Source organism: Arctopsyche grandis, chromosome 3 (genome assembly GCF_051622035.1).
Source record: "Arctopsyche grandis isolate Sample6627 chromosome 3, ASM5162203v2, whole genome shotgun sequence".
NCBI classification, from domain to species: domain Eukaryota; kingdom Metazoa; phylum Arthropoda; class Insecta; order Trichoptera; family Hydropsychidae; genus Arctopsyche; species Arctopsyche grandis.
Window position 1 is genome coordinate 10867883 of NC_135357.1, and position 122118 is coordinate 10990000.

Sequence of the window (122118 nt, forward strand, 5' to 3'; positions counted from 1 at the left end):
CAGTTAGGGATTTCCATCGAGAAATTCTGCTATGGTATAAATTCAGAAATTCAGGTGTAAACCAGTCATTATAAACATTGACACGGATTACACGACCCATGTTCAATGCATTTATTTTTCAATGCTACCTGGAAAGGCTTAGCGGGTAGTATTCTTGTTTATTTTTTACATACTCAAAAAACAACGCTGATCGGCGTATTTCAGGCTCATGGACGCCGATCGGCGATAGTCAGCATTCAAAGGGTTAAATAGTTATGAAAAAAATTAAAAAGTTCGATATTTGTAGTCAGTTTCACATTTCGAACGCTATCACACACAAGAGAGCGAAATCTTTTATGCCTAGAATATGCTGGATTGCGATCTTGCAGTTGTGAGCCTCTGGCTATTGTACACGCTTAGCGATAAGCTCACATGGGTGTTTAACGAGTTGCTGGTGTTATAAACCGATGGGCGGGGTGCGACTGCGACCGACAATTTAAAGCAATCGATCCCCTTCGTCGATAATGGCCGGCAATCGAGCCGACGTGACCACCAGCGTATCTCCAGAGACGAGAAGATCAGACCACAAAATTCCAAATCCAATCTCTTTAACGAAAAAAAAACAAATAAAAAAAAACAACGCATGTTTATCCATCGTTAAAGTGTATATAATTAATTAATGTTTGCACCCCCCTGGGGACACCGTGATGAAGCTAATGCCATCGAATCGACATATTTCACTCAGCAATCAGTCGTAAACAATACTCGTCCGTTAACCAGGAACAAATTGACCAAATAAAGAAAAAAAAATCAAAACGAGTTGAGATTTATCGCAATAGCAACACCGAAACGTCACTCAGGTCACGCTATTGAACTCGGCTACTATTTCAAACACGAGATTATAATTATATTTATTAAAAAGCATGATATATGTGTTTTGACGAGTATTATAATCTGTCTAATTATCATATTGTAAACTCAGGTATGCTAAAAAGTGGTTTTTAATTGGGTTGACGAATCTCTCCCGCGTGTTGTTCGAGTGTTGTAACTATTCGGCGTTTTCTGTCGTCATTTAATAAATAGTGTATAATTAGCGGTTGATTTATGCGTATCGCTCGGTGTTGCTCGCAGCTCCAATTTAATATCAGTTGAAAGGCGCGAGGATCGGTAAATCAGGGGAAAAGTGTTATCTGCCCCCTGGCAACACCGGACCATAAATCAAATAAATCAATATTAAAACGGCCGTGCCCGGACGCGAAGCCAGGTGCTATTAAACCTATGCTCGTATGCATACATTTAATTTTGAATAATCTAAAAAAACTTCGATCCTTCAATTCAATCACCATCAATCTGAAGCGCTCATCTATTTGTAATACTTATTGTGTTTGTAATAGTAACCAGGTGCACGCATTTGTGCACTTGATAAAAAGTAAGTCTTCGTAGCGTCTGTACGAACAATCTATGTACGAACAATTTCCAGACAATCTTCGGTGTGATGAAATTTATTTATTATGTATAATGTATATTTATCTGTGAGTGTAATGCCCGCGAGCCAGTTGTCGCGTGAGTGATTTGTCGGTATATTTCGTCGTTGAGTGTTAAGTCTGTGAATGATTTGTCGCGGAACCGTTTTATTGTACACGAAAGAAGAAATTGACAATCTAACTAATTTGTTCATGAACAAACTATTAGGCATACGTTTAAGTATTCTCAATAGTTTGTCCCGTCCTCTATGTATGTACATATACATATATCAGAGGCGTCTCGTGAGAATTCATAGTAGACTGCAGAGAGTAATTGGGTTGTAGTAGCTCGTTGACCATACAGGTGATCAAACCTCACAAAATTGCAAATTTTCAAAGTGATCTGAAGAATGTAGGAATTTTGTCAGATCGATTGGCGAAGTCAAACTAAAAACCTTGTAATAAAAAATAGCATGCATATGTACTAACTATACTGGGAGGTCTACATGCTTACCCTGTGTTGCAATATTTTTAATATCAGAAGAAATAGGGATTATAGCAAGGTTGTAATGTGGTTTTCATAGGATTTCCCTTATAAATACGTTTTGAAATCTTAAAGGTTTTGATAGATCGAAAGTTTTGACAGCTAAAAGTTTCATGTTACGCTTGGTGAGTCTGTTAGCACTTAAACTAAAACCAATAGTTAGTGTATGAACAAACTAGTATGTTTATGAACGAACCGGAGTGAACACTTGGACTATAATATATGTATATACATACAATATATGATACACTGAAAAGTTTATCTTTAAAAGTGAGTCTATTCATTTGTACAATTCAAAATCAGAAAAGAGAGTCCCTAAGCTAAACTTCTTTTTCTAAATTGTTCTTCTGTTCTTCTTTTAAATTAGCGCTATTTGAGTTTTTAGCTTCAATATACATTTCACAAAATATATATTTAATTTTTCAAACAACCAAAATTTCTAAAAACTATTTTAATTAAACAAAGTTGCACTAACATTATAATTTTTAATATAAAATTGGTAATGAGCATTTTCCAAATGAGAAGAACTGAGCTTATTTCGCACATGGTTTAGACCGGTTTTGATTGCTAATCCCAATATTATTTTCCAATGTTATAATCTAGAAGAGGTCGAAACACGGGCACTTAGGTTAGAAGCAAGATAAAAGTGTCTAAAAATAGAGTAAAAGTTGAAAAATTCGCTTAGATAACAACGAAAAGGAGCTGTAAATATCTTCATCCAGCAGCTGTTGATGAAATTCTGATTTAAGCGGAATGTAAAGCTCCAATTGTTGACTATTGAGTGTTTGGATTTCCAAATGTCATTTTATTAAGTTGAAATCCTCTGGCTCAGGTGCGAAGCTTCGGGCCGCGAGTCTCCGTTTCGAGGCCCCTCATTATGCGCACTTAACACCGCCCCGGCTAAATAACAATTTGTTTACGGATAACTCTGGCCAGGGGTGCTCAAGCGAGGGCAATTAACGCCGACCATCGGACATAACGAGACCCGCCAGCGATAAAACACCGACGGGTGGCGAACGCGAACTGACGCCCACAAATTTCACTGAAATTCAATTACTACATTGCGCTATCGGAAGTTTGATGAATCGGGAAAAACGTTTGAGAGCCGCCCAACGGGATATTAATAAATATTTAATATATTCTGCGATGTTCCAAAAAAATTCTCACACGATCTCAATAGGTGCTTACGATGCAACGGACAACAATAAAACTGCACAAAAGTAAAGAATCGTTTAATGGTAGAAGTTCCGGCTTCAATTTTTACTATTATATATTGAGTTTATTATCAGCAAGTGAAAGCTATCCATCCGTCTCGTAATACAATCTTGTGCACTATTGTATGGAAGTTTATACTTTTGTGTCGTGTAAGTTCATAGTTAAGGATTTGACAACCTCTATCTAATAGTGAAAAGTTTTCCATTATTTCTTAGTCACAGATAGGGTAAGAATTGAGTTTGCGCACGTCCCATTGTATAGTGTGCTCCAATTATCGTGGCATTGTTGAGACTGCAACAACTGTCCTTCCGAATATAATAAATTACCGACCGTCTAATTCTCATTGTCGTCCCATAAAAAATGGCCGACTATAAAAAGATTACACAATCGAACAATTATCCAGCCATTGTAGTTTTATTGTCGTTTCCTGGAAAAGGAGCACACGAGTTGCAAGCCATTGCATTCGCTATTCATTTCGTCTGCCATTATTATTAGGGCGTAAGGGGCTTGAATTATAGAGGACTATATAAAACTGCTCTATTTGAAATTTATACCTTTTCAATCACAACTTCTTAATTATTGAATGAAAGCTGTCAATCAAATGTTTTGGATTTGACGAAGAAGAAAATTCAAACATTTTTTTACTGTAAACGATTTTATTGTAGTGTTATGATTATTTTGGCATACGACAGAATTGCTACCGAATCTCTTGATTTGACTGATCTAATAATATAATCTATTAAATCCAAACATTCCAGAGAGAAACATCTATGTGAAAATGGTTAAGACGCAGACCAGTGGCGTAGCTAGGAATTTTGGACACTCATGCAAAAATTATCTAAGGCCCCCTCACCCCCACTAAACCTGATTTTTAAAAATTTGAGATAAAATCATTAGTATTAGTATAATAATTCTACAAAAAAAATTATTTAACTCACTGATTTTAAAAATTCATCTTTCTCGAATTAAGGTTTGCAAAATTTTGTGATGTGATGGCCAAAAATTATGAATAAACTTCCCATTAAATCTTTTTTTAATAATAGCGTTACGTGGTTAATTACTTGAACCCAAATGGCTTTTTATGGTCTGCAACGATACAAGCCCAAATAGTTGAGTCGTAAAGTAAAAGTGAAGAAAAATATTTACGTACAATTATATGACTCGATTCATTTTTCCTATTTTCGACATTTCGATATTTTCAACAATGTTAAATTATATTGAGTGTACCAATGTATGTACATGTATATTTAAATTTGGACCCCCTATCAAGCTGGGCTCTCATGCTTTGCATGACTTTGCTATGAGGTAGCTACACCACTGGCGCAGATACAATTTGATGGTGATTTTTTAGATAGTTTGGTACGTGTTAAAAAAACGCTAGCACGCCCAATATATGCTATCGCAATCCAGCCCAAAACTCACCCCCTGAAATGTTTTCGGTAATATTTTGTCCTTGTATTGACATATTGACAGAATTGTAGGATAAACTTATCGAAATAATAAGATCGTACAAATTCACAATGACATGAAGATACGCCCATTCACAGCTGGAGTATACCTAGGTATGCCGTGCTGTTATATCAAAAAATATATCATATGTACATACTTGTAAAGTATGAGAGGGCCTAGAACATTTTCATAATTTCAATTTATGAAAATAAATATGTCAAGTCTGTACTACGTATTTGTCACAACTATTTGAATATAATTTCAAATTTATAATTATAATCTACTAGTGTTTTTACCCGGCTTCGCTCGGTATTTGTAAAACAAACCGCTTAAACATGGCCAATCTAATAGTAAATATTTTATTACGTTTATTTGAATAGTTTTATTTTATTTAAATTTATTTGAATATTCATTTGCTCGATGTCGTCACGGATTTACGAACCAACATTACATATTTATTTACATACCTACTTACAAAGTCTCTTTAGAAATTATATATTAGATATATCTATATTTATATACCACATGTGTCGTTTTGGCACCATGGTAAGAATATAAATTTTTAATATTATTAAATGGCGCAAAACATTTTGCAAAGCCTATATGTACATATTCTTTATTTCATATGACAAAAATAAACCGTAGCACAATTCAAAAGCGATAATAATATAATAGAATATATTGGCATTTTCCGGGCAATAGAATATATTTCATCGTTAACAGCGGATGTTCCGGTTAGACTATTGTGCTAGCCACCCTGTAGAGGTGAGAATCGCTTCCGAAACGCCCTCGAAGGGTCGATTGATAAATGAGCGAAACACCCCCCTAATTTCAGCCCTTCGTTTAACCCATTAGACTCGGTCAAAGCCCCGATAACATCGACCGCAACGAGTTCGAGAACGAATCCGTTACGGCGCGTGTTTGATTTAACGACATCAGAGTCAATCGACACTTGAGAGGCGCGTTTGATTTGCATTTTGTGGTCGGTTTGGGATGAGAGTGAGGTCCAGGAGGTCCACACTCCATCACGGCACTCCCAACCGCTGAGGTCTCGCCGTCAGTAATTTACGACCCGAGTCACACCGGTCCTCTCGCAGTTACATGGATGCTATGGATTTTTAGATGAAGTTAGCATCGGAAGAAACTCGAAAATGGCCTCGGGTATCTAGTGGTGTCTGTCAGACAAATGTCAAAATAAAATTTGTTGATCGATTGAATGTCGTCATTCAAAAAGTGTGTTGCAAAATTATGCGAAATATTTTGTGGGTATCATTAGTTAATTTTCGTTCGTAATTATCGCGTGAAGGTGATTTTTTTTTTATTTTAAATTTAAACGGCATTATTTTATGTTATGACAGGTTGAAAATATAACGAAAACGAAACTCTATATTTATAGGCATTGAAAAAACATAAATTAATAAATATTCGTTTGCATTGGTGGTCGGCGCCGGTGTTGTCAATCGCTTATTAAATTTATTATTAATTGAAATTATGATACAGTTATGAATTTTTGATTAACTGTAAAGACTTTGAAAGTTAGAAATGTATATGATATATTACAGTGCAAGTGTACATTTCGTTCGTTCATGAACATACTAATTTGTTCATACATTAACGATTAACCAATCTGGCCAGTTTTAGTGTACACAAAAGAACAAATTAACAAAGGAACTATTAGGTATAAGTTTAATTATGTATTCTAAAAACATTACAAATATCGATAAAAAATTATGTTTTATACAGTATCATAGAGGCATCTATGGACAAATTCAAAATACAAAAAACATTTTATACAGAATGGTTTGCATATTTATGTAATAACACTGAGCAACAAAAAAAAATACCAGAGCGGAGACTAGCCAATCTTTACTAAGTTTGACCCACTGAATTCGAATATGATATTGATTTTTGTTGGTGGGTGATCGTTTACGAGATATGAGCGTTTAAAAAAATCCGCGATTTTTACAGTTTTTTGGCTTTTGCGGTCTTTAACTCAAAATTTAGGATTGTTACGCTCAAAGTGAGCATTGGAATCAATAGTCAGATATTTTTCCTATTAATTTTTATATTTCATTGCTTTAAAATACTTCTAATTAATTGTCTAGCGAATTTTAAAAGTCAAAAATATATTTTTTTTACGGATTTTTTTTCCGTGCTATTTTTCATTTATTTGGCAATTTTTTATGTATGTATGCTTATATTAAGTCGCATTTCTTTTTAATTAGCGGAAACGGATTTATAGTAACGTTATGATGTGCTTTCCATAGGATTTCCCTTTTAAATAATTGGTGTTTTGACATCTCAAAGGTTTTGACAGTTAAAAAGTTTTGACAGCTAAAAGTTTCATGCGACACCTGGTGAGTCTATTGACTGTTTGACTGTGTATGAACCAACTAGTACATATGTTCATGAACGAATTTTATGAAATTTTTAGAGAAAATGTATGAATTTTCATACTTTCCACATTTCGAATGTTCATACAAGATTCCACAATGACTCAACAATAAAATGATCGAAAATAAATGTGAACTATTTACGTATGTATGTATGTACATATATATATATTAACATGTTCACATCTTACCTCATCTCATCTATGTATATGCTTCTATAATAATCAATACTGTAAGTATGTATGTATGTAACGGATTATTTATTATATGTTTAAAAAAATAATTAACAATGGACCTCTTTTATTATGTGCAATTTTTAAATGAATATAATTTGATCCGCGCGTTGGAATCACCTGGATTAAATTATTAACTTAACCCCACGTGAGAAATGAAGGTAGCTTTGACTGTGAAAAAACCAAAAACACTTTGTATCTTTACAACCTTTATGATTCATAAAATTAATAGACAGTAGGTATAACGAGCCACAACGAAAAGCGAAGACCCCCGCGGTGTGGCCAGGGTTAGCCACGAGATGAGATAAAAATTAAATTAAAAAAATCTTCCATCCGAATAAAGCAAGTGAGAATTTCAGGTGATGTTTCAGTTAACGGACGCATATTTAAATTTTCGGTTAATTTAAAAACATGGTTTGTTAATGTGTTCCAGCAACTTTTTATCGACTACATTTGAAATAAGCTGTATCGAAATATTTCCGAAATAAAAATTGTTGGTAGCCCTGCTTGACGTGCTGCGCCGTAGGTGATCAGTAAGGAGATAAGCGAGCTGACTAGTGTTTCATACCAAAAGGTGATAATTTACAATAAGACAAAACGGCCAAGCCCCGGGCGCTCACCCACCCAGGATGGGGCAGCGGTCACCAACCTGTCTCCTCATCATCGACTCGATCGACTTCCTGCTTTTCCCAGTTAAGTACATACATACATTATCAGTCAGAAGTTTTGAAAAATGCAATTAAATTTTCAGCATTCTAATAAGAAAATGTTTTATTCTAACTAGCACAATTTTCCATCTCACAAGCTGACCGAAAGAATATTTTCCAAGAAAAAGTGGTGTTATTTTGAATTTTTGTTATTGACGGTTTCCATAGATATACAAATTCTATTAATATTCAGTAATTTAAAAATGCTGTTTGTGTTATCGATGCAACACAAATTATGTTCATCACAAATATACGCCTCCAATGACCAGATGACATATGATTACCAAAAAGCAAACCAATGCAATGTAGCGATCCTGACATGTATTCAAATTGGTTTGTTATTCGATGCGATTATTATAATAATGGATTACTACTAAAGGGCGGATAGAGAGCGTGCTTTTTTCAGGAAACACGGCGTTTTGGGTCTATTCACAAAGCTAGAGTGCAATAAAAAAAGGTTCGGCGAACCTTTAACAAAAGTTCATCATAAAAATGAACAATGCACAACGAACAATAAACAAAGAACGGCACGCTTCCGGTCCTACCTCTAATTACTACAAGCTGCAACCAAAAGAATAAAAAAAAAAATGGCGATAGACCCTTTTGTTGACTTTTTGATTATTTAGTAGCTAATTAATTTTATAATTTTTAACTTTACCTATATAAGTTTCAATCTAATATTTTAATATATAATATATTTTGCTGTCGATATTATTTTCTTTTTTTTATATTATATAATGTTGTATAGCAGTATATTTGTGTTTATATTACTTTGGCTAGAACTGTGGCATTTAGTTATTCTCCCATTCCTCGCGGCCTCCGTTTCTTAAATTCACTGGATGGTGCCATTGACATTTGTCACGTCTCTCTTCATTCTCTGCACCACTTCCTAAGTTATGGAGGTGGCGACCATTTAGAAAGGTTGAGTTAGTGTTTTTAATTATGATTTTATTATGATTTCATTTTTTATTTGGTTATCCTTTCCTTATTTAATTTGTATATATAATTTGTTTATTTAACTTGTAATTTTTCCTTTTGTACTTCTTAATCTTTTTAGCACACTCGTCGCTTTGGAGCAATCTGTTAGACGAGTGTGCTTGATTAATTGATTTTGTAAAATAAAATAAAAATATTAAAAAATAAATAAATAAAGTTTTATACAAATTTTCAATAAGTTATATAAATGTTTATTTTTACGTCAAAGATTTATGTATGTAAAATTGATTTCATATAAATATAAGTAAATACACTATCTATGTAATTGTTTTGAGACCTCTTATGATGAATATGCTATTTTCACATTCCGGCTCGTCGCGGAGACCGAACAAATATGTAGATAGTGATTTGTTTGAATAAAATTCCGTATACGTATACATATAGTTATTATCTAAGTAAAACATACTATCGCATTTGAATGCTGTAAAAAAATATATAAAATTGGATTCTGATTGATCAAAAACTATGAGAAAAAATAAAATTTCTTACTAATCGACGATTCGATACAATTCAAATGCATATGAAGGCAGCGAAATGCAAGGCGATGGGGGGTATATCCTCAATATATCCAATATTTAATCGCCATAGTTCTTTATCAACTCAAAATAAAATAAAATTATATCGCGCGCTCATAATACCATTATTAACCTATGCTTCACCTGTATGGAATAACGACTCGAATACTAATCTTTCCAAGCTCCAAGTAATACAAAATAAATCCCTAAAAATAATTTAAATAATTTATAATACACCCATATATACTAAATTGAAAAAACTGCATGCCATATATAATATTCCGTTTGTTACAGACATTACTAACAAACTAACCAGTAGATTCTATGACAGAATCACTAATAACCATACTTGTGAAGAGTCTCGGTGATTACAACAAAATGTCTATACCCTTCAGGTATAAACACAGATTACCAAAACACAATCTGCTTTAGGTCATCGACTTTAGAGAGTCTTTAATTAATATTATGTATTAGATGTATTATGAGCATTTATAAGGATTGTAAATAGGTTTTTGAGCTCTTTTCCTATTATGCTGTAGATTAACATTAGAATAATATGATACTGTAACGTACGCCGCGGATTAAGCGAATAGAATCCCAGAGACTGTGTAACCGTTCAAAGATTATCTGTAACGGATATCTGTTAACGGATTAACTAAATGCATACCGTGCGAGTGGTATAAGTGGGTTTTAAGGATTAGCGACCAGCTAAGTGCATGAAACAATGATTGCACTTCTTATACCGTGGGAATACATATCCGAATACGTGACTATACAGTAGGTAAACAGATTAGACGTCCTGAGATATCTACCCCTTATAAGGCGGTACGTAGGCGATATCATGTCATTCTGGACTTAGCCGTGACACTGCGTGTATCTCCTTAATCAACAATAAATGCTGTGAAACGACTGTTGGCCTTTTACTTGGATCCTCCACCCACCCCTACGCAACAATACTATGATTACTAACCAAATTAAATTAAATTGTAAAATAGAAAATGATCAGTAGATCAGTAGCTATTAAAATAGATATCAGATGTATTGTGAACATAATTTCGTAATAATAAAAAGCATTTTAAAAAAGTAAAAATGCACATATATATAAGTGAAAGTTTTATCCAGTCATTTCAATTCTTATAAATTCTATCCATCAAGAGCAGGGAGCAGCAGCCCTTCTCCAGATCTGGTCATGCCTTTTGGAGCTTTGATGAAATATTATGAAACTCAATCTAATCGATTATTCTTTACTACAAGTTTGGCAAACAGAAATTGCAACTAGTTTAAGCATATCGATCAGAAGTTCTTTCGAAATAAAAAAATGGTTTTATAAAATACAAACCAAACTAGCTAACTTTTGCCTCCCTCCTACTGAAATACCCCCCCTAAAAAGCTGAAATGACGTCCCTCATCAAGACGTTTGTTTTTGGCTTCATAATGTTTTAAATTTAAAATTTTATTATATAATTTTCGCTCACTACGGTGGCATGCAGAGGGGAGGGGTGGGCGGTGGGGACGGTAACTTTGAGACGGTCCCGTGCAAATAATAGAATGAAATAAAAGTGTGGACTTTCTGATTTATATCTGCAAATATAAACTAAAAAAACATTTCAATAAATGAAAAATAGTTATTCTGTAGCACTGAATGCAATTTTATTCCCATAATTGCTGTATCTGAAGAAAAATATAATTAAATTTGCACTTTAATTTAAAAATATTATATAAATTTTTGAATATTGATTTTCTTATAATTTTACATAGTTCATATTTTTTCAAGCTACTGGTTGGTTAGGTGAACAATTCTTAGATTTAATTGAATTGAGTTTAAATGTTTCCAGCCAACTCAGGTACATTAGATGCCGTAATTTGTTCCCTTTTCCCGTGACACGTACGAATTTGATGGTTTCATCGTCTGTTGCAAAGGGCAACGAGAATTTGTTCAATCTAAAATATGCTGATCTAGTTGATGGATTCTGTAATTTGAGATCGTACCGTGTTCTATTATTGTATTTCCTTTTGATTATATTCATGTTTGTTTTATTTTCTTATTGTTATTGTTTTTGCATAGCCAAAGTGACAACTTAGAACAATTTGAACTACTTTGTAATTTCATTGTGGCAAAATTGTAAAACAAAAAACTATATTCTTCATTTGGTGTCACCTTCCCCAGGACGGTAGCACTCTGGTATGGTCCGAGTCCCCCGCAACCCCGACGCGACGCCACTGCGCTCCCTGCAAAAATATTCAACGGCAATAATCATTTATTGGAGACACTGAGCATTAAGTAAAAAGTTCATCTCGCCTAGTGATTTTTTTCATTGGTTGTTCATGAGTTGTCAATAGGAAGATAAGTAAAATAAAATCACACTTTCAAAGGCAGAAATACAAGAAAAATACTGTCGATCTTTTTCTCTTTAAAAATAAAACATCAATACACTTGTTGATTTTCGCTTCCAAATATGATTATTGTTTGATCGACTGCTAATAAAGTATAAACAAAAAAATGTAATGATGAAATAGTCCCGTGGGTGTGTGTGGTGTGGTGGGTTGGTGTAGCAAGTTGGTAAGACGCACCAGTTGGCAGTAGTGTTGGCCTCAGTTGCCGGCCGGTGGTGACGGCACGGCGTCTTCGCACTCTTCCACTCGGCTCCGGAGCGCGCCGCCCCCTGCCGCCCCCTGCCGCCCCCTGCCGCCCCCTGCCGCCCCCTGCCGCCCCCTGCCGCCCCCCACGTTTCCCCGTCCGCAGAGCATTCATGAGAGGTGAGCGTCCGCCCCCCCCCCCTCCCCTAGATCGCCCCCACGCCTGCTTCGCTCCCATTTCTCCGGCAATGCTTTCTGCCCGCCACTCGCCTTTCCATTGCCCGACAACCGAATATCACCCTTATTGCCTCTGTCACACGGTCGATTTCCGCTTGAAAATTCATTCGTCTGTTTTCCCCACTTCACCTCGCTCATGTACGACGCTTCGACTTATCCTCAACTGTCATATTTATTTTAATTTTTAATATTCATTTGCATTTTCACGTACCGTTTTTTACTCCCAACATATTCTCTTTTTTTTTAAAGCTTATTATTGAAATTCTTAAATTCTATTTTTATGTGTTATATGTTTCAGACTATATGTGCGAAGGTTCATGTTCATCGTAAAATATGTCTTTTCCAGCGCGTGCACCGCCAGGGATGCCCAGTCACATGTCTCGGACTCCTTATATGCCTCCGAGCATTGCACCGGTTAGTTTAACATTTCCGACAAATCTTACATTGTACGAGGTATGTTTCTAAGAAATCCTAATTAACTATTTGTGTTTATATTATAGCTGATGCCACTGTCGTCAGTTTATCGGGCACCGGGAGCGCCGCTGCTGCCTGCACCAGTCGGAGTGCCGCAGAAGCTTATGTTATCGTCCGTGTCGGCACCTGGAAATACTTCCAATAAGAAGCAAGATCTTGGCGAAGGAACGGCGGTTACTGTTTTCGTCGGTAAGTCAATGCAGCGCATAAATTGTATTTATTCGTAATTATCACGTTTTCTTTACGTAAATATCACGTTTTCTTTATGTAATCATCACGTTTTATTTATTTTAGGGAATATATCGAGCCGCGCTCCCGATGCAATGGTTCGTTATATATTGACAGCTTGTGGTCCCGTTCTGAGTTGGAAACGCGTCTCCGCCTTTGGATTTTGTGAATTCAGTTCACCGGAGGCGGGATTGCGTTGCGTCAGATTGCTTCACGATCGTAAGCTGGGTGACAAGAAGCTGGTTGCAAAAGTGGATGCGAAAACAAAGGACCTATTAGATAGATATAAAAGTACGTGTCGAGTTTCAATTTCGTCGAAATACGACGCGATTTTATATTATGTAATATATTTACGTATGTTTTTTTGTTATGAAGGTGAACAGAGGCAAAAGAAAATAGACACTGAAGGCTTGTCTCCGAAAATGATGGAAGATCACGAAGATGGCGAAGCTGTTGATGAGCCGGAAGAGGACTACTTGGACGAACAGCAGCGAGCGTTGGACGCCAGTACTTTGGTGAGGATTGAACAGCTTATAGCTGAATATCAAGACGAAATGAACAATTACGAAGCCATACAATTAGGTATGATTCTCTTAGTCATTTATCACAACGATTAACATTTATGAAAACTATTGTGTGTTAGGGATAGTGTTTCTGGAAAAGGAAATACTTGAGATGATTCAAGGAACCTTCCACGGAATTTCCTACAAAAGAAAACTTGAGATGCAGAAAAGCTGTGAGTTGCGATTTCGCATTGAATTAAACACCTTAAAACTAAAGGATTTCATTAAAGTCGTAATCGACCTTACAAATTGTTTTCATCTGCAATGAGCTCTCGACAAAGTTATGTTTAACAATTTTCGTTTGTCCGTTTTTGTCTGTTACTTATTGCTTTTTTTGTGTTTGACAGAGGAACAAATTGAGAAACGGAACAAAATCCTTCAGGATGCCGATATTGAAGAAGAAAAACGGGATGTGATTCATCGTGAGATTGGAAAATTCAGAGAAATCATGAAGGTTGGTTGAATCATTTTTTTTTTTAATTTATTTTCTTTCCGATTTCTGTTCGTTACAGTTAATTGGAACAAAACATTTTTTAATTACGTTAACGGTTTGTATGCTTTTGAAACATGTGTTAATTAAGGGAGCAATTGTGCGTGCTGTTGACAAATATAATGATTATGTTTATGTATCGTATGTTATCAATGCCTAAGTAACTTAATTCAATGTATCATTATGATTATATTGACCCAATATTCTACATACTGCTATTATTATCTCACCGTTGAAAGTAATCATTACTAATCATAGTTACTAGATTCCACAACGGGTTTTTTATATTGAAGATTATCATGTCATTATTCTTAATTCATTCCTTAATTATATATGTTCATAGGAAATAAAAATAATAAGCGAAACCTTAACAAGCTTTGTTGTTAAAATATTAGATATTAACAAAATTTTCATTTGTTTTTTACGCTAAAACGAATTTCAAATGTTTTGCATGAAAGTTTTTATATTACATTTGTATTTTTATGTAGATAGAAATTTAGCGTGAGTTATGCATATATTGTTATGACTGTTTTTAAAAAACAGATCTGATATATAATATTATCCAGCTGAAAATTTGCTTTCACATGATTTTTAATCAAATTTAATTTTCACATAACACTATTGTAATAACTTGGTTATGTTCACATACTATATGTTGAAATGAAGTAAAATGACACATTGTTGATTTTATTATGGATTGTATTTTTGATATTCTTAATGTTAGGTTCAGTCTGTCGCAGCTATATGAATTGAACACAATCGCCCGAAGGCCGCGAGCATACATTTGCAAGGCGTCGGTGAGTGCTGATGCAAAATATATGGAGAATATTCTCATTGACATTTTTAGTTTTGCAAATCTTTGTCCAAATTGATCCAAATCCACATATGGGCACCGGAATGCATTTCTTATGTATGAAACTATTTTCTTATTAACCTTTCAATCTTGCAACAAGAGTGAAATTAATTTCTTTGCTAGAGTGTTCAAATTTTTATCAAATCTATTTAATATGGGAGCATCGAGTATTCACGCTTACGTCAACGCAAACAAATACACGACAGTTAAATGAATGGTCTCTATGTGTCGCGAACAGTTTTAGTAAAATGACAATATGCTCCTGTATGTCAGTAAAATATCAAAGCAAGTTGAAGAGTGGAAGTGGTTCAAAATCATATCACAATTTTTTGATGGACAGGAATATCACTGAACTAAAAGAGTGAAGCTAATAAAAAGCTTGTAAAAATCGATATTTTTATTTTTAAAAACATATTACATGCGTATAAATTTCACATATATTCTGATGGAGGCCATGCTCTATTTACATATCTACATTATGTATGTATGTAAGTGAAACTTAATATATGTACATAAGTTAAGTTGGTTTAACTTGACACAATATTTCGTCAAGATTTTTCGAATCATCAAAAATATGTATAGTTTATACAAGCCTCTTATTAGTTCGCTTTCGCAAAAGGTTATTACACTGCAATGAATCCTTGAAATTGCAATCGCTGTGAAAATCAACTTTGGTTTTCCCAAATAACTTGATGCAATTATTTTCGTCGAAAGAAGTTTTTCCCAAATTCAGTATATTGTCCGATCAAGCAATAAAATTTGTCGTTTGACTATTTTGTATACCTGTGTCTTTATGTGGATGTTAAAAAATGAAAATAAACTCAACTGAAATGTTACAATGTCAATGAGTGTGAATAAATGATGAACGTGTTCCTTTTATACACAGTCTGAAGGAAAATTTTTCATAGCATTAATTTTTAATGAAGCGATTAGTCTATGCAAATGCTAGTTTTCTGTATTTATTTGCGATTAAGCTATGAAGCATTTTTTATAAGACTTATCACCATTTCACTTATTTCCTTACATTATTATTGAGTGGTTGAGAATGTAGAACTATTGTAAATCCTTTTATTTTATTATTTTGTATCGTGTTCTCATATGTATATGTAAAATTGAGAAATTCATTTGCGGTTTATTTTAATGCATGTCTCCGAATTATTTAATTTCTATGCTTTTTATTTTTCACAGTTAAATTATTTGAGTCAGTCCTTCCCGTCAGTTATTTTGTCAATCGGATTAAAGATTTAAAAATGATTTTTTTTAATTATTACATACATACATACATTCATGCTACTTTCTAATAAGACTAGTCGTGTTTCAACTTCGTAAGCTTAGAACCTTTTATTATTACCTTATCCTACAATCGATTGAAAAATACTAATCAAAAGGTGACGACATTATTTTGAATCACAATAAATTTTCATCCATTTTAAAACCTGAAAGAGTCACCTTTGGTTTTTATTGTTTTCTTTTAATATTTTTAAATCGCAAGCCTGTATTTGTAAGTTACGAGTTCGCGATTATTATTACGCATTAATAAACAAAAAGTAAGGTGGAATGTTGACTAATGAATTAAATTATCTATTTAATAATGTAGCGGTAACTGATATGCGAAAAAAGAGGCAAGCATTCCACCGTACTTGTTAAATATTATCAAATGCTGCCACCTGAATAATTCGTGGACCAGGACGTGTAATAAGGATTGTGGATTAGAAGGCTCGAAATATCATAAAGTGCAGTCACTATTCGCCGCTATTGTAGATTGTCACTTCTATAATAATGCCCCCCCGACTACTCTGTACATAATATGTGAGTATGGATGTATAATATTTATGTCATATTTTCATTTGGCTGTGTACTTGAAAGCAAAATATATGGGTTTGTCGTGTGTGACTCACAGGTGACCATATTACACCCATCGGGCCTACAATTTTCATAGCCGCTGACTCAATTAACTGTTATATCTGGAAGATTGTGTTAGCTGTATGAGTTGGTGAGGTTTTAATAATTATAAACGTTGAAGTCTTTTTGTTTGCTCTCAAATTTCGCCCACTAACTTATATTTGCAGGTCGATGTTTTTTATTATTGTAATATTACATATGCTATTATTTCGTGCAATGAATTCCTGTTTTCTCTAGGAATTGTTTTTCTCTGTTAATTGTTTGCAGATGAATGTAGCCGTTACGTATCGTATCCTCATCATTCACACCAGTTGTGTGTGTGTGTGTGTATGTTGGGAAGACTGCGTGCCTCCGTTATGTACACCATCAAACATTGACATTTAAGCGTATGATTGAATATTTCAAAATATAATTCTCTTGATATTTTTAAATTTGTAGATTTTCCATGCCAAATTTCACATACTCCCAAAGTATTGATTTTTGTATGTATATTATTTACATTACACGAAAATACATTACGTGGCGTGAATTTTGGGTTCAAATTATTTTTTGTTGATTACAACATTGAAGTATGATTTTTGTATACATTCAATGGGAGGCTTTTCATGTGACTTAAATATTTTTGAGATGTCGAATGAATTCTAGATTTAACTTTTTAAACGTCTGTTTTGCTTTTCAAATAAGTTCATGTTGGTATTATATTCAAATTTTTCTTTTTTGCTGTTTAGAAACAGGAAGAGGCCAAGGAGGTGTCAAGGCGCAAACGGGAGACTGAAGATAGAGACAAAGACCGAGAAAGGGATCGTGATGTCAAAGACAGAGATAGAAATAGGGATCGTGAGAGGGATCGGGAAAGGGATAGAGATAGAGACAGAGATAGGGATAGGGATAGAGATCGAGAAAGAGAAAGAGAGAGAGAACGGGAACGAGATAGAAGATCTGTTTCTAAGGATCGTGGCAAGAGCAGGGATAGGGATAGAGATAGAAAAGTCTCGAGAAGAAGGAGTAAATCAAGGTTTGCAAATTATTTAATTTTAATACACTTCATATACATATGTACAGTTATTGTGATTTTAAATTATTTTTTAACTATTAGGTCACGGGATAGGGAACGGGAAAGAGATAGAGAAAGAGAAAGGGAAAAGGAAAGAGAACGTGAACGGGAGCGGGAGAGGGAGAGGTATTTTGATAATATTTTTCAAACATATTCTATTCAGTTACTTTGTAATGTATCAATTGATATAATTTTATGATTTAAATAGGGAAAGAGAAAGGGAAAAGGAGCGTGAAAGAGAAAAGGAAAAGGAACGAGAACGTGAACGTGAAAGGGAGAGGTGAGTTGTTGCATATTAATGGTTTGATTATATTCTCTTTATACATATTACACTAGTATCATTTTCATAAAATGTATATTTATTTAATAGAGAAAGAGAAGCTGCTATTAAAGCAAGTTCTACCAATATCAAAATCGATTCTAGACGTGAAAAAGAAATGGAAGAAGAAGCTAGAGATAGAAAAAGAGCTGATAAAAGGGCTAGAGAAAAAGAGGCTGCTTATCAAGAAAGGTAATATCTCCAAAAAAAAAAATCATATTGTGTGTTTTATGTAATTTTATAGTAAAATTAAATTTTTATATCATTTACAGACTTCGAAATTGGGAGACTAGGGAAAGGCGAAAAGCAAAGGAACATGAAAGAGACAAAGAAAGGGAAATATGCAGAGAAGAAGCTAGAGAAAAAGAAGCTAAAAAGTTGAAAGAATTTTTAGAAGATTATGATGATGAGAGAGATGATCCAAAATATTACAAGTTAGTCTTCAAATTAATTTATAATATTTGCGTTTAAATATGCTTATTAATTTTTATCGTTAATCTGTCTAAATAGGGGGAAAGAATTACAAAGGCGACTTGCGGAAAGAGTAAGGGAAGCCGATTCTGACTTAAAGGATAGAGAACGAGAAAAAACAGAACTGGAAGAATTAAAAAATAAAGTTTTTAGTTCAGAACTAGAGAATCCCAATGAAGAGTTTGAGAAAGTGAGAAGCTTTTTATAAATCACAAATACTTGATTTACCTTACAGCGATTTTTTGAATATTGATTGTATAATTAATTTAAAATGTTCTGACATTTATAGATCAAAAGGGAACGCGATGAAATGTATAAACCACGTATTTTGATTGACGTTAACTTAGAACAGAGTCTGCAGAGGGAAAAAGAAGAGCAAAGAATGAGGGATCGTGAGGAAGCGCGGCAAGAGGTAAATGCAAGTTTGTTTATTATTTGCTGTCTAATTTATTTTATTATAAATTTGGAAAAAATTCACAAATTGTTATTTATTATAGGCACGTGAAAGACAACGTAAAAATCACGAAAGATTTATGCAAGAACGAGCTTCACGAGAGATGCCTGCTCATGCAGAACCCATTGATTCTGATTCAAGGTTTGTAAAAAAATATTTTTTTTTTTACTATAACAGGTTGCCCCAAATCAACACTTATGGCCAAACTTTTACATATGCACTATTATATATAGAAATTTATATATTATTTGCATATAAATTTGAATTCATAATCAGAGAGTGGTTACAAATAGAGGGTAGGTAGCCAATTTTAGAGGAATCATTTCAATAATATTTGCAAATTTTGTTTGAAAACGATCGAGTCACAAATATCGAAATCTTACCAGTAACATCGCAGAAATCATACAATGTATGCTTCTTTTTATTCGAGGTCTGACCAACCTCAGTCCAGGGACTTTTTAGTCGCCAGCAGCACATAATAACTGCTGAGCTATACTGACAATAAATGTTTGTATGTATTACGTTGATAAACACATTCTGTAATTGTTTTTGTTCGAATATTACAGTGGAGCTGGTAGAACACCAAATATGTCAGACGGTGGTAGTACCCCTCTACAACCTCCAGCATCGCCGTCTCGAACTCCTATAGACTCTTCTCCAATGCGACCGGTATGTATTTGGCATGCTTATTTCTATTTCAAATATGGTAGTACTATTGCAGAAATTTCAATTTGTTCTTTCAAAATTAGGACACGGAAAGTCGATCACCAACCAATGGTTCAGTTAGGATGAAAGGTAATAAAGGTGACGACTTAGACTCCAGATCATTAACTCCACCTCCACTTCATGTTCCTGCACCTTCTACACCTCAGGTATGTGAAGTCGATAATATGTTTATAGATATAATTTACAAGTTAAAACTATAAAAATTGGAAAATACATTTTTTTATTACACTTGTAATTTAATTTATTTTTTCAGGATGTATCAGCCAGCAACTCGCCAATATCAATATCAATGAATATAAAACATCAGAATTATAATTTACATAATTTGCAAAATAATGTTAATAATTCCTCACCATATAATTCCCAAGGTTTTTATTTATTTATTTATTCTATATTTTAATCGAAAGTGTCTATAATTTTGATCTAATTCAAATAATGTGATGTAGATAATAAAGGTAAGCGTCGCAAACTAGACGTAAGAGATGTCTTTAATAATGAAGAGGATGATATGAACATGGGTGATGGAGGTGTGGGTAGTGGTGGTTTGCACAGAAGAAGACCTTTGGTGCCTTTGGATTATGGAGACATACCGCCATCAAATAAAGGTGATTTTTAACTTCATATTATTAAAATAGCATTTATTGTGAAATTTAATGATTGTTGGTATAATTTTTTGTTCAGGTAAAACACCCGATGGTCAATTTAGCAAAGGATCTCATAGTCATTCAAAGAGTTCTAAAGATAAAGAAAAGGAGAAAGATAAAGAAAAAGAAAAGGATATGGCTAAATCCCAAGAAGAAAAAAGAAAACAAGTCAAATCTCTCATAGACAAAATTCCAACACAAAAAGACGCTCTATTTGCTTTTAAGCTTGATTGTAATCAGGTTTGCATTTCATGTTCAACTATAATGTAATATTTTTTATTTTCGTTACAAATAAATATATATATATTTTTTTTAAATTATTTTTAGATTGATGTTCCTTTAATGGAAAAGAAAATAAGACCATGGATTAATAAAAAGATTATCGAATATATCGGTGAACCAGAACCGACATTGGTTGACTTCATTTGTAGTAAAGTACTAGCTGGTAGTGCTCCTCAAGGAATACTCGATGATGTACAAATGGTGTGATATTTTTTTATAAGATCTTGTCGTTTTGATTGTATCATTATTATTGTATGATTATAATGTTTTATTTTTTCAGGTGCTAGACGATGAGGCGGAGGTGTTTGTAGTTAAAATGTGGCGACTCTTAATTTACGAAGTCGAGGCGAAAAAACTAGGACTCGTTAAATGAGTGTCATCATAGTCAAAATACTAATTTAGTGTAAAATGTGAATAAGTTTAATTTGATAAATATTCCCCTGTGAATTTGCAAACAAACGTTTGATTGAATATGTTGAATTGATGTGTGATTTTGGGACTCGCAAGTATCTGTCATCCGTTACGTTTTGTCAATTATTTTCACAAATCTTAAGAATGTATTGTAATATCAGTGTATCAAGTTCGCTACTATAAGTTATGAAATAATATGAAATGTGCTGTCTCTACATGAGTTGTTAACGGGACTGTTTAAATATGACTTCCGAGGATGTAATACAATGCGTTAAAATTATATAATTGTGATCAATGATATATTGTACTAATTTTTAATCGCAAAAATAATATTGTTTTCATAATCAAATTTGTTTTTTACTATTCCAACCTTTCTGCACAATAATAATATCACATTCATTTCTGATTTTTAACATTCATTCAATTGTCGAGATTCGCTACACGTCTTGTATGGTTCGGTGAGTATTCCGCTAAAAGTGATCTCGCACACGTTACTAAAATCTCGATCACGGAACATCTGGCACTCAAAACTGCATCAATCGAAAGCTAACCTCGTGAAATATTTTATTAACGAGAACTCAAGTGCCAGATATTCTGTGATCGAGATTTTAGTGACTGCATATTTACAAACTATTCCATATTGCACATAAGCAGGGTCACCGAGAGGAATCCCGGGCCCTATGAAAAACCAAAAAAGATATCTTATAGATGGGTCTACTTGACGAGCCAGAATGTTAAATTACAGAAAACGCAAATATCGGAAGGCAAAGATCGAAAATCGAAAGATCTTAATTCGAAAGATCAAAAAAAAGGGTGCATGGTAAACGGTACATACTCACTTAATTTGCTCGAGCAGGATACAAGAGGAAAAGCCTGTTCCTCTTGTTCCCGTTGTATCCTGCTCGCGCAAATTAAGTGAGTATGTACCGTTTACCATGCACCCTTTTTTTTGATCTTTCGATTTTCGATCTTTGCCTTCCGATATTTGCGTTTTCTGTAATTTAACATTCTGGCTCGTCATGGAGACCGCTTATAGATATATTTTTAATATGCGAAAAATCTATCAGAACTATATTAAAGAAAAATACCTATATGTTAAATGCTATATTTTAAAATAATTAAATAAGAAAGTATGATATAACAAGTAAGATTTCATATGGACACAGAGAATGCACAGAGAAATCGATAAATAATAAACATAACAATTAAATAAATATTTTATATTCTACATAAACATGTATTTTATGCAGAACTAGCTGAACCCGGCATGCGTTGTAATGCCACAAAACGCATGCAATTCTCGTTCCCGTTTTTAGGCGATTTTTTTTTCAAAGTAATCTTCCCGGACATGCATACAACAAATCCTGAAAGTTCCATCGTAATCGGCTCAGTGGTTTAGGAGCCTATATAAGACACAGACAGACATTCAATTTTATATATGTAGAATTATATAAAATATCAATATCGGTCAGTCAAACGACCTGATAGGGGGCCTCTTGAATTGTCCGGGCCCTGGAACTTTACCCCAGATTTTTCCCCCTCTCGTTGGCCCTGCACATACATGTAAGTGAGATTCTCTTACATCGCACCTACACAGTAAAGGAGTGAGATGAAGTTTTCACCGATCACTACCAGGCGTCCCCCCTCTTCGTTTACGCACACTACTATATCCCATACGAGTATACGCATTCTTTTAGTTTTTAAAAACTGAAATTTGCAAACATAAAGATTTTTTAGAGATCAGTATCGACTGCTATGTTGAATAGATCGATAATATTTTACTTGATAAAATAAATGTGTTATTAAGCACGGTGACAACGTGGCTTGAAAGAAAATAAACTTTTATTATATTATATTATATAAAAATAAAAATAGCGCATGGTGGTATTGTGCAATGCTTGGACCATAACTATAATGTGCTGACGGCTGATGAAGAGGGGGGGGTCGTCAGTTGACAGTCGTGTGGATTGCCGGGAGGTCGTCTCTCGGTTCTGTGGATTGCCAGTGTCGGTTGTGATGCTTCAGGATGTTCGGTCAGCCGCGGTGTCGCGAATGGACGCCGCTCGCCACGCAGCAACTGCGCACCAGAAACCTGCTTCAGGTTCGACACTCGCCAGCACACCCACACACCTGCACACCTACACATGCATACTCTGCGCGTCACACCAAACGTCACCTGGACTCTTCGTCATCCACAGCCTACTCTGAATCCACTTTGAATTCCCCATCATGCGGACGGTGCTGCCATCTGCTCACAAATCGCACATGGATCTGCTAATGCAATTTTGCAATCTGCAACATCAACCACTCCATATACTTTCCCGGAATCGTATATCCATCTGATATGGCACTCCATATGTGTGATTTGTGTGCTTATAAGAAATAACATTTATGCGTATTCAATTAATCAAATGCATTTTTTTTTCAAATACAAATTTTTATACGAGTCGTAACGACTGTTCATTCAATCTAGATGTTTCAAGTCGAAGTTCTCAATTTGTAGAATTTATAAACATTCTTGTTTGTTTGTCGAAGTAGTGTTTATTTTAATAAATCGGCGGCTAAAATATACTGGCGGCTTTAAAATGCAATCATTTTTTAAATTATTTACCATCGATTTTATCATTTAGGTCAATATTTGAACGTTCCATGCTATTCCAAACACTTCAGCATATTTTAATTATCGAGTATTTTTAGAATGTGACGAAATAGTACATGGTTTTGTATTTAAATAATTTTATTGCGCAATTAAGAAAATGCATTTTATTTTGCCGTTAAGATTAAGAAAAAGAATCCGCATCGAGATGGCTAGAACAGCGTTCATCAAACTTAAGTCGGCGCTTACAAACAAGTATCTCAATCTTCGTACTCGTTTGAGATTCGCGAAGAGCTACGTCTGGTCAGTGCTGTTATATTGATGCGAAACGTGGACTCTGAAGACTAGGATGATCAGCCACATCGAAGATTTTGAGATGTGGGTCTACAGGTGTATGCTGAAGATCCTATGGACCAAAAAAGTCATAAACGAAGCTGCCCGAAGGCAAGAAACTTGTTTCTGTCATCAAGGAGAGAAATATGTATGTACATTGGACACATGATGCAGGTTCCAAAATACGAATTGCTCCGTTTTATAACCATGGGAAAAGTAATAGGTAGAAAATGGATTGAACATGCGCATGTAGACCGATATGAGAGCCGAAGAGCTGCTCCGAGCCGCTGAAGACTGATACGGATATCCGCAAATAATCGACGAGGTGGTCACCAACGTCCAGATGTGTACAAAGAATTAGGAAGAAGAAGAACCTCTAAATTATTTGCTTTTGAGATTTTCAATGGTTCAGACCAGGATGTGTAATAAATTTTAATATTACACTATATATAGATTTTTCTCTATTAGGTTTACTTCACTCACATACCCACATATAGTTTGATAATTTTCAGTGGTATTATTTCAGCAGATATTGTTACCCAATGATGGATGACACCATTGTTTGCATTATATTTATATAATACATTGTTTGTATTACATTTATATAATACAAATGTACACTCTGCGTTTAATTATGCGCGAAATGCATTTATCGTGTTCCCATAACAGATCGATACCGACAGAATTGCATGTATTCAAAAACATGCATAGCTTACGAATCGGATTATGTTTGTATTGAACGGGAATTCTTATCGAGAATGATTTTGCTTAAGATTTTGTGCAACAATTACACGTGTCGTACCGTTGAAATGTAAACAATATTCGATGAAAAGTATATATGTGTATAGTACATGCAGTTTTATCGTGAAACCGTCTCGATTGATTTAATCACCGTCGTTGTTTGTTTGGTCTTTTAGGACTTCGGCAATCTTAGGTATGTACGTATGTACAGATCGTCTCGTATTCTAAAAATAAACAGGTCGTCTTTCATAAGACTGCCATACAAATGATGTTCATTTTCATGGGAACGTGTCGAGTTTATCTGAGACTATAAATATGCTATCGTTTTGATTCAAAAAGAAAACACGGTTGATATTTGTTCACAATCGTTATTATCGTTTGGAAAATGTTGTGGTTTTCAAGTTGAATTCATCGTTGCTTTTAAGTAGGCTGTATAAAAATAACAAATATACGTTTGGTTTTATCTCATCTTTCTTGGTTCGTTGTGTGATTGTTATGCCGAGTTTAAATTGCTTAAATATTATGATAAAAATGACGCAAGCAAGGACATACGATAAGTAAATAACTTACGTCATAGCAGAAGCTGATAGTGAGGTAAAAGCGCTTTCCGAATTTTATCCGATAAAAATTTCTTCGAATGATGTGTTATTAGGAATTTCAGCAAACTGACATTTGTCACTACTGATAGTACCAAAAAAAAAAACCTCGCTATTTTTTTGAATTAAATTTATATTTTCCCATGATGCCATTACGGGTTGCCACTGAGCGACACCTATGGTATTAAACTTGTACTTATATACATAAATTTAAAATGATATTCAAATAGTGGGTAGGATCGTTTCACAAATTTGATGAGGAACCGTTTCAACAATGAAATCAGATAAATTGTCAAAGTCTGATCGACTTGAAGTCACAAATATCCAAGTCTGACCGGCAGTACTGCAGATACAAATTCTTTTCAATTGAGGTCAACCCAGGACTTGAATCTGGGAACATCTCGGTGGTTAGCATTAACGCAACCACTGAGCTATGCTACATACTAATTTATTTATTTATGCAGTTAGTACATTAAAATTAAATTAATTACCAATAAATTAGTAATTATTTAACTGTTGGATAATTAATAATTATTTTAAATAATTTTTAATTTATTACAATATAATGTAATACACCGCGTAATAGTTTTACCATTTTTTGATTTTAAATTTATGATTTATTTACACTTAGCGGCTCCTTTGAATAGCAGGTCAAAAAGGATGTTGAATGTTGACTCATTCTTGAACTTATCCATACAAACTATAGCGGATTCAACGTTTTCTTTTGAATTCAAAACAATTCAACTAACATAACTTTTAAATTATTGTATTTCGGTACTACTGATAGTACCGAAGGTCGAATTTGAACAAAAAAATAGGTAGTACCGTTATTGAAATTCTTATGATATTTTTGGTCTTGTGACAAATTTAATGCAAGAAAGTCAAAATTGTACAAATTTTGAATTACAATAGAAAATGCTTGATACGTTTAATATTAATATATACTTTGTCATTATCGTTCTGAACGTTAACGTAGCTATAAAAGCAAAGTACATCAGACTTTGTAATGATTCATCATTGAAATTATTTAACAAAAAATGTAAACAGTCGCATTATTTGCAAATTACACATAATGTTAGCTCTCACTTCGTATTATGGTTTTATGTTATATTATTTTCAATCAATGATTTGTGATATGCAATTGTGCCTTTATCGTATTTACCAGAATAGCATTAGTTTAAAATAAATATTTTCACATACATACATAATAAAGCAATCCTACTTATTATTGCATTAATATATGACTATTTTTATTTATTATTTATTATAATATGTATAATTATATAAAACAGAGATAATGCTTTTATGATTCATATGTGTATACGTATTTTCCGATACCGATGACCCAATGAACTAAATTGGTTCTATGGTGCTATCAATCACATGTTCGTCTGTTTTACTCTCGTTTTTGATTTGGAATTTTCCCTCTCGTCAGGTTGTCGGATACAATATGCAATCTTCCGACAGCAGCGGTCAGCAAGGAAGTCTTTATTATACATTGCACTCGACGACTATGTCGGCGCCGTTCTACACTAGCGAGAAGCTGCTCTCCAATCACCCCAAATGGAGAGAAATAGATTCAGGTAAATCGATTTTTAACAACCTCTCGCATAAATGATTACATATTTAAGCAAATGTACCCTTCAGATTATTTACTCGTTATCGTTGGAGTGATGTTGATTCTTGATTTTAATATTTGTTTATAATCGTGAATGTTGTATTGTGTCTGTTGTTGTTAATGTTTTGTTCCGTTTTGTGCGACTATTGTTTAGAGATTTCTGTTTGCATATACATATCTTATCTTTCTTATACGTTTGTTTGTTTTTCAGAGCTCATTCATAAAATGTCGTCGCTGAATATCGTTGTACGTGTTTGGCGGCACATTCGGCATAGTAGTAACGGTGCGTCTTCCAAATGCTCTCAACAAACTGATCAAATAATACAAACATGGGGGGTAAACTTCAGTGGTCTTCTTCACATTGGTGCCAATTTGAGTTTAAATTTCACTCCAAAGAGTTTTAAAGAGAATACGCTAATATTCCAAATGATCGGCGGATATTTCTGCTCTTATGAAAAATTGAGACTTCAGTCGGTTTCGAGAGAAACTTCCGACACTTCTATGGTTGGAAAGGCAGCTTCTCCGTCAAGGAAAATACCTATAAACAGCAGACATCAGAGAAACGTCAAAGAATCAAAGTCTGTATCCCCCGGAAGGGGAATTTGGAGATCTGAGGGTTTGGACGGTAAATATGTATCGAAAAGTCACAGTCCTCCCAATGCCACGGCTTTTAGGCAAAATAATTCTGCTGAAAGTCGCGTGTCTAGTTACGTGCCGTCGAGTAGGATCTCGAACGACTCTTATAAGGATCGTTTTTATTGTGATTCTCAAAGTGATTCCGTGTACGAACATTCTCCAAAGAGTGAAGGAGACATGGAGATCCGGGAGTATTCGGGAAGTGATAGTAGCAATGACAATATCAAATCGTGCAGCTCTCTAAGTACTTCCAATCGCGATTTATCGAATATTGAAGAGAGTGAGACTGCCGAAAACTTTGATGCTAACTTGCTACCTGTACCAAAGTGTCGATATTCCTCAATGAAATTTCTCAAGTCGGAAATTCGACCTAGTTACAATGCGGAAAAGTTGCGTAAATTACATTTATTACAATACTCCATTAATAAGAGAAGTCAGGCTGTGCAGGAAATCAAGGAGAAGATATACCAAAAGTCTGCGATGGAAAACTGTGAAAATCTTTCGCCGACTCATTCTTTAGTCGACTACGAGGATTTTTCGCGATCTGAAAATTTGAGTATATCTAGCAGAGAGTTTTCGTTTTTAACTGGCAAATGTAAGCATACGAAGGGAAAAGATCTAGGTAAAATTCTTTCAGAATGTTCCAAAACTAATCCAATGACGGAAAACAACAAATGTAGCGAATTAAAAAAAGATGAGGAATGTTCTGAGGATGCCAAACACACTCTGACCGAAGAGAGGGATGAGGGAATCTCAATTAGTAGTAATCGAAGGAATTTCAGTAGAAAATTGCTCGGCAATACAAATTCTTGTGATAGGCGTTTTACATTACCTTTGAATAAACTATTGGAATTTAAGGTAAATTTTTTTTTTAGCCAATTTTCCTGTATGTATTTTTATCTGAAATGACAATAATGATTTTTGAATGACAGTCACAACCTTCACCGTCACAACGATTGCGTTATGCTTGTCTTACGAAACAAGCCGAATTGAGCCGGTTTAAGAGACGACTATTAAAAGATGAAAGAGACGCAATATTAGGAAAAATTCGACATCTTAAAGAGATACGGACTAAATTATTCGAAGAAAATCAAGACAATGGTATGTAATTGAGCTAAAATACGTTCAACAACAATCCCAATTGTTGATAAAATTGTTAATTAACACTTGTAGGGAGTGATCTGATGCAAAAGTACCACTCTTTAAGCAGAAAATCGGAGCAGTTAAAGGAGCTACGCAAATCTGAAGCCGCTCTCGGTGAGCTGTGTGCTCGTTCAGCATCTCTTCTCTGGATACGGAGGTGGCAACTCGTACAAGATATACAAATAATTTATTCTATTGAAGAGGTATGCGTTCGTCATGCGTCACAGTAATTGTTCTAATGTGAGGCGTGAATCATTCATCGTATATGTTCTACGTGTTTTTAAGGATGAACATGGTGGATTGAGCATACTGGATATACATTTGCCGGCTTGTCAAGGGGACAGTGATGGTCTTCGACAGGTACCTGAAGCTCACTTAGCAGTGGCTTTAGGACGCTCGGCACACGTTGCCGCACTCGCCGCTGGTCTCTTGGCAGTTCCTCTGAGGCACCCTTTACGTCTTATGGGCTCTAGGACTAAAGTTATCGATCATCTCTCGTCACAGAATCACGAGTTAGTTATTTTGTATTTAACTAATGAAACAATTTGAGGGTTAATCTGAGGCTGTTGCTATTTCATAGCATTTTGGCAGGCTTTGTCGTGCAATTTTAGGCAAAGACTTATGTTAAACACGTAAAATTTAAATCACTAGATGTTAATAAGTGCATATTAATACATAAAAAGATCTATTTATGCTAGCACAACTCGTACCGGCAACTGCACGTAACCAGCATTTTGCATCATACATTTTGTATAGACACATTCATGTCTAACGTGGCGTAGATGTAACAGCAGTAGCCGACTAAATCTATTCATACTATACAGCTGTACATGTCACTGTAACGTATTAAGCAAAACCGGGTTTCTTTGGCCACTGTGGAAATTGACGTGACGTCATAGTGGCGAGTGCACGCGTACTAACAAAAGCGCGCATATGAATATTTTCGGAAACGTCATATTGTGACAATATTGACTCGATGATACGACGCAATCAATATTGCGCCGTATCATCGCGCTCTGTAATGTATGTATAAGTTAATTTGCCTTGCACTCGGCTAAAACTTTTTTGAACGTGCTGAAACCGTGAGGTGCTGGATAGTATGAATAGAAACTGTCATTTACGTGATGTAGCCGTGAACTGCTTGATATTATGAATAAACCTTTAATCTGCCCATATGTAAGTATATGCCAAAGTATTCAATTAACAGTAATGGAATGAGTATAACTTGTCATTTACAATAATATATGTATATGAAATATCGCGACAGCTTTAGTTGATTGTATTAATCATTATCTACTTATATGGTGTGTTTTAATTCGATTTTACGGCTATAGTTTTATTCTTATTTCAGAATTCCACTCTTTGCTCGTAACAAAGATTCGGTGATGTTTCGCTATGGATTATATTTATTGAATAAAAACATTGTACAATTACTCTGGGCAACTCATAGGATCATTCCACCTGATCCTAAGGATACGCTATCGAATCTTCGCAAGCTTCTGACGCCTCCTCCTCAATCTGCTAGGTGAGTTTACAACTCCTGATGATTTTTAATACTCTATATAGCAGATTTATTCAACAATCATTTTGCAGTTTGGAGCTGTCAAGATATTATGGCTCAGCTTCGTCGGTAGAAACCGCAGGGGTTGCAGGCTATGCTTTGTTTCATCCGTTCTCCGCTCCGTCTTTGATCCCGGTCAGCGTAACGTTGCCCCAATTAGTATCGTCTACGTCGAATCCTTCTGTTTCTACTGGTGCCATACGTAAAGTTCCTCATCACAGTCTTAGAAGTTTAGTAGCCATCGGAGGCGATCGTTCGAACCGCAGTCTCATGGTATCTGGCGGATTTGGCAATATGGGCGGTCGGCAGTTCAACCGATTCAAGGTATGGATGTTTAATGATGATGTTCGCTGTCTCAAAATGACTTCTTTTCAGTGTAATTTTTATTATGCGTAGGACTCTGTGGATGGACACAGTCCAAAAACTGCAATGGTCATTAGAAAACACCGGTACTCGAGAAGTGTCGGAAGTTACATTGAAGAGCAAGTCAGTATTAGTCGCTTGTTAAGTGTGCAATTTATTGCTTTTCTTTTCATCGTTATTTATTTGTCCTGTTTCAGGTTTTGCAAAGTCTTGAGATGAGTCCAACGTCGGTCATTGGCAGTGAGCCATCTCTGATGATGCACGACTCCCACACGGGCGCCCAACTAGGAGAATCTGATCCGTCGGATTCGCCTAGCGATGATATTCAAAATGTGATGTCATTTTCTGAATCCGATCTGACTAAAGTTAGTGGAATTCTGTCGTCAGAGGCCGTCTCACCTGGAGACGATTTTGGGACGAAAGTTGAAAACAAAGTGGTATTCTCGGTTGGAGATGATTTCGAACAGTCTCAAAAGGTCGACAGAAAAAAGCATTCGTCAAAAATGATTAAACAGTTGAGTTTAGAAGACAATTTGTTGCAATCTTGCATGAAGGAGAAAGCAAAACGAAAGAGTCAAAAAGAAGTAGCAAACTTGTCTAAAGAAAATGTAGAAATTAAAAATTTACAATCGCATGTAACTCAACTCACTAAAGAATTGACGGATTTGTGTATTACTTATTCTTCCGGTGATAGCATAAGTACAGAGTTGAAGACTTGTGAAGTATCCGACCAAAATGCCAATACGAAATTGGAGGAACGTTCAAAATGCGAAAAAGAAAATGTAAAACCCAACGACTGTGAGATGAAAAGAGGCAGCGAATGTCCAGTCATCGATATCGAAAAATTAGACCAAATTTCATATTGCAGCGAACTATGCGAGATGAACTGCCCTCATGTCTTCGAAAAGATCACCAACAGAAACGATACAGAAGAGATAAAAGACGACACCGGTAACATGGACGACGTCATCGTTCTACCGAGCGCTGAAGCCGTGATGACAGCCAGCTCGCACTTTAACGATTCTTTGAGTCATTCAGACGTGCCCGGGAGTGAATCTTCAGAAGACAATAATCACCAATTGGAAGTGTACGATGAGAACGCAACCGTGCCTGTAGAGAGTGTGATGAATATTGAGCCCGACGAGTACGATGTGGATAGAATAAGTAACTGTGAGATGTATGTTGACGACAGCGAGTCGATATATGCTGGTAGTAACGCTTCTCACGACGCCAACAGACTGCTCGAGGATCTGAAGCTGATGGAAGATAACGTGTTGACTATCGACGGCAGTGTTAAAAGTACGCAGATTGAATATTTGAACGAATCGGAGACGAGGGGTGTCGTCGGAGATGTGCCAAGCGTCAGTAGGGCCGATGAGGTGGTATATTCGAATATACCAAGTGATATTAGGTGATCGTAAGTGTAGATAATGTATGTTTTGTTAGACCAAATTTAGTTGAACGTTAAGCTTTATTTTTGTTACGCTCATAATTTTTGTTGTCAAATTGTATCCCCCCCCCCCTTGTGATATAAATAATATTTATGAATTGTATATAAACTTATTGTAGTTGCGTTTGTAATATTCGATGAATGTTACTACTGATACTGTTGGTGTTACAGATTGTAACATGTAATGAATGTTTATTGATTTCGAGTTTAATTTTTTTTGCAGTATTTGTTACTATGTAGAGTGGACGATGTACAGTGGTTTAAGCGAGGCCTGCTCTAAGAACATAAGAACTAAGTCATTTTATAAAACATATGATAAATAAAGTTGATTGTGATTGAATCCAAATGACAAATTATATTATAACGATCGAGGTTTAAGTCCGATTTACTATATATGTTACAGTTGAAGTGTATCCTCCAGTTGTAATATATTTTGACTAGTTGAAATATATTCCAACTAACCTGGTACCAACTACCGTTATAATTGAAGTGTATTTTCAGTTGTAATATATTTTGACTAGTTGGAATATATTCCTTCTAACGTAAGCTGATTCATATTGTGAATTACATTCCAACTGGTCAAAATATATTACAACTGATAATACACTTCAACTATAACGGTAGTTGGTTAATACAGTTTAATTATAAATTGGTACCAAATTAGATGGAGGTTTTCGTAAAAACATCACTCATCTAGTAAATTGAGTTGGCAAGTCACATTTTTGTTTTGAACATCTAGTTTAATATCTAGCAAATATTAACGCATTATTGAATTCTAAAACATTCGAAAAAACATCAGAGCTGTTAAAATTCAACTGTTAGATTACAACTGGCGCACATTGTTGAAAGTGTATTTACGCTTGTAGATATATTATATAATTTACTAGCTGAATTGTATTCGAACCTGAATGACCTAAAACGCCAGTTGGAATATATTACAATTGAAAATACACTTCAACTGTAACATATACATAGTTTCATATAGGATTCGGCTTCACATATGACTGCAACTCTCATCACTTTGTGTGCATCTTCAGATCTAACTTTACGATTATTTATTTTAATTATTATCTTGCCAGAGTTGATTTATCGTTATGCAGTTTTGAACAATGTACTGTTAATGTGACTAAGAGGCCATCGCGACAAATAAAATTTAATTTATATCAGCACAGCTTCAGCCGGCAACAGCAGTACAAACAATTTTCTTTAATACATTCCATATCGACACGTTCATATATTCCGTAATATGTATGTGGCGTGGATGTTACAGCAGTAACTGACACGATCTATTCATATTATACAACATTCACGCACTCGTACTAACGAATGAACTTTCACTCGTATATGAATATTTTCGGAAACGTCATATTGCGACAGTATTGACTTGATGATACGACGCAAGCAATATTGCGCCATATTGTTGCCATTTGTAATGCATGTATATGTAAACCGATTTTGCCTTGCACTCGTCTAAAACAAGCATGAACGTGCTGAAAACGAGCGGTGCTGTATAGTATGAATAAAAGCAGTCTTTTCTGTGCAGTACTGTGCCGAGCTAACCTAACCATATGGTAGAGTTGCCTTTGATTATTGTACTATTGGCAGCTACATATTTGAAAGCTTTATGATCAGGCCTGTGTAATTATCGCGATGGTTTCGGACTATATCTAAAATTATGTTTCGATGGAATATATATTATCATAATCAAACTTATATATGTATGAAATAGCTTATTGAAAACATTTCACATAAATATCATCGTTTATGACGCCTTAATGTATGTAATATTCTCTTTTCTGCATTGTTTTATTTCTCTCGTTGTAAATGTATAATATATATATTGTCGAATTGATATGGCACATCTGTGATCCTATATACATACATATATTCAACTATAATATATTTATTAATTATATGATAGTATATGTACATCTCATTTATATTTGTATTAAATAAATACATGTAATGAATGTTGAATTTTTTTTTTTTTTTTGGTATGATTTAACTGTACATTGAGAAAAATACTTTGTATCTTAAAAAAAATGTTTGTGCATTAAAATTTTGCATTATTTTCGGTGCATTAAACAATCTCGTATTGTGCATCGAATAAAATATTTCGCCATTATAAAGTGACAATTAAAATATGAAACGAGCATTCAAAAAAATAGATTTTAGGCAATGTTGCAGTCTTCCTCTATTGACAACTGAATGATGTCAGGTCGTAGAGTCAAAGCCAAGGTCGCAAGCCGAAGAGTAAAAAAGAAGGAATCCAGTAGAGAGAAGCGTTGGTCATTGTCGGTTCGTATTTTGATTATTGTAATACACATTTAAGTAGCAAACATCCGCTTTTCAAGTAGTAAATATTTTTTTGAATGATCAAAGCAAATTTTCGAATGCAATATGTATCCGTCATTTTGAAATGCACACAATTTTTTTGTAATGTACAGAAGCTTTTTTTAATGTACAAATTTTTTTTTGTATTTGTAGGTGTATGGATAAATAAAACGAAAATTTCTTCTCAAAAGTTTATGACAGAAAGTTGAAGAATTTCCACTAGTTGACACAGAGCAGCGGAAAAAAGTTTTACCGTATAAAAAAATTAAGCGAAGCCTAAAACTACAAGCTTAATATAATATATCAAGTGCGAGAGGAATATTTGCGTCACATACTGACAGTTTTATTACATACATGTTACACTTAAAAGGAACTGCTTTTGCAAGCGATACTTATAATAGAAAAATTGGATAATATTCATTTAGTTATGGGCTCAGGTGACTTTTTCCATTAATATTTTAACTATATTCACTATTATGAAACAACCAGCTTTTTAAAATTATTTACAAAATTGCAACTAATATTGCCATGAATTAGAAATACGTTTACAGGAAAAATCATTAGTATATAGAGAGCAAATTTTCAAGACCTCAAAGCTTACTGTCGTCTGTTGAACTTCGGCAGAATTGACACCTTCAGTACTATGGAATAAATGCGACATCAATTCCGCAAAAATACAACAGAAGTCAGTATTTTGACAAATTTTCCTACAAAACATTGATAAGTGAAGGTTATGCTAAAAGGCGTACAATTATTATAGACGGGCCAGGCCGTTGATAATTCCTTAAGATAATCGACCACCATCACAAATATCCGATTGACATAAATTATTGTTATTTTTTTTAACACAGACATTCACAACATGCAATGGTTAAAATTCAACTATTATATTCGTATCCGAACATACGGAAGAATCATTTAAAAATGACGAAATAATTTCCTTAACATTATATACAGACATAGGAAATAATTTAATTAAAATTTTCAACAGTTAAAAGCAAGTGTACGTACACGACAAGCTATATCATATATTATTTTAATAATACATTCAGAGAAATATATATATTTTAAAACAAAATATAATAAAAAGAAATCGACGAATAGACACGTCGGCTTTCAGTAAAACAACAAGGCTTAAGTAATTTGCTCATTTTTTTTCAGTCATCGCTATAATATCTCGTTTAATCACTAATCATTGCTTGTACTCTCGTTCAAATTACACTAACCTAAACAATTCACTGGAAAATATAATACAACAACGCCGTTGCAATTACCACTCGCGTACATTTGCGAGTGACTTAATGTATCAACAAATCAAGAAATTCATACTTTTTGTCCAAAGTGCTTTCATTACAGATCTCACAGTTCAGATTACATACATACATATGATCATTTAATTCATTTTTTTTTTAATTTTTATATCACTGGTGAACGTTGGGATGCTGCAACGTTCGAAATTATAACATAATATTAAGCGTAGAGAATAAAAACAGAAAATAGACATTCAATTCAACAAAATATGCGTCGTCGAAAGTTGACTAAACACTTATTTAATGGTGAAACATAGAAGAGGTAACGTTCGTTCAGGTTTTGCATTTCACTTGACGGGACCTCGGCTTCGAGTGGCGATGATTCTTTTGACGGGTGCTCGTTTTTGGGGCTCTTGGACCTTTCTCAGCTTGGTGGCGTTACCTTTTGCGGGTGCGAAATCCACAGGAGTGGGTTTTGCTGAAAAATAAAACAAAAATATGTTATTTTATAATAATCTTATATGCTTTTGATCAATCGTTTCATTGTACATTATACAATTCTCACCGTCAATGACAATCTCGACTTTCCTTTTGGGTGTTTTTGTTTTTTTTGATGGCGAATTACCAGCAACACTAGTTATTGAACGGCATCTTAATTTTCTTACTGAAACGTTTGATTCTTCTTCGGTTGTATTTTCATTGCTAGCCGTTGCTTTGTTTGTCGTTTTTGATTTCAAAACTTTTTTATACTGTACTTTTCTTGGAGCCTGTTTATCATTACTGCTACTCGGTAGAGGTGTAGTGCTTATATTTTTAGATTTGCTATTTTTAATTGAAGTTCTCTTTTTGGGTGTTGGTTTCTTTTCAATGTTGGTTTTAGTTTTTTTAGATTCTTTTTCTGCTATCACATTTTCGTTTTGTCTTTTTTCTATGATCTTCATAACTTTAATCATGGCCGGTGTGAAACATTGTTCATTTGAAACATTTTCAGATTCGTCGTTTTTAGCAAGGGTTTTTCCTAATGTTTTGCGTCTGTAATTTTCAACGACTTCTTTCATAGCATATGTTGGATTTAAATTAGACAGATAATCTTTTTGCAAAAGAATTGGAGAAGCATTCAGTTCAACAGTGTTTACGCTCACATCAGAGGCATTTGATACTTTACGGCTTCTAGGATTTTTGCTGTGGTTCTTCTCAATTGTGCATTGACCGTTTTTACCTTTTTCAATTTTTCTTGCTATGCTTTCTGGATTTCCCGCTAGAATTTCGGCCCAGGTGTATTGCTTGTCGGAGCCGAGGAAATTACCAAATTTTCCAATATTATTTTTATTATTTCTTCCACCTTTCTTTACTTTTATTATATGTTTCGTCGATCTCAGATTTTTGGGAGAGAATTTTTTACTCGGAGTGTCGTGAGCCAATAGTAAAGTTTGTCTAAGCTTAGCAATTAAATCGGCATCTGATACAAAGAAGTTTCTAGATATGCAAGGTTTTCTTATTCCATCGTTGGACAAACTTTCTCGAATTATATTCATTTTGAGATCATTCTCCCAAGAGTTTCCGTGAAGGTTTTCTCGTCCGAAAACTTTGACGATAGCATTCCTTTTCAAAAAGTCGGGAGGCGTATTCTTAGATGGATTTTTATTAATCTTTTTTGAATAATTAATTCTCTTTCTAGGTGTGAAATTACTATTGAAATTCAAAATCATATCTTCAGCAGTACCGAAACCATTATCACGAAATTCATTTATGAATATATTTTTACAATACCGATAATCAGGGTTTTCGTGAAATTCAAGTTTTGTTATGTAATTGAAATATTTTTCGATAAATTTTGGATAGGTTTGAGATTTAAAGCACACTTCCATCAACCGCTTGACGTCTTCCATGTAACTCTTTTTAAGGGCATGTACTAATGTAGGATCTTGAAGCATCTCCGGCTTCTTCCACGGAAGACTTCCTGTCAACCAGTCTAAAATATTATAACCTAAGTTTTCAAGATCAGAACGCCTAGAATGAGCGCCGATATGAGAATCTCTTGAACTATATTCCAACGTTCCATCGTGAGCCTTTCTCTGATCCATCATAAACTCTTTATGGGTACCATCGGAATCGATGAACTTTGATGCCAAACCAAAATCTAATAGATACACCTGTCCCGGAGATTGACTGCACACAGCTTCTTCAAAATGATTGATTTCATTATCGTCTCCGTTATCGGAGCACTTATTTTCATGCAATTGATTGTACGGTTGAGTAAAATGTATTTTGTTTTTTGCGTTATTGTTTTCTAACAAATCTTGATATGAATCGTATGAACATATAGAACTATTCAAATCTTCATAGTTGACGTCAGATTTTAATTTGCGTAAATTAAAAAGGCCTTTCATACGCATATTTTTGCAATTCCCAGGCGGTTGTGTGATTTTAGAGTTTTTTGATAGGCTGATAAATTTCGAAGTTCGCGATTTTTCAACATCGCTGCTATCGTCGTCTGTTTCATAGTCTGTGTTCGAATTGCTAGACAAATAATTATGTAAAACAAAATCCTCGTCGTAATAATAACTAGCATATTTTACTTTTGGTTTTGTCTTTATGTCACTTTTTCTGGTCACCGCGTTTGTTTCGTTGACCTGGCTGCAGTTCTGGCTGGTGAAATTTGACCCGTTGAATCCGACCATTAGATTTGAGCTCTTTATGTCCGAGTGCGCATAGCCTTGACAGTGCAAATACTCCAAAATGTCAATTATTTGAGCGCCCAATACGAGTACGTTCCGCAATTGCATTGTGTGTGTACTCGACAACCTCAGAACTTTTTCAACATCGCGTTCATAACGAGGCAAGACCAAAAACCGATAGCGTGTATCGTCTAGTAAATGTGATCCATTAGCGATGTAATGCGGCATGCCTAACAATTTCAATTTCTTTTCATTCTGCCACTTTTTTACTGCAAAGAAAAAATTATATATATAACATTATGTATAAATGATAAATATGATTCATAGTATGTAGATTTGTAATACTTTTGGAATGACGAGCTGTTCTTATAAGACAGTGGATTTCTACGAATAAAGGCCCGTTGGAGTGCGGTTCAATTTTTATAACATAGCGAGAATTCTGAGCGTTGGCTTCTTTAGTTATATCATCAGATGCTAAATAAATTTCGCCAAAACTTCCACAACCTGTAAATAAACAAATTTTATTAGGGTACGATTTAACTGGACATTGAGAAAAATACTTTGTATCTTGAAAAAAATGTTTGTGCATTAAAAATTTGCATTAAACAATCTCGTATTGTGCATTGATTAAAATATTTTGGCATTATAAAGTGACCATTAAACAATATGAAACGATCATTTGAAAAAATAGATTCTAGCATTAGAATAGATATAAAAAGTGGCAACGTTGCAGTCTATCGCTATTGACAATTGTCAACTGCCAAGTGTTTACTTTTGTTTCTCACTAGTGAAATTTTATTTATTTTTATTTTATTTTACATAGATATATACTAGGAAGGCTTGACAGGAAGACCCCAATGCGCCTTGACAGGAAGACCACAATTAATTACAAACAATGCAGCATTTTTATTACATAGATCACTGTATTTCGAGAAGCCGAAGAACACAAAATTAACAATTAATTAATTAATCTATTGAGATATCTATGGATTTTTAGATTAATTTTTTTTCAAATTTTACATAAATTTTTACATATTGTACATTAATATTACAAAAGTTTTGTGAAAGCAGGTAGAATTAATTTTTGCCAATTTTTAAGGAACCGTTTCAACAATGATCAGATAAAATTGGCAAACTTTGATAAGAAACGATCGATTTGGACTCACAAACGTCCAAATCTAACCAGCAGTATGTTAAATATTAGCCCGGGATCGAACCCAATAATCTCTTGGGGCTAAACATAAACGCAACCACTTAGCTATACTGCTGGTAGATTTGGATGTTTGTAATCTTAAATAAATAAAACCAACCCTAACCAAACCATAAATAAATAAAACCTAACCAAACGTTGGTTTGGATTTTGGTATTCGCGACGTTACCGATAAAGTTCATCTGTCATTTTAATGCACATTTCATCCACTTTTTAAGTAGCAAATATTTTTTTCAATGATCAAAGCAAACTTTATAATGCAATCTGTATCCGTCATTTAGAAATGCACACAAATTTTTTGTGATGTACGGAAACTTTTTTTAATGTACAAATTTTTTTTAAATGCACATTTATTTTATAAAATGGACGTTTAGATTTTTCCCATTTTATTTTATCTTTTTAATTTATACCATGAAGACCCAACAAGTAACCCCAATGCGCCTTCCTGGCCAGAAACATTGTACATTCGATACAAATATTATACAAAGTATATAAATACATATCAATTAATATTCACAGAGACATATATGGTCAAATTTGTAAATTTGCAGCATTTTATACAATTCAGTGATATTCGAGATTGCTGAAAACTCGAGATTTTGCGGGAAAATGGGTAAGGTTGCCAATTTGTTGGAACCGTTTCAATGAAAATCAGATAAATTGGCAAACTCTGATAGGAAACGATCGACCTGGAGTCACAAATCCAAGGTCTGGCCAGCAGAAGTCAGTGGGATTTGAACCCGTGACCACTCTGTTCAAAGCATTATATGCTAACCACTAGTGTAGCATATAATGCTTCTCTTTTTTTAAAACTATCCGTATCATATGAAATATTCACCTATCGGCTTTCCAATCCTCCATTGTTTTTGAGTCACATCAGTCAGAATCTCCCCCGGTGGCAGAGGCCGGTCAATAATAACACTGCTGTTCAATTCGCAGCTCTCCGACATGGTTCTGGTCCTTTTTCGAGCCGGTTCTACGGCAGTCGTCGCATCAGTATCGCAGATGCGACGCCCCATTTTAGTGAATCAATGCATTCATCCGTCTGAATACAATTCTGTAGAAAAAAAAACCGCATACAAAGATTAAAAAATGAATTTCTTTGAGATAAGATACCACAGTCTCATAAGAGCCGTTTAATCTTGCTATGACGACGCAAATGCTAAAGAACACAAATGAACATTCAGAAGAGTATTTATATGTGACACAAAACGTGCAAACAAGAAGCCTTGATTAGCAACTAATCAAATACACGTTGCATTGACATATGGGTCACTTCTAAGGTTTCAGTTTGATGAAATTATTTACATGAATATGTATTGTACTTAAGTTTGAAAAAATATATGAAACAATACACCTATTCCTTGATTTACAGAAATGCTTTATATTTGAAAAAGTTGTCTTTGAATCAGTATATTTGAAACTTTACATAACGAACGAGACTATTTGGAAAACTCTAACCAGAAGTCTTCTTCAGATCAAATATACCTACTTTTTTGAAATAATATATTGCTTATTTGAATATTTTCTATTCACATCAATAAGAGCTTTTCCATTTTATTATATTTATACACCTTTAATATTGTCTTTGAATATATTTTTTTTTCCCACAAAGCGAATTTTAGATTATCATATATATAATATCGCTATTCTGTGTGTCTGTGTAAGATAACGCTCGCTGTTCTATAATAGTCGTTTCGACTATACATACATACATATATAAGTCACAGTTAAAACACTGCCAACAAAACGTATGAATATAATACGAGCATTAATAAAAAGATCAACAAAAAACTTCTATATATATATACTGTTTACTACCAATGTCTCCTCTAGGCAAATAAGTCTCTGAGCATTTAGCGCCATCTATTGAAAATTTATTTAATTAATTTTTCTATTGGTGTTTTATATTGTTTACTAGTGGTTTTACCCGGCTTCGCTCGGTATTTGTAATATTAACAGCTTAAACATAATAGTAAAGATTCAGTTATTTTTTTATTTAATTTATTTAAATCGAAAATAAATAATATTCAACGATATTGATATCGCCGTCATAGAAACATTGATTTTTTTTTTCGATGTTTCCAACAAACCTTACATACTTGCGACTTGCCAACTCAATTTCATTAGTCGAGTGATGTTTTCACGAAAACCTAATCTCTCCATCTAACTTATAGTTGAAGTGTATTTCCTGTTGTAATATATTTTGACCAGTTGGAATGTAATTTGCCATATGAATTAAACGGAATATATTCCAACTGAAAATACACTTCAACTATAACGGCAGTTGGTAACAGGTTAGATGGAATATATTTCAACTAGTCAAAATATATTACAACTGGAAGATACACATCGACTGTAACATATGTAGAGTGCTGTGATAACCCATGCAATGATATTTCATCGGGCACAACAGTAGGATTTAAATAAAATTCCAATAGAACGAAGCTCCGTAAAGTGAGGAATGAGTGTACAAGCAGATGTTTGGCTCAAATGTCATTTTCACTTTCACTAAAGAGCCAAAAATTTGAAATAATGCCTACATGAGTAGCATTTAAGCCAAGAAAAGTTTCAACCCGGTGGAGTGCATTAAAATATGATAATACTTTTCTGCAAGTCGCATAAGGATAGTGTATTACAGATATTTTCCATACATTTTGAAAGTCTCAGTATGTATATAATAAAATAAAAATATTAATTAAATTTGATATACTTGAATGAATGTGTTCAAACAAAAGAATATGTGAGACTATTGTTTTTTAATTTAATTGCTGAAAATCTCGTTCAGTTGGTGCGTGAAAAGCTTACGATACAGCAACGCTGTTCATATTGAAATCAGTTCCTGGGCAGAGCCGGGCATTTTTAGCTTAGAGTAATAATACAAAAACAGTCGAAAAGCAGGATGTTATTTCGATAGTAGGAAGTGGCCGAGCATCTGACTGCTGGGTCAACATGTTTTGACGTTTGCGTGCAAACACAACAAACCGGATATGAGGGGCCAGTCGCGTCACACGCTTTGAGAGGCGCCTCTGCCGGAAGTGGAGGCTCGGGGGCTCCGAGAGACGCGGATCTCGTCCGAGAAACACGAACCAGAGTGCGAGCGGGACAGAGCTATGGTGGTTTGGGGAGAGTGCGAGCGAGAGGGAAGAACAGCCGCTCGTCAGCTGTACCGGCGAAGAGGCGGGAGGGGCGAGGGAGCCCCGCCTGGGGGCTGCCGCTCGGGGGGCGAAGTCTCCGCGGGACTCCACGGGCTCAGCCCTGACGGGGGCCCGGCCTGGGGCTTCTCACCTGCGGGGGCTGTCGCGATCGTCGCAGCCGCAAACACACGCACACTCTCACGCACGACGCTTGATTTTTACCCGACAATTGAGAAAGTGACCACAGCACCGACAAGTTGTGCGCTACTGTACCTCTGACTGTGACTGGCTGTGGCCTTATCGCTCGAATTCTTATCGCATGCTATTTGTCATATAAACCGTTTCTATTTCAAATATATATGTAACGGCAATGCGTAATTCGTCGCGACGTTTGAATAGTAGTGATAAAAAATAAAATGACGATTCTCAGACAACTGATCAAATTCTCAGCTGTTTGGATCCAACCTGTACCTCGATTCATAGAAATATTACTAAAATGATTATATTGGAGTAGGAATTGACAAATTGTATACATAACAAACAAATACAAATCAAAGAAATAAAAATAAGCGGCACATTTAAAATGCTTCTACAGCTGACGTAATATTTTATTGGTAAATATACAACTATGTTAATTTTCCAAAGTGCATACATATCAGTGGTGTGCGGTGGAAATTTCTACGTTTCTATCGAACAGCTTTACTTAAGGGCGCTACAGACGCTCTGGAATGTCAGAGCGGTATGTCTAGCGGTAAACCTTGCGGTGAACGAACAGAATTTGGTTCGACGTGCGGAGTACTGAATACGCTTCGACCTGACGGTGAATGTTCCTACACACGTTACGGTCTGCGTCAATATCGGTCGCTGCAAGGTCGACCTCTCCGTTATTCCAGAGCGTCTGTAGCGCCCTTTAGGTGTGCGCGAATAGGATAAAAAAGGGTGCGGTATAACGTCACAGCATCCTGTTGTATCCTATTCGGGCAAATGTAACAGAGAAATTTCCACCGCACGCCACTGAAATTTAACTGACATTAGCAATGACAATAAATTAACCTTGTGAAACGGTAGTCATGGTATGCCTATTTCCATGAGAAGCTCTAAGTGTTCGAAGTTCTTCGTTTAATTTTCAGTGGAAGCGAGCTAATTTTCAATCGCGTATAAATTCAATGTGTTAAAATTGAATGTTTTTGTTTTTATTTTGCCAGAATAGTAATGGCCGTAAATGTGTGCGTTACAGCCTGTCTCTTGTCGTAAACAAAAAACACCAGTGACAGATGCGTCAGTCGCCGTCTGGTGTTCGTGCGGGTCGGTTGTGCGTTATTGTTGCGTGCAGTTTAGTAATGTGTGGCGTGGGTCGGGGTTGCGCCCCCGCGGTATGTTGAAGAGGTGGTGGCTGCGGCCAGTGGCATTCAACCTGCGGCTCGCACCCCGCTATGGAAGCGCCTGATTCCGACCACTCTCTCACCTGGGAAGACTTTTTCGGTACGAAACTCTTCTACTAACTTTTACAACTTTTGCTTATTTGACTGATACGCTCTGCCCCATCCCTGTCAGCTAAAACATTTTCAAGCTCGCTTCAACTTTTACTCCGTCGCTTAACAATAAAGTTCAAAATAATAGTTGATGTCATAGATTCTTATCTAAATTGTACTTATATACATACATACATTAATTACTTCTTGTATGCATTCACTCGAACATTTGTAATTGCGTGTAAACAACTTGTTAATATGCACTTCGACCGAATGCATATTATGAAAGATTAATACGAATTTAATTGAAACTCGTCTTTTTTTATGCTGGTTCATTAAGTTTTATGCAATAGTTTCAGAAAACTGGTGAGGCAAGAAATATTTAATTAATTACACTTAAAGTCGTCATGTGAGTCGATGCTCGGTTGATTGAAAATAAATTATTCGGAAAATTAAGATTTTTCCACGCTTTCGGAAAAAATTATAAAGTCATAAAAAAATTCACTTCAACACTGCGTTTTTCCGCAGTGATTAAATGGAGTTGTAAATTTTATTAGTAAGTTTATATTCCGTTCAATAAATTCGAAGATTACTTTACGAGTATTGAGAGAAAAAGATACAATTCGACTCTAATTGGCTACAATTGGAACCAATGCCTAGGTCATTGAATTCTTTCAGTACGGTCATGAACGTGTACAATCAAATCGTTGACTCTTTTCTTTTCATTTCTATTCTTTCCTCCTCCATTTTGAATACATAGTGCATAACTTGCGCCATTTCATTACATAGCATTGGAAAACTGCAGAAGTACCAACCTATATTTTTATACTAGATTCTACATATCTCCCCTTTTTAACTCTTTTTATTTATGTATATTAATTCAATCGATTTTGTCATCAATGTCATCATATTTTATTATATTTAGCGACGTTATCGTCCCGCGTGGACACATATCGCATGGGTGAGTCATCCATCGTCAGGTAAAATCATTCTCCGCGGTCATGAGCGGTTTACTCGAGACCGGTTTTCCAAACTTACATTCAAACACTCGAACACAACAACGCACACTTACACAAATTAATTTTTTAACGTACGTACGTCAGTTAATTTGAGCCGTTCGAGTAGGCGCCGAAAAAGTTCTTTGGTCGTGTTTTCCGATGTGTAGACATTTTTTTTTGTATTTTCCTTGCGCGCGCGCTCACCTCAAATGTGACAAATTTTGACCATGACCTAAAAGCGTATCATTATCGTTGATTGTTTACGTTTACACTGCGGAAAAATTTAAATACCCCGCGTTCGCTGTTGAATCAATAATTTCGGTGTGTGTACGTATTGTAATGTGAAATTTTAGCACAACAGTGTAAACTCAAAATTACATTTTTGTTTTCAGTTGAGAATTAAAACTGTTTTATACACAATTATTTCATACTATTTTTTTCAGTTATAGTTTTATAGGTTTTACTCAGAGTTGGGTTTGAAATGCTTCTGAAATATAAACATACTGATTTTGACAAGTGAATTATACAAGGTTTACAAGATAACTATATATTATTGTATGTATGAGGTACTTGAACCTACTTATTAATTGTCCTTTATTCTCATATTTTTGAGTCAACATTAAAATCTTTCCAATTTTTTCAATCTCCTCAATTTTTTTCACGATTAATTATGCATAAAATTTTGTCGTAATTTGGTTGGCTTAGGTTTAGAAGGTAGTTCTCAATATTCTATTGAATTGAGAATACGCTTCCAAATTAGTACTTGGAATGAAAATCCTTAAAATAAGAAAGATATTACAATTAGTGGCGTAAATATGTAGTATGACGCGGGGGTATGCGGTGCATGCGAGCCTTTAGGGTCGGGAGAGTCTTCAAAATGATATTCAAATATTAATACACACTAACTGAAAACAGTCAAATGTATGAATTATTTTTTTTTTAATATTAACTCTGCACTCGAATGCCGTTTTCCGTATTACTCTAATGCCGCCACTGCGGCAGCATTCGAGCATATTACGTTAGTGTCATTTATACTTTTATTGGTTACTCTAAATCTTTGAATTTTCATTATATATTGATAACAAAGATAATTTTAGCATGAGTGCATAATAATAAGTTAATAATTCGTACAAGTATAAAACTTGTTGTCATTTAAGTGCAATGTTGCAACATTTTACGGGTCATAAAATTTGAAATTTGAGTCCATGCCATTCGCCATCTAAACACACAGTGTTATACAGGTATTAGGTTATTTGTTTTGTATTTCGAAAAATACATTGGAAAGAAATTGTCATTATTTCAAGCAGATACATACATTTTCAAATTATGGGTGTTCTTTGAAAATATTTTCTACATTGATTAATTATTATAAAGAAAAAAAAATTTAATGGCTATTCTATTGACCAATTGTATGTGTTTTCGTCAATAAAATTAAAAGTAAAAATATTTTTTTATTTTTACTTAAAACAAAATTACTGAAAAACGTTTCGAGTTTACGGTATTAACACATTAAAAATCATCGAGTGCAAAAGGTTAACATGAAGAAGTTCAGAAAAAGTCTTTAAAATATCTGATTGCAGAAATTTCAAATTTACATATAGGCTAGAAAGGACATTTAAAATTTGTAAGTTTATTTATTTCATTGGTAACTTTTGCATGCGGGCCACATTTTTTCAGTTACGCCACTGATTACAAGAATAACTGCAATGATATTGTAGTACTTATGTACTTATGGTCTGTTCCTTTTTTTTGGCAACTTTCACAAGCTCTCTCCTGTAATCGAATTATTATGTAAATAGATTATTCAAATTGCTAGAATCTGGTCAAAATTTGAAAGAGAGAAAGCTGAAATGATTCTATGTTTTATTTATACGTAATACAGAAATGTAGTAGTGTGACTTCAGCGGTGGCTTCTCTATGCAGAACGTGTTCTATGGTAGTGAGCTCAAAGGTTAAAAATAATGCGGAGGTGTGTGTAGGTGCCCACGAGACGCTTCAAAGGGACTTCCAGTGGCTCATCTGGAGACCTGGTCTCTCGGTGGTGTTTGGACTAAAAATACCAATGTGGCGCGTGGGCGAACAGGAACGCCCGTCGGGTTCAAAAAACCCCGTCGACTTCACCACCTCAAGACGATCACATATCAAGTTCACTGTCAACCGAGAAGAGACGAACTGATCTGTGAAATTGTGGCTCGCTTTCACGACTGGTTCTGGAACCGCACTCTTGGGTATCAGATGCAAATTGCTCCGCGGCTTCACACCGCAGATTTGCCTGCGTCTGCTTGGTGAGCTTCCCATCAGGTCGTTTCGCAACGAAAACCCAGGACGAGTGCTGGTGCGACGCCAGTCAAGTTTCCTAACGTGGAAACAGTTTCAAAACCAGTTTCTAAACAGATGCCCGCGGACAACGGTGGCTCTTCCACAATACATAGACGACATTACATCGATGGACTTACATCCACTATTTCAAAACTCAAAATCGATTTAGTCAAAATTAGTAACTGTTATATGATACCCAATTGCATATTATTGCTGGAGATGCAACTTCACACTATAATTTGTGGGAATACTTTCATAAAATCAAAATGAGGAACCACCAAGATTGTTTCAAGTCTCATACAAAACTCAGAGATTCAATAGACATTATAACTCTGGTGGCATCTTGGGATGTTGCAAATATATCGTATATGTATATTATACTACATATTTCGAAGAAGCTGTAAAACCTGATTAAAAGTTATGAGATAGGTTTCACTGGAGAGCAGCTGCTTAAAAAATTGCGGACCATGATTACCAACCTTCGATCAATGGAATTAATAACAAGGAAAAAACAGGTAGACTTTGATCTCTTGATAGAATTACTTCTTAATATTGGAATTGGAGGCGAGATGGTATGTGTAATAAAATTTGCAGTTCAGAAACAATAAACATTTTATGGGTGTTCGACTTTATAGCGACACCATTATTGACTTGCAGCCATATGGCGTTGAACCGGTTCAACGTTACAAAATTACTCGTACCTGTTATCGATAATAATCAATAACTTTTATTTGCACCTATCTACTGTGTTTTATAGGAGGCAGTAGGTTGTCCTATCCCAGGAAACATGCCAAAGCAATCTCCAAACTAAATAGTCTTATCGTTATTAGTTCTGGTCTTGATGGTATGGTTATCAATAGTTTATTGTTGATGGGTACACGTGAACTTGGAACGAGCAATAACAGAGTATTATCTTGCTGATATTTGAGATGTTACACGATACTTCTTTTCTTGTCAGTCCACTTGTCGGAAATAACAACGTAATTTGACTTTGATCTATGAGGAGGAGTGGGAAAAGTGTCACTGCAACCCCTTCATTTGGATGCTTCAAATCAATGAAAGTGACTTTGAATGAATATTATTTGAAGTTTTGTAGCTAGAGCTTACATTCTCAATATCCTAAATTGTGGAATTGAAAATTTCGCCCAGAATTATAAGCCCAATTGTCTTCCTAATAATAGGCATTTGTGAGCCAACTGGTCACCAATTTTATACGTACACACAACGTGCAGCTTATATTATATATGTACATATGTAGATTAGGGCTATCATAGTTGTCGAGATTCCGGCCGGGATGTTCGGAAATTGAATGATAGAAGGTGGAATTGGAAAAACTTATGATTTGAGTTACAATCATAATCATTTATTTCAATATTCTTAGCTCGTGAGCTATTTAGACTGAACCTTTGAGCACTTTTTGTATTTTTATTTTGGTATCATATGAAAAGAAGGTGGACAAAGCGAGTGCTGGACTGGTACCCGATAAAATTATAAAAATGCGTGGGGTTAGATAGATGAGAGTTGCGCAAAATGTGTGATTACAATTTTGGCGCCACCAGGTATTGAAGCCCGGGACCGAAAATCCCTTCGCACGCCTCTGTGTATACAATTAAGTAATTGCAGGCCACTTGGTGAAAAGGTCACACGGTAAAATTGACTTTAGGACATTTCATCGCGAGGACAGCTCACCGACAGATTTCGAACAATAATTTTCAAACAAAATATATAATTTATTGTTTTGTTGATAGAAGACAATTAGAAAGTTTTCAATTAATTTTATTAAAAAAGAATAATTACTTACGTATAATTCAAAAAATCATTGCTCCAAATATTTGAATAACGGTTTCAATGCACATTTCAAAAAGTACAGTCAAAATGAAAATTAAAGATTAATATTGTGGATAAAAAATATTTACATAAAATCTGTCAGTGAGTTGTCCCCGCGATGAAATGTCTGTTCACGGGTAAAATTGCCGTGAAATGAGCGCTAGGATGAGGGTATGACTACATATATGTATAAAATATGGGATGAAATATGCTCTGGCGACTCATATTTGCACTTGTCTTTAACTCACTGCCGCCCTTACACCTTTCATTCCCACATTTAATTGTTTTTGTCTGACTAAATTATGTTTAACTGACTGTTAGATTGAAAACCGGGACAATTGACCCAAGGATCGGGACATTGCGAAACAGATCTATAAATCGGGTCATGTACCGGTCTTCCGGGACGTATGTGTAGATGCCCTAATGTATGTAGATACATTAGGACTAATGATATTTATGACATAAAAGAGTCATTCCCCGATGGTGTGCGTTGTCCAGCATGTTATGTATGCATTTGGAAGAACAACGAAATCTCGATTTCGACGACAAGTTCTCGATTTAGCAAGCTGGAGTAGTTGCAGGCCTCACGCGTGGAGTTTTGAACCAAATTAGCTGAAGCGATATAAAAAGAAGTTTGCTTTTACGTCGTAAATCACTATGGAGAGTGTGAGAGCAAAAACGTCTGCGAACGTGTTTCAGTTCGATCGTAACAAAATAGCACCTAAAACAGTACTCGAGCTTGGGTGGGCTTTGGTACTTGCAATCTCCCCCCTCTATAGTGGTTAATACACCTATTATGCGTTTATTTTTGTAAACATCTCATTCAACACATTCCTCGACTATCTGTGAGCAGTTATGTCCGTTCGAGCCTAACCACGTAGTGCTGTAATTACGATATGGGAAAGTGATTTTTGGGTAACTGTAGCGTGATTGTGCATGATTTATCGATCACTGTGTCACGCCGCTTAATGAGCGAGATCGGTGCCATATGCTTCATGGGTTTCGATTTCCAATCACTCACATCCAGCGGGCGAATTGTTGCGAAATGGTTTTTCGGTGCTTTTAAAGATTGAGTTCAGGAATTCTTTCGAACTGGCCGGTGTTGCGAATTGGAAAAAATCCATTAATAATTCATGGCGGTCGAATTGTTTACGATGATTTCGTTAACGGTAAACGAACAACGTGTTAATAACGTGCCAGTGTAGGCGCCACGCATAAGAAAGAGAAATTGAGAAAGATTTAAGAGTTAAATGTGTAAATCAGTAGTGTGTGTATGTGCATACTTCAAAGAAGAATTCTCTTGGAATGAAAGAACGGCTCACAGTCGTAGATCATTTTCTGAATTCGATTACTTAATACCATCGTAAAAGTATAGAGGACAAGAGTTCTTGGAAATGGTATGAACATTCTTGGATTCTTAATTTAATTGATTAGTCATTGGAGACTGAAAAGCTGTACTTTAACTGGAAATGTGCTGCATATTGTGAAATGGCTTCCGCTTGACCGATTTTTTAAAAAAAATTGTGCTAAGTTTTCCAATTTTCCTCGACGCCATTCGTCATTTCTACTGTAATCATTTTCAATTGCGAGTTTTTATAAATGAAATTTACTCAATTTTCTTTTTTACCTTTTCATGCCTAGGGACGCCGAGAGAAATCCCGGGCCCTGGAAAAATAATTCTGGGGTCTATGACAAACTTAAAAATAGATCTTATAAATATAATTTTAATATACGAAAAATCTATCAGAACTATTAGAAAAATACCTACATATGTATATGTTGGTTGTTATTTTTTAAAATAATTGAATAAGAAAGTATGTATGAAAGTATAACAGGTACGATTTCACGTGGACAAAAAATAATGCGTATATATGTATGTATTTTTATGTAGAATAATATAAAATATCAGTATCGGTCAGTCGAACGTCCCGACACAGGGCCCTCGAGTAGTCCGGGCCCTGGAACTTTACCCCCAGCTTCCCTAGTCTAGTATTATATTAAAACATTGCAGTAAAGACATAGTATACCAATAAACTAGTAAAAATGCGCCGCAGGTGAAATTTTTGTATAAATTAACACGTTTTTACTTTAAAGCTTTGCCAATTTAACTTTTGCATGTATAAAAGTGGATGTATGCCAATTAGGGATTGAAATTTACTGTCATATTTAATTTACCGGTAGACAATTTCTCCCGTTGCCGGCTTACCAGTTTTTACCGGTAGATAAAAAAAATAACTGTGGTTACTTTTCCTAAAAATAGCTGTTAACCTAGATTGAACCGCAAATATTTAAAAATAAATCTCAGATGAATAATGTCATAAATCTATCTTCTATCTAATATATAATTTCGAAAGAGACTTTGTAAGTATTGTTGGTTGGGAATCGAAAACAAGTCAGTTTCTATGACGATTGGGTGAATATAATTTTTTTTTCGATTCGAATAAATTTAATAAAAAAACAAATGAATATTTACTATTAGATTCGCCATGTCTAAGCGAAGATAAAACAACTAGTAATTAATAAACATTAAAACAACCGTCTGGTTGCATTTATCACGACTTGGTTGGTCTGTGTTGGCTTAGGGCCGGGCCTCACCGCTCAACTCGCGAACAACTTGTTTGAGGGCGACTAGACCAACGCATACAGTTAGATGGGACATACCACACTCGTCAACTTGTTTGTCGCACACATTTCCATACATTTTTTCGTGTCGCGCAACAAGTCGGCCGACAAAGTTGCACGGTGCGGCCCAGCCCTTAGGCATTAAAACTTAAAACTTAAAAAATAAATGAAAAGGAGGTATATAAAAAGGGTAGCCACTCTTACAAATGCGTCAAACTGTCAGAAGGGCTCGCTACTTGCTACAACTTATTATAATGAGTTACTATTCTACCACTGTACAAAACTTCAAAACGTTACTCAAGTTTACTGCCTATACCTTGCATAAATTTTATCATTTCGGACATTTAATACTGAAAAAAAAAACAAAAAATAGACTAACTAATTCACAATACTCCATTTGCCCGATTTTTAATGCAATAATATGCCTGTATATGTACTAAATTCGCTATAAAATAATTTCTGTTAATTACCGATGGCGAAATTTTGCCGATCTGCCGGTAAATCGCTAATGCAATCCTTAATACTAATTTAATATATCAATTCACTTAAATTTATTGTTATTATGCTTATAAAATGCTATACGAAAGACAAATACTATTTGTTTGAAGAATGGCGAGGGCTTAAAATGCTCTGAAGACATATTTTTTTAAATAATCGCATTTTTTTAAATAATCGCAAGTCTATTAAATTTGACAGCATGTTATCAATGGGAACATCACGCATAAATATAACCACTATTTGAATGACGTCTAACGTTATCCACAACTTATCATTATATTCCATGTTATTTAACCACACACTTTCAATCTATTGTATAATTTCCACGGAATCGTGAGTCATTCGAGGATAAACCCTAAATTTACACCCGAAAAAGTTTACCGACTCGAATGGTGTGCATTATGTTTCCATGCCACTGCGATCCAAAGTTAATGCAGGGGCTCTGATGTGTTTATTCTGCTATTGTGATCAGTGTTTATTATTCCAGAGGCGAAATATGATCTTTCGACAGTTGTTTCTCCTTCAATGGCCGCTCTTCGATGTGACAACCCTCATCCGGTTTTTTTTTCGTTTTATCGCAAGGGTTAGGCGTCATTCATTGGGTTCCTTTTAAAATCGGGCTTTATTTACACCCGGTAGTTAAAACTGTCACGTTGCATGTAATTGTGCAATTCGTGCGTGCATTGCACAATTGCAGCAGTTCGAGCGCTGAAGAACCGCGATAAAGAAATGTACCAATAATAAAAAAATATATGTAAGAAACGCGATAATAGAGGTGTTATTACGTCAATTGTCCACAACGCGGAATGTTACAACATGTGTAAACGTCTTTCATAGGCCAAAGCAAGTACATAGTGAGTTAGTATCATACGCACGTGCAAGGAATGAGTAAGTAAGGGGACACGGTTAGACCAAAACAAGAGTATGAAAAGGTGACTAAGAAGTCGATGACGCAAAACTTGCATTGTTAATGATGATGCATTCCCATGGCTGATATTGTACAACAGTGCAAGCATTTCTGATCTATGAATCTTGTATCGTGATTTCGCACTGGAATCTGAAGTGGAACTTGTTTTTTGTTGACTTTGTATGACATTTACTGGGACAAGTTCAACGCTTGATATTAAATCACGTGACGGTTCATTAGTGTGACGATAAGTCTTTACTAGATTGTTCAAATAGGAATTTAAAAATGCCTTCCGAACTTGATATATGAGATTGAAAATAATGTATCTCTCCACATTGGAAACGATCTGATCCAAGTTTACAACATTATATGTAAATAACCACTACAATTGAGGGGCTGCTAAACTGCTACAGAGCCTCAAAGGCATTTTATTTGTGATTTGCCCTTTAAAACATTTGAAAATGGTAGGAATTTAAAGCCAGAAGTCTTAATGTTCTACGTATTAGTTGCATTGTCACTTGTACTGTCAGTATCGCAAAGATGGATGTGTATTGCTAAGGAGATGATTAACACCAAAAAGCTGACGATATCTTCCACCATCATTATCAGGGTAACATCTAAGAATTGAGAGAGAAAATACCAAAGCTGCCATTTTTATTACAACGTTTTTATTAGCTTCAATCCGTCTGACAATATTCCTACATTCTTCAGATCGCTTTGAAACTTTGCCATTTTGCGAGATTTGGCCGCCGATAGAGATTTCAATTGCCTCCTCTAGTTGGATCTTGAAATATAAACGTTTAAGAATCTTGGAAAATTTTGAAAACGGTGACAGCTAACCTAACCTAAGTTTGGATTTCCGCCCCCCATTCGTTTTGTCAGATTTTAATTGTTTAAACGCCTATAACTTTATCTTTTTCACACTACATATATCTTATAAAATTTGCATTATAGGCTCTCATTATCTCTCTTATATACTTTAACTTCGCTAATAGTTTCATAAATTAGTCAGTGTGTAGTATTTACAAAGATTCATCTATTTCAACAACATTACCATTATCTTGTACGTTTACTTTGTGAACATAATTAAAATTAATAGTAGTTGCGTTCATTACGTCCATTTACGGGACTTCATACATTTTTCGCATAGCTTTGATGCAATACTATGAACTAACTGTAAGTCACAAGGCCGATTAATTATTGTTACAAAACATCATACTTGCCCTATTCGACGAAGTATTATTGCTATTAATATATGGATTATACGCATATTAATGCACTTTCGCGTCAAAAATAATTACATAAATGGTATCGATACCGAATCATGATTTCGATTTAAATGCAATACCGTGCATCAAAGGCAAGTACATACATATGTAAATAATGATGCCGTGCAGTGCCGGTCCCATCCGCCAGTGCCAAGATAATAAGTATTCCACTCATAAGTTTCTAAGTTTTCCTCCAATGTTCTGTTTCTCATCTTAATCGATTTCTCAGCAGAAGTTATACTCAACCAATGTAAAGTACATAAGTATCTATCGTTTGAGTTATTTTTACTTCTAATTATTTTCACATAAAAACGCCAAGGCTGCTAGTAACGCAATATCGTCTGGTTCTGGTAATTGAGATGCGACTTACGGCGAGGTTCAACCTCAGGGTTTCCACTTACGTCTGGTTCTCCAAGGTGTCCTACGCGTCCGCACTACTGATCCTACTATTTTTTTCTATAAACTACCTTAGAGTCCTGTTTTTCTTGACTATCTACAATGTGAGTCGTATATTCGAAGGACATCTTGTACTTCTTCGCGCCCACAGTACTGATTTTTGCAACATTGAATCTGAAGTATATATTCTTTTCAATATCTGAAGTTGTTAATCTGTTACTGCTATCGGATTTAATTTACCTCGGGATATTTGCAATCGTTCTAAACCACTCGCCATGTGTATGAATCAATGCGAGTCAAATTAATTGCTTTTGATAAATGTCCCAGTTTTTTTTCTTCTTGTAAGTGTACTTGGAACCAATCCTATATTAATTGAATGTTATTAAGTACGTAGGTATATTAGTTTATGGAGCAATAACTACATGATTCATTGGAGCATTGTTTTGCCTTGTTGCGTGACTAATCTTATCTATTGTGCATTTTTATAGTCTATTTGTAATGTTGTAGTGAAAATGTCACCGAATCATTTGCAGTACCCACAGCTTTAGAATCATCGGAGTCTAGGTCGTTTCAGTACGTTGGAGTCACATTGTTTGCAATTTTTATTTTTTGGAATACTAATATCAAGGTCGCGAAATGCAAATATGCATTTATGGTGAGAAGATTCTTTTGCGTTGTTTGTTGATTCAGTATCGATGATGTGTCAATTTCAATAAGGCATTTGGTCGGTATTGTAATCGTCAATTTTCGCGATCGCTTATTTTTATACGATTTTATTTTTCTTAGAAGAGTGTTGAAGATGTGCTGAGAAACTGATCTGAAATTTAGTATGCGCGTTCATACTTAAATATGTATGTATGTACATTTGAAATGCCGTTTTTACGTTTTTGTATGCATACGCTTTCGACAATTGTTTGAACAGGTGAAACAATCTGTATTTCTTCTTCTTTCGTCGTTCGGAATTTTTTTTTATTTTCATCCATTGTCGTTTTTAGTGCACCTGTTAAAATTTTCAACCTTCCAAACGTTTAACTTATCGATGCTAAATTTGTTATCTTTCGTGAATTGTTCAAAATGTCTTCTACAGGTACACAGATACCTACCCAGATAAGTGTGATAATAAAAATCTATTGTAAAGGAAATAACGTTTTAAAAACTTTTGGAGAAAAAATATTGTATGGGCTAAGGATTAAGTTAAAATAATATACTAAATACTTATTGAACATTACAGCCATTCGCTATCCACTGCTGGATGAAGGCCTCTCCAATACGCTTCCACTCGTCTATGTTTTGCGCAACTCTCATCCATCTCAACCCACACATTTTCCCAATTTCGTCCACCCACCTTCACTGCGGTCTTCCGTTTACCCTTTTAAATTCTCTCGGGTACCATTCTAGCATTTGTTTTGTCCACCTTTCGTCCATTCATCTAGCCATGTGGGCCGCCCATTGCCATTTCAATATTTTCACTCTATCCACTATATCCACAACCCTTGTCATACTTCTCACCCACGTATTCCGTTTCCTGTCTTTCTTCTTAATGCCAAGCATACAAAGTTCTATACTTCTTTGAGTGCATTGGACTTTGTGTAGCAACTTCGTGTTCAATGCCCCAAGTTTCACATCCATACGTCATTACTAGTCACCGGACCCAGAAGGTGCCGCCTATTGTTCAAAGGTTGTAAATGCATTTTTAAAGGTTTGCCGAACCTTTTTTACAAATAATTTACAACAATAGAACAATGGATAGCACTGTGACTATCCGGTGTCTAGTCATCACTGGCAAGACACATTGATCGAAGATCTTTTTCTTCAGGCAAAGTGGCATTTTTTGATTTAAAAACCGCATTCATTCGTCCAAATTCACTCAAGAATAATTTCAAGTATAATACCGGATATGTCAATTATTTGACCTAAATATAAATCATTGTAACTTTATAAATTTGTAAGAAAATGATTCTCAGTTATATTAAAATAATAGGGGTTGAGAACTTCTCTAAATATAGCTTGCAATACCTCGAAAGTGAAAAGAAGTAAGATGTGAATGCCAATGTGTCAATCTTAAATCACTCTCGAACACCCATTGTCGGCATTTCTACCATCAAAGTGGATGGTTCTGACAAATTCTCCGAATGCAGGATCTTCACGTTTGCTTTTAAAATACCAAATTAGTTTTAACTGCCGCGGTAACGTTTGCGCAGAACTGGATCGATCGATTTTGCACACTTACGTGCACCTATTTGCTTATTCTCTTCCTAGAAGTGGTGCTTTGTTCTGTAGGTACTGACTTCTGATGCTGTGGAATTCTGGATGGGCACGCACGATGCATTCTTGCGGTTTCCCAGCTAGTGCATTTTATTGCACGTGTAACTAATCGTTGCACATGTCTTGCAGCCCTTCCTACATACAAGGATGTTTACGCCTATCGTTTCAGGGTAAACATTTAACACTTTGTAAACAATATTAACGTACACAATTTGTTTTTATACACGGCTACGGCACCATTTCCCAACATGTGGGTCGTATGTACTTTCTTTTGTCACGCCAATTTACTATCTTCTATGACAGCAGCTCTCAACCTGCGGACAATAGAACCCTTGAGTCTACATTGATCTATGATAAGATGTAGATACATTTTATATAGAATCAAAAATAAAACAAAGTTAAACATAAATTATGAAACAAATGATTCAATATTAGAAAACGTTTACGATCTTAAATTAAACAACCCTTCAACCAAATCAGTATATTTTTTATTAAACCAATCAAAATTAACAGAAATCTGGTAGGAGAGCTTGATAGTCCTTACAACAAACAGGCGCCGTCCAATTGGTAATATGAAAATATATCAAAGTGCGGCATAATGTGCCTGAGTTCGCTTGGAACATTGAAGCTTAATTCTGCAAGGATTTGAGGATTGCTCACCAAAAACCGACCGGTAACTCCGGTAGAAATGTTTTCCCAAATATACTCTGCGTCGTGACTTCAGGGAGTTATATGTTATAACTTATAACATAGTGGCTAGTGCTAGGATTAAGTCAAGGATAGCGACCGCAAACTATTAAGAAACCTCTTCTGCAATATGTCATTATCATCATCTACGGCCATTCACCATTCACTGCTGGATGAAGGCCTCTCCAAAACGCTTCCACTTGTCTCTGTTTTACGCAAATCTCATCCATCTCACCCCACACACACTTTCCTAATTTCGTCTACCCATCTTCCCTGTATCTTCCTTTTTACCTCTTTGCATTCTGTCGGGTACCATTCTAGTACTTATTTTGTCCACTTTTCTTTCATTCTTTTAGCCACGTAGCTGTCTTCACTCTATCCACTATGTATATGTATATATATGTACACTACCCTTGTCTTACTTCTCATCTACGTATTCCACTTCTTGTCTTTTCTTGTTATGCCAAGCATACAGCGTTTCATAATTTGCTAAAGATCTTTTTTCTTCAGGAAAAGTGGCATTTTTTATTTAAAAACGGCATTCATTCATCAAAATGCATTCCACTCCTTATTTCTTCTACTTTACTACCGGACAAGTAAGCCCTCATAATTATTTCAAAATGTTGCATAGAGTTTGGTGGAACAGGGGTCTCTTGTGGGTAATAATTTTAGATATTTCAGAGGAGTTAACTCCTATGCCTATTGATTTAACGTATTATATAAGATCCAATTCGCGTTGATGATCAGAAATTACATTCATACAATATATATTATACTACCGATTTATAAACAAAGCTTTTTAATAACTCTCAAGTTTAAAAATAGTTTTTGTACTTAAAAAACAACAAAAAAATGCGCCGAAAATGATTTTTTCTTAAGAGTTCTTTATATTAAGAATTTTTTAATTTTTTATGAAATATTAATACAAGAAAGTAGTAATTTTTACTAACCTCTTCTTAGTTCATTTAAATCTTTGGTGATTCTTCAATTTTAAAAGGTTAGAAATCGCTGTTCTATATTCGTCCGGTGCACTTTTTTCCCATAATTTCTAATGTGTTCATCGTTCTCAGCCAAAGTAAAAGGAGACAAAAAAATTGCAATAAAATTTTACGCTGCCGTTGATTCGTGTAATCATGACCATTGCCGCGTTCACATCGTATCGCAAAAGAGAAGGCGATAACTACCATATTTCCCTCCCGAGGCTATGACGTCCGTTCTCATGTTAATGACACTGAAAAAAAGAAGAAGAAGCAAAAATTCAAACATCCGTGAAATTAGTTGAATGTGCGGCACATATAAATCTTGTCCGCTTCATTAAAAGTACTAATTTGTAAGCAATGCTTGTTCCGCGTCTGATCTGATTACTTCTTATGGATCAATCGCTGAAGATCTATCGCTTCCTTTGCGGTCAATTGGTCAGGCTTTCCATCGACATCACGGTCACTGGGTCAATTGGTCCCGTTGACCCTAGGGCAAATACTTCGTTAACCACTTCGTTAACAATACAAGACTTCCTCTCCTTTCCTAAACCGTATAGCACTCGGTGACTGCAATCACCTGCGTGGGACTTTGAATTCGAAAATTCGATGAATAATTCAGCGTTTCTCCATTGGAAAACATGGCTATAGTCTTCGCCCTTCCGAGAAATTCGTCTGTTGGAACGGATGATGGCAACAACCTCAGAAGGTGGTTTAATTTATGGACGACATCGTTTCCCCCGCATTCGTCTGGATGAATTATAGAGGATATGTCACAAGTTCTTTCAAATTCTGACCATACTTATGTTAGGTAGACAAAAAAAACACACCCAAATTCCACCAAGGAGTTTGTGAATGATGGGATCAAAGGGGCAGTGGAGTAGTTCGCTGAAATTTTTAATTACTGGGTTTTTTCAGTTTCAATCTGAACTTGAACTCAATTCAGAGTGGAGCAATTAAAAATTAGACTGCCTATTCCTATGCCAAATTATAAATATAATTCTGATCAAAATAGTCGCATTATATTCGAAAGTCAAACAGTAAAGAATGAAATGTTGAAAATGATGATGATAAGTATCAAACAGGGCGATGCAGAAGATAGTGAAAATCAAGAGCAGCAGAGCAGAACCCTGAAATCTTTAATTATACATCTAAAAATTGACTATCTATGTAGTTGTATGCTAAATTTTAAATATACATAATTCTAATCAAACGACCGTTGATTGTTTGCTTTTATTATCAAACACTACGGAAGTTAATTCAGTTGTTCTTATTCTAATTCGATTGGTCTTTTGGCATTAGTGTCAAGGCTTTTCTTTTTGATAAATTACTTGAATTTAAATTATTGTAATTAAATCAAGAAATCAATCCAGTGAATTTAATCCGTTATATTTCAATCGACGTTATATTTCAATTCACTATCGACGGCAGTCATAAATGGCCGAGTTATTCTTTTCCTGATAGCATAATCAATTTTACTTTCAACTCCATATCAAATCAATTCAAAAGTCGGTCACACATGTACCTGGTCTTAGTTTGCGTTTGGTTGCTATGGTTTTTCTGTATTGATTTTACAAGCTTTTCTCTTTATATAATTACTTGTATATATTTTTTACAACAATTAGTGTAAGTATGTCTGCTGGCATTCTACGACCTAGGTCAGGTCAGTCGTAGTCTATGACACGATCCAGTCTCGCGACTGGACTGAACTGTTCTGAGATCTCTTCTGCTGATACTGGTTGCTCATTAGCATTTGGTATTCATTACTGTACTCGACTACTTCTAAACGGCACGAATAATCGAACCTTTGTGTGTTGCAGAATTGTATGCGGATTATGGACGCTCACGACTTGTTGCGTTATCTACGGTCTTACTAAACACAGTGCCATTTTGCTTTCTTACCACGCTCGAAAATTAACAGAGCAGATTCCAAGTTATGCATTTGAGATTTTTGGAACACACTGGTCGTCGGATCTAGTTTTGAAATCGCTGGATCTTGGGCATATACGGTGTTGTCGGCTCGGTAGATACATACATATATTGCACTGTTGAAGCGAGTGTTTCCAAAAAAAGACGAACCCATCGTGTGAAAGGATACAGACTAGGAAACTGGTATCAGCATCTGGCTAAATACAAAACGTTAAGTTAGAAACATTTTTCCCCTCCGTAGGTATCTCCCTAATGTCTGATTTGTCGTTAGTAGCAGACGCTAACAACGTTCGGTACTTTTATGTGTAAACTTAACACTTGAAATGTGTTTTTAGCGTCGTTCCGGATGTATCGAAGGACAGACTTAAAAATTATCTCATTTAAGTGTAATTTTGCATTTTATCTTATATTTGAGCTTATTTGGCAAATTTTAGTACATATATACACTCTATGTATATGTATTTATGATTATATAATCATTTTTCATTCTGAATAAATTCGAATTCTAATATTTCACGTATTTTTTATTATCAGTTCTAAAGAAATAGCATGTAATATGCATACCTAAAAAAGTAGAAAGTTTACAGAATAATATAAAAAAAATTATCCTCGATTGTATAAATAGGTACATGTGTAATAGAAACGAAACGTTTACGACAGTTTACACTCGAAGATAAGAGGGTGAGCCTGATAAGCGACAAGAAAGTAAATATGTATACATACTTCTTCTTAGAATTTATTAAGTACATATGTAATATTAAACTCGCATTTGACTAAAGATTTCCCGAGTTTGTACATCATCTTGTGCTAGGCTACATTATTATAGTTTTAGCAATGATTAGTGAGTAATATTGAGGGGTATATTCAGTTTGTTGATAGTCGGTCTGAAGTCTGAAACCACACGCACTGAAACCGCAACTCGTAGTTGCATTTCCCGTCGCTCCAAAAGGAAAAGCTTGCGGTTTGCGATGCACTTTCTTGTGCTTGGCGCCAATGTGGCGTCTGCGGAGAAATTTTATAAGGAAACCAGCTTTTTGGTATGCAACGGGTGCTTTTTAAATGCACTCGACATCGTCAACTTTCCACACAAAACGTACATTCTTTAGCGAGCCAAAAGGGAAGAGCAAAAAAGAGACAACGTCGTCGATGAATGCACAGGAAATTCAATGACGCACTACTTATTCGTCAATTTCAAACTAATTAACATCGAGAAACTTAAATGGCTGTATTGCTTATTAATAAGTTTGACCCTTCGGAAGCAAAAATAGGTATTAGTCGACCAGAACATTCAGCACGTGCGTTCCTTAAAAACATTTCTCTATGGCACTGTTTGGTTTGCGTTATACCGACACTTGAAAGGCAAACATAACCGTTTTCAATATGATCGAAACGTTCCCAAGAGTGTTTGCGATTTCCATGACTCACTAAATCGTGTTTTAAATACCACACAAATAAACCAGAAACTGGGTGAAATTCCCCTTTCGACTTCTACTCTAACGCCAATCAGTAGTATTTTTTGTAACACGTTTTTGATTTTTGTTCCAGGCAGTACAACAGACTTAACGCCGACGCTCATCGGCATTTTTGACTCGTTCCTGGAACCACCTGCTAAGTCAGTGGACTCCAACACCGTCAAAACGACCAAAAGAGAAGATGCTAAGAGGAAAATGGCACCGCCAGTTTCAAGTTCTCCCTCTAAAGACCCCAGGCTGATGGCGGGCAGTGTCAAGCTACCTGGATTCCAAAGCGAAGAGTCGCTCGCTGTGACTCAACCCAGTGTTAAATCATCGCCACTTCCAAAAATGAGTTATGTGAGCAGATTGAAAAGCTTCGGACTGAAAAGGGGTAATGCTTGCGATATCAAAGAAGACGGAGATCAGATCGTGAAAGAGCCTGAAATCGCCGATAAAAAAGTGCCGGTTTTGTATCCGACCATATCGATGATCAACAGCGAAGTCGTGGCAAAAGTAGAATCGAACCGTAAGCAATGGCAAGAAAAGAGCGGCACAGTAAACGGTAATAGCTTCGACAACTTGTCTCCGAACGTGAAGAGGATGCTGTCAAGCGTAGGAGCTGACGAATCTTGTTCTAAAACTGTTACACAACCCAAAAAGCAACCCTTGGCTGGAATCGGCAGATCCTCTTACCGTCTCAAGCAATCCAACATTCCTCTGATAGGCACCACGTCTAAGATCACCCAATCTGGTGTCGAAGTAATATCTACGGCAGACATATACGACAAACCAAGCGGCAGCTTGATGAAAATCAACGTGAAAGCAGGTAGTTCAATGAAGGATTGGTCTCCCAAAACGATGTTGTCATTCTCGCCCGAGAAAAAAGAACAGAAATTAGAACCTGAAGATAGTTCGGCGGTGTACGATGTACCACCGAACTCTTCAGCAATCTACGACGTACCAAATGGAAGTAGAAAAGTTTGCGAAGTCAACGAAACGAACGATGTTCAAGCAACAGAACCAGTGAAAACTATTAGTGTAACAGTCGAAAAAGCCAGTACTAGATCTTCAGTAGTTGTCCCAAAAGTGAACAGTTCCTTCCTCCATCCCAAAGCTTCCGGCAGTACTGGCGATCTTGCCAGGCTGAACTTACCTGTGATTGTGACCCGGCCTTTATCCATGAGCTCCATAGCCTCATCCAGTTCGACCTCGAGCAGTGGTGCTCAGAATAAAGGTGGAGCCAATTCGGCTTATCTGGCGTCCATCGAGAGTCTCGACGACCACAGTGACGCAGAATACGCCAAGAACCCTCGCATTAATCAAGCACCTGGAGTCATCCTCGCCAACGACACAGGTAATCTCCTTGACAATAATAATCTGCGGTTCGAATCATTGCGCAATGTGAGCGGTGCCGCCTTCGGCTTCGCTTTCTAATCACTCCACTCTTGTTTCTAATACTATCTCTGTAATTGTGGCAAATTTAGATTGCGCAATCTGACAATATCTGTCGACGGAACGTAAATTTGAGATGCTGTTTATATTTGTTTTTTTTTTTCGTTAGTTCGATTTGCGCGTATCCCACGATAGCCTCGCGTTCAAGTACGATGACGCAATTCATACGTCTGTCAGATACACATATAAACCATTCAATAGTTTATTTACCAATTCAGAGGTTGTAAAGCTGAACTCGTGACATGTTTCGCATTCATGTAATAATATGTACTTGAAATTTTGATGTGACAGCTGGTAAAGCGACGGATGCAAATCTACAACCACCTGGAAGACCGCCTACACCTCCAAGACCCAGATACTGTGATCCCAGTTTATCGCAGTTGGAACGAGTTTGTACCGAAATCGTCGATACCGAAAACGTATATGTTGAAGATCTTAGACAAGTGGTTGAGGTATTTAAATTTTATTATATCAATTCCGAATGGTTATTATTTTAAGATTATACGAAATGGTGTTATTTTAAATGTAAAAAATCTATAATTGAGATAAATCTGTCGCAGGGCGATGGATATTTTTGAAATTGCCGCCAGAGCGAGATCCGGAAATAGACAGTCTCCCGCCAAGTCGTTTATATACTAACAAGAAGAAAGTGAATTCTTTCTAAAATCATAATGGTCGTAAATTGTATGAAGTCATTCCCCTCTATGTAAAACACAATTCCAGATTATCTATATACATATGTATATAAAAATAAATATTTGTCTGTCTGTCACGTATGCGTTTCTATACCATTCAACCGATTGCGATGTAACTTACATGAGTTATTGTGTGCATTCCTGCGATGGTTTCTGTAAAAAAAATCGCCCAAAAACGGGAACGAGAATGAGTGATATTGCAACGCAATAATTTAAATGTGTTCGCGTCGCCACCTGCGTTGTTAGGGTAAAAATAAACAAACAATTAAATAATTTCAAATATTTTCGCCGCCTGCCTTTTTCCGACAAATTATCATTACTGTAATTTAATTTGGTTATTAAGTATTAATTTGAAACTGAAACATTTACTTATCCAAACACATCGAGAAACGGGAACGGAAATTGCATGCGTTATTGTGACTTTGCAACGCATGTCGGGTTCAGCTAGTTTTGTTTATAAAACTTTTGAAACTAGTATGTATACAGCTGTTGTATTATTTTTCATCAAGACAGAATAAAATTCAATCTAGTTGTAAAAATAGTTTGAAACGAAACGGCGTCTTCTTCTCTTCTTTTTTTTTGTGTGCGGTTCTCATAATTTCGAGGAAATTGTCTTGGACATTCATTAGTGTGTCGTTCAAATATTTTGATCAATTCCAGTAATCGTTCGAGTATAGTAATTTGCTTCAAAATCGTTTTTGACCTTTGAATGAAGATGAGTCTCGGGACTTTGTTCAATTTCAAAAGACGTGAAGTGCATCTAAGGATGCAGACATGTGCATTCTATTTCAGACTGGCAACAGAGACGCCATTGACTTCGCACTTATTCGTGAATGAACCCTTTTGTTCGTTCGTTTTGCGTTTGCATGTGTATGTTATTGCTCGACCGCATACGCATGCATATGTATATATGCTGTATCTCGTTAGTTATGAGATTATCTTTTACTACATTAAAGCTTATCGATCAATGGGAATCTCATTAGTCATTATTGCCGACGCATCTTGTTAAGCACATCTCAATCATTCAATCATTCAATCGAGAAATCTCGAGTTGATTAATAGATTCCACAAGATTTTTTTCCCAAGAAATCAACGCTTACGGAAAATAACTGAGTAATAACTTTGGATATGCTACTTAAAAGCTCGGTTACATTCTTCGATTTGTTCATTAGATTTTTTTATATTTTGTAACATTACGGTAAAAAAAAGATATACAAATTGTGAGCAAAATATTCATTAATTCATAATTTAAGTAAATTTTATTAGCAATCGGGTTTTTTTAAATAGTAATTGACTTTTGCTCATATAATATAATACATAACACAACCAGCAACATAGCTCAGTGGTTAGCGTATAGTGCAATCAACTGAGGGGTCATGGGTTCAATTCCTGACCCGGTGTTGCTGGCCAGACCTTGGATATATGTGACTCCAGATCGATATTTTCCTACCAGAGTGTGCCAATTTATCGATTTCAAATTGGAAACCTATCCTCATTTGTCACCATTATTTAAATGTAATTTCAAATTTATAATAATAATGTTATAAATTTATATAAAGTATATATGTATATAGAAATTTGGCCAAATGTGTTTGGCACCAGGGTAAAAATAAAATTAAAAATATAATACTCATATGTAATTGTAATAGATGCAATTCTGTAAAAATATGTACAACTCATATGACTAATTTGTATAATCAAAGTTTATAAATTTGGTTTAAGTTTATACATATGTATGCATGTAAGTGCATATAAAGAAGGTTCATGAAATTGTGTTTTCATATCGTATAAAGGTCCATTCATATTGGCACAGCACAGACCGGCAACTGCACATATGTAGGTATTCTTTGGTACATTATATATGGACACATTCATATATTCTATTGGCGCATGCGCACTCTCGCATTCATATGGGTCCATATAGAATGTACCAAAGAATACTTTTCTTATTTAGACCTTAATAGGTACATATATCTTTCCGGTTCGGTGATTACAATCTCGTATAGAAAAGCATTTTCTGAGCAATATTTGGGCAATTTTCGTGCGAAAGGAGCCGCGCGAACGATTTTCGTAGCGGCAGTTATCCTGGTAGCAATTCACATTTCGGATGTAATCCGTTTACCGTCTGTCTGTATGGTGATGTTAAATAAAATTTACAATTTGGAAAAAGTTTTAAGATTAGTTCTCCATTTCGATTAAAATTTAAAAACAAACAAAATTTTCTGAATTTCTCTACATATTGGTAGAATAAAATGAAAATATTCCATAGTCCAACAAAAAACATAAGACTTATTGATAATTGTGTTTCGTTTGCTTCCTCAATCTGAATCAAATTATGTAGTAGAAATATCGCTCGTATTAAATCAAGTTACACTGTTGATTTTTGAGCGTACCTGAGTTATGTATGGTTTTCAGTTACAATCGTTGCAATCATAATTAAGTGTCATTACAGTATCCGATCGCCAAATTACAGTGTGCTTCATTTCTGTTATACAATTCTTCTGACATTCACATCTGGTATGAAAACAATATGTAACTATGAACGTTTTCGATATTTTTTCACCGCTTCTAACTCACTTCGTACTTCTTTCTCTTTAACTGGATCTCCTTTCCAAGTTATGTGGACTCGTTCTCAGGACTCCCTACTCGGAGGTAACCCTCTGGGGACGCCGATGACGTCATCAGCCCCCGTTATCTTCGAGTCCGGTACTGTTAGCCGACCATGATGCTGAAGTCCATCGACCCGCGCGTCATTAGCCTCGGAGACGCCGGCTAGTCGCTGCACCACACATCAATTCGTCTGAAACATGTAATTGTTCAACTGTACAATGGCATGCTCATTTTGGATTCACCGAAGATGATTTCGCAGACGCCTTTTTTATATCATTTGTCATGTACAATCAATGTTCGCCAAACTGGTCCCTACTCTTCGATTCGAGGGAGTTTGTACTACACATTCAGAGGACGTGGTTCACAGCTGTTGAGGTCGACTTTGAAATCTGCGAAACTTGACCTCTTCGTGTTCTTCGAAGCTGGAGTCGTCCATTCGTACCTTTGTATTGGTCGATCGGTCTTTGGCTCACTTGAGTGGTGTCCATTGTGTGTGACCTTTTGGATTCTGAGCCGGTCAATTGTTATGGTTCGGCCACTTAGCGGCGGCCACATGGCTGCACGTTTTCAAAAGCGATCATTACAGAACACATTAAGATTAGATACACACCCGTGAGTGTGTTGCACGAGGGGGCAAGGTGCATCTGGGTAAAGCACTCACCTATACGGATACAAACTCCACACTCAGAATCATTCTATCTAGTCATAGTCGGCATTAAAGAATAGGGGAGGGTTAGTTTAAGGGGTTTCGTCACGAAAGGAACTGGGGAATGAACCATAAACGGTATCCATATCGTATACTTAGTGAACTTATCCTTATCTAGTTTTATGTAGATGATAAGTGTACCGCATACTTGCATAATGATTACGCGTATGCTTACTATTTTGAATATGTTTCTTGTTAATAACGTCTTCCGACATCAAAGAAAGTATCTGTTGGCTGTTAAGTATAAATATCAATATCAATTAGAAGATTTATTTGACATTTCCTTGATCTCATCTACATATGCTATTAGAATTTGTCGATTTAGCTCAAATTTTAAGTCGATTTAATCTTTCTATGATTCAATTTATGTACTTTATTTAAATGCGCATTTATCCGTATGCATCTCATAAAATTTGTGTGAATTAAATATATTATCATTTAAAAATATAAATGTACAATTTAAAATTAATTTTTCATATATTGAAAAAAAAACAACAATAGAAAAATATCATAATTAGATTATGAAACAACAGAACACAAAAAGTCTCATGTTCCTTTAATATAATATTTCTATAATAAAAAAATAAAATAAGCAATAAGACCAAAAACCTCTAATATAAATAAATAAAAATACTTGATCATTTGAAAAATTACAAATCCATTGTTTTAATTAGGTCAGCATTTTAATATTTAATATATAAAATGCGGGCATTTGATAACAGAAAAAATATAAAGCAACCTCAAATGAATGAAATGCGCATTAACGTTGAGCATTAAAGATCTCGCATATACATAGGATCGGCAACTTCTCAACCATCCAAGTTGGCCCACTCTGCATAATAGGTGTTTAATCTTAATAATTCGCGAGTTAAGAATTTGTTGTAATTGAAATCACGGGAGGTTTTAAAATCTACCTTTGACTACGCACTTATAAAATGTTAAATGACCGAAACATTTTTTTATTTCATACTACAAATAAAATATTGCTCAATGTAACATTGTTTATTTAAAAGAAATATATTTATTAAATGCGCAATTTCTTTGATTCTAATGCGCAAATGATTCGTTCTAAGGAGCAAAGTTATATTTTTAAATGCACCGTTAAATCGTACCCCTTTATTTTCTGTAGTCATGAATCAACTGTTGATTGCCTTTTTCTGGAGACTTTGCTGTACTAAATAATAAAAATGTATAGACTAATATAGAATTTGGCAAAGTTTCAAAAGTTTATATTGTTTTGTTCTTAGCAATTAAATAAATTTTGTTTTATTTTGATATCAGGGTTATTTGTATACTTGGAGAGAAAAGGGAACATTTGCTACGGAGCAACTGAAAGATCTCTTTAGTAACATAGAAGATATCTACCATTTTAACAAGTAAGTTTAATGTTATTTTAGGATAATTCGAAACAATATTATCATATTAATTCATACAAATTTTGTTTCTTCAGAGAATTTTCTCAACACCTCAACGAGTGTAATTTGGAAGCCGTAGCCATTGCGAAATGCTTTGTAAATCACAGTACAGGATTTGGCATATATACTCAATACTGTACTGGATATCCTGGCACGATGGCAGCGCTCACACGTTTGGTCGGAGCACCGGATAGTGCACAACCATTTCGGGCACAGCAATCCGTGCTCGGTCACGCTCTCCCCCTCGGATCTTACTTGTTGAAGCCGGTACAACGAATACTCAAATACCACCTTTTACTGCAGGTAATTACACATATGTATAATAAATAGAACGCATGTCTAATTATGGATTTGTAACCGTATCTGAATTAATCATCTGCGCTGTTTTGTCATTGTTGTTTTAGAATTTAGTGAAACAATGCAAGTCACACGAAACGGAATATGCACTGCATAAAATGACTGGTATTGCACATCACATAAATGACATGAAGAGACGACACGAACATGCCGTACGAGTTCAGGTATGTTTCTTGATCGTGTGTTTGAATGTTTGTTTAATATTTATAGTATGTGTGATGATTTTTTGTATTTTTGTGTAGGAAATACAATCTTTGCTTTACGGTTGGAATGGTCAAGATTTGACAACATTTGGAGAATTGTGTGCTGAAGGCACATTCAGGTAAATATTTTAAATAAACTTGTTTATATGAAAAGTAAACGGTGTATTTAATTCGAGTATAATTCTAGGGTATTCGGCGCTAAAGCATTACGACATGCTTTTCTCTTTGATAAAATGCTCCTTCTGACCAAAAACAAAGAATACGGCATGTTGGCTTATAAATCTCATATCATGGTAAGCTCCGTCGTAAAGTGAATACGTATAAAATTTTATATGATTTATTTTTAAACATCACTTTCTTATCTTTTTAGTGCAATAATTTAATGTTGGTGGAGTCCATACAAGGCCAACCTTTGAGTTTTCATGTGATTCCTTTTGATTGTCCTCGTATGCAGGTAACATTGCAAGCAAGAAGTATCCAACACAAGAGAGAATGGACTCTTCTGCTCAAGCGGGTAATTTATATTATATTTTTGTTATTCGTTGTATCAAATTTACAATGTAACTTATCTATGGAAAATATTTACAGGTGATATTAGAAAATTACAATGCTGTGATACCGTCTCACGCGAGGCAGCTCGTCATGGAATTGGGTCAAAATAAGACTGATGGTAATTATCATTTTACAATAATTGTATGTATGTATGTAATTTAAATTCATTTTTTGTATTAATCTTAATTCAAATTTTCAGACGACATGCTTGCAGAAAAATCCAACACTCTCATATCACATTCTTCCATGAGAAAACAAATGTCTGCGCCAGAATATTTAGAAAAACGAAAAGTCGACAGAGATAGGCGTAAATCCTTCGAATCTGGATTGAGATATCGCCTGAAGCGTTCAGCTACTAGAAAAGAACCGAGCTACGATAGTGTTGCTGAAAATGAAGAAACTGAAAAGGAACAAAACACTGATGGGAATTCTACATATTATGAGGACTTCTGCACATGTCACAATGAATGCAGTGAATATAGATGCGTTGGAGATGCCGATGTAAGCTTATGTTCAAATTGCAAAAGTGTCTGTGATGATCGTTCTAGAACTCACGAATGTAAAAACAATTCCACGGTGTCGGATCAGAATTTGTGTCAAAATTGTTCAAATCACAAAGACGGCAATTCTTCGAATTACAAGTGTAGCAATTGTCAGCGAGTTAACGATGAAAAGTGTTCTTGTGCCATATCGGAAGTCGAATGTTCGAATTGTCATAAATCGGTCAGTGTTATTAATGATGTTAAAAAAGACAATTCTAGTTGCTCTGCTTGTTGTGACCATTCTAAAATTAACAACCAGTTGAATGATTCTGTCGATGATATTAATAAAAATTGTAGCTCTTGTCACAAGTGCAATCATTCCAAATTATTGCATGAGAAAAATGCACAAGATAATGCAAAGAATATATATGATAGGTTGACTATTAATGATACAAATAATCAAAAAATTAATGATCTACAAAAAACATGTTTAAGATGTCATGAAATACGAGAAAATATTACAATAGTAAACGAAAAAGTTCCAGATAATTGTTCTCATGATTCGAATTCTTCTAAAAGACCAGTATCCAAAGACGATTTGCAAACCTTAAGCGTGTCGAAAGTAACGTCACAACGAAGAAAATCGGAACCTGGTATATCTAGTATTAATATGGAAGAGATAAAGTCACACAGCACTTCGATGAATTCCAGCGCTGATAAAAGCAGATGTGAGAACTGCATAAGAATTAGTTTCAATTGTAAAACGTGTGGTAAAATATTACCCAAGTCTAAAAAGTCTACTTGTGTAAATGGTAATATTAAAAACTCTAAAAACGATGAAGAATCTGAATTAAATATGAAAAAGGAAGCCCAAAAGAATTTATCACTCGAAGTAAAAATGTATAATTCGAAAACGGTGCCAAAGAAAATTTCAAAACTGAAAAAGAACAGAGCTAAAACTTTAAGACACCGCGCACTTGATCCAACTGCAAAATTCTACACAGATTTCTCAAGCGACTTGACTGATAATGTGTTACACATTTCTGAATCGACTGATAGTATAAATACATTAAACAGTCAAAAAAATTATGAAGAAGAAAAGAAATTATGTGAAAACACCAAAATTCCAGATGATATAGATGAAGAAACGTATAAAAGTCTGATACAAAAAACAGACTCATTCAAAAAGAGTGAAATAGAAAGGGATAAATTGGCTTCTCAGTCAAAGCAATTTGTTTCTGATGAAAAGATTGAATCTGATGTTCAAAACTCTTCAGAAGCCATTAATGGTAAAGCCTCTCCTAGCAATTCTACTGGTGATTTGGAAGAAGACGCTTTTGAAAGCTGTGATGATGGACAAAACGAAAAACCTTTGGAAGTGATAATTTCACAACTGCTTATGCAAAACAGAGAATTTCAAAAGATTCTCAAACGACATCAACTGAGAAATGCTACGAATAGACGACATCAAAGATTGTTGAAATCACACTCCAATCCAGAAAAAGCATTACAGCAGGTTAAAGATGGTCTGATTAAAGTGAGACCAAAGTATGGAAGACAAACTTCAGCAATTGAAACAGTCTCTCAAATGGAATTACTCCACAACCAAGAAAATAGTGAAAAAGAGGAAAATGATGAGAATCTCACTGATTTGCAAGAAGAACATATCTATGAAACCTTAATGGTGACTTCGCAAAAGTTAATAGATGAAAGTAAGTCTGGTGATAAAAGTCCTCCATCAAAAACTGCTACTTCAACTCCAAAATCTCAAACCAAGTGTAATTCTGTGAATCATTGCGATGGAAATGTGGATAATTCTGATGAAAGCAACCAAACTAGTGCGCCAGAACCAGATTATGTATATTTATGTTTTGACGGAAAGAAAGATGTAGACGCTTACAAATTACCAGATAATATGAAAATATCAATTGATTTTGAAGATTCTGGATTGTATGCTGTACCAAATGCATCACCAAAAAAAGCTTCATTAGATATAATAGAAAGACGAGTGGTTAAAAACAATTCTGAATATGATTATCATTATGAAAATGCTTCTGAAATCTGGAAACGGATATCGAACGATACAGTCATCGAAAATAAAGCAATGAGAGGCAACAAAGATATGAATATTAGCAATGATTGTTCAGATACTGAAGGTGGGCCTCAGAGTCCAAATTTGCCAGAAATTTGGTTGGACAGACAAAAAGAACATTTCAGTACACCGCGAGGTAAAAAATCTGGATCTCTACCGCGAAGTTTCCAACTTGTTCTGAACAATGCCGAATTGGATTCACCGAAGTTTCAAAATAAACCTGGAGCATTCAATAAGGTCTATTTGAATAAGGAAGGAAAAGTCTTACATTCCGACAGACCATTTACTATTGCGTCTGACCGTAGCGAAATCAGCTATGAAGATATAGAAAGGTTCATCAAAACAAATGATGATTCTGTATTGAAATTTCCTCAAGATTCAATATCTTCGAATAGAAGTTCCATAGTCGATGAAAGCGTAGACGACACAATTGACAGTGCCAGTAGATCCACTCTAGAATTGGAAGCAGAAATAGAGCGTTGCTATAAAAACAAATTTGGCTTCAGCCACGACCAGTTGAAGTCGGCTTTAAATAATAGTCTGAACTCGCTTCACATGCGCTTGATGAACCGTTCCATTTCATCTTCAATGGAAGTGATGGATGACAAACGAGAAAATGAAACTTCTCAAGAAGAGATCGCGACACAATCAGTTCACCCAGAACATCGAATATACAAACCCAATTCGAATATACTGTCATTGAAAGGAGTGTTGAATAGATTTAAATCCAAAGTACGTTCTAGCCAAGAGAATATCAACGCTGAAGATCTTTCACCCGAGTCGAAACAAAATACTTCCAAAAAAGTAGCATCACCCAAAAATCATCCTAGGAATCTGTTACAAAGGTTTATCAGTAATAAGAGTGAGGAACAAACTGTTCCGGATTCCCCAATAAGTAATGAGCCAATTGTGAAATCTGATCCCAAGAACAAGAGCGCCAACACTACTGTGAAAGTTACCATCGATCGAACTGATGATGTATTTGTTAAAAATCAAGGTATAACCTCAAACAAAAGCTTTTACCAGCGCGTCGTTTCTAATTGCGAGGATACTTCCGACTCTGTATCCAAGAGTTGCAACAATATAGCATTGAGTACAAAAACGCAGGATTCGAAAGTACTAAATATGTCTCAATCAGCCCAATTTTCGCCGCCGATGTACAATTCAGCTATCGTTAACAAGGTTGCTAAGTCCATTCAGGATCTGAATAAATTGCCGATCTATAAGCAGGGAAGTCGACACCTCGGTGCAAGAATAGCTCAGTCGGACTATGCCGATCCTAAGATATTGAAAATGAATTCCAATTCGGAATTGAATAAAGTCAACATTTTCATCAACAAAAATGCCCTGAGGCCGGACAGTTTACTTTCGAATTCTTCGCACTTCACATCATCGAGCGAAGGTTGCATCACATCAAATGTTGACATTGCAAAAAACAACTCCTTTCTTTATAGGAGCAACAGCAATAATAATAACCCAACCGATGATGTTTCTTCTAATATTGTATCGAATAGCGATAATGATAAGAATGGAAATAAATTCAGTGAAAAATATAACAGTCCGATGAACTTCAAATTGAGTTCAGACGACAGTTTTTATGAGAAGTCATTTGAAGAAATTGAACATATTTTAGATAATGAAATATTTAGAGATTCGGCCATTTACAGCGAACCGGAAGATGGTAGTTTTTATTCAGGTGATGAGAAAATGATTGGAAAAAAAGAAATAACCAGTAAATTAAGGCCGTTAGATTTCTATAATATGAGTAGTAAAATTTCTACATTTGAAGACAAAAACAAGACATTAACCCAAGAAACTAATTGTAATTCTCTCTTTGTGAATTATTCCGAAGGAGATTTGTCCAAGAAGTCGAACGATCAGGTTGAGGATATTAAAGCAGTTCGTTGTATTAGTGTTCATGAAAAAGCAACTGAAATGGAGAAGTTAATAGAGGACAGCAACAAACCGAAAACAAATGTCAAAGGAGCTGAAGATTCAAAAACGAACGGCGAAACCGAGCCAAAAAGTTCTAAATTAGCTCCACCTGTACCTGTAAAACCCATCATTTCAAGAATAGCCATGCAAAGTTTAAAAAATACCAATAACAAACGTTCTACGGAAACAATAGCAAAAAATTGTCAAGAAACTAAAGAAGCACCAGCTCCAGATACGACGAACAATAACAAAATGTTAAGATACTCCAGTGTTCAAATTTCTCAAAACATATCAAGAAACTCCATCCAAGAAGACACCGTTGAAAAAACAGAACCACCAAAACTAGCATTGACAAAACCGGGAATTCCGAGACCCAACTTTCAAAGATCGACCTCCTCGAATATAACCATGAAGCGGATGAGTTTCGAACGGTGCAGTTTAGACTCGTCGATGCTAAACAGACGATCCAAAAGTGTGTCAGCGTACAAAGCTGAAAGCGCTGAAAATTCCATGTCGGTCGAAGAAATAACAATTACCAAATCGGTCCAAGAGCGTCGGAAAGAAATCGAGATGATGGCACAGACTGAAAATCTACCCAAAGATGCTAAACTGCAAAGTCAACCCAAGACGGACAACAGCGACAGATTATCGTCCCAATTCACCCGATCCGTCAGCTTTAAAATGAACAGCGCATCTAGTAGTCTGGCCATTGCCAAGATTCAATCCTCGTGCATGAAGAAGACTTCGAATATTTGTAAACCTGCCCTGCAAAAGTCTCCATCGTCTAATACAAATGTTCTCGACGATGAAAATAATGAAGTGACTGAAAGTTCTATTAAACTATCCCAATCTAGTGAATCGGTATTGGATAAAGTGAACGATAATGCTAAAGGTGGTTGGGTTAAACACGTAGTGAATAGATTTCAGTAATATAGAAGAATTGTTAAGTTCTGCATCACATTATTCTCATTTATGATCAATTTCATCTAAATACCAAAGTTTTTATTACTTGCATATGTTCCGTTGCGAAAAATTCAATTAATGTATGAGAAAAAGAAAAATAAACGCAATGATGACTTATAAGAGACGTTGTAAATACTTTTGATACTTACACATTTAGTTTTAAGCTTTCGGTGCTAAAATATAATGCCATAATTACATTTAACATATTTATAATAATAGACTGAAGCAACTGTTAATTTTAATATTATTTGTAATTTTTTATTCCAATGAATAAATAAAAAATTATTTATGAAAAAAAAGCATCAGTTTCATTAAATGACTTACAATATGCGATCAACATTTGGACGAGAATAATCACTAAGGGATGGAAACTCATTAGGGCAACCACAAAGTACAATACACGTTCCAACAGTGTTGGAACGTGTATTGTACATGAAATTACCCTGCCCTAATGAGTATCCGCCATCTAGTAATAACTAGAGGTAGGATAGTCACAGTGCTATCCATTGTTCGGCAAACCTTTAACAATGCATTTACAACCTTTGAACAATACATGGCCCCCTCAGGCTCCGGTGACTAGTAATAACAATAGGTAAGTAGGATTGCGTCAATGTTTCCCAAACTGTGTTCGAATTGAAAAATTAAATTAAATCAAAGTGAATAAAGGTGCGAGCATAATTTCCCAAGACGAAATGTATTAACATCAATGTTTTTTGTGACGAAACAAATTTGGGAAACGTTGTAAATTTTGAAACGTATGTACCAGTGGCGTGCGCTGAAATTCTCTCTTTTTGTCGTACAGCCTTACTTAATGTGCACGAGCAAGATACAAGAGGAACAGGCTGTTCCTCTTGTATCCCGTTCGTGCACATTAAGTAAGGCTGTACGACAAAAAGAGAGAATTTCAGCGCACGCCACTGGTATGTACATACATATATACATATAGAATGATGTGTAAAGAAAACAACTGCAAAGTAGAAAAATTAGTCGTATAATTTAATTTAAATAACTTACAAGCAATTAAAAAGTATTGTCTAATACATACATACATATATATCATGAACAGTAATGGCAATTAGTCAACGTGTGTGACCTATTAATATACTATAATAATAAAAAATGTATTATATACCCAGAGTATATAAAAAAAATAAAGAGATTCAACGTTAAATCTAATCCATTTATTGTAAACGAATCGATTCGACACTTATTAATTACAATTTATTATATTTATATGCACTGATCCCATTATTCTGTCTTCGGGCATTTACAAATGCCCGGGGCGCATTATAACGCATCAACACAATAACAATAAATAGTTTCATTTCTTGGATTGTCAAATTTATTTTGTGACAATATAATATAATTAATAATAAAACAAAATATACTTTCATATAAGAAGAAAAATATTCTTGGCAAGTTCAGCAAAATTTATATATCTATGTTGTATCAGTCATATTTTAATCAGCATTGTTAACTATTAATACGATGAATAGTAAAAATATTAATTTCGTAAGTATATATACTCGTATATATATATATAAAAAAAAAACTATCAATAATGTAATGTAATTAATACCTTCATAAATGTTTTCAACAACAAAGGAACTTAACATACGATTATGCATTAAAATATTTCTAAATGTCGTACATATTTAGTTTTAATAAAATATTAAATTAAATTACAAAATATTATTCTGCAAAGATTAAACAAATAAAATTGAATTGTTAATCATGGCAAAATATATCTTAAATATTTAATATTTTTTATACAATTAGTAAAAAAATATAAATAACACTAACCTAAAAAAAATTCAATAAAATTAAACTAAATTATATATATTTTGTTTATGAATATAAATGAGTAATTTATTGCACAGATTGTGATGCAATGACATTAGAGAAGTGTTTAAAAATTATCGGAATGTTAAATAAAGATCATCCAGAATAGGAAAATACGTATAGCTAATCATTTAAATGTATCAGATATGATGCACGATAGACATGATTTAAATCGCTTTTTAATAGTCATTGCAGAAGTGAGACATGGACCAACATAAAAAAAAGAGGAAACATATTTAAAATAAAACTTAAAATCACGACATCAATAACCGTACGTGACAAAATAGTGTGTACCCTTACATATTTAATTTTTTAATATTTGTACTTTGCGTTAATACTTTGACTGCCGATGATGATAATGATCGACATACTTACAATTGAAATGGACACCGATGACTAACATGTGAACAATACATACATAACACTGGACGAAAAGTTTCACTTTTTCAATCGCCTCGACTAAAACCGGAAAATTTATACCCAACATGGACCCGACGATTACAAATACAATATCAAATGTGTATTTTATATACTTTTAAAATACTTACACTAACATTCCGAATACTCGGGTCCAAATTAGTATAAAAAATCCAGTATTATTCGATGCGTCGAATCAGTCGTCCACTGTAATCATTCTTTTGTAAATTATATAACAAAACATGGGTACGACAAATAATATATAAATATATATATGAATATTACATATATACAGACAACAAATTAAAGAACAAAAATCGGCAGTGGAAGCATTATATAAATACAAAACGCCACATTATTGTTCGACATATACATATAAATGTATAAAAAATGGAATTACAAAATAAATAATGGTGTTTACAAAAATACACGAGTAAAAATTCCTTCTTCAGATACACATATATACAAGTTTGTAACAAAACCGAGACAAACTCTCAGCTAAGCTCGTTGCCTTCGTATAGATCCTCGCATCTTTCGAGCAGCTTCAGCACGGGGCCTATATTGTATGGGAAGAGTGAGAGGGTGACGAGTCGGTTGATCTGCAGCCGTAGTCGGGTCAGGACGGCCATGGTGTTGTCGAGCCCGTCCGTCCCGGATCCGACGCCGCGGCACGAAGCGACGAATTTCGACCAGTTTTTCCGAACGTACTTGAGAAACCTCAACAAGTACAGCAGAAAGCAAGTCTCGTTGCTGACCAGGTAATCGAGCAGGATGTCGCTGTGATAAGAGACGACTTCTAAGAACTCAATGAACGAAGCTATCGGATTCAACATCGGTATAAGATCGGGAAACACGGAATTCCTATAAACGATCCCGACGGTGATGTCGAGCGTACACACCATCGATTCTATTAAATAATCATCCTGATCGCTGAACAAATGTATCAGAATCTTCGTGAAAGGACTGTCAGGTAAAAAATTAAGCGTCGTCTTCAAGAATACGTCCAACTTTTTGAGCACGTCTCGTATCGACCGTTCCACCATTTGCATGTCTTGGATGGCGTTATAGTCGGTGGAATCGATGGAACTGTCTGACGAATCGCATCTCATTTCCTTCACGGTGACGGCCACCGATTTCAAAACGAGCAGGACCATCTTTTGAAGCATCGTCTTGTCGGTTTCGCAAGCCGAGCTTCTGACGAGAGGACTCGCAGACTGCGTACTGTCGTAGCTCTCGTTCAAAGCAATAGAAGTTGACTGGGCGGAATCGCTTGTCTGATCGAGATTGTACGAGACGAATACGGGACTGTCGAAGCCTATAAAATTGAAACCGGTCTGATTGTGCCTCAGCCTGATGCCGTTCAAGAGACGGAAATCTTTAACGAATCTAACTATTGAATGAGCGAGCGTACACGTCTCCTCGGGTAGCACGTCTTGGAGGGCCAGCGTCGACCCATAGCAGAGGACCTCATTGAAAAGACTCAAGAGTTGGGTGTAAATCAGCGACGGTAGATGAGTATATCGAAGCAGTTCAACGAAACTTTGAAAATCCATATAGAACGGTTTGGTGTCCACCACCGACAAGTTGGCTTTGACGCTGATTATATTCTCCCACAATGTTAAAAACGTTAATATGCAGTCTTCCGAGTTGCTAAGGTTGATATATCTCGTCAGCAATTGCTTGACGTTCTCCACTAATTTGGGCCAATGCCTTTCCAGACACTTGATAGTGAGACATTTGACGTGTGCGGTGTCGAACGATTCGGAATCGGTGAGTGTGATGATTCTACACCGCTCCGGTGTGACGTCTTGTTCGATATGATTGAAATGGGTCATGCGTGCCGGGCTCGAAAGGATGATATTGTCGACGGGAGATATTAAATTCGATTCTATCTGATCGTCTGGTATGTGATGGTGACTCGAACTGCCGCTGGGTTCGGGATCGTTCGAGTTGGAATCGTCAGCTTGTGGTGAGGTAGTAGCATTGGTAGTGTGAAGGTTTGAGAAGGCGTTTTGTAAATGGTTGTCGTATATGGGAGTGTCTGCTGCGCTGCTCGAAGACGCACCGAGTCCCGAGCCGCCGGGTTCGTCGTGTGATCTTACAGGATTTGAGGTATTAATGTAAGCGCTATCTTCGAGTGGATGCTGGTCGATGTCCTTCCACTCGACCACCCTTTTGATGATGTCCAAGCTGAAGTTGATTTTGTTTATGGTTATGAAGTTGAAAGTGTCGAACAGGTAGGTATTGTCCATGATAATTTGCAACCATTCGTGGTCTATGTTGTTTTTGGCTAAAATCAGAAAACTAGAAACGACCCTACACGCTATGAAGTTAACGAATTTACTGTGATGGTCCGACAAGTGAACGACCTCGCCGAGCCAGTCGTGCTCGTTCCTCACGAGCATATTGCATACGTCCATTAATTTAGTACAGATGTGGCCTTTATAATTTTGCTTTAGATATACGTCGAAGAGTAGCTGCAGGTTCGATAGAAACAGTAAGATCTCATCGGGAGGCCACTCGGATATATTGAGTCTAGAACTGAAAGGTGTCCTTAAATACTCGTCACTTACACTACAAAGGCACTGTTTTACCAAATGTTCTTGAAGGAAATCGAGACTTTGGTAGGACACGCGACCGTTCGAATTGTCATTTTTCGACCGCGTGTCCGTGGACGGATTGTAGGCGTTGAAGCCGTCTAAAGTCTGAACACTGAACGGATAGTGTGGGTTGTGGATGCCGTTGGCGACTTCCGAAGTGGACGGCGCACTGTTTAGCGAGTGTCCGGCGAACAGTTGGAAATTCTCGGCGGAATTTCTGTTGGCAATGGCGGCGCAGTCGACCGAGTCTTCGCTCCTGGAAGCGTCTTGCCTCTCTATGCAGAAGCCGCCGCCGCCACCCTCGCACTGAGGGTCGGGCGGCTGCGTCCGTTGTTTTTTCTTCAGCGGCTGGTCCGAAGCCATTGTGGGACAGTTGGGCTCTGCCGCACGGTGTTTGTCGCGTAAAACCATTAACACAGTTTTGTCGCACAACGCAGTGTTCAGATATATCCGGACGAATTATCAAGAGTTCAACGCTTTTCGAATGATTGACATCGATCTCGTTGCAATCTGGAATCAAAAATATTTTAATTAAATTTTGTTTTGTAAAATAAAAGCAGTACATTCTTATACTTAAATGGATTTAACTTTAACAAATTGAGGCAAACTCTTATAGACCTATTATTTATAAATTTCTAATGAGATTTTAGTGAAAATTTCATATGTAGTAATTTTGATATATATCTTAAATAGCAATCATTAACCAACATCATGAATTGATTTAAGACAGTACATTGAAAAAAATGACATTTTATAGTAGGTTTTATACTAACAAAATAATACTGAAATTGCAATCAATTATTATTAAATAATTTAAACAATTTTTGTTCATCTACAATTCAAATATAAAATAATAATTGATTGATTTTGATATTTTAATCGAAATGAATACTGAAAGTGTTATAAATCGAACTATTATAAATTGTAAGCAACACACATAAAATCATTTCTAAATATATTATATTTTATTAAAGGCAAAGAAAATTTAAAAATGTGGAAAATACAAAATTAAAAAAACAACAAAAATTTTATATAGAAAATAAAAGTAGATAATATACAAGAAAAGTGAGTGTTAACATTTTGAAGAATAGATGAATTAAACGTTTGAAAATGTTACATTTATTCAATAAGCTATTATGAATTAAACGATATTTTCGAGAAATTTCAAAATAGTTTCTTAAAATAATTTCTAATTTCAAGTTAGTGGATAATATGATCGTAAAATACAAATATATATGCTAAAAGAATATACAAAACACATGGGCTATACAATTTATAGGCAAAATAAGGCTTTTTAAGAATCTAAAATTTTCACATTGAGAACACGGCAAAACTTTCGCTAATTTGAACGTGGTCATTACGATTATTTGTCACCATCGATTTAAATATACATCGTTGACCAAACTGCACAAAATGGCAAAAGTTTCAAAGCGATTTGAAGACTAGGAATTTTTGGCGAACGCGAACCAACATGTAATAAAAATGAGTAAATTGCGCATTCAAACTCATGCATTCAAATATGTACGTTCACGTTTTGGGATTGATAATACGGTTTCAAAAACGGTGTTCTTAGGGGGGGGGGGCTTCTATTATATGTACGTATAATTCGAATCCAAGCAACGACATTCACTCGACACAAACTTCTCAATTTGTTCAATGAATTTGTGTTTATTTCTGCTTTAAGTCAAACATGTCAGACTGTCAAAATTGCTCTATAATACATCCATATAGTAATGAGAAATAAACGGTTCGAATCAAATGCATCCCGGAAACCCTCACAAACTACACCACAGTGTCTGGACACTGAATTGGTGACATATTGAGAAGACATGTTTCAAATAATTGTACAAGGTAGTGAGAGTCAAAAGTCAAAAGAGGAGGTGGGGGGGGAGGTGGGAATCAGTGGCATTTGACTTTTGCTGGGGCGGGGAGGGGTGTCGGGGGCGTTGGGGGCGCGGGGCCTCCACAGACCTGCATGGGGGCGGAGGCTCCGGTGGGCGCTCCGGCGCTGCTGGCGAGGGGGCGAAGGCGTCGCAGCGGAGAGCAGAAGGGAAGTCGGAAGTCGAAAGACGGACTCGTCACTCCGTATTTCGGTAGCCGCGCGGCGGTGGCTGTGGTGGGGTGCGGCGGGGGTGGCCGTGGGGCCTCCTGGAGCCGGGGCGCCGCCCTACTGCGCTCGGCGGGGGCTCGCGGAGGGCGAAGGCGCTGAAGAGGGGGCGCAGGCGACGGCGGGGGCGCGACGACGAGCTTCCGAGACTCGCGCGGCCGCCATAACAACGTCGGCTTGTTTTCACCGAAATACGCTGCGGCGCACACGCACGCACCCACACTTGCACACACACCACACACTCTCCTCGCCACCGACACCACTGCCAACTGTCAACTGCTCTGCACTCAACGCTCAACGTTCAATTATCACTGTTTATCTGGGTTCTATGAGTGTATTATGAGCATTTACATCGATTGTAAATAGGTTTTTGAGCTCTTTTTCCTATTATGCTGTAGAATAACATTAGAATTATATAATACTATGATTACTAACCAAATTAAATTAAATTGTAAAATAGAAAATTATCAGTAGATCAGTAGCTATTAAAATAGATATAAGATTGTGGAGATATAGCACGACTTGTGATATCACCTATTTCCCTCATCGAACTTAACCCTTTGGCTGCTACGAGGTTTTTCAATGTCCAAGCGAAAAATGCTAACATTTGTAATTATTTTGAAAAAAAATAAATATAATATTTTTTTTTACATACTTACTTCGCCGAACACTCGTAATTTTTATAATACTTTATATACATTTTTAAGAAGCAGTCGTGGACTCGTGCTCTCTCTTTCTGTCTTGCTTTTACATGCGTGCGTGCGAAAGAGATACCTACATATATACACTAAATAAGTTTTGACGATTGTTTTCCGAGGCTTTATTCTTTTCAATAATCTATTTTTAGATATCGATGTATCCTTACAACATGCGATATATTCGAAACAGGTAGCGGTCTCTCTCTCTTTCTTTCTTGGTTTTAATTGTGTACGTATGAGCGAGACACACAAGGATGCGAAGTTTCTAATAATCAAATAATTTTTCAACATGTATCATAAACATTTTGTATGCATTTCAATTGCATTTGATTGATTGCATGAATTCGTGACCTATATAATTGAAAGCGGATTTCTATTGTTTTTTGCCATTTATTTTAACTCTGCAAAATGATATCGGACAGTGAAAGTGATGAAAGCGAAATAATAGCTCCTCGCCGAGGAACTCGACAAATCAGCAGCTCTACTGATTCTGAAAATGAATTTATCGATAATAATCAATTCCCAAGTAATAACTCCTTATATGAACGAACCCGAAATTTACTTTGATGATGAACCCGAAATTGAAGAGCTTTTATTTAAAAAATTGATAAATATTTATAAAGCTTGATTGAAAAATAAATATAAATACGTATATAAAAAAAATGTTTCGTGCCACTGATGCGCTGGTGGCTCAAAGAAAGTATTGAAATACGACAATTAATGACGTCAACAACGATCGTCGTAGCAATCTTCGCCGATTTCAAAACAACGATTTATCGTTGTTGTAGCAGTCAAAGGGTTAATCTGTACAAATGACATCATCGTGTCCTCTTCTCGTACACGAAAGTTAGCCGTGGCCGAAATACTTCGTCCAGCTTACCCATAAAGACGATTCGACTCGCTCCAGATACGCTATCACGAGTACACGGAAAATCCCAAGGAGCTACGCAACTACGCATCAAACATCGAACACAAAAGAAGACCTCGACCCCGTCTGAATCTTCCAGAACGTGATCTCACCAGCCCAGCTACGCGTTGCTCAAACAACACCTTTATAAACCAGTGCATCGTCCCCAGATGCCAGTGAGCTTCAGGAACTCGACCTAGCTCGTTCCAGTGAATCCTTCACCTACTTCGCTGTACATACAAATACACCTGTATTAATCGAGTAATAAAGATCCTCTTCAAAATTCAACTGAATTTCCATAGGCTGGGAAATGGTCCAAAACCTTCAACCCCCCTATAAGATGTATTGTGAACATAATTTCGTAATGATAAAAAGCATTTAAAAATCAAAATCAAATGTGAATCGGTCACAGGACAATCGATCGCTCTAGATCGGTCACACGTGATCACCCGTCACCAGTGGCGGACTGGGACTGAAATCAGTGCATGCCAGGAGTCAAAGGGGGCCCCACCCAGGGTTAAAATAATTTGTCCCCCCCCCCCCCCATATAACAAAATTTTCTTCTTTCCATCACGCTAAAAATCAAGGGAAAATTTTTTTTTTCAAAATTGGGAATAAACAAATTTAGGTACAAGAAAAATGGCAAAAGCAAAATAGATCTGTGGCAACCCCAAAGGCTGGCCGTAAACGGAGGTGTTTTCGCCCCGAGGGCGGTCAGCGCGCGACGGGAAGCTATCTCTTCCCTTCGGACCTCGCAACCGACAACACCTCTCTCGTCTCCCACACTCGCTGTACCTGAACCAATAAACATGGTTTCCCGAAGCCGAACACCGCGTTTCAATCAATCGCCTGCTCTCCATAACTGGTGACCCCTACAAAACAAGAACACGCATCTGTCAAAACACGCAGCTGTCAAAACACGCAGCTGTCAAAAACGTACGGTACAAGCATGGCGCCCATCATCACAGGCCTTCTCGACGAGGCCCCCGCCGCCACCCCCGCCTCTACCCCCGCGGCAGAAGCCTATTCAGGAGCAGAGATAGAAGTGGCGAGGATAGCCGTGCGCGTTCCGCCCTTCTGGGACGAAGCGCCCGAGCTGTGGTTCGCACGACTCGAAACGCAGTTTCCGTGCGCGCTCATCAAGTCGGACGAGGCGAAATTCGCCACGGTCGTGGGACTCCTCGACAACAAGTTCCTCCCGCTCATCCGAGACATCCTTTTGGAGCAGGCCAAGGGAAACCGTTATGAAACTACCAAAAGAAGATTGGTAGAGGCGTTCTCGGACAGCCACGACAATCGCATCAACAGACTGATGGCGAATCTTCAGATCAGCGACAGCCGACCATCAGACTTGTGGTTCCACATGAAGGCGACCGCGGGCAACACGTGCTCGACAGATTTCTTGAGAGTCATGTGGACGCGAAGACTTCCAGTTCCCGTGCAGTCGGCGCTCGCAACGATGACGACGACCAACATAAAAGAGCTGACGGCGGTCGCAGACCGCGTTTTCGAGACACAGCGGCCGGTCGACGTTTTCCAGCTAAGCGCTGCCCCCTCAGCCTCCGCCCTCGCCCCGGCTTCCGCTACCGCCCCCGCTCCCGCGGAATACCCCAGCACCGCACCGTGCCCGCACGTGGACGCCTTTTCACGCACCCACGCACCTCCAGCACCACACCGTTCCAGCGTAGAAGCTAGGTTGCGGAACTGCGAAGACTGGATAGCCTCGGCAGACCAGAGCATGCAGGAGATTAAACAAATGCTGCGCGCGCAAGAGCGAAGAGGACCGAAGAATTCAAACCGCGGCCCCCATAACAAGACAACGTTCGACACGTGTCGGTTCCATCAGAGGTACGGTAACCGCTCGTTCAGATGCGAACCACCGTGCAGTTTCAAGAAAGCGGGAAACGAGTAAGCCCGTCGGTCAACTCAACAACCGGCGGGCCTAACAACTCTCGTCTCTTCGTTCGAGACCAGAGAACCGGGATGAGCTTTCTCATCGACACAGGTGCCGACGTCTCCGTTCTCCCCGCCCCCCCAGAGAACCGCAATCGACCCGCGCAATTGGAACTTCGTGCCGCCAATGGATCGCGAATCGCCACATACGGAACACAAGAGATGGTGGTGAACATCGGTCTCCGACGCCAATATCCATGGTCGTTCATCGTGGCGGCAGTTCCACGAGCGATAATCGGAGCTGACTTCCTCGCCAAGTACGGCATCATCGTCGACTTGAAAAGGCGCCGACTGACCGATGCACAGACAACGCAGTCACGCCAAGTCGGCATCGAAACGGGTCATTCACTAGGGTTGCGGGTCGTATCTCGCCCCACAGAGTATGAGGAGCTGTTGGCTCAGTTCGACGATATCACTCGCCCCGAAAAGTCGACCACCACCAAGAAGCACTCGGTGACACACCACATCGAAACCCGAGGGCCACCAACAGTTGCCAAACCCAGAAGGCTAGCTCCGGACAAACTAAAAATTGCCAAAGCAGAGTTCGCCCAGATGCAGAGAGACGGGACATGCCGGCCATCCAGCAGCAGTTGGGCCAGCCCACTCCATCTGGTGCAGAAAAAAACTGGCGAGTGGCGCCCATGCGGAGACTTCAGGCAGTTGAACGCATGCACGGTACCAGACAGGTACCCAATCCCAAACATGGCGGACTTTAATCATAATCTGATGAACACCTGTTTGTACTCGGTTATAGACCTGGTGAAGGCGTTCCACCAGATTCCAGTGGAGCCACGAGACGTCATAAAAACTGCGATAACCACACCATTCGGCCTATTCGAATTCCCGTGCATGACGTTTGGCCTAAGGAACGCAGCGCAAACATTTCAACGATTCATGGACGAAGTTCTCAGAGGCCTGGATTTCTGTTTTATTTACATCGACGACATACTCGTGGCATCACAGAACCCAGCCCAGCACAAAGAGCACTTGAGGCAAGTCTTTGGAAGACTCCAGGCTTATGGAGTAAGAATTAATGCCAACAAATGCGAGCTGGGCAAACCAGAGGTGAAATTCCTGGGCCATCAGATTACGAAGAATGGAATTAAACCATCTCCGGAGAAGGTAGAAGCCATCAGAAGCTACCCCAAACCTCGGACAGTCCAGGACCTCAGGAGGTTCTTAGCCATGGTCAACTTTTATAGGAAGTTCATTCCCCACGCGACGGAGAACCAAAGACTGATGAACGACCTCCTGAAAAATTCGAAGAAAAACGACAAAACCCCGGTAGCTTGGACTTCCCTCACTAATGAAGCATTCCAAAAAACCAAGACCCAGCTGGCAGACGCTACATTGCTGGTACACCCGGACCCGGAAGCGCCACTCTCAATCGCAGTCGATGCTTCAGATAGCACTGTCGGAGCAGTACTCCAACAACGCCAAGACGGCGTCTGGAAGCCACTCGCCTTTTACTCGAAAAAGTTGACAGACGCCCAAACCAAATACAGCACGTACGACAGGGAGCTAACCGCCATATTCCAGGGCATTAAACATTTTAAAGTAATGCTCGAAGGCCGCAAGTTTGTGGTATTTACCGACCATAAGCCACTGCAGTTTATCTTCAAAAAGAAAGCCGACCAAGGTACCATGCGTCAAATTCGGCAGGCTTACTTCATCAGCCAGTTCACCACGGATATACAGCACGTGGCTGGAGAAGAGAACGTAGTGGCAGATGCCTTGTCTCGCCTGGAGGCGATCGCCTGTCCCAATAGCATCAATTACGAAGAACTGGCAAAAGCTCAGCTCGACGACGCCAACCTAGAGAAGCTGAGGAAGAACACCGCAAGCGGCTTACAGTGGCGCAGGATACCTGAACCGGAGAGCAATATGGAGATCTGGTGCGATATATCAACGGGCAGACCTCGCCCTTACATTCCAGAACGCTTCAGGCGTCAAGTATTCGACGGAATACACGGATTGGCCCATCCAGGAACCCGCGCATCAGTCGACATGGTACGGAGAAGGTTTATATGGCCCAGTATTTCAAAAGACGTTAGGCATTGGGCAAAAACGTGCATTACATGCCAACGCACTAAAGTCAGCCGTCACACTCGGGCAGGGATCACCGAGTACGACCTGCCGAGCGACCGTTTCGCATTTGTCCATATGGACATAGTGGGGCCACTCCCGCTGTCGCAAGGGTTCTCATATTGCCTAACCGTAATAGACCGTTTCACCCGTTGGCCGGAAGCAATACCAATCGCCGACATACGGGCAGAGACAGTCGGCAAAGCCTTCTACGGAGGCTGGATCGCCAGATTCGGAGTCCCCCAGGAAGTCAAAACCGATCAAGGGCGCCAATTCGAATCAGAGTTATTCGCCGAGCTGACGAAAATCCTAGGCACCCGGCGACAAAGAACCACACCGTATAGACCTCAAGCCAACGGGATGATTGAGAGATGGCACCGTTCATTGAAATCCGCTATCATGGCCCAGGCAACCGACAATTGGGTCGATGCGCTCCCGACAACACTACTGGGACTCCGAGCCGCACTGAAGGAAGACGTTAAGGCCTCGGCAGCAGAGATGGTGTACGGGACACCCCTGGTGTTACCGGGAGAGATGTTCTCCACAAATAGGGCAATAACCGAACACCAATTCGTGAATAGAATCCGCCGGCAAATGGAAGAACTTCGACCGTCCCCGGTAAAAAGGCACGGGACAGAAAGGACCTTCGTACCGCAAAAGCTGCAGTCGTGCACGCACATATTCCTGCGCCACGACGCAGCACGAACAGGTTTCCAGCCCCCGTACCAAGGACCTTTCGAAGTTGTAAAAAGAAACGGCAACATTTGGACTATCAGGAAGAAGGGAAAGGAAGTGAACGTGGCAATGGACCGAGTTAAGCCAGCATACTTAGAACTGGCGCTATCACCTGGACCACCCCCGACCTCGTCGGAGCAATCACCATCACCTCCAGAGCAATCTCTACCACCGTCAGTACCAATGCCTACATCATCGACGACCCGCACTGGAAGAACCACGCAAATTCCTGCTCGATTTAGGGACTAGTAATTAAGCACTCGCATATGTATTAGTATCTACCCCAATTATGATGACATGTTAGCTTCTCATGAAATGCCCATAGCCACACGGAAGTTTCAGGAATGCATTTCTACCTAGAATAATCAGTTATTCAAATATTGTTATAGTTTAATGCTTTAATTGCAATAGCCTTAGATGATTGTGTTCTTGTCTATCTATGTATTCCGATTTTTTTTTTCCTTACCATATGTAATGGGTATATTATTATTTTTGTGTGCCTAGCGTGGAGTCGCTGCTATTAGATCTCATTCCGTGTGTACATTAGACTGTCAGTCTTTATAACTAATGGTGGCTGTTATGAATTGTACGATCCTCCACATACGCCGTAGCTCCGGGAAGCGAAATTCCAAAACCTTTATTCCTTACTGTTCTATGTTTACCTTTCCGTGGAAAGTATGGGTATTCGATTTACTTATGTTGTACTGATGTGTATTTTAGTTTACTTATGTTGCACTGATGTGTATTCGATATACTTATGTTGTACTGATGTGTATTTTAGTTTACTTATGTTGTACTGATGTGTACTTTAGTTTACTTATGTTGTACTGATGTGTATTCGATTTACTTATGTTGTATTGATGTGTATTTTAGTTTACTTATGTGTGTACATTCGTGGTCCACATGCATTTTTTTGATATACTTGTGTGATACCAAGAGAAAGGACACGAGAGAGGTCGGAAGTAACTGTAATATTATTTTGCTTCTGTAACTGTAAGACATTATTTCGTCTGTAACGCTGGGGTACCAGCTAAGTGGTATCGCCAAGGCTAAGGGGGGAGTATTGTGGCAACCCCAAAGGCTGGCCGTAAACGGAGGTGTTTTCGCCCCGAGGGCGGTCAGCGCGCGACGGGAAGCTATCTCTTCCCTTCGGACCTCGCAACCGACAACACCTCTCTCGTCTCCCACACTCGCTGTACCTGAACCAATAAACATGGTTTCCCGAAGCCGAACACCGCGTTTCAATCAATCGCCTGCTCTCCATAGATCCATAGATTATATTGTATATTTCGTTTTAACCCTTGTCCTAGGTAAATATAATGCATCATAAAAGAATGCGGCATAAAATCGGCTTTTACTTTCGGTAGAAAACAATCAGGGACGTCATTTCAGCTTTTTCTTTGGGGGGGCAGGGCAGGCAAAGATTGGTCAAATTGAATTTTTTTTCAAAAAATCTTTTTTATATCGGAATAAAAATAGAAAATATCCTTATTGAGTTATAAAATATGAAAAAAATAAGCTTATTTTTGAAAAAGTAATTATAAAAAAATATTATTTAAAAAGAGAAAAAAGCGCCGCAGGCGAAAATTTTTTTCCACAAATCTTTACATAGTCAACATTAATCGACCATCAAACTGATTCTCCAAAAAACTATCAATTAACTTAATTTCTACCGACTGTCTTGTCACTTTATCTATGTACATATGTACGTAATAACATTAGATAAAGTTTTTTGTTTTTTTTCAAAGCACATAGCAGTGATTATTTTATTAGTTACCCAAAAGTAACATACATAAGAAATACACGTAGCATTCATAGATCCATAGTATCTCATTAATCATTAAATTCATAATATTTTCTAAATTCACACTATTCCTTAATTTAGGCGAGTGCCCCCCTATGGCCCCCCCAAATTACGTCCCTGAAAAAAATGCATAATATTTTCAATTAATGTTAATCGAAAATCGGGATTTTGGGGAGGGGGCCCCTATCCTATATTTCTATTTACATGGATGTGTCTAGATTAGGAATAGATTTTATATTCGGAAACTGTTTAAAATTGTGTATTTAAATCTTACTATATCATCGAAGTATAATCAAATGTTATTTTGAAAGTATGAAGTAAATTTAAATCATCCTATCAAAATTGTTTTAAGCAATTCAGTTTATATTATTCACGAAAATTTGTTTATTCCCATTTTTATTTCAGTAGTTAGTTGTTACATAGGTATTGGTATATACATAATCTTGAGGTTGGAATAGGCCCGGCAAAAGGTCCCACGCAAATGTTGAAACTTACATTTCAAGCCTAATAAAAAAAGTTAACCGATCCTTGGGCTGTTAAAGCAGGTATTAGTTATTTGTGTATATCGTAAGAAATTTGTTTTGTTGAAATACCCAAACTTTAGGTCCTAAAGTTGCAATATCCTATACATTTTTACACACGTGAAATAGTTAAAAAGTTATTTAATTTTACTGAGGGCCCATATTTTCTAACAGATAGTGGGGCCCACATGCCATCGGGCATGTTCGCTTGTATGGCCAGTCCGCCACTGCCCGTCACACTAAAACTGGTCACACCCGAAAATTGGTCATGAAAAAACTGGTCACACCAAAAAATTAAAAATTGGTCGAATTTTTGGGTGTGACCAGTTTTAGGGTGTTGTAAGGCAGGGAAGGTATGTTGACCGTATTTCGGCCTAACGAAACACATGTTGTGTAGTTTGTAAGAGGATCGTTTATTTTTGTTCAATTGTTACAATGGTATTGTATTTACGAAGAGGTTGGGCTTTGGAGAAGTGATCTGGTTGAACTCTAGAGGTTCACTCTGGTGTTGGGAGCTGGTGCGTCGCTTTATATACGTTCTGGATTGAAACGTGCCGTGTGCAGATGCTTTGTCTTCGTTTCCAGGACACGTGCTTTAGGGACACGTGTTGACCTGTTTTCGAGGCACGTGTCTTCGGTACACGTGTGGTTTATAGCTATGGGGTCAGTGCTAGGACGTCGTTCGTTTGAGAATGGGGTCGTGTGCCACGCGTAAACGACTTTTCAGGACATGTGTCGCGATTGCCTGATGACATCACTGTTGGGTTTCGTTCGTTTTACGATCGAGCTATGAACTCTTTCTTATGGAATGGTCGAAGGGGACGTTGCACTTGAGTTATGCATATTTGTAAAGGATCGATGATGAGATCACTAGTTTTGATTCATAATAGCACAAGTCGAGCTATATTCCTACATAGTGACCAGTTTTAGGGTGTGACCAGTTTTATTGTGACGGGTGATCACGTGTGACCGATTTAGAGCGACCAGTTGTCCTGTGACTGGTTCACATATGACTAATAGTCCGTTTACCGTTTATCTGATGACTTATTAGTTATTATTAACTAGAGACTTATTATTAACGACTGTCCTAATATACGGCAAATTTTCACTTAAACTGGGGCTCCACCGTGAACGACGCTAAAGGAGAAAGAGGTGAATGAAATTAGAAACGACATAAATTATGCGAATCTCCACGGAATAAAATATTTATTTATTTAAGTTTAAGTTTGGACCATTGTGGAATTACAGGAATCCCTAATGTGCCACAGTGGGCGAAAAATACAGAGAGATGAGAAAAATAAAAATATATACATATACACAAACGAAAATACATATATACATGATCATAAAAAAAAAACTAAACCATTATAATAGAAACAGATCAAGTAAAATTATTAAGTTATTTATGGCGGCTCTACGATATGGTCGAGTTTCGTTCACCATCCTGCGAGTTGGGATCAACTCGGCCATATTGGTCTATTGCTACTTTACATCCTTCCCGCCCATCACATTAAACAGTCGTGCCTTAACAATTCCGTCGTTTCACTTCATATGCCCCATAAATAAAATACAAAGTAGGGAATGTTCTTTACCTACAGTCAGCATCGATATATAAGAACCAGCTGCAAATACAAAACATCCCTGCGAGGCCCAAATGGAAGAGAAAAAAATCAATAGTCCACTCATACATCACATTCAATTATGAAAATAAGAATGAGCGCAGTCTACAAACAGATAGGTTAAAAATATCTCCGATAATCTCGAATCTAAGATAATTTTTTTAAGAAAATAATTGCACGTAATCAGTTATAATCTTCCAGTGGTATATTGAAGCTAAAAATAGTGTAAACAATCTTTGGAGAATATCGAAAAAAGTGGGTGATATTACAGAAGATTTTGCAGCGTCGTATAGCACAAGATTTAAATTGTGGCTGCCACAGGAAAACGTTATAATACAAAAGGGAATGCGCCTTCACCCAATGAATAGAATTTGCCGAGTACATATGCTTGAGCTTAGAAAGTAGAGACTCCTTTGGCGCTCTAATCTAAAATTTTGTATGGTCTATGACGCTCTAATTTTAAATTTTGAAGTGTCTTTGGCGCATCAAGCGCGTTCTAACTTATTTGGCGCCCTCGGGCACCACCAGACCTAGTAATCCCTTAAAGCCGGCATTGGCCCTAGACGTATTTGAAATTTGAAGCTCCCACTTCTTATTTATTTACTATATGTAGGTACTTGAAACACTAACAGTTTTTGAAATAAAATAGGCCATATTTTAAAATACCATGTAAAATAGGTATTAATTTTATATATTCTTGGCTTATGAACGTATCGTGAACAATGCTGATAATTAATACGTTGTAAATTTTAGTAGCAAAGGCCCATTTCGGGTTTCCCAAGATTCGGGGGCCCCAAGCGCGCGCTTATTTTCAATGCATGATAAACCGCACCTACAGAACTAATAGAATGCACGCAATTAGCCCAGCGGATTTATGAAACATCAAGCTTATTCTTAATTCGGCACGAATACGAGAAAAGCAAAGATAGAAACGCCGTGTCTAAAATCCGCATATGTACATTGGGTATTGTTGAGTCACTGTAGTCCAATGTGATATATGGATATTATTCGGTGGTGGCTCGTGAGAATTCATAGAGGGGGGCCTGCAGAGATAAATCGGGCTGTAGTAGCTCGTTGACCATACCGGTGATCAAATGCAGACAAAAATAGCATGCATATGTACTATACTGGGAGGTCTGCAGCCCATATGGACGGCAAAAATAGCATACATTTTTTACAAATCTCCTTTACGTTTCACTTACGATTACAATTCAAGAAAAAATTTGCTTCTTATCCGATCGGTTTCATACTTTGCCATATTGCTCATTTTGGTTATCAATATAAGTAAATGGATCCTCCGCCATTACGATAGAGATAAAATATCGTTTAAGACGCGTTTGAAGTTTGCAAATTTGAAATCTAGGTGGCGTCTATGTAGTCTTTAGTTTTATACATAGATGGCGGTAGTAAAATAAAATTATTGGTATTCTCATTCAAATAATAATTACTATTCTGGGAGGGCTGTAGCCCCGCATCCCATATAGACGAGCGGTCTCCGTGACGGGCCGGAATGTGAAATTACTGAAAACGCAAATATCGGAAGGCAAAGATCGAAAATCGAAAGATCTTAAGTCGAAAGATCAAAAAAAAAAGGGTGCATGGTAAACGGTACATACTCACTTAATTTGCGCGAGTAGGATACAACAGGAACAAGAGGAACAGGCTTTTCCTCCCGTATTTATGTGCGCGCGCAGAATACGGGAGGAAAAGCCTGTTCCTCTTGTTCCTGTTGTATCCTGCTCGCCCAAATTAAGTGAGTATGTACGTGAGTAGCAGCAGCGGCTCGTGAGATTTCATAGTGGGGGGGGGGGGGGGGGGGGGGCTGCAGAGATTATTCAGGCTGTAGTAGCTCGTTAACCAAACCGGTGATCGAATAAAAACAAAAATAGCTTGAATATGTACTATACTGGGAGGCTGCAGCCCCGCAGCCCATGTGAATGACAATAAAAATAGCATGCATTTGTACTATACTGGGAGGCTGCAGCCCCACAGCCCATACGGACGAGCCGCCACTGGTGAGTAGTATGTACCGTTTATCATGCACCCTTTTTTATTATCTTTCGACTTGAGATCTTTGCCATCCGATATTTGTTTTCGGGAGTTTCACATTCGGGCCCGTGAGGTAGACCCATAGACGAGCCGCCACTGAAATTATTATGCAAAAAAATAATGCTATATGAGCGCCAAATCAGAGATCGAGTCAGTTGAGGCTCGACGACTCCGACTCCTCGGGCCTGGAAAAACATAAAAAAGTGCATCGGAGAGAGAGAGGAATGCGAGAGCGAGAGCGAGAGTGAGAGCGAGGCGATGGGCAACCATTGGTGTGGTGCATGCGACGGATGACGGGTGTGGTGTGGTGTGGTGAGGCTCGCGCGCCGAACCGTTGCTCGCTGCAGTGGGGCATGGCGGAGCCGCGGGAGGCCGGACGCGCCCGCCCCGCCCCCCTCACCACCGCTCGGACTCGTCTCGCCCTTCGCCCTTCGCCCTCCGCCCTCCGCACTCCGCACTCCGCACTCCGCACTTCTCCCCCGCCCGGTACGTACTCCTCGTCTGCAGTGACTTCGATCACCACCGCGACACGGCTGTCACTGTTGCGTGTCTCCCCTCTCCGCCCCACCACACCTCACCCCACCCCACCCCACCATCGACCATTGCAATCGCTGCTCACCCCCCACCTCCACTCCCCCCACTCGCGCCTATTGCTATTATTTATTTTTTTATTATTATAACACGCACACACTCGCGGCCGTGTGTACGCACGCTCGCTAGGAACGTGAGCGCGCGCGGGTGTGTGTGTGTGTGTGCGGTCGAGTGGTCGAGTAGTCGAGTAGTCGAGTGGGTGTGTACTCTGGGGTTTCCAATATGTGTGTGCATATATTTATGCAATTTTTGGGTGTTGCCTATTTGAAAGTCTAATCTGCGACACGTCCCTTTTTGTCGTTCGGTCGCGATCCGTTCGATCTGATCGACTTGGCCCCTCTTAGGAGGTTCAGGTATTCCGTGTGGTTAGGTTATTAGACGCTCGTTTCAGGGTCGATGAAAGTGTGCTCGTGTCAGCTTCATTGTTTCCGATGGTCCGTGAGCGTAATTGCAATTGTCATCGGGTGTCTGACCGAATATTGAAGGTTAATTTTGCCATTGTCTGTTTGACTTATCTCCTGTCGTTTTAATTCATTCGCTTTGTGATTACATTTCGATACCTGTATTGTCGATCTGTGATTGGCTCCATGTGTTTGGGGAGTATTAATAGCGTTCGAAAGTATTTGTGGATTTGTGCCTTTTCGTTTTGACAAGTTCGGAAAATGTTGTCGAATGTAGGAAAACTCTACCAATTCATTTGGTGAATATTACTTGTGTGCTCAAACAGTATATATGTACATTTTGAGGTCGATACGTTTCAGAGATATCGTATCATTATGACACTGATATTTCTAATTGGAAAAATTTCCCACTTCCTGTTATTTATTACATTTAATATATATTTTTCCTTAGATAATATTATATTATGATTTAATTTTATTGTTAAAATATAGTTGAAGAAAATACGAACAATTATATTTTATTACTACATTTTAATTAAATATAACTTATTGATATGAATTTTCAGTTTCATATATAGAAAAAACTTGAAATTCAACAGTAAAAATACCACTTCCGGTTAAAAATATATGATACTGTGAAAGTATATACCTAGAAAATATACAGAATTTTAGTTCAATTCATTTTGCAGTATAAAAGAAAAAAATACATATAAAAAGTTGAGAAATAAATGAAGATACCGTTTCTGGTTGACAATACACAATATATTTAACTTATCAATACACTTCAAATTGATAGGATTATTAATGATTAAGTTATCTAAAAAATTCAAAATAAATATATCAATTTTGAATAAACACGTTTTGGTTCGAAATTTTCTAATCTTTTTCTATTACTTTTTCATATACAGATTTTTCATTCCAAATTGACCCTTTTTATTTCAAATTAAACTTTTTTTCATTTCAAACTAACCCCTTATCAATTTCAATGTCAATTTGAAAGGAAAACGGGTCAATTTGAAATGGAAAATGGTAAATTTTGTATGAAAAACCTATACATGGTATGAAAAACCATTACATGGTATGGAAAACCTATGCTTATAAACAAAGTAGGAAGTAATATAACAATTATGAAGAAATCTCAGAATGAAGTTTTTTAAGGCGTTGAAAAATTAATAACATTATTTTCATTCTTTGTTTCAGAATTGACGGATTCCCCACACGTGGCAACGTTCTGAACGGCTTTGTGATAGTTATATAAATAAAATTGTATACTAAACGCGCGTCACATTTATAAAAGTTAAAAACATAAACAATTTTTAGAAAAATGTTAATTCGTGGTAGAAACTGTTTTTTTAATTTTGTATATAATAATAGAAAGATTTTTCTCTACGATCGCTCTCACACAAGATCGAACAAGTGAAACATATCACTCTTGCAGAGTACACGGACAGTTGTTTGTGCGAAAGTCTAGTCGTCTAGTAGTGTATAATTAGTTACCATTTTTGAGAGTGTTGTGTTTCGTTTGCTGAACGAGAGACAAAGCTCGCGCGAGCCGTGGCCGTTCATATACATTGAAATCGGGCGGCAAGCTAAGCTGATTAAATGTCTGAAGAGGAAGATTTGACTTCGGGCAGAGCCTTGGTGGCCGTCATTGGAAACATGCCGGGTGAGTTTTCGACTCGTCACACATTCAACATGTAAGTTGGATTGGAAATTAACCGTATTTATTTGCATTACAGGTGTGAGCAGTTCTAGTTTGAGTGGATCGCGGCGGTTGAAACAGCTGGAGGGACTGTTTCTCGGTGGTCCTGTTCAAGTATGACTCTTTTTATGATTGGTTATGATGTTTTAATCACGTTTTCATTTTTGAATTTTTGATTTCAGGGACGGGGGCACAGTTTTAGTATCGAGACGTTGATTGATGTTTTGTTGGTTCTATACGACGAATGTTGCAATTCGAGTTTGAGGCGGGAGAAAACTGTCTCCGATTTTATCGATTTTGGTTTGTTTTTACTTCTGCTTGGGCACTGTATATGTATATTTTACAGTCGAAGTGTATTTTCAGTTGTAATATATTCCAACTGGTGTTGTAGGTCATTCATATTCAAATACAATTCAACTAGTAAGTTATATATCTACAAACGCAAACACACTCACATAACAGTTGAGTTTTGACAGCTCAGATGCTTTTACGAATGCTTTAAAATTGAGTAATTTGTTAATATTGACTAGGTATTACGAATAAAGGTAATTAGTACCGTATTATGATAACTCTAAGAATGTGTTCAAAGCAAAAAATGTGACTTTCCTACTTAATTTACTAGTTGAGTGATGTTTTTACGAAAACCTAACCTCTCCATCTAACTTGGTACCAATTTATAATTAAACTGTATTTTCAGTTGTAATATATTTTGACAAGTTGGAATGTAATTCCCCATGTGAATTAACTTACGTGGGTTAGACGTTATACATTCCAACTAGTCAAAATATTTTACAACTAGTCAAAATATTTTACATCTGAAAATAAACTTCAACTATAACGGTAGTTGATACCAGGTTAGATGGAATATATTCCAATTAGTCAAAATATATTACAACTGGAAGATAAACTTCAACTGTAACATATATAATATTTCTCAAACTGCTTGAGTCATAACGTGTAGAGTAAGTTTGGGAAATATTTAATGTAGTATATCTTTCACTCATGCTAAAAGGTACATATATAATAGATGGTTGGTGCTTTGTACTAATGTTGGTATAATTTTGCAGTGAGACCGGTTGCACAGTCCATCAAATCTATGAGATTGTCACGCGAAGACTTTGAAGTAATCAAAGTCATCGGTCGCGGAGCTTTCGGAGAAGTTTGCGTCGTACGTATGACAGGAAGTGATAAAGTTTACGCTATGAAAATACTCAATAAATGGGAAATGCTTAAGGTATGTATATTATATTGAAATTAATATGCTATTATTATGATGGATATGAATTATGTTTTTTAAATTTTACAGAGAGCGGAAACGGCGTGCTTTCAAGAAGAACGTGACGTATTAGTCTATGGAGACAGACGGTGGATTACGAATCTTCATTATGCCTTCCAGGACGATAATAATCTAGTGAGTATATTGTTTATGATATGATGTATTATATTATATATCTTATTATAGTTTATTTACATTGTATCGTTTTTCATTTGCAGTATTTGGTTATGGATTATTATTGTGGTGGCGATTTGTTGACGTTATTATCGAAATTCGAAGATAGGTTACCAGAAGAAATGTCCAAGTTTTACATAGCGGAAATGATTCTTGCGATTCATAGCATTCACGAACTGAGATACGTACACAGGTATGCTCTACGATAGTGTGCTAAATGGTTCGTTTGAAGTTTGAGTCGGGATTTAATGTTGATTGTTGATCTTTACAGAGATATAAAACCTGACAATGTGTTGTTGGACGCGAACGGTCATATTCGCCTTGCCGATTTCGGTTCATGCTTACGACTGGGAGACGATGGGTCTGTACAATCTAACGTAGCCGTTGGCACACCCGATTATATATCACCAGAAATTTTAAGGGTTGGTTTTGGTTTAAAGATTTCGGTTGTTTAAAGTGTGTACATGAATTTTTATTGTGTATTTTTTTTTTTATATACTAGGCAATGGAAGACGGTCATGGAAGGTACGGACCTGAGTGTGATTGGTGGTCTTTGGGTGAGTTCCGTTACCTTTTTTATTATTGAAAAATGCGAGGAATTCTATTTAACTGTTTCTATTACAATTTTAGGCGTTTGTATGTATGAGATGCTGTACGGAGAGACCCCATTTTATGCCGAATCTTTAGTGGAAACTTACGGAAAAATTATGAATCATCATCACAGTTTTGATTTTCCACCTAACGAAGCTTCGGTTTTAGAGGTAAAAATTGAAATTAAGCGTTTAACTCATTATGGACTAACCGAATTTTCCAAAAACGATGAGAGTGCGTATTTTTTGCAAAGTAACGGTTAAAATAGTAGGTTTTGTAAATTTAATATAACTCTTAAACCTTTATATAAAATAAATTGATAGAAAGGTCTTAAATCTTTTCTGAATATTATCGACAAATTCTTTGAAAAATATAGTTTAGCCTAAAACTATAGAAATATATGTTTTTAAATTTATTTATCGATATTTTGGATATACATAGATATGCTGGTCTGGTATGATATCTATGTATGAATGGAAGTTTGAAACTAAATCTTTAATAATAATCCATTTTTTTGTAAGAAGTTTGGAGTTTAAAAACACACGCTGTGTTGAAACTTTTTAAAAGCACAGCATATGTGTTTACGGCCCATAATGAGTTAATATAAGATCTGATGTTTTATCAGTTCAATTAAATTTTAATATTTTTAATTTCAGGTGTCAGATGAAGCGAAAAATCTGATCAGAGGTTTGATCTGTAGTGCTGATATACGATTAGGGCGAAACGGTCTTGTAGATTTTCAGGTATTATTTTGCTCATCATTATTTCATTTACATACACAGGTGAATGTGAATCGCAATGAATAATTTTCATATTCGTTTCAGTCCCACCCTTGGTTTAATGGCTTGGATTGGAGTTTAATTAGAGAAGTGCAGGCACCTTACGTTCCCGATGTTTCGAGTCCAACTGACACATCTAACTTCGACGTAGACGACACAGATATAAGGTATGTGTTAATCTGTTTGATACGATGAGTTGTTTTTACCAGTTTTTCTTACTGTGTGGGTTTTTGTTTATAGGTTATCAGAGGCAGTCCCACCGACGGCTAACGCGGCATTTGCAGGTTTGCATTTGCCATTTGTTGGATTTACATTCACTCAAGGAAGTCGAATGTCCGATCTCGGTGGAGCCAATCAAACCTCGTTGTCGCCGACTAAGAATGCACCCGCTCAACAGGTATTCATACTTCAACTGTTTCGATTAAACAATGGTACCATTTTCGGTCTGTTAATTAATTTTATTTCATAAATAAAGGTGCTGCCATCGAACAATGGTGACAAAGCTCGAATAAAGGCGCTCGAAAATGAAAATGCCACTTTAGCGCAGTCGCTCGCTGAACTTAGGTGTCGAAGTGCTAATATGGATACGGGGGAGAATATTACGACAACTCCAGGTATTGTAAAAGTTTATAAATATTGTGTCGTTTTAAAGTAAAAACGGGTGATTGAAGGTTTGACTGAATTTCAGAAGATCACGGAAAGCTTAAGGAAGAGCTTAATATTTTAATGAAGAGGAATTTCGAATTGGAGAACCAGCTGAAATGTGTCGAGCAGTTAAATTCCATCAATCAAAATAATGCAAACGCCAATAATACTATCTTAGATCAGGTATATTTACATATATATATGTACTATTTTTCTGATAAATGTATTCAGTTTGATTGTAAATGTTTATCAATATATATATTTAAATTTTAAGGATATTATAATGGGAATATCTCAAGATTCTTCTGTGATTGCAAGCAAAGCAAGAGATCTCGAAAAAACTTTAAAATTGTTGAGAATAGAAAAGGAAGATTTGCTCAAAGATAAAGTCGATTTTGTGGAAAAGTTCAAATTGCAAGTAAGTGCAAATTACAATAATTATTTTCATTTAAATCAATAGTTTGTTTGTGTTTTATCGAATCGTAAATGTTTTCGTAAGGACAAAGAATTGAAGGACGCATTGAGTCAACGAAAATTAGCAATGGCTGAATATACCGAAGTTACTGATCGCATGTCAGAGTTACGGCAGCAAAAACAAAAATTATCACGACAGGTCAGTGAAATATTATACATACATACTGCTATATATAAGTATATATTTTAAAAATTGTCTGCATATTATAGGTAAGAGATAAAGAGGAAGAGTTGGAAGTTGCGATGCAGAAAATAGATTCACTGCGGAACGAAATCAGAAAATCTGAAAAGGTACGTCGGGAACTCGAGACGAGAGTGGATGATGCTATTTCGGAAACTAATAAAGTTAGTATTTTGAATAAAAAATATGCTCATATAAACATCGATCTTCATTTTGAATTGTTTATATAATTTATATTTGTTTTAATGTCACCAGGAAAGAAAACTTAGAGAAAGATCAGAAGAACTTTGCCGTCAGACTAGATTAGAATGTGAGGCTGTAGCCGCTCGCAGTGGTCAATTTCAAGATGGTATTAGTCCTCCTTCGGCTCATAAGGAGGTAGCATCGTTGAGGAACGAGGTTGAAAGATTAGAGGTGACAATTTGCATACATATGTTATTTTTGTAACTTGACAATGGGTGTTGCATTTAACGTTAAATAAACTTGTCAGGTACAATACAATGAATCGCTGAATCAACAGCAATCGCGATACAGCACAGAACTTACATCTTTGCGTGAGCAATTGCAAGAAAGTGAAGGTCGCAGAACTCTTCTTGAAAGAGAGGTTTGCTATAATTATACAATATATTTTTAATTATTAATAAAGGAAGTTTTTGTGACTATTTGATATTTCTCGTAACAGGTACACAGTGCCAAGGAAAAGTTGGATGCAAGTCGACTAGAATCTATTACGGATGCTGAAGAGGCTCTCGCCGAGATGACTCGTCGCCACGATAGAGATAAGAAATTGCTTCGAGAAGAAAATTCCAAGATATTATCTGAATTAGAAGCTGTGAGTTTGTCCGTTTTACATACATATAAGTATATACCTGAATTTGCTTTTATTTTATTACAATTTTTAGATGTCGGAAACTGTTAGACGATTGGAATCTGACAGAGGTCAACTTGAAACGGAATATGACGAGCTTCGAAGCAAGAAAGATGCCATTCATCAATGGGAAAATCAGGTAATACGAATTTATTTTCATTTTATTATTATGTGACTTATAATTGGTCTAATATTCGTCATAAATGTAATTCAGATAACTGAGATAATCCAGTGGGTGGCTGACGAAAAGGACGCTCGAGGATATTTACAAGCTCTCGCCACAAAAATGACTGAAGAATTAGAGTTTCTCAAACATGGTAATTTTTTATTTGGGTTAAAACAATTAAAACAATCCCAAATCAAAATTTTTGATACACATTTATGTGTGTAAAATTAGGTGGAAGCAATGGACAACCATCAGGTGGAAGTGTTGATGGTTCTCGTGGCTGGAGAAATCGTCGTTCGCGTCGTCTCGATAAAATGGAGTTGCTAGGATTGCAGAGTTCTCTGCATAGTGAAATTCAGGCCAAACAAGCGATCGGAGAAGAGCTCAGTCGGACGAGAGCTGATCTTCTCGCGGCTCACAAGTATATAATGCTTTTGTTTAATAATGCATTTAATTTATGCACGTAATTTTTTTATTAGTAATTAATCTATGTATTTTTCGTGTTAGGGAGCTACGTGAAAGTCGGCAACGTTTCGAAACATTGGCTCACGAAGTAAAACGAAAAGACCATCAGATTAAAGAGTTGCAATCCAGGCTGGAATCTGGAGAAGGATGTAAGTAATTTTTTAGCTAATTATTTGTTATTTAAACATTTTCAAAACATATTTTGTATAAAAAATCGTATTTTTCTTTTTGGTAATGTGTTTTAAATATCTTTTTTTGATTATATATTTATAATTTTATAAAATATTAATACATACATACATGTGAAAAAAAGAATGATTCACATTAGTTTGGTATTTTGAAAGAGGATTAGAAATTTTCTAATTTATTAACCTGATGTGCAGATGGGCCCTGGTTAAAAAATTTACCCCTCTTACTCGGAGTGACTTCCTGTATTTGGGGCTTTGCTCTGCTTGCATATCAAATATTATTTTAAACACAACCCACCAAACCTTCACCGAGAAGACGGCGATCTCAATCACTTCATCGACGGACGCGTCGGAGCGAATTTTTTGATATTATTACTGTTATGTTGAATATTTTTTACCAAATATTTTCCCATTGGTACACAACGCTCAATTGTATATACACTCTTTAAGGTTGACTGTTGTTTTCCGAATTTACTTTGTATATATGCTAGTAGATATTATTGTAAGTTTTATACTATTCGATAATAATGCTATCGAATTTATTTTGAGCATTTAAATTTTTTCGTTTTGTTCCAATTTCTCTTTGAAGATGTGACAACCGTGGTTTGAAACTTTTTGCATTGTGTCGACAAAATAAACAAGACTGTCTAGAATTTACTGATTTGTTCTTTGAAATGTCTCTTTGAGTGTATACAGGACCTTATATATAATATGTATATTGTTGAAAATTTGAAAAAAATAAAATTAACGTTTAAGAAAGGATAGAAAGTTCTGCATTAATAATAGATAATTTTAAAATGAAAATGTTTTTTTTTATTAAACTCAAGTTGTCTAGTGGCTTCTGTATTCATATGTACAAGGTTATATTTCTTTACTACATGCGTATGTTCTGTGTGAATAATTCATTTATATTTTGAATCATCGCTAATTAATGTATCCGTTTGGGCAATGATGCTGTCATTACTTTTGTCAAAATATCATAGTAACACTTCCTAGTCACATACTAGTCATATTAAATTATTTTTAAATCCTTGTTAAACTGTGCGTGTTATTTATTTTTTGATTTGACATAGAATTAGATTTTTCTATTTTAAAAATCTTTGTTTATTGAGAAAAAAAGTTAAAATAGAGGAACATCATAAAATTTTCGATTTATGTTCTAATGCTTTTGTATTTTTTTATGTACAATGTTAAATATTTGTTTGACGTTAACTTTTTTGTTATTTGTTGAACCATTTTAAAATCTTTTGTAGTTTTGTTAAATTTTTATGAGTTTGGCATAATGCTTTAATTAGATATTTTAAGATTTATAAGTACTGAATGATTGGATAAGTTATGGCTTCGTTTTTTTTACTATTTCATTTCTGTAAGTTGTAGTGCATTTTCAGTGAAATATTTAAAATTGGCAACTTTGGATAAATACTAGGTAGTGTTTAAGTTTCATCATTTCATTTTTTTTATACAATTTTTTTTTGTATAATATTGTTTTTCCACTTTTTATAATTCACTATTTATTTGTATGTAAATATTGCGTGTTTTTTTTTTTACAATTTTTTTTATGTTCTCGTTTGTTTTTTTATGATTATTTGTAATTGTTTTAAACAAAATTCAAATTATTAAGCTCAAGCTTTCGTCCGATTTTATATTTCCTATCAAAATGTGAAATCATTGGAAATATAAAAAAAAATTGTATTGTTTGTGATAGAATCTCGTATATTACATTATCATATCAATATTTATAACAGGTGTAATTTATTGTATTCATATTCTGAAAATATACATAATTATTGTTCTTTTTTTGTTCACTTTATTTTAATATTCGGTTTTTTTATATATAATATTTTTAAATCTTTGCATACATATAAACTATTTTTGTGCATTTCCAATATTCAACCTGAAATCATCAAATGATGCGTTGAATTTATGTAAGTTTAAATTTTGTCGGCAAACGACTGAATATATCTAGATGTTACAATGTTAATTTGTCTATTGAAACGTGTAATGTCGAACAAAATGGCTTTATTTGTGGATTGCCTTCAAACAACAGCAGCCATCTATTTGCAGTCACATTGGTGGTGCGTTTTTTTATTTCCTTATGTAATTTTTGAGTGTTAAACGTGTGTTTGTGCCCTTGCCATATATCCGAATAATGTTCTTTCATATATCCTCGATTGTGCATATCAAACCGTCGAGCCAACATTAACAATTTCTCTTATGTACATAAATATACTATACATAAATTTACTTTTGTTAATTCTCTTGACAACGAAGACACGTCACAAACCTAACATTGCATTTTTCATTTTTATACTATATATTTACATAGGCATTTCACACTGTTTTATTTTTTTTTGGCTGAACTAATTTTGTTTGAAGCAATCTAACAAGCAAAGCGAGTGTTGACAACATTATATCCTGTGCACCAATTAAACTAGTGTTTGTATGCTTAATAGTTATGTACATATGTGTTTTTAGCGATACCGATTGATTTGTAGTTTGACTATACAAAGAAATCCGATTCAAAATTTTTGAAAATGTACTATTCAATCAAATTGGTTTTTTTATATGTATTTGTTGTTATTTCAGTTTTGGAGAGGCCATCGTCACAGCTCAGCTACTTGGACCATTTCCTGAAAGAGACGTCGGTAGGCAGCGATAGGTCACAAGTGCAAGTCTCCGCACAGCCTTCGGGTCACGGTTCGGCTGCGTCTCTGCAACATCATCAGCAGCAGCAAAACTATGAAACGTCACAAACTGTAAAGGTTCTTAATGTCACTAAACTATTCCTTCTCTGTGCTAAGCAATGTGGTGTAAAGCGTTTTATAATCATCTAACATTGTACATCATGGTATCTAATCATATCCTTGCTTTATTTTCTCATTATAATTTACTTTTAAAGTGATTTCAACTCATTGAGAAGTGCTTTTAGCAAACATCTTGGGTTCTATTTCTGGCAAGATTTTTTGTTTTGGGGTTTAAAAATATATTGGCTTATTAATTTTTTTATTATTATTAATTAATGTATCTTTGATTTTTTATCTTTGTTTTTTTATTATTAATTAACGTATCTTTGATTTTTTATCTTCGTTTTTTTTTATTATTAATTAATATATCTTTGCTTATACTTTTTTATAATTTTTTTCTGCTTTATTAATTTTTTTTATTTGCAATATTAATTCATTTATAAATGCACAGATCCAGAGAAACTACTATATGCCAGCTTATTATTATAAGGTATTTGGTTTCCAAGCTTTTTTTTTTAACAATAATTTATTTTTGTATATTTCATTTTCATATGTTTGTAATTTATGTCCTGGGCATTTTTGCAAATTTATTTAAAAATAAATGTAAAAAAAATTAACTTTATTTTAATTAAAATGTTTTTTTGTAGCATCAAAAAGAGCAACGTTCAGCATCTTTCGATTCCCAAGATGAGTGCGAACACAGAGCTTCTTCAATAACAAGTTCTAAAAGTGATCTTAGCGAACTTTCCCTGGTAATGAATGTAATCATAATTCTGATTTGGCTCAAATGTTAATTATATTTAAAAAGTATGTATTAAAATTGTGAATAATTCCACCAGGAGCATGGCGTTCAAACCGCTCTCGTTGGTGCAGGAGTGCAAGGTGCACCTGCATTGCCCGGAAAACAGAAGATACATCAGTTCCTCGTCAGAACCTTCAGCAGCCCTACCAAGTGCAATCATTGCACATCTCTGATGGTACGAATGGAGATAATAATGGACGAATTAAGGAATTTGATCAAATCTATATATAATATAACTTTGTATTCAATAGGTCGGTCTTACGAGACAAGGCGTAGTATGTGAATTGTGTGGTTTTGCTTGTCACACTGCATGTTGCCAACGAGTGCCCGCTCAGTGTCCTGTGCCAGCTGATAGAGGCAGGCGTCCACTCGGTATTGATCCGACACGAGGAATCGGAACAGCCTATGAAGGATATGTTAAGGTTGGAATCTTTATTTTTATTTATTAATTCCCAATGAAAATTTTATATAAAGCATTTTATGTTTTTAGGTGCCTAAGCTAGGTGGTGTTAAGAAAGGTTGGATAAGGCAGTTTGTAGTAGTTTGTGACTTTAAATTGTTCCTGTACGATATATCACCTGACAGGTATTAAAAATTCTAAAAATATGCTTCTAAATAAGGTTTCCATTATTTTAAATGCAATGTTTCATTTTTAGAAATGCTCTGGCTTCCGTGTACGTATCTCAAGTGTTGGATATGCGAGATAGTGAATTTAGCGTCAGTTCTGTGCGGGAGTCCGACGTTATCCATGCTACCAAAAAAGATATACCTTGCATCTTTAGGGTATTGTTTTGTTTATTCAAAGATTCATGTCAGATTTACTCATATTTTACATTGATGTTTACTTGTTTGTTTAGATATCTACGTCACTGCTTGAAGGCGGTCCTCGGAATCATACATTGATGTTGGCCGATACTGAATCGGAGAAAACTAAATGGGTAGTCGCTTTGAGTGAGCTGCATAGAATATTGAAACGAAATAATTTGCCAAATACTGCCGTAAGTTATCATGTGAGGAGGATTGTTGGTTGATTGATGTTTAATTTGAATGCTCAACTTTGTTTTTTTTTTGTAGGTGTTTAGAGCGAGGACGGTTTTGGAAGGTTCGGCAGGTGGAGTCCGAGGCGCTTCGGCTGCTTGCCCGGTAGATGCAGACCGATTGGCACTCGGTGGAGAAGATGGTCTGTCTTGTGTCGATTTGGAGAGGGGAGAAATAGCCAGATGCACGGCACCAGACTCTAAGAGAATACATCGAATTGAGTATATACCGGAAGAGCAGCTTTTAGGTTAGAATTATTGAGTTTTCAGCATAACAGTTACTGTTTTTTTTTATTTTGTTTCTTTTATATATATGAAAATATGTGTAAATTGGATTCAATCTAATGGTTCCGCGAACAAACGTTCGCAGTCAAAATGCTCACCGATAGAAGGTTCACGCATCAGAACGTTCACGCGTCAGAACGTTCACACGAAAGAACATTCACGTGATGAAATGAACACCCACAAAACGTATGTGGATACGTTCAAAAATGAAATTATTTACGAAAAAATACGTTCAAGAATTCGATGAAACGTGTAGTAACGAAGATTTACACATTGTCCTTTCACAGATTAATAAACATAGGTATATTAGACAAGCCAGTCCAATCGAAATTAATTTGCTGAGTTCAAATTTTATCATAAGAATTTTCGATTTATGGGTGAACATTTTGTTGAACGTGAACGTTCTTTCGTGAGAACGCCCTTTTGTATGAACATTATTTCGTGTTGATATTTTGTCTGAACGTTTTCTACTTAAACGTAATTAACCTTCTGAAGCGTGAACCTTCTAATGGGTAGATTATGTCGTTTTGCCCGTAAATATTTGTTCATGTCATCCAATCTGGTAGGTGGTTGACTTAATTCATATTAGTCAACATTTTCTTTTTGAAATTGCAGTCGTTCTTTCTGGAAAGCATCGTCAAGTTAGATTAGTACCGATTCGAGCTTTAGAATGTGCCGATGTTGAATGGATTAAAATTCCGGAGACGAAGGGATGTGTCACTTTGGCTTCAGGATGTCTTCAGGCTGCAACATTTTGCTTGGTAGTTGCACTGAAGAGACAGGTATAGATTTTCACTTTGAACTCAATATAAAATCCCGTTATGCAGTTTGATTCAATACATGTATGATCTTTACGTATATTTCAGAATGCTTCTCAAATAATTGTATATGAAATTACAAGAACAAGAACTAGGCATAGAAAGCTTCGGGAATTGGCTTTGCCTTGCGCTGCTCTCACTCTTCAAGTCATGGAAGGTTCACTCATTGTTGGTTACCAAGGAGGATTTAGTAAATATTCGCTTACCGGAGAACACGTGCCTGTTTGTAAGTGTAATTTATTTTTTGTATTGCAATATCAAAAGTATTACATATATTAATAAAAAAATTATGTATTTTACAGCTCTTGTCAGTCCCGACAACCAAGTGCAAGTATTTTTAGGTTATTCGGGTGCAGTGCCTTTACGATGCGCACAACTTGCACGCGGGGAAAGCTTATTAGCGTTTCACACATTGGCCGTGTACGTCACTCGTCGCGGATTGAAGGCTCGAGACCGGGAGCTCATGTATCCTGCGGTACCGACTTATCACGGTTAGTTTTCAGCGCTGCAACTCGCTGTGGTTCTTATCTATGGTTCAATTGTGTACAATTTAAATTGTTTTCAGCATACAACGATGGACATCTTCTCGTGTTTTCAACTACGCATATCGATGTTTTCGATTGTCAAGCTGGCGAATGGGTTCAAACACTGAATCTTAGAGGGGCTCGTCCTCTCAATTCAACCGGATCGTTATGTTTGTGTACCTTGGACGATGCGCCACATCTGATATACATTTCTAGTGTTCGAAGGCGTAAGTGGATATTCTATGTATTGTGTTTTTGAATTATTAGTTGTATCTAATCTAATTTAAATATTTATTTCAGCTGATGAATTGAATATACAAACCATCGGTACGCTGAGAGATGGGGCTGAAACCTCAGGCACCAGGGGACGGACACGTCGAAGGTTCTCCGTTAGAGACCAATCCACCAATGCCAGTGCGCATCATAGATTGTAAGTTTATTATTAATTTTATATTAAATAAAGGAATGTTTTCGTATTTATATTTCAACTGAAAATTTTTGGATATATTTTACGTTTAACCCTTTAGTGCTGACGTTTTTTCTGTTGAAAGCCACCACGCTGAAAATTTCGCCAACATTTCCAACTAGAAATATTTAGAAATCCAATAGAAAGCAGGTATAAAAATTGTAGCTAATCCAAACAAGCCCTAGATCACAGCCTTAGATAATTACCGCCGAGGATTTCGAGTTTTGTAAAGGTGTGTTTAGACCAGAGAGATGTAATAAGAATAGAGGGGCCGTTACGAATAAATAATTGTTGTCAATTTTACGCGGTACGTCTCTATAAATACCCTACATCGCACGGAATACAATCGGATCAATTTACTTATAAAAATGTATCCCATGTTGTTTATTGTGTGTTTTTGAATGTATTGTGCTATTTTTACCGATGCTTGCCCATCTTGCGAGTATTATAAACAAACAGAGAATTCCATCGAGAAATTCTGCTGTGGTTATAAATTCAGAGATTTCGGTGTAAACCAATCTTTATAAACATTGACACGGATTACACAACCCATGTTTAATGCATTTTTTTTCAATGCTACCTGGAAAGGCTTAGCAGGTAGTATTCTTGTTTGTTTTTTACATACTCAAAAAATAACGCCGATCGGCGTATTTCAAGCTCATGGGATTGTTGGCAAAACGCCGATCGGCGTTGGTCAGCATTCAAAGGGTTAAAAAAAATATTTGAATTTTTTTAGTTAATTAATGTATTTCATGTAATTTTTAATATAAATTTTATTCTACTTCAACCACAACATTATCATCTGATGCTATCAGTTTGGTTGCTTCGTTTTCTAAAGCTTCTAGATTTTCAAGTATACTTTCGGATGTTTCAAATAAATCATTATTCGATTCATCGAACGCTTCTACTTCAGATTGCAAGAAGCATTCATAGTCTTGATTTTGAATTGTACTCTGTATTTTATTAACAGTCATATTCTGATAGGTATTAAATGGCAATTGTTTAATTGCCGAGTTTATAATATGTATTTGATTTTGAAACTGTTTAAGTTTGTCAATAATTTGAGTTATTTTCGTGCTTAGGTTTTTATTTTCGGCTTTTAATATTTCGTCTTCTTTTAACGTGTCAACATGAGGACACGTTCTCATGCATAGTTCTTGATTTTCTTGGACATGTTCATTGTGTAATTTATAGAGGTCGTTCATGTATGTTTTGAAATTATTTAAAAATACTTCTAGTTCATTCGCTCTCTGCGTCTTCCTTGGATGTTTTACTGCCTGTGGCCGTACAAGACATGATTGTTTTATTGTTTTTATTGTGTAATCAGTGATATTTTTCATATACGTAGTGAATTTGTTATCATTTGTTGTTTGTACAAAACACGGATTTTCCTGGTGTGCCTCTAGCAATATTAAAACGGGTTTTCCGTTTTCTCTTGCACCTGTAAATACATAATAGAAATTTAAAAATATATCTTACTATATATTGTTTGTATATGTTTATTGATTATGAGTGGACAGTTAATTAGATGATGTAAATTTTTATCAAAAGTTGACAATGATGATTGTTAAATTAATCTTACTTAGTAGAATGCTTCCTGTGTCCTTTTCCACTGCAATTGCGTTTATTGAACATGTTGGTAGTGTAATTAATGTAGTTTGTATGGTGTTGTTTACAATGAAGTAATTTGTGACCGAAAACAGCACGATTCTTTTTTGTGCTACTTTTAACAATGAAAGTGGCAAAATGAAAACTTTTTTGTTCATTGAATCATAACTTAAGTCGTATTTGGAGTTTTCATTCACTGTTTTAATTAAAATACTTCTATTAAATTTTATAGAATCTAAGTATAGTTTTTGATTCATTTCATAAACAGTTCCGTCATCTGTGTAGATATTGTTATTCATTGTAACACTGTCTCTGTTTTTCACATTTCTCCGCATGAATTGATATCTTCTTCCGTTAATAATGTGTATATTGTTTGACGTCTTATTTGAATTTCTCGTTATTGAAACTTTATAAAAAATTCCGTCTATGTCGATCGAATTACAATATCTATTGTCTCCATCGTCACTGTTAGTATTTTGAGCTTGTATTAAAATTACAGTCACTATTATAAAATAAAAGATACTGAAAACTAAAAATAATGAAACCTGTCAAAATTAAATGTAAAATTCGTATTCTATATACATACATACGTAAATAAATTTGACTTACTGGTGGAACTTGCTTCCATGATGAATTGCGTATATTTACTGTTGCGTATATTTATAGTTGGATAATTAGTTATTATGCTTTTTATCACATTCATTGAAAGGGTCAAAAGCTTTAGGTCGTAGGTCAAGAGATTGTTTAATCAAACCAAATTGGGAATAACCCAACCAGATAATGGGTATATTTTTGTATTATGTCGTATCATCTGGAGTTTCACTTATGTTTTGTTTTTACAAACCTCTTTTATTTTCAGATCTGAACGTAGATCAAAATTGATATCGGGTCCGTCAAACTTTAACCACATCTCTCACATGGGACCCGGTGAGGGTATCCAAATACAAAAGCTCTTGGATCTTCCCGTCGCCATGGAGGCCGCTAATCGCACGAGAACCACACCGCAAAGACCGGTTGGTCATCAAGTATGTTTTTGTTTAAGATTCGAATAGTCTGCCTTTCCGGTCATTAACAAACTAACCGTTTAAAATTTAACGGATTTCCTTCGTTTGCATTAAATTCGTTTTTAAATAACTCTTGGTCGATTTGAAGTGTTTATTTTGTATTTTTTTAGGTGTACAACAGCAGAGACAAGCGGATATCACCTTTAACAGTATCCCACATAACACATCCCAATCAACACATGTCCTCTTATAACGGTTAATTAATGTGGATATTTTTTCAAATCAATAATATTGAATGCATGCCTTCACTGCGTTTTAACGATTGGCGACAAATTAACACTGAGTGTATATTTATTTGATTATATTTTTCGGTAGGTTCTAAGCGTGCCGCCCCCATAAGACCGAAAGAACAACCACCCGCTACACCTGATTGTCCCCCTATAGCGGGATCACGAGATAATATGGATAGGTATTGGATTGTGTTTTAATTAAAAATTGTATTGTTCATTGATGTGTGCAATATTCGGGGACGCGACAATTGGTGCAAGTCCAAAAGTTTCAACGACAAAATGTACCCGAAAATTAGTGCACTGACAAAATGTACCCGCGACAAAATGTTCACGTGACAAAATGTCCACGGAAATAATGTTCAAGCGACAAAATGTTCAAAAATCCAAAATTTTCCTATTTTAAAGGAAAAAGTAACTTTTTATTGTATTATATTTATCGATGTATGTATATGGTTCTTTTTATCGTATAGATCGCGGGCGTTATTAAATTAGTATAAATGACAGGTGTTATTTATACTAATTTAATAACGTCCTACGCTTAAAAAGTATTTTTTTTTCAATTTAAATAAGTAAATATTGGATACGACTAAGAACCCCTAACATTTAAACTAATTCAATGACATCTTAAAATGATATTCAATGAGTCACAATGACATTCGCTTAAAATGTAATTGTTCAATTTAAATAAGAATATGTTGGTGCGGTTGAGAACACCTGTAATTTATACTAATTTAATAACATCCGCGATCTATACAATAAAAAGTTACTTTTTCCATTAAAATAGGAAAATTTAGGATTTTTGAACATTTTGTCGCTTGAACATTATTTCCGTGGACATTTTGTCGCGTGAACATTTTGTCGCGGGTACATTTTGTCAGTGCACTAATTTTCGGGTACATTTTGTCGTTGAACCTTTTGGACTTGCACCAATTGTTGTGTAACCGCAATATACAATGTAAATCATGTAAATTTTCTTTTCTTTTAGATCTTTGGGTGGGGGATCTCAAGGTAGTGGTTCTTTATTGTTGGATCGTTCTATTACTCCTCTCAGTCTCGGTAGTATGAGCTCATTACATGACGTTTTAAATAAGGTATTTGTTGTAACGGCTATTTAAAATACCGTGTATGTTGTTTTTTTGTTATAAATTGTTGTATTTTTTAGGTTGTGGATCGATCTGTTGATTCAGGAGATAGTTCTGGTGCACCGTCGCCTCCGAGACGTCGCAGTCTCAGTGCTGAAAGAGATCGCTCTCCCGGATATGATTCTTAATTGTACTCGTTGGTTCACTACCTTAAAAGTGTCGTGTACATCACTGAAAAGTTTAACTACTTAAGTTTACCATTATAGAAATATATTCCTTAGATTTTTTATATGCTTTGTTCGCAAAGTTTATTCTGGAAAAATTAATAAATAACAAATAAGTTTTCATAGATCGCAGGCTAATACTATCTGTGATTGAGATTAATGGCATGAAATGTTAATGTATATGTACATTGATTGTCTTGAAATATATAATCTTCCTTTTTGTAACTTTGAAGTTGATGGAATCATTAAATTATAGAGCAGAATTTTTTACATACATAAATATGTAAGATATTAATACCACTATTAAAACTAGTACAGTGTCCGTATGGGCAGTTTCATGTTAATTATAAATATATTATTATTTAATTGTACAGTATTATTTGTTGAAATCAGCACTTTTCTTAATATTGAATCTATTCCTTTTTTTTTTTTAAATTAATTATGATTTACTGTCGAAATTTATATGTCAACGTACCAATTTTTTATATACTATATATAACATGAGAAAAATCATAGTTCTATCACAGATGTATTGTTCAAATTCTCAGTATTAGTGTTTGTCGAATTCGTCTCGTATACTGCATTTATATTTATTAACGAAATAGCATTTTTACATTTATAATGACCAAAAATGTAACGACAATATGCATGTTTGACGTGAAGCGAGATTTTAAATATAATGTAAAATTGTAATGTATCCATTGATTTGAACGCCATGTTAGAAAAAAAAGATGTGTAATGTTAGTTTGCATATACATATATATATATATATATATATATATATATATATATATATATATATATATATATATATATATATAAATAATTTTTTGTATTTATATACTACTTTTTTTTATATAATTTGACTCTGTTAGAATAAGAACAAATTTATTTATTTTAACTTATAAACAAAAAAGTATATTCATGTCTTAATTTAATTTAATTTTAATTGTGTTTTTAGTGTAAGATATGTACCAACGTAGACATATTGCAAACATGCACAAGTTAATGCATGGTTACTTTTCTTTTAAGATTTTCTCATATGCTATTGTTGAACTTTCGATTGTAATGTCTACTTATAGTATTGAAAATTTTATACTAAAGTATTATAAATGGCACGTGGCGCAAACTATCAGCCGTTTATCGTACATTCAACGTCGATTTGATTATTCGCCATTACATATCTTCTACTATACCAAGCTGAATCTCATTGCATTATTAATTAACGTATTTTATTAGGTATATAACATGTGAATGGTACTTATCGCATTCAGTGATGAGTATTGAATAATAAAAAAAAGCTATAATATCCATATTTAATTGAATCAATTTGATAGCAATATTAGGAGTGTTAACTGTTCAGGTGTATTGATGCCTACTGCTCACATTTCATACGTGAATTAAACTATTGAAGCTTTGGCTACGGGTAGCTGCAAAAGAAAAATTTGTAAATTTAATTTATTTGATTTGTGCAATTGAATCGAGGAAATAATTATTTTACCTCTTACGTGTGTAAGTGGATTTTTTTTATCGGGAGTTTCATATATATTTTTAAGATAACGTAGTATACCAACATTGTTGGTGTCTAGTCAAAGCAAAACAAATTATTTTGGTTGTAAGAATTTTATTTGGGGACGAACTTTTTTTTTAATATCTTTTGCTCTTGTAAAAAGTATCTATGATTTTTTTCAACTTCAGGCCATTGCTATGAATACGTTTTACATGCGCTCACATTATTGATTATGTATGGGTCGAATGATCTTGAATCAGGTATTGAATGATCTGGATTTTGTCGATATATATGTACATACATACGTAATTGTGAAAGGATGTATGTGTATAGGGCGAACATTCGTTGGAGCGTGTAGTTAATAAAATATTTGTATATAAATTTTGTAGACTAGTCACGTGTAGACATTGGTGCCTGCATATTTTCAATTTTGATATTTTCTTGTACTGTAAAATTTCATACTTACTATTAAATATATATTTTTCGTTCTTATCAATTTTTCTAACATATTCGTTTGGACATTTTTGTAACAAATGTGATTATAATACGTAATTGTATAGTCGGTTTTGAGTTCCATTGTCTGAATTAGTTAAAAAGTTAAACCAAAATAATAACATTTATTTGTACATATGAAAGTTTTAATAATTTCGAAAATACATCAAACCGTTTTTTTTTTTTAAACTTTTGTTAGAGTTCATTGTTAACAAATATTTAAAGCAAGTTTACAGTGACGATTTTGTATGAGTGCAATTTTAATATAATGATAATGCATTTCGAGAAACGCTATTTGCAGAAGTATAATAATAATTTTGCAATTATAACAATTTTAACAGATTGTGAAACATTCGAAGTGGACACTTTGGCTTTGTTCTGTACATTTGAACTGTTGAATGATATATCATCGTTTTATATTTAAATGAGCTTTCAGCGAAATGACTACTGTAGATGTAAATAAAGCCAAAGCTTCCAAGTTTTAAAGTTTGACGATTACTTATTTTAAGCGTTGCATATCCATATAATTAACATACTAATTTACTCCTAACTGTAATTTTTTATGTACTTCGAGCTATATGAGTGAAGTTTGTTCTATCATCTTATATATTATATATAAAACAATGGCCGCTCGTTGTGTGAATGTAATTCTGATTGACTGTCTTTACATATATATATATGTATATATACATATGTAAATATAAATTATTTAAAGCCGGTATTTTAAATCTGCATTCATTCCTTTTTTAGCGATTCCAAATTATTTTTTTAACATGAAATCTTTTACTCTTTCAACTACTCCAAAAACTCGGCATATGCTGTACATATAAATTATTTACAGACAAACTTGAAGCGATCATCTTCAGGCTTGATTTGTTTCAGATCAACGGTTATAGATGGCGACTTAAGTTTGTACACATTATATATATATATATATATATATATATATATATATATATATATATATATATATATATATATATATATATATATATATATATATATATATATATATATATATATATATATATATATATATTTAAACATTATATACACGTTACATGATACAAGAAATTATGTACCTAACTTCATATTTACATATTTAACTTATTATGTAAAAGTGTGCCGTTTACATGAAAATAAATAAGTAGTTCTAGTCTATTTGCATATGTATATAAGTCCATCACACAAATATCATTTCAAAATTCGTCCAATATTTACTAATATTGCCAATTATAAACTTTATTCTGATATTCAAGTGCAATTTCAAAAGACTTATGTATGTACATCAATTTTGTATGTTTTTAAATAAATATTGAAAAAAATATACAATTCATTTGAACTAATGGAATAATAATATACTTTATTCGACGTGTCCGTTTGCATTTTTATCTAGGATTCAAGTTTATAATTGGCTCCGCTAGCAAATGCTGATTTAGATGGACTTTGTTCGTACACATTCAAGTAAACACACATATGTATATTCAAATATTAATTATTAGTATTAAGTAATGACAATTAATATGAATAATTAAGGCAAGTGTCCTTGTTGACGAAAATCAAGCTATAACAATGTATTTGTACAATAAGCGTAGAACTTTTTCAACTCTAATCTATTGATGATAAAATGACAAGAGTGGCATCGAATTGATGTTTTTGTGAAATTATGTAGCTTTGTATCTAAATAGCATGTTTTTTAGTACGCTAGATTTGTGATTCTCTACCTTTTTATATAGTTAGTTCTTCACGCAATCATAGTAAGATACTTTCACCTTGTATAAAAAACAAAAACGGCATCGTCCACACTTACCCGTACGTTTTTTGACGCGCGTGCACCCGTTAGTGTACGAATTTGATTAGACTTTACCGAAATCGTCAATACTAATCTACATACTTATATACAATTACCGAATATTGAATTTTTATATACAATATTGTACAGTTTGTAATAATTTAAGTCTTCACTTCGATATATACAATACATATATCATAATCTGATCTGAATTCGTTGAATTAGTTCGAGAATTTCACCGTGGACGTTTTTAAATCTTACTGTATTGCCGACTATGTTAAATATCGTAATAATTAAAAGGAAACTCTTCACTTGACACAATCTATCATTAAGTAATTTATTTATTTTAAAATTAATTTTGTGAATTTTCTACATATTAATATACTATACACCTTTATATACAATATCGTTTTACAAGTTAACCGTGCATGTGTATTTGTATGTGCATGTATTAACCAATTTAATTCAATTCGACCGAGTTCAAACCTTTAATTTGACACTTTTAAACGACACGTGCTGTTGGATTATGTCTTTTATTACAAATTGTAGTTCGAACACTTCATATGCATGTAATATTGAACACTGAATGTTGTTTCTAATGATTATTTCTATATATTATTATATATAGAGTGCACGTTGAGTGATATCTGGGCGCTCAAAGAATAAGTCAATTAATTATATTGTATATTATGATTATTAATTGTATCGCTGAGATTTGTATCTGGCGGTTTTTTTTTTATGATTTGTACAAACTCGGATTTTTATAAACGGAATGTTAAATTTCAATATAGACGTGCACATACACGTACACAATATGTGAAAAATTTATATGATGCATGTTCATGAACATTGTTGCACATAACAATGTATATATACAATAATATAATATTTATATGTATACATATATAATGAAGGATTTTGATTATTTAATTGGAAAATTGCCTGAAATAAAGCCTCCATGTATTGAAAAATTGTTTTTTTTTTTGTTGTGTAATATTAAAAATGTGCTTTATGTCGACGGGATGATGTAACGTTCACGGCTTACCTGTGTCACGGTTAAAACAAGAAGATATAAAACAATATATTTCGCCTGTCAGCGCATTGTCTCATATTTTTTCATCTGGCTGTCGAGGATCGCTCGGAGGGGATGGTGGTCGTGTAGGGTGACTGTGAAGATCGGAATGATGTCGAGCTTTAATCACGACAGTCGAAATTGCTGTATTTTGCCGTATGGCGAAATATTTATTTGTGAATGTATCAAAGCTTGTTCGAATGTTGTGTCGTAATGAACACAAAGCATTTGTGTGAAATTTGACATTGATATTTTGTTGTTGGAATTTATGATATTTCAATTAGAGTCAGAGCCTGTTCTATGTATGTATTTTGGAAAATTGTATCGAAAAATGGTTTCGATGCGAATGAAGGTAGTTATTTAGAATTTCAGTTTGAAATTTATTATTGTATTTCGATTCATTCTGATTTGGGCAATGGCCTGAATGAGCTGTCTGACTATTTATTAGACTCGAGTGGTAGCTATTGTATATATTTTCTTTTGAATTCGTGTAATTTATGGACAGATTAAAGCATCATTATGATGATAGATCATTTACATACATATTTTTACGTACATATGTACATATACTAGGAAGCCTAACAGTTAAACCCCAATGCGCCTTCCTGGCCAATTACAAACATCGATATACAATTCTTAGAAAAATTTTAACAAAGCATCACAGAGACATGTATATGGATAAATTTTTGATAAACTTACATCTTCGAAGCATTTTTTTTTATATAAATCGTCAAATATCGAGACGTTTATGGACAAACTTGTAGCATTTTTATACGAATCAGCAAAATTCAAGATGCTGAAAACTCGAAAATTGCGAGAAATGGGTAATGGGTTGCCAATTTGTTGGAACCGTTTCAATGAAAATCAGATAAATTGGCAAACTCTGATAGGAAGCGATCGACCTGGAGTCGCAAACCAAGGTATGGCCAGCAGCAACCAGTGGGACTCGAACTCGTGACCACTATGTTTGAAAGCATATACATATGCTAGCCACTAGTTAACGCTGCTGGTATTTAAATACGGCTAAAATTTTTAAATCATGAATTTTGAAATATTAAGATTCGTTTATACCAGTACAGCTCAAGCCGGCAACTGCATGTACATATACAGCAGGGTTCCACCTTACGGCACAAACACTGAGTCGACGAAGACTCGAAAAATGATAAAATGTCAGATAAAAGACGGTTTCTTCGGCTCTTCTCAAGAATCTCACGCATACACGCGTAATTGTCCCGTATTACCTTCCAGCTTCGGATGTTCTCCTGGTACGAGTTCATTTTTCGAGTCTTCATCAACTCTAGAGTTTATGCCGTAAGGGCCACCGATACAGCAGTACGAAAAATATTATTTAGTACATTCTAAATGAACACATTCATATGTTCCGTAGTATGTACGTGGCCTGTCCGTAACAATAGTAATCGACACGATATATTCATATTATACAGCAGTACATGTCACCAAGACGTATCAAGCATAATCGGGTTTCTTTGGCCACTGTGGAAATATTCACGCATGACGATACAAGCAATATTGCGTCGTATCGTCGATCTGTAATGTGTATGTAAGTCGATTTTGCCTTGCACCCGTCCAAAACAAACATGAACGTGGTGGTGCTGTATAGTATGAAAAGTAGTATTTTCCGTGCAGTGTTATTCCGAGCTTGATAATTTAAACGGACTTTTATGTGTGTTGTTTGCTTGTTGAGAAGAAATTTTTTGGTGTCGAGTAACTACTGGTACATTTTGCTATGCATTGATTCATAAAAATATTTATCTATGTGGTTATACTAAATTGTAAACCTCGTAAACTACATTATGTTCAGGGAAGAATGAAAACTGTTTTATCAACTATTATATTGCTTGCTCTTTTGACCTGATTTCAACTGTTATGGTTTTATAAATTGTACACATGTGGATTTGGAATGGTTCTAAAAGATAACTTAATATTATTTTCGACTGAAATTTGATTTACAAGATTTACAAGTTAGTGTAATGGTGTTTTGTAAATGTTAGTATTTTTTTCGAAAGTCAACTAAGTTTAATTTCGGTTCAAGGATCGTCTGATAATTGCTTTATCTTTGTTTTCCTGGAAATAAATAGGATGATCTTAATTTCATGGATACTCAGGATGTCATTATTCAAAGTAAGAGGCGGTAACATGTGAAAGGAGGAGAGCGTGCGCTCTTAAACGAAAATTTCCACATTTTTTTCCCTCTTTGCCAATGTCGAGTTAGCAACGTTACCTTCCACCTCCTCCCTCCGAATCCTCCCCAACATCACCCCCTTCCTATAATCGATATAAAAGCAATAAACCCGCCGGAGGCCGAATCATGCTCATGAAGAAAAGAAAACCCAAAAGTTTCAAACCCCTAACTTCCTCTCTCCCCTCCATCCGTACACTCTCCGGAAAAGTTTAGGAAGCGAGTTTTCCCTCATTGTATATTTTATTTTATTCAAAACAGCTACTTTTATAATGCTTAGAACAATATACGCAAAGTGTAAAAAGTTTTCGTATATTTTATAAGTACCATTTTACTACCCGGTGGAGGCAAACAACAAGCGAAACCATTTTATGACTATACGTGCAATTTCAATTCTGTCGTCAACTAATGGCGTGTTTACACA

General features: G+C 35.7%; 8 protein-coding genes across 9 annotated transcripts; 5 read left to right on the forward strand and 3 right to left on the reverse strand.

Moving 5' to 3' along the window:
* The first annotated feature begins 12066 nt into the window (after positions 1 to 12066).
* On the forward strand, positions 12067 to 21526 carry LOC143909967 (RNA-binding protein 25). The gene is made up of 21 exons (XM_077428291.1): positions 12067 to 12251; positions 12607 to 12722; positions 12809 to 12971; positions 13077 to 13301; positions 13386 to 13592; positions 13921 to 14027; positions 17547 to 17833; positions 17915 to 17998; positions 18081 to 18152; positions 18243 to 18383; positions 18464 to 18625; positions 18702 to 18852; positions 18952 to 19074; positions 19160 to 19257; positions 19683 to 19785; positions 19866 to 19988; positions 20096 to 20210; positions 20289 to 20447; positions 20524 to 20726; positions 20814 to 20969; positions 21049 to 21526. Exons 2-21 carry the CDS (start codon positions 12642 to 12644, stop codon positions 21139 to 21141), a joined length of 2853 nt encoding a protein of 950 aa, XP_077284417.1. The 5' UTR covers positions 12067 to 12251; positions 12607 to 12641; the 3' UTR covers positions 21142 to 21526.
* A 1558-nt stretch (positions 21527 to 23084) lies between these two features.
* Positions 23085 to 32553, forward strand: Uvrag (UV-resistance associated gene). 2 transcript variants are annotated; one of them, XM_077446599.1, is made up of 10 exons: positions 23085 to 23280; positions 26881 to 27028; positions 27275 to 28557; positions 28632 to 28800; positions 28873 to 29045; positions 29128 to 29354; positions 30194 to 30367; positions 30436 to 30727; positions 30800 to 30889; positions 30964 to 32553. In XM_077446599.1, exons 1-10 carry the CDS (start codon positions 23206 to 23208, stop codon positions 32179 to 32181), a joined length of 3849 nt encoding a protein of 1282 aa, XP_077302725.1. In that variant the 5' UTR covers positions 23085 to 23205; the 3' UTR covers positions 32182 to 32553. The 2 variants fall into 2 exon arrangements, with proteins under 2 accessions (XP_077302725.1, XP_077302726.1); XM_077446600.1 differs by lacking the exon at positions 30800 to 30889 and having other exon boundaries at positions 30964 to 32280.
* A 2180-nt stretch (positions 32554 to 34733) lies between these two features.
* Positions 34734 to 43225, reverse strand: bsd (back seat driver). Its single transcript, XM_077446909.1, has 5 exons — positions 42977 to 43225; positions 40527 to 40745; positions 38824 to 38982; positions 36366 to 38747; positions 34734 to 36278 (listed from the first exon to the last, which is right to left on the reverse strand). Exons 2-5 carry the CDS (start codon positions 40705 to 40707, stop codon positions 36148 to 36150), a joined length of 2853 nt encoding a protein of 950 aa, XP_077303035.1. The 5' UTR covers positions 40708 to 40745; positions 42977 to 43225; the 3' UTR covers positions 34734 to 36147.
* An 878-nt stretch (positions 43226 to 44103) lies between these two features.
* On the forward strand, positions 44104 to 76191 carry LOC143923068 (uncharacterized). Its single transcript, XM_077446566.1, has 11 exons — positions 44104 to 44307; positions 62536 to 63798; positions 64188 to 64348; positions 69189 to 69283; positions 69358 to 69625; positions 69727 to 69843; positions 69922 to 70001; positions 70070 to 70175; positions 70253 to 70396; positions 70471 to 70552; positions 70634 to 76191. Exons 1-11 carry the CDS (start codon positions 44259 to 44261, stop codon positions 75871 to 75873), a joined length of 7605 nt encoding a protein of 2534 aa, XP_077302692.1. The 5' UTR covers positions 44104 to 44258; the 3' UTR covers positions 75874 to 76191.
* Positions 76192 to 78483: 2292 nt separating this feature from the next.
* Positions 78484 to 83119, reverse strand: lin (protein lines homolog). The gene is made up of 2 exons (XM_077427874.1): positions 82737 to 83119; positions 78484 to 81275 (listed from the first exon to the last, which is right to left on the reverse strand). Exon 2 carries the CDS (start codon positions 81174 to 81176, stop codon positions 78660 to 78662), a length of 2517 nt encoding a protein of 838 aa, XP_077284000.1. The 5' UTR covers positions 81177 to 81275; positions 82737 to 83119; the 3' UTR covers positions 78484 to 78659.
* A 2307-nt stretch (positions 83120 to 85426) lies between these two features.
* Positions 85427 to 86389, forward strand: LOC143909107 (uncharacterized). Its single transcript, XM_077427009.1, has one exon. The coding sequence runs from the start codon at positions 85427 to 85429 to the stop codon at positions 86387 to 86389; it is 963 nt and encodes a 320-aa protein (XP_077283135.1).
* A 9537-nt stretch (positions 86390 to 95926) lies between these two features.
* Positions 95927 to 115350, forward strand: gek (serine/threonine-protein kinase gek). Its single transcript, XM_077427875.1, has 43 exons — positions 95927 to 96319; positions 97436 to 97901; positions 97975 to 98051; positions 98120 to 98237; positions 99005 to 99171; positions 99244 to 99348; positions 99432 to 99580; positions 99659 to 99809; positions 99890 to 99944; positions 100018 to 100148; positions 100635 to 100721; positions 100803 to 100924; positions 100998 to 101154; positions 101233 to 101371; positions 101446 to 101585; positions 101677 to 101820; positions 101902 to 102015; positions 102087 to 102221; positions 102313 to 102471; positions 102548 to 102661; positions 102740 to 102889; positions 102960 to 103064; positions 103140 to 103242; positions 103323 to 103512; positions 103599 to 103705; positions 106331 to 106506; positions 107136 to 107249; positions 107328 to 107465; positions 107542 to 107712; positions 107781 to 107875; positions 107947 to 108073; positions 108148 to 108288; positions 108365 to 108575; positions 109228 to 109394; positions 109479 to 109656; positions 109733 to 109921; positions 109996 to 110181; positions 110255 to 110384; positions 112888 to 113053; positions 113203 to 113287; positions 113408 to 113501; positions 114308 to 114413; positions 114485 to 115350. The coding sequence occupies exons 2-43, from the start codon at positions 97838 to 97840 to the stop codon at positions 114590 to 114592; spliced, it is 5565 nt and encodes a 1854-aa protein (XP_077284001.1). The 5' UTR covers positions 95927 to 96319; positions 97436 to 97837; the 3' UTR covers positions 114593 to 115350.
* LOC143909740 (uncharacterized) lies at positions 110427 to 113040 on the reverse strand. Its single transcript, XM_077427876.1, has 3 exons — positions 112638 to 113040; positions 112003 to 112557; positions 110427 to 111861 (listed from the first exon to the last, which is right to left on the reverse strand). The coding sequence occupies exons 1-3, from the start codon at positions 112729 to 112731 to the stop codon at positions 111194 to 111196; spliced, it is 1317 nt and encodes a 438-aa protein (XP_077284002.1). The 5' UTR covers positions 112732 to 113040; the 3' UTR covers positions 110427 to 111193.
* Positions 115351 to 122118: the final 6768 nt, after the last annotated feature.

Excerpts from the sequence above, each read along its gene's own strand:
- LOC143909967 (XM_077428291.1), top strand. The coding sequence starts at position 12,642 with ATGTCTTTTCCAGCGCGTGCACCGCCAGGGATGCCCAGTCACATGTCT. Across the intron at positions 13,302-13,385 it reads CCTATTAGATAGATATAAAA|GTGAACAGAGGCAAAAGAAA; the intron begins GTACGTGTCGAG and ends TTTGTTATGAAG. Across the intron at positions 20,727-20,813 it reads TTAAGCTTGATTGTAATCAG|ATTGATGTTCCTTTAATGGA; the intron begins GTTTGCATTTCA and ends AATTATTTTTAG.
- bsd (XM_077446909.1), bottom strand. The coding sequence starts at position 40,707 with ATGGGGCGTCGCATCTGCGATACTGATGCGACGACTGCCGTAGAACCG. Across the intron at positions 38,983-40,526 it reads GAGGATTGGAAAGCCGATAG|GTTGTGGAAGTTTTGGCGAA; the intron begins GTGAATATTTCA and ends GTTTATTTACAG. Across the intron at positions 36,279-36,365 it reads AGTCGAGATTGTCATTGACG|CAAAACCCACTCCTGTGGAT; the intron begins GTGAGAATTGTA and ends TTTATTTTTCAG.
- LOC143923068 (XM_077446566.1), top strand. The coding sequence starts at position 44,259 with ATGGAAGCGCCTGATTCCGACCACTCTCTCACCTGGGAAGACTTTTTC. Across the intron at positions 69,626-69,726 it reads AATACCACCTTTTACTGCAG|AATTTAGTGAAACAATGCAA; the intron begins GTAATTACACAT and ends TTGTTGTTTTAG. Across the intron at positions 70,397-70,470 it reads GGACTCTTCTGCTCAAGCGG|GTGATATTAGAAAATTACAA; the intron begins GTAATTTATATT and ends AAATATTTACAG.
- LOC143909107 (XM_077427009.1), top strand. The coding sequence starts at position 85,427 with ATGGCGCCCATCATCACAGGCCTTCTCGACGAGGCCCCCGCCGCCACC.
- LOC143909740 (XM_077427876.1), bottom strand. The coding sequence starts at position 112,731 with ATGAATGTGATAAAAAGCATAATAACTAATTATCCAACTATAAATATA. Across the intron at positions 112,558-112,637 it reads CATGGAAGCAAGTTCCACCA|TTTTCAGTATCTTTTATTTT; the intron begins GTAAGTCAAATT and ends CATTATTTTTAG. Across the intron at positions 111,862-112,002 it reads CACAGGAAGCATTCTACTAA|GTGCAAGAGAAAACGGAAAA; the intron begins GTAAGATTAATT and ends ATGTATTTACAG.
- gek (XM_077427875.1), top strand. The coding sequence starts at position 97,838 with ATGTCTGAAGAGGAAGATTTGACTTCGGGCAGAGCCTTGGTGGCCGTC. Across the intron at positions 99,581-99,658 it reads GAACTGAGATACGTACACAG|AGATATAAAACCTGACAATG; the intron begins GTATGCTCTACG and ends TGATCTTTACAG. Across the intron at positions 114,414-114,484 it reads TACATGACGTTTTAAATAAG|GTTGTGGATCGATCTGTTGA; the intron begins GTATTTGTTGTA and ends TGTATTTTTTAG.
- lin (XM_077427874.1), bottom strand. The coding sequence starts at position 81,176 with ATGGTTTTACGCGACAAACACCGTGCGGCAGAGCCCAACTGTCCCACA.
- Uvrag (XM_077446599.1), top strand. The coding sequence starts at position 23,206 with ATGTTCGGTCAGCCGCGGTGTCGCGAATGGACGCCGCTCGCCACGCAG. Across the intron at positions 27,029-27,274 it reads ATGGAGAGAAATAGATTCAG|AGCTCATTCATAAAATGTCG; the intron begins GTAAATCGATTT and ends TTTGTTTTTCAG. Across the intron at positions 30,728-30,799 it reads GGCAGTTCAACCGATTCAAG|GACTCTGTGGATGGACACAG; the intron begins GTATGGATGTTT and ends TATTATGCGTAG.